A 144,179-nucleotide genomic window follows, 5' to 3' on the forward strand; every position below is an offset into this window, starting at 1 on the left:
GTACAAAACCAAACAAAGGCCAGGATTCTCCTTTCTCCAGTGCTGCGCTCTGGTGTGACACTGAGAGAGGGACTATCATATGCTCCAACACATTGTAGCTGAAAACAACACAACTCCCCGTTATTTGAAGGAGGGGGAAAAAACGTGTCTATGTCACGTTTCCCTCCTCCCTAGCTGTAGCACGCTGTTCAGACTACGAGGGTGGGTCAAACAGGGACCCACTAGACCAGCCACTCTGGCCCTGCCACTTAGGAAGATCCCGAACAACACCCATATGTGGTGAGAATTGTATGGTCATGTTTACATTCACATTGATAAGGATGATGAGAAGTAGGAGTCATATAAGCTACAAATGGGGACCAAACTAATCAGGCCAAGTTCAAGACCATCCCGGGGATGTGGTCAGATAGCTGGCTAGATAACTGCGGGAGGACATGTTGAATGTCTCATTATGACCACCTGAGTGGTCAATCTGTTAATCCTCATGTGCTCTTTAAATTTCAATTCCTACATTTGCATAGCATTTACATTCTTAAAGAGAGAGGGGGAGAGATAGGGGGGGTGGGATCCATTCATTGTGTGTGTGTGTACTTGTATTCCTACATTATCAGGACCCCATATGTCCTAACACTTCACCTGAATTTCCTGAAAAGGTAGGAAAACAATAACTTGTTCAAATCTTCCTGAATTTGTTCAAATGCTATTTGAAGCATAAGGGTTGGAGTTTTGGGGGTTAGGGTTTGGGGGGTTAGGGTTAGGTTTGGGGTTTTGGGAGTTAGGGTTTGGGGGGTTAGGGTTAGGTTTGGGGTTTTGGGAGTTAGGGTTTGGGGGGTTAGGGTTAGGTTTGGGGTTTTGGGAGTTAGGGTTTGGGGGGTTAGGGTTAGGTTTGGGGTTTTGGGAGTTAGGGTTTGGGGGGTTAGGGTTAGGTTTGGGGTTTTGGGAGTTAGGGTTTGGGGGGTTAGGGTTAGGTTTGGGGTTTTGGGAGTTAGGGTTTGGGGGGTTAGGGTTAGGTTTGGGGTTTTGGGAGTTAGGGTTTGGGGGGGGTTAGGGTTTTGGGGGTTAAAGTTATTGATAGCGGGAAAATATGATTTTTAATGGTCAAACATTTTTGACACTGAAACACGTGTCTTATCTTACTAGCGGCTGACTGGTGAATTTATTGAGTAGGTTTTACTTCTGGGTAATTCCACGGTAACAGAATGACACCGAGACTCCACTTATTCACTTTATAATGTATGCCAAACAAAAAAGATTGATTTCAAAGTTAAACAAACCATTACTCCTTCAAACTATTTCCACTGAAAATTTGACAAAAACAGATGAACTTGAAGAACAGTGCAGAGGTTAAGTGTGGTAACAGAAAGACGGTAAAAACTGCCTTGGTTCTTTATGTGACCACATTTTAAGATTCAAAGACGTCTGCAGAAATAATGGGGTGTCAGCTATGATATGACACCTTGAATTAGAAAAAATATATGTTGGTTATAGAACTACAGTAAGTGAAGTGGATAATTATTCTACACACTGTCTATTATTCTAATGAGCTCCACCACCAAACAAGACCAAAAGCCTTTGCTTATTCAAATAGTTCTACTATGGAAAATGGTTGAAAAAATTAGATATGCTTTAAGAGTGTCAATATTTTTGAGAAATGATGAACTTCACATGTAAGTGCATTGGGCTTTTTAAATAGAAATGTCCTTACTATGACTTTGATATGTGGTTGTCTTGCTTAGCTACCTTAAGATGAATGCAACTGTAAGTCGCTCTGGGTAAGAGTGTCTGCTAAATGTAAAGAGTGTAGATAGAGAAAGAGAAGAGAGAGAGTGTGAAGAGTCCAGTAAACAGTGGACTATTACCATCCAAGGGAGCCCCTTTGTTTGCTGGTGGTTTCTCCATGTGACTCAGTAGTCACCATGCAGTTTGCTGGCACCACACTGCCACTTTTCAAGCCACTCAACCTATGGGGGATGGCTTCCTGACTGACCAGATCAAACCAGTTTAACTCTTTTTGGTAGCACAACATTTCTCTCCACTGGCACTAATAACAATCCCACCCCCATGGATTCTGGCATGCCCGAAACATGGAGGTGGGACAGCTATACCATTGTTTTTGGGGATTTCAATAATATTTGTTCATTAGTAATATGAATATTCTGTAGATGCAAGTAATGTTGCTTATCTCAGAGACAAGCAAATCACAAGACCTACTGTAAATAGCGTTTCTTAGTATAATTGTTTTTCTTAACGTCTTTGGGCTCCATCAGAGGGCTGCATCAGATAATAGTTCAGCACCATCCCTCTGGAATCGCTTCTCACCTGGAGCTATGTGATTCACACAGCCTCTTTCAAGGGAAGGGACATACAGACGCGTCATAAACCACTACAACAAAGGAGGCTGGATGTTCTTCCTATGAAAAGCAGCCAATTTAAATACTGAATACATGTTCTAAAAGCTATATTGGAAATGTTATTACTTACCGAAAACAATTTAGCAAAAAAACTAAAGTAGCCTAAATTCAGAACATATTGCCATCTAAGAAACCCTTCAGACAAACACAACGTCAACTCGGTTTGCACGTTTACATATCCCAAAATGTTTTACATTTATTGAACAGGGTCCATAAAATCATCCGCGTTGCATTAAAATAACCATTGACCTTTCCATATTAAATAAGGATGACGGGGAATAGGCTATAACACATCATAAAAATTGCAGTTACGAGTTGTATATGCGAAGTAGTTCTGCAAGTCACAATGTATACTGTACAACTATGACCTAACTAAATTAGAAAGCCTAACAATACTTACATCAACACCCACGATTAACGGTATCCTAGTTTGCCTCTTCCGCGCATTACGCTGAATATGCTCACGAGTGAGGTATCCTATTATTTTCCACGTTTTTATAGTGCCTTTTGTGCCCGGCGGTCCCCATCATTCTGCGACTTAGAGTTCAAGGAACTCCGGAAAACCAAGTGATTTGCATACGCAGCATCAAGGGGGAGTGACCGAACCCTTCTCCTGACTACAAGCTTCCCACCCACCCTGGAATTAAGCCATTTATGCACATAAACTGTGTACACCCTCCACTTCTGCTCCCAGAAACACATGCTCGCATGTGAAACTCTTCTTTTCTACTTGTTGACTAAGGGGAATTATCCCTCACCCTCCCACCATATATATTTTAGCGTTTATCTTTAGTGTCCACAACACTGAGTTATTTTATAAATTCATTTTCATGCTTTATATCCTCGAAATTACCATTCCTCTCAAAAAAGGACAGGCATAGGTGTCTCACTTTCAATGAAGATTCTCCATTGATCTGTATACGTGAAACAACCCCATAGTCTACAACTTTCAGCCTGTTGAACCAATGATGACCATGTATCATCGTTGTACCACGCACAAGTGGCCTAGATGAGGCATATTTCTGTCTGTAATAAAGCCATTTTGTGGGGGAAAACAAACTAAAAACTAATTCTGATTGGCTGGGCCTGGCTCCCCAGTGGGTGGGCCTGGCTGCACCCCTGCCCAGTCATGTGAAATCCATAGATTAGGGCCTAATGAATTCATTTCAATTTACTGATTTCCTTATGTGAATTGTAACTTAGTAAAATCTTTGAAATTGTTGCATATTGAATTTATATTTTTGTTCAGTGCATTCGGAAAGTACTCAGACCCCTTGACTTTTTCCACATTTTCTTATGTTACAGCCTTAATTTAACATGTATTAAATAGCTTTCTTTTCCTCATCAATCTACACACAATACCACATGACAAAGAAAAAAAAGTTTTTTAGAACATTTTGCAAATATATTCAAAATAAAAAACTTTAATATCACATTTACATAAGTATTCAAACCCTTTACTCAGTACTTTGTTGAAGCACTAAATCAAATCAAATCAAATGTATTTATATAGCTCTTCGTACATCAGCTGATATCTCAAAGTGCTGTACAGAAACCCAGCCTAAAACCCCAAACGGCAAGGAATGCAGGTGTAGAAGCACGGTGGCTACGAAAAACTCCCTATAAAGGCCAAAACCTAGGAAGAAACCTAGAGAGGAACCAGGCTATGTGGGGTGGCCAGTCCTCTTCTGGCTGTGCCGGGTGGAGATTATAACAGAACATGGCCAAGATGTTCAAATGTTCATAAATGACCAGCATGGTCCAATAATAATAAGGCATTACAGTCTCTATTCTTTTTTTTATATGTTGCTACAAGCTTGGCACACCTGTGTTTGGGGAGTTCCAACGCTGCACAGCTATTTTCAGGTCTCTCCAGAGATGTTAGATCGGGTTCAAGTCCGGGTTTTGACTGGGCCGCTCAGGGACATTAAGAGACGTGTCCCGAAGTCACTCTTGCATTGTCTTGGCTGTGTGCACAGGGTTGTTGTCCTGTTGGAAGGTGAATCTTTGCCCCAGTCTGAGGTCCTGAGCACTCTGGAGCAGGCTTTCATCAACTGTGGGATGTTATATAGCCAGGTGTGTGCCTTTCCAAATCATGTCCAATCAATTGACTTTGCCACAGGCGGACTCCAATCAAGTTGTAGAAACATCTCAAGGATGATCATTGGAAACAGGATGCACCTGAGCTCAATTACGAGTCTCATAGCAAAGGGTCTGAAAACTTATGTAAATAAGGTATTTCGTTTTTTTATTTTCAATTAATTTGCAAACATTTCAAAAAAACTGTTTTTGCTTTGTTATTATGGGGTATTGTGTGTAGATTGATGAGGACATTATAAAAAAGCATACATTTTAGAATAAGACTGTAACGTAACAAAATGTGGGAAAAAATCAAGGGGTCTGAATACTTTCTGAATCCACTGTATACCAGTCATCGGATCCTAAATGTTATCTGTGCATGGCCTTGGAACACTCAGTTCCACAAAGTAACAGAGCAACAATAAGACTAAAGTTGTAACCAACGACAAGAGCAAAATGTCAATGACAGCATTCAAATATCCTCTGTACTTGCAATGTCACTACTGGCCTACTTGGCTTTCTTGGGAATTGGTAGTCCATTGGTTGGTGTATACTTTATATATTTGTTGAACCTTGAAGGGCTATTCAAACTCAACTGCCAAAATTGTACAAAAAATTCAAAATCTCCTAAATAATTTGTTACATTACATTTACATTTACATTTTAGTTCTTTAGCAGACGCTCTTATGTTTATTTTTTATCCTGAAAAACTCCCTAGTCCTTGCCGATGACAAGCATACCCATAGCATGATGCAACCACCACATACTGAAGATATCAGGAGTGGTACTCAGTGATGTGATGTGTTGGATTTTCCATAAATATTCAGGAAAAAAGTTGATTTATTTTGGAATATTTGTATTCTGTACAAGCTTCCTTGTTTTCACTTTGTCATTTAGGTTTGTATTTTGGAGTAATTACAATGTTATTTATCCATCCTCAGTTTTATCATAAAGCAGCCATTCAACTCTGTAAATGTTTTAAAATCACCATTGTCTTCATGGTGAAATCCCTGAGCAGTTTCCTTCCTCTCCGGCAACTGAGTTAGGAAGTACGCCTGTATCTTTGTAGTTACTAGTTTTATTAATACACCTTCCAAAACGTAATTAATAACTTCACCATGCTGAAAGGGATATATTCAGCGTCTTTTTATTTTTTTTACACTTCAACTTATTCAACTTTGTTTGCCAGGCATTGAAAAACCTCCCTTGTCTTTGTGCTTGAATCTGTGCTTGAAATTCACTGCCTGATTGAGGAACGTTACAGAATATTGTTTGTGTGGGGTACAAAGATGGGTTAGTCATTATAAAATCATGTTAACCAGTATTGTTGAACACGGAATGAGTCCATGCAATTTATTATGTGATTTGTTAAGTATATTTTTTTACTCCTTTACTTATTTAGGCTTGCCATAACAAAGGGGTTGAATACTTATTGACTCAAGACATTTCAGCTTTACATGTTTTATTAATTTAAAAACATTTCCACAAACAAAATTCCACTTTGACATTATGGGGTATTATGTGTAGATCAGTGTCACATCTCAATTGAATCCATTTTAAATTCAGGTTATAACACAGCAAAATGTGGAAAAGTAAAGGGGTGTGAATACTTTGTAAAGGCACTGTATCTCAGCCATAGTAATGTTTCATCAATAAAGTAGCCATCAGCAAAGTCAGTGCAAGTAAGGGGGGAGGAAAAGTCGTGTGAGTGTTTTTTTTTGGGGGGGGGGGGGCTGCCTGCTGTGGGATTATTTAAAATACTCTTTGAAGAGATAGGGTTTTAGATTTTTTTGGAATATGGGCAAGGACTCTGCTCTCCTAGCTTCAGGGGGAAGCAAGTTTCACCATTGGGGAGCCAGAACAGCGAAAAGCTCTGACTGGGCGGAGCCTAGAGATCAGCGGTGGCAAAACAGAATACTTGGTGGGTTTTTTTTCACCTCTATTTAACCAGGTAGGCTAGTTGAGAACAAGTTCTCATTTACAAATGCGACCTGGCCAAGATAAACCAAAGCAGTTCGACACATACAACAACACAGAGTTACACATGGAATAAACAAAACAGTTAAGGCAATAAATAGGCTATGGTGGCGAAGTAATTACAATATAGAAATTAAACACTGGAATGGTAGATGTGCAGAAGAAGAATGTGCAAGTAGAGATACTGAGGTGCAAAGGAGCAAGATAAATAAATAAATACATACTGTATGGGGATGAGGTAGGTAGATAGATGGGCTGTTTACAGATGGGCTATGTACAGGTGCAGTGATCTGTGAGCAGCTCTGACAGCTGGCGCTTAAAGCTAGTGAGGGAGATATGAGTGTCCAGTTTCAGAGATTTTTACGGTTCGTTCCAGTCATTGGCAGCAGAGAACTGGAAGGAAAGATGACCAAATGAGGAATTGGCTTTGGGGGTGACCAGTGAGATATACCTGCTGGAGCGTGTGCTACGAGTGGGTGCTGCTATGGTGACCAGTGTGCTGAGATAAGGCGGTGCTTTACCTAGCAGAGACTTGTAGATAACCTGAAGCCTGTGGGTTTGGCGACGAGTATGAAGCGAGGGCCAACCAACGAGAGCGTACAGGTCGCAATGGTGGGTAGTGTATGGGGCTTTGGTGACAAAACGGATAGCACTGTGATAGACTGCATCCAGTTTGTTGAGTAGAGTGTTGGAGGCTATTTTATAGATGACATCACCGAAGTCGAGGATCGGTAGGATGGTCATTTTACGAGGGTATGTTTGGCAGCATGAGTGAAGGATGCTTTGTTGCGATATAGGAAGCCGATTCTAGATTTAATTTTGGATTGGAGATGCTTAATGTGAGTCTGGAAGGATAGTTTACAGTCTAACCAGACACTTAGGTATTTGTAGTTGTCCACGTATTCTTAGTCAGCGCCGTCCAGAGTAGTGATGCTGGATGGGCGAGCAGGTGCGGGCAGTGATCGGTTGAAAAGCATGCATTTAGTTTTACTTGCATTTAAGAGCAGTTGGAGGCCATGGAAGGAGAGTTGTATGGCATTGAAGCTCGTCTGGAGGTTAGTTAACACAGTGTCCAAAGAAGGGCCAGAAGTATACAGAATGGTGTGGTCTGCTTAGAGGTGTATCAGAGAATCACCAGCAGCAAGAGCAACATCATTTATGTATACAGAGAAGAGAGTCGGCCCGAGAATTGAACCCTGTGGCACCCCCATAGAGACTGCCAGAAGTCTGAACAACAGGCCCTCCGATTTGCCATACTGAACTCTGTCTGAGAAGTAGTTGGTGAACCAGGCGAGGCAATCATTTGAGAAACCAAGACTGTCGAGTCTGCCAATAAGAATGTGGTGATTGACAGAATCGAAAGCCTTGGCCAGGTCGATGAATACGGCTGCACAGTAATGTCTCTTATCGATGGCGGTTATGATGTCGTGGCTGAGGTGCACCCATGACCAGCTCTGAAACCAGATTGCATAGCGGAGAAGGTACGGTGGGATTCGAAATGGTTGGTAATCTGTTTGTTAAATTGGCTTTCGAAGACCTTAGAAAGACAGGGTAGGATAGATATAGGCCTGTAGCAGTTTGTGTCTAGAGTGTCACCCCCTTTGAAGAGGGGGATGACCGCGGCAGCTTTCCAATCTTTGGGAATCTCAGACGATACGAAAGAGAGGTTGAACAGGCTAGTAATAGGGGTTGCAACAATTTCGGCAGATAATTTTAGAAAGAGAGGGTCCAGATTGTCTAGCCCGGCTGATTTGTAGGGGTCCAGATTTTGCAGCTCTTTCAGAACATCAGCTCTTTGGATTTGGGTGAAGGAGAAAGGGTGGGGGCTTTGGCGGATTGCTGTGGAGGGTGCCGGGCAGTTGACCGGGGTAGGGGTAGCCAGGTGGAAAGCATGGCCAGCCGTAGAGAAATGCTTATTGAAATTCTCAATTATAGTGGATTTATCGGTGGTGACAGTGTTTCCTATTCTCAGAGCAGTGGGCAGCTGGGAGGAAGTGCTCTTATTCTCCATGGACTTTACAGTGGCCCAGAACTTTTTTGAGTTAGTACTACAGGATGCAAATTTCTGTTTGAAAAAGGTAGCCTTAGCTTTCCTAACTGCCTGTGTATATTTGTTCCTAACTTCCCTGAAAAGTTCGCCGAACGCCACAGGATGTTTTTGTGCTGGTCAAGGGCAGACAGGTCTGGAATGAACCAAGGACTATGTCTGTTCCTAGTTCTACAGTTTATGAATGGGGCATGCTTATTTAAGATGGTGAGGAAGGCACTTTTAAAGAATAGCCAGGCATCATCTGCTGACGGGATGAGGTCAATATCATTCCAGGATACCCCGGCCAGGTCGATTAGAAAGGCCTGCTCGCAGAAGTGTTTTAGGGAGCGTTTGACAGTGATGAGGGGTGGTCGTTTGGTCGCAGACCATTATTGATGCATACAATGAGGCAGTGATCGCTGAGATCTTGATTGAAAACAGCAGAGGTGTATTTGGAGGGCGAGTTAGTTAGGATGACATCTATGAGGGTGCCCGTGTTTACGGATTTGGAGTTGTACCTGGTAGGTTCATCGATAATTTGTGTGAGATTGAGGGCATCAAGCTTGGATTGTAGGATGGCCGCGGTGTTAAGCACGTCCCAGTTTAGGTCACCTAGTAGCACGAGCTCAGAAGATAGATGGGAGGCAATCAATTCACATCTGGTATCGAGGGCATAGCTGGGGGCAGAGGGAGGTCTATTGCAAGCGGCATCAGTGAGAGACTTGTTTCTGGAAAGGTGCATTTTTAGAAGTAGGAGCTCAAATTGTTTGGGTACAGACTTGGATAGTAATACAGAACTCTGCAGGCTATCTTTGCAGTTGATTGCAGGCTATCTTTGCAGTAGAACACCGCCCCCTTTGGCAGTTCTATCTTGGCGGAAAATGTTATAGTTAGCAACGGAGATTTCAGGGTTTTTGGTGGTTTTCCTAAGCCAGGATTCAGACACGGCTATGACATACGGGTTGGCAGAGTGTGCTAAAGCAGTGAGTAAAACAAACTTAGGGAGTAGGCTTCTAATGTTAACATGCATGAAACCAAGGCTTTTACGGTTACAGAAGTCAACAAATGAGAGCACCTGGGGAGTGGGAGTGGAGCTAGGCACTGCAGGACCTGGATTAACCTCTACATCACCAGAGGAACAGAGAAGAAGTAGGATAAGGGTACGGCTAAATGCTATACGAACTGGCCGTCTAGCACGTTCGGAACAGAGAGTAAAAGGAGCAGGTTTCTGGGCCGATAGCATAGATTCAAGGCATAGTGTACAGACAAAGGTAAGGTAGGATGTGAGTACATTGGAGGTAAACCTAGGCATTGAGTAATGATGAAAGAGATATAGTCTCTGGAGATGTTTAAACCAGGTGATGTCAGCGCATATGTAGGAGGAGGAACAACATGGTTGGTTAAAGCATATTGAGCAGGGCTAGAGGCTCTACAGTGAAATAAGGCAGTAATCATTAACCAGGAATGGCCGAGGCATATTGATATTAGAGAGAGACATGCGTAGCCAAGTGAACATATGGGTCCAGTGAGTGGTTGGGCTGACTGGGGACACGGCGATTCAGACAGTTAGCAGGCCGATGCTAACATGCTTACAGTTAGTAGGCTGGGGCTAAACAAGCTAGCAGTTAGCAGACCGGATTAGCAAGCAAGCAGTTTGTAGGGGCTAGCAGTTAGCAGACCGGGGAAGGCAAGCTAGCAGTTAGCAGAACGGGGCAGGCAAGCTAGCAGTTAGCAGACCGGGGCTAGCAAGTTAGCCTATGGGGGACGATGCGATGGGGGTAAGTCTGTTTTTTCCTCTTCGTGCTGTGACGTTGATAGACCAGTCATGGAATTAGTAGGGTTCCAAGTAGCTCTAGGTAGCTAGCAGGCCTAGAAGGTTAGCAGAATGGGCCTTTAGCGGACGTCGCACCTGAGGGGCCTGTTGGAATCCTCGGGCAGATTATGTTGGTATTCCAGTCGTAGAGGATCGGTGGGGTTCTGTGCCCGTACCGGCAGTAGAAGGGGTCCGGATATTGTAGCCCAGGAGTGAGTCGGGAGATGGGTCTAGCATGGGCTAGGCCCAGGCTAGTTGGTGCTAGCTCTGGGACAGAAACGTTAGCCAGGAGTAGTCAACCCGGGTTGCGGTTAGCTAGCTGTGATGATCCAGATGAAAAGGTTTGTGGTAGGAATTCAGGGATATGGAGAGAAAAATAGGTCCGGTATGCTCTGGTTTGAAACGGGTTGTACGAACTGGCGAGAGCTTTCCGAGCTAAAGGTTAGCTGATGACCGCTAGCAGTGGTTAGCTGACTGATAGCTGGTAGCTAGCTAGCTTCAGTTGAGGTATTCCAGTTCGGAGGTAATTAGAAATACTTTAGAAAAAAAACAAAAAACAGATCCACACCACATTGGGTGAGGTGGGTTGCAGGAGAGTATTTTGAAGTTGAGGTTTAGGAAAATATTAAAAAGAATGCGAAGAAAAAGATATATGCACATGGGACGAGACAAGACAAAGACAAAGACGTCTGACTGCTACGTCATCTTGGATCAGGCATAGTGTACAGACAAAGGCTAGGGTGTGGGGTTTGAGTATAGGCAAGTACCATGGTCTTGTAGTGGATGCAAACTTTTACTGGAAACCAGTGCAGTGTGTGGAGAAGGGGGGTGACATGGGAGAACTTGGGAAGGTTGAGCACCAGGCGGGCTGCGGCGTTATGGATAAGGGGGTTTGATGGCACAAGCGAGGAGCCCAGCCAACAGCGAGTTGCAGTAGTCCAGACGGGAGATGACAAGTGCCTGGATTCCATGGTATATGGAAACAAACCCCTTATGTAATATCTAATGAAATCTCAGTACTCCCCTAAGCACACTCTAAAAACACAAGGATGCCCCCAGTACTGCTACCATATATGATATGCCTATTTATATAGTTTTGTAGTTCACTATTGTTGGTAGCACTTTACACTCGAACCTGTATACGGGTTGAAAATGGCAGATTTGGACACTGGGAAGCTATCACCATCCCTCCCGCTAATTTGCCAACTTTTGCTGTTTTTGTTGCCTGAGTTAGGGAATTGCTGTAAATTACAGGGACTCTAACTGCTCTCGTTGGTGGTAGGAAGAGTGGAGCAAAGCGCAGCATGGAGCAAAGTGGAAAGTGTTCATGATTATTTTATTCAAAAAATACTCAAACAAAAGTGAAAAAGAGCACGCACAGTTCTGTCAGGCAGAAACACTAAATAAAAAAACAAGATCCCACAAAATCCAAAAGGAAAATGACAACTTATATGTGATCCCCAATCAGAGACAACGATAGACAGCTGCCTCTGATTGGGAACCACACACAGCCAAAAACAAAGATATTGAAAACATAGACTTTGCCACCTGAGTCACACCCTGACCTAACAAAACATAGAGAATAAAAAGGATCTCTAAGATCAGGGCGTGACAGACTCAATGTATTTTGTATTTTCAATGTATTTTGAAAGATGAGATGTTGAGGATTATAATAAATACCGCTGTGATGTCATAGAAAGCAAGGCAAACACCCATAAATCCAAATGTGCACTTCATATTCCATATCATAAAACTCATGTCATATACAGTGTCAATATTTATGATCACTATGTTTGGTGTACAGTTACAATATGACATGGCGTTATACCCTGGCTTATCCTGAACAGAATAAGCCTATGTTGGTTGATTTGTGAAGAAAATTTGAAGCAGACCACAAATCTGAATGCACTCATGACTCCTTTCTATGCGCACCAAAATTACGATCTGTTTCTGTGAATTGCAATGTGAAAGCCTGACACTGTAAGATCGTATTTTATAACTTAGCTAGTCATGTTGGCAATAGAACAACCTTTCAAATGATGCTCACCTGACCCAGGTTGTGATTTATAATGGCCCTTTTTTGATAGCATAAACAATAACAGTAATTGTGTAAAGGCGGGGATGCAGGGTTGTGATCCAATGAAAACTACTGTGCTCTCTCTAGTTCCTCAACCGCACATCTAGGATAGCTAAAAAAAAATGCATCTTATCGTTGAAGACTTCTTTGAGTCATAAAAGTGCATTGAAATTGGTAAGACCAGGGGTGGGGTGTGTGTCTTTTTGTCAATAACAGCTGGTTCGCGATGTCTAATATTAAAGAAGTCTCGAGGTATTGGTCGCCTGAGGTAGAGTACCTTATGATAAGCTGTCGACAACACTATCTAACAAGAGAGTTCTCATGTAACGGCATTCAGAGGTGGAAGAAGGAGAGGACCAAAGCGCAGCGTTCATCTTTTTAATGGAAAACTGAACACTTCATAAATACAAAACAACAAAGTGACAACAGAAACAGTTCTATCTGGTGCAGACACACAAAGACTGAAAATAACCACCCACAAAACACAACGGAAAACAGGCTGCCTAAATATGGTTCTCAATCAGGGACAACGATTGACAGCTGCCTCTGATTGAGAACCATACCAGGCCAAACACAGAAATAGAAAATCATAGAAAAACTGACATAGACAACCCACCCAACTCACGCCCTGACCATACTAAAACAAAAGAACTAAGGTCAGAACGTGACAGTAACCCCCCCCCCCAAGGTGCGGACTCCGGCCGCAAAACCTAAACCTACAGTGGCGGCTCCGGCGCGGGACGTGGACCCCACTTCACCACAGTTTTTGTCCGCCTCCTCAACCGCCCCCGTGGCCTCTTACGAGCGGCGACCCTCGCCGCCGACCTCCGACCGGGGACCCTAGCCATGGGTCCCGAATGGACGGGAGATTCCGGCAGCGCCGGAGTGAAGGACGACTCCAGCAGCGCCGGACAGACGGGAGACTCCGGCTGCTCCGGAGTGAAGGGCGATTCCGGCATCGCCGGTGTGACTCTGGCAGCTCATGACAGACTGGGAGACTCTGGCAGCTCAGGACAGACTGGGAGACTCTGGCAGCTCATGACAGACTGGGAGACTCTGGCAGCTCACGACAGACTGGGAGACTCTGGCAGCTCACGACAGACTGGGAGACTCTGGCAGCTCACGACAGACTGGGAGACTCTGGCAGCTCACGACAGACTGGGAGACTCTGGCAGCTCACGACAGACTGGGAGACTGGCAGCTCACGACAGACTGGGAGACTCTGGCAGCTCACGACAGACTGGGAGACTCTGGCAGCTCAGGACAGACGGGAGACTCTGGCAGCTCAGGACAGACGGGAGACTCTGGCAGCTCAGGACAGACAGGAGACTCTGGCAGCTCAGGACAGACTGGGAGACTCTGGCAGCTCAGGACAGACTGGGAGACTCTGGCAGCTCAGGACAGACTGAAAGACTCTGGCAGCTCAGGACAGACTGGGAGACTCTGGCAGCTCAGGACAGACGGGAGACTCTGGCAGCGCCGGAGAGGAGGGAGCACCTGTAGGCAGAAGAAGGAGAGACAGCCTGGTGCGGGGGGGGGGGGGGGGGGGCTGCCACCGGAGGGCTGGTACATGGAGGTGGCACCGGATAGACCGGACCGTGAAGGCGCACAGGAGGTCTCGAGCACCGAGCCTGCCCAACCCTACCTGGTTGAATGCTTCCCGTAGCCAGGCCAGTGCGACGAGGTGGAATAGCCCGCACTGGGCTGTGCTGGCGAACCGGGGACACCATGCGTAGGGCTGGTGCCATGTACACCGGCCCGAGGAGACGCACAGGAGACCAGATGCGCTGAGCCGGCTTCATGGCACCTGGCTCGATGTCCACTCTAGCCCAGCCAATACGAGGAGCTGGGATGTACCGCACCGGGGACACCGTGCGCCTCACAGCATAACACGTTGCCTGCCCGGTTCCTCTCTCTCCTACCTGAACTCGTCTCACTCCCCGTGTGCCACCCCCCAATACATTTTTGGTTGCTGCCTCTCGGGCTTCCTTCCGCGCCGCCGTGATGACTCCATTCGCCGGTATCCCTCCTCACACTGCTCCAGAGAATCCCAGGCGGGCTCCGGCATTCTCCCTGGGTCGACTGACCACCTGTCTATCTCCTCCCAAGTTGTGACATAGTCCAGATCTCGCTCCCATGTCCAGGAGTCCTGTGACCGCTGCTGCTGCTGCTGCCCGTTACCACGCTGCTTGGTCCTTTTTTGGTGGGTGGTTCTGTAACGGCATTCAGAGGTGGAAGAAGGAGAGGACCAAAGCGCCGCTTCTGGGTGAGCATTTTCTTCTTTGCTAATGGCCTTATAGAGTTGGTTGAGAGCTTCGCTTTGTGGTGATAAATAGATGGCTACGAATAATACAGATGAGATGTCACGTTCTGACCTTAGTTCCTTTGTTTTGACTTTTGTTTTAGTATGGTCAGGGCGTGAGTTTGGTGGGTTGTCTATGTTAGTTTTTCTATGACTTTCTATTTCTGTGTTTGGCCTGATATGGTTCTCAATCAGAGGCAGCTGTCAATCGTTGTCCCTGATTGAGAACCATATTTAGGTAGCCTGTTTTCCTTTGTGTTTTGTGGGTGGACACAAAGGTCAGAACGTGACAGTACCCCCCCCAAAGGTGAGGACTCCGGCCGCAAAACCTAAACCTACAGTGGCGGCTCCGGCGCGGGACGTGGACCCCACTTCACCACAGTTTTTGTCCGCCGACTCCCTTCGGTGGGAGTTGTGACAGTAAGTGTTTAATGTGTTCACCTGTTTTTCAGACTGCACCTGTGTCAATCTAAAGACGAGGCCCAGTTCCCATAAAGGAAGGTGCCACATCCACTAAATAATCTAGCTTTGACAAAGTCGAAACGAGTCAGTTTTTTTAAGAATAAAAGCACCATGCATAGAAAACCATTTTTCTTTTGATATTTTTGGGAGATCACCTTTTCTACTCTTCCATTTCTTAAATGATTATTACATGGTCTATGTGCTGCAAATCACACAACAATATGGATTTAAGAGGCCAAATTAAATTAGTTAAGTGAGATTATTGAGAGACCTTCCAGAGATATATATTTTTTTTATTTCACCTTTATTTAACCAGGTAGGCAAGTTGAGAACAAGTTCTCATTTACAATTGCGACCTGGCCAAGATAAAGCAAAGCAGTTTGACACATACAACAACACAGAGTTACACATGGAGTGAAACAAACATACAGTCAATAATACAGTAGAAAAATAAGTCTATATACAATGTGAGCAAATGAGGTGAGATAAGGGGGGTAAAGGCAACAAAAAAAAGGCCATGGTGGCGAAGTAAATACAATATAGCAAGTAAAACACTGGAATGGTAGATTTGCAGTGGAAGAATGTGCAAGGTAGAGATAGAAATAATGGGGTGCAAAGGGGCAAAATAAATAAATACAGTAGGGGAGTGGTAGTTGTCTGGGCTAAATAATATATGGGCTACAGTGCCTTGCGAAAGTATTCGGCCCCCTTGAACTTTGCGACCTTTTGCCACATTTCAGGCTTCAAACATAAAGATATAAAACAGCAAACTCTCTCCAGAAGTTCAGTGAGGATCTCTGAATGATCCAATGTTGACCTAAATGACTAATGATGATAAATACAATCCACCTGTGTGTAATCAAGTCTCCCTATAAATGCACCTGCACTGTGATAGTCTCAGAGGTCCGTTAAAAGCGCAGAGTGCATCATGAAGAACAAGGAACACACCAGGCAGGTCCGAGATACTGTTGTGAAGAAGTTTAAAGCCGGATTTGGAAACAAAAAGATTTCCCAAGCTTTAAACATCCCAAGGAGCACTGTGCAAGCGATAATATTGAAATGGAAGGAGTATCAGACCACTGCAAATCTACCAAGACCTGGCCGTCCCTCTAAACTTTCAGCTCATACAAGGAGAAGACTGATCAGAGATGCAGCCAAGAGGCCCATGATCACTCTGGATGAACTGCAGAGATCTACAGCTGAGGTGGGAGACTCTGTCCATAGGACAACAATCAGTCGTATATTGCACAAATCTGGCCTTTATGGAAGAGTGGCAAGAAGAAAGCCATTTCTTAAAGATATCCATAAAAACTGTTTAAAGTTTGCCACAAGCCACCTGGGAGACACACCAAACATGTGGAAGAAGGTGTTCTGGTCAGATGAAACCAAAATTGAACTTTTTGGCAACAATGCAAAACGTTATGTTTGGCGTAAAAGCAACACCCTGAACACACCATCCCCACTGTCAAACATGGTGGTGGCAGCATCATGGTTTGGGCCTGCTTTTCTTCAGCAGGGACAGGGAAGATGGTTAAAATTGATGGGAAGATGGATGGAGCCAAATACAAGACCATTCTGGAAGAAAACCTGATGGAGTCTGCAAAAGACCTGAGACTGGGACGGAGATTTGTCTTCCAACAAGACAATGATCCAAAATATAAAGCGAAATCTACAATGGAATGGTTCAAAAATAAACATATCCAGGTGTTAGAATGGCCAAGTCAAAGTCCAGACCTGAATCCAATCGAGAATCTGTGGAAAGAACTGAAAACTGCTGTTCACAAATGCTCTCCATCCAACCTCACTGAGCTCGAGCTGTTTTGCAAGGAGGAATGGGAAAAAATGATCTCGATGTGCAAAACTGATAGAGACATACCCCAAGCGACTTACAGCTGTAATCGCAGCAAAAGGTGGCGCTACAAAGTATTAACTTAAGGGGGCTGAATAATTTTGCACGCCAAATTTTTCAGTTTTTGATTTGTTAAAAAAGTTTGAAATATCCAATAAATGTTGTTCCACTTCATGATTGTGTCCCACTTGTTGTTGATTCTTCACAAAAAATACAGTTTTATATCTTTATGTTTGAAGCCTGAAATGTGGCAAAAGGTCGCAAAGTTCAAGGGGGCCGAATACTTTCGCAAGGCACTGTATGTACAGGTGCAGTAATCTGTGAGCTGCTCTGACAGTTGGTGCTTAAAGCTAGTCAGGGAGATAAGTGTTTCCAGTTTCAGAGATTTTTGTAGTAGATGTTTGTGGATAAAGGTAGGCCTATATGTTTTCAGATTACTGTGACCATGGCCAAGTATAGGTTCCAACTAACACTCACATCTCATATCAATTGTCATTGTTTTACATCGGATTATAGCAGAATTCTAGATGAGTCCGGCCAATGCACCATTACCACAAATCCACAAATGTTTTCCCCATCTGGACAATCCCCCCATACAATCTCTTCAATTCAGTACATGCACATTGCACACAGCATATTGCCAGTGTTCCCTTTCTTGTAATTTTTCTTAAGCGAGCGAGTTAAGCACGTACACGCGGTAACCATCAGGAGGTTAGACATCTCATTAGCAGACATATTGCTGGTGGGTATATTTACATGTCTCTGTACATTTAGATGAACAATGATAAAAGGTCCTTCCGCTAAAGCATTCAAAGTACTGTTAGTATCGTTTAAAACTTAGGACTCACTCAATCAAGCTAAAACGTTATTCTCAGGGCAAAGACAAACTAGTTTGCATAATTGTCAACATTACAAATGAAGAGTTTTGAACAATCACTTGCTCGTTTTGGGTTATTGGTAGTTGACAGCATTGCTGGAACATAGAGATCAATATGTTCTCTTGTTATCAGGGATCAAACTCCTCTTCTTAAACAACACTGTGTAATGAAGGGACAAGGGACACCTCTAGGCTTTCCCAATAACTCAAATCACTCAATAGATCTTTATTATGGGTTTAATACAGGTGCATAAGGTAATTGCCGTCCTTGTGCTGACAAGTAATATTTCTTTACAAATGTCTGTACAAACCGAGCTCTTACGTAAGACAGATTTGATGGCTGAATTCATGAGACGCAAACACCTGTGAAGAGGACCTTCACATTGAGCCAGACTAACATACTGTAAATTAAGTGTCCGAATACAGGTGACTTTCTGTAGGTGCAAGGACTGGATGGAGACTGATAACTATTAAGCAGCTTTATCGGGTCAAACCACATTAAACACCATCAGCCACGGAACTAGAACTGTCTGTCACTTCCTGTATCAATAAAGTTTAACCCCACACAGTCAAAGCATTGGCCAATAGGAAAACAGATCATTTGTATCAGGTAAAGAAATAGGTAAACACAGTTATTTCCTGTAAAACAGATTCACCACATATTAGCACTGTGTATAACTGACATATAAATTAAATAATTACTCAGGAAATAATCCCACAATACTAACACTGATTTGAAGGGCATGTTGTATTACCAAATGCATCAATACTAGACTTGGAGGTGGTCTTCAGGAGTGTCAGAATACATGGATATAACATATGGACCACTGAAAAAGGAAAAATACTTATTTTAACTTGATACAACAATTTAAGAAATTAGAAGTTTGGAAGCAAACAGAAATGTAATTTTATAATACTGCCTTCTTACAGCTCGGGACTTCAGTAACTATTAGGCTAACTATTTAGCAGTCTTATGGCTTGGGGTTAAACGCTGTTCAGGGTCCTGTTGGTTCCATACTTGATGAATCGTACCGCTAGCCGTGCTGTAGCAGAGAGAACAGTCTATGAAGTCCCATGCAGATGAATGATGTGCCAACTACTATCCTAAACACTACAGATGGAGGATCTTAGTTTGAGCCAGTTTACTACAGCAGGAAAAGAATCCTGCAGCAACAGGAAATATGAATTATTATGTGGATTATAATTAATGGACATTTTATAGAGGTTGATACACTTTGCATTAGGTAAAATCAAGTCTCAAATGTCAAAGTGAAAATTACAAATCTTAGAAGCCTTTTAAAACTCAAATTCATTACAAGTTTGCATTTACTGCTTTGCAGGAAAATTGACAGCTGCAGAGGGACTCTGGTTTCTTATAGGCCTAACTGGAGCCTTAAAAACAACACACTGAAGTGTAAATACATTAAATGAAAGGAAAGCCCCTCCCAAAACGTTTATTTTTAAAGAAGAGCACAGACATGTAGTTCCACAAAACAAAAAAAAACACGAGGGCAACAAATAGGGTGGAGATAAGAAGACGGTGGCCCAGATTAGCCTGTAAATTAACTGCCACCCAGTTTGAGAACAGAGTAGCACCTAAGATGATGAGGCAATTAACCAACATGGAGAGAAGGAAGGCAAAAGAGTAACAAACAAACAGAACAGAACATTCTCTGATGTCATAGTAGCAAATGTTGGGACATTGGATGCAACAGTTTTATTCTAAAAAAGGAGCTGCCAAAAAGAAACATTTTATTCATAAGGTCATTATGAAAGAAGTCAATGGGTGCAATAAATTGATGTTTCCTTCAATACTTGCTGTTCAGTTATTGCTGGCTTTTGAAATACAGTGCCTTCGGAAAGTATTTAGACCCCTTGACTTTTTCCACATTTTGTTGTGTTACAGCCCAGATCTAAAATTGCGTATATAGTTTTTCCACCCCTCCTTAATCTACACACAATGCCCCAAAAACAGTTTTTAGAAAATGTTGCTAATTTATTTTTTTAAAACACGGAAATATCACGTTTACATAAGTATTCAGACCCTTTACTCAGTACTTTATTGAAACACCTAAGAACATCTTCTTGGGTATGATGCTACAAGCTTGGCACACCTGTATTTGGGTAATTTCTCCCATTCTTCTCTGTAGATCCTCTTAAGCTCTGTCAGGTTGGATGGGGAGCGTCACTGCACAGCTATTTGCAGGTCTTTCTAGAGCTGTTCGACCGGGTTCAATTCTGGGCTCTGGCTGGGCCACTCAAAGCATTCAGAGACTTGTCCCGAAGCCACTCCTGCGTTGTCTTGGCTGTGTGCTTAGGGTGGTTGTTGTGTTGGAAGGTAAACCTTCACCCCAGTCTGAGGTCCTGAGCGCTATGGAGCAGGTTTTCATCAAGGATCTCTCTGTACTTTACTCTACCACAAAAGCCTGATTGGTAGAGGGCTGCAGAGATGGTTGTCCTTCTAGAACGTTCTCCCATCTCCACAGAGGAAATCTAGACCATTGGGTTCTTGGTCACCTCTCTGACCATGGCCCTTCTCCCCGGATTGCTCAGTCTGGCCGGTGGCCAGCTCTAAGAAGAGTCTTGGTGGTTTCAAACGTCATCCATTTAAGAATTATGGAGGCCAATGTGTTCTTGGACCTTCAATGCTGCAGAAATGTTTTGGTACCCTTCCCCAGATCTGTGCCTCGACACAATCCTATCTCGGAGCTCTACGGACAGTTTCTTTGACCTTATGGCTTCGTTTTTGCTCTGACGTTCACTGCCAACTGTGGGACCTTATATAGACAGGTGTGTGCCTTTTCAAATCATGTCCAATCAATTACATTTATCACAGGTGGACTCCAATCAAGTTGTAGAAACATCAAGGATGATCAATGGAAACAGGATGCACCTGACCTCAATTTCGAGTCTAATAACAAAGGGTCTGAAAACTTATGTAAATAAGCTATATCTGTTTTTTTTAAATATAAATATATAATTTGCAAACATTTCTAAAAGCCTGTTTTTACTTTGTCAATATTGGGTATTGTGTGTCGATTGCTGAAAAAAATAATTCAAATAAACCTGTATCGTAAACAACATGTGGAAAAAGTCAAGGAATCTGAATACTTTCCGAAGGCACTGTACCTAAGTCAGTAAGTAATACATGTTCCAGTCTAGTGTGGTGATACTTCATTATTGTAGCTCCAAGCACACTTGCATTGAATAGCTTTAGTAACTGAACAGATAGCAGCTGGGAATGGCTTTGGGGGCCAAAAGAGAGATTTCCTGTCGAAACTGTAGGTAATGGAACCTTTGAACTGGGACAGGAACTCCCACCTAGACACAGACAGTCTTAGGAAGACAAAAAAACGTTTAAATCCCCATGTAGACTAACTGCTGCCAGTGTTTCTATAGCTTTCTTGCAACTATGTTAGATGAAACAACACAAAACAAAAAAGACCTAACAAGAGGTAAATTAAAAACGAGGCAATTGTACAGCATCACCGGTTGTCATCATGGGACAGGGTTTGCAGAAGAAATGGTAGACTTTCTTAGTGAGAAAGGCAGGTATAAAAAACAGAAGTGGACACTCTTGTACTGTACTCATAGTTCAGCTTTTTAGTGCAGCATCTCGAAACAACCAATGCATCAAGATCATGACGTATGTTGAAAAGCTGACTGAAATACCAAAAGAACCAATGTTTTTTAAAATTAAATACCCCAATTAACCATGGATGATAAAAAAAAGTGATGATGAATGTGCCACACTACAAGCAATGTACCACAAGCATCTATCACAACTATCTCGACCAGCTTAAAATCCAAGCTGGTCTAAACTGAATTTTCCAGCAGGGCCCCATATGCAATTATGCAGTCCAATACATCCACAGTGAGGTTTCAACTGATTTTTACTATTTGTCTTTAGTTTAAATGTTTTAATAACATTTCAACCTTGTTTAACATTACCTAGTCCAATTGTGGCATAACTGTAGGCCTATTTGTTTGCATCCGTTTCAATGCGGTGCTCATATTTTGAAGGTGAACTGCTGATTCCACTATTGTTGGAATGTTGCTCACTTCCAATATCATTAATGTTGCACACTTCACAGTTGTCACTTACGCAGCCACTCCACTCTCATTACAGTTTCTTCTGTGTTTCTGAGAGCTTATCCTGCAGCCGTTTTTTTTCTCCAGTCCAAGAACTTACATCTCGCTTGATTGGCCTGCCATCCCGAAAGGAACCTTCTGCAAATTAAATAGTGATTGCAACTTGCAACGTCCTCTCAGAAACGTCTATATGAACACACCATACGGATGATCCTATTGAGAGTCTTGAGCAGATCGACCCCTAGCCTTTTGAAGGCCCTAAGCGAGATTTGGTACATTGTAAAGGAAAAATGTTGCAGTTCTAAAACTAATGTCATGCAATTCTACTCATTTTGCCATGAGGTGGTGATTGTTCTTTTGCAGTTTTATAGCTAATTTCATGCAATTCTGCACATTCAAATCAATTCCTACAATTCTAGGCATTTTGCCTCGACTAATGCCATTTTCATACGATATCTGAGTGAGAGTGACTAACAAAACCAATGCCCTGTGTGCCCAGTCTGTAATTTGATGATGATTAGGCTACTACTTGGTTTAGATAGCTGGCTAGACTACCTTACCTAGCAATATAAAATGTTTTTGCTAACATGGGCTTTGAGTGACTGTGATTGACTGACATAACAAGTGAAAAACTGCTGATGCACTACCAAATGTCCAACTTGTAGCTTGTGTATTCCATCTGTATAACTCTCAACAGTAAGTTGAGTCCGCAACTGAGTTACTTAACATAAAATAAATAAAAAATAAAGTCTGTAAACTCTGGTCTTGAGGGCCAAATATCAAGGTAAAATGCACGACTGATCATTTTCATTTATCTGTGGGAAAACAGTGCCCTCTTGTGCGTAAAATTAAATATCCACAAAAGAGGCCATGGGAGATTCAGTGTGAGATTGTGCATTAGGGCATTGCCCTAATAGTCTACGCTATGGCAGACACACTGTTAATTTGGTACTGCTACTGAAACTGCCACTTCTGGCACATGTGTCAATCCTCAATAGGCGCTTCTCGAGCGCTGCTCATCACGTTGCCACGCAACAACCATCCATGATCACGCAGGACCTAGCGCGTTGCATACTGGGAGTATCTCGGTGATGCTGATTCAGAGTCGCCAGTAGTTACCACAGCCACAAAGTCGTAAATCCCGCCTATTTCTACCATTTATATTCTTAAAATCTGATTTTAAACCTAATTCCCTAACCTTAACCACACTGCTAACCTTATGCCTAACCCTAACCTTAAATTAAGACCAAAAAGCAACAACAAAATCATGCATTTTTACGATAGCCAGACTTTTTGGCTGTGGTAACTAGTGGAAACCCTGATTCAGAGGAGTAGAACGAAGCGGATAACGGGGAGAATGGAGACTGGTGCAACGACAAACGACACATAGCCTATGTCTTTACCACGACCTCGCTCAAGAAATGATGCACCTCTCAAATTCCTCGCGCACCGAGGCCTTACACCGAAGTCAGAAGATAAGGTCTGGATGCAATGTTTTTCTCTTTGTTGAATTTACGTAAATGATCTTGCGGACATAAAGCACATTCAAAGGCATTGGCACCTTGGCTATAATAATGCTTATACACGGTCGCTCGCTTTGCTATGATAACTTGGGATAGCAAACGCCCCTTTGCTGTTTCTAGAGAAGAAAGAAATCTGGAATAGGTTATTGGCAATCTACAACACAATTATTGACAACGTTGCCAGATGATGTCAAGAGCTTAAACATGACAATTCGTTTATTTTACATCTATATAACAATAATCATTAATAATGTATTAAAAAAAATCACCCTATAATGCAGACTTACGTCAGGGATTTGATTCACTCACAACGGGAGATGGAGTCTGTTACAAGCATCTAATCGGGTTCCTTTGCGTGGGCTTTCCCGATTGTAAACGACATTTCCCGTAGTGCCACTTGCGTCCATCCCATGCAGTGGAATGTTGAATCGCGGTTGAAATGTGTGATATTGGTCAATTAGGTGATTCCCGAAATATTTTTTTAGGGGCAGAGTAAAGCTACACAACATACCCATTGGGCCAAGGGCGCAGTGCAATGGTGAATGTGTGCAATGGTGAATTATTGGAAAACGTCAAGCCTACTCTGGATGGACTGTGCGCGCCGCCTGACGCTCGAATGGTTGCCTACCCGTTGAGGGAGCACTGAAACTGCAGTGCGGAGAAAATGTAACAGTAGGAGGAGAATGATAGTAGAGCTTCTGTGCCCGGGGACTGCTGTTAGTTGCGATGAAGAGGTTGTGCCTTATGGAGTTATATCTAAGGAAAGCATATTAGAAACAGAACGAGTCCCTCCCCGTTGTAGCAGTAAGGTGGGAGCGCAAATGGCAATGCATAGGCCCAACCTCAGATAAGTGCAGTGGGCTACTGAAATGGTAGGCTACACCCTTGTTTTACATTTTAGTCGTTTAGCGGACGCTGTTATCCAGATCGACCTACAGCAGTGAGTGAATCCATACATTTTCGGGAATCGAAACCACAATTATCACAATTGTTACAATTGACCGCTGTCATTTAATTTTTTTTTTTTTTTTTAGATTTTGGTTAGTTACAGATTTTGAAGAATATAAAGACATGACTCCAATATATGAAGGGTTTAAGGGTTTTGCCAAATCTGGGTGTGTGGTATTGTAGTTGTTCAATCCAAAGTCCCTAATGCAGGTTGCTAAAACCTGGGAGAAGAAAAGGGAGATCAATGTTTCAAAAAAATGTCTGCCAGGTAAACTTAATAATTTTTTCATGAACTTTACTGTAATCAACTAAGTGTAAATTGGCATTATTGAACCTGGAATGGATTACATGACAGAGTTAATTAACGTGTATTTTGCTTTATTCCTTTACACTCCATTCCTCTGACATCTTTGAGAAGATTTGCAGAATCTGCCTGCTTGTTCTTCAGACTTGCATGTATTGTTGCATTGAGGGTATCTTCCGCACATTGTCTAGGGCAGTGGGAAGCTTCCACACTGGTGTGAGGCTCACCATGTTCTCTCATGCTTGTGCATTTGATTTGAGAATGCCTTGACCCCAGCTGTTCTAATAGGTGTGGTGTCTGGCAGGCAGCACAATCTTAGGGAATGCCAGCAGGTGTGTAAAATTATTTTTGGCCTGGATGGTGCTGTAATGAGTGGCGCTGTCCAATGTGCGATGAATGAAAAGAGCTTCTGTCACACCTGTGCTTATGGATTCCGTTTGCAGCGAATTTGTACGCAATCACACGTTTTAGCTCTAACTGTTGCTGTCCCTGGTGCTAAATCTGTGACCAACACGTTTGTTTTGAACGCAGGCCGCGGTGCTGTCTGTGGAGCTGAATTGTTTACTTATTAGCCCATAGACACATTTGGGGTTCAGAGGTGTTAGTGAGTGAGATGTCTCCAGTTTACAAGGGGTTTGTAGCCTACATTAGTGTGTTTTTCTTCCCAGGTAAATGGCTGAATCGAGTTGGGAGCTACTGTGCCTCTGTCTGGCCGACCAATGCAGTGTGTAGGGACGGTCGCCCAGCCCGACGAAAACATGAACGGAGCGGGGGAGCAGGTGGACATCCTGTCTCCCAACTGCATGGTAAAGGACCGATGGAAAGTGGTGAGTTTATTTATTTTCAGTGCCATTTTGACCATTTAATTGAGTCTCAGCGGAGTGATTGGTTGAATAATTGAGTAATTGATTGAAATTAAATTAAATTATTAGTTGAGAATCCCTGATTTGGAATATTCCTTACCCTGATGTGAACTAGCCTGGTCACAGCTGTTGGTGCTCTCTTGCCAAATCGTACGGTCAGTATGTTTCCATTAACTTGTCCAGTTATTTTTTGTCAGCATTTAGAAAGTTCCATATACATTAGATGTGACAATTGCCTGCTAGGGTCCGTTGACATATTTTGTCAATAAAAACAGCTGGGCGTAATGATGTCACACCAACAAACAATAAAACCATTTTTCACAAAAACCTAGTGTCAAAACAAATGATTGGTTGAAGTGTTTCCATAACCCATTTAGGCAAATTGCTCATGAATAAATAGTCGACAGCCTGTATACCCTCCCACCTATCTGATTCTTGTCTCAGGTAGCCCTCGAATGACGGCATGGCCAGATTGCAATAATTGACTGATATTTGCCATATTCTAATAATTCTCTGTCATGGGGAAATTTGCACTCCTGTAGATCTGAAATAATTGGATGGTGAAACTTGCCAGCCAACCAGAAAAGCAAGGTGAAGCAATTCAGGCATTCTTCAAAGTAAGGACATTCTTGTCCTGCAAATAAGCATTATTCTTTATAGTTGACAAAAGCGATTTAGCCAGCAGTAGGCATTTAGAATGAAATGTGGAGTGGAGTTTTATAGTTACACGATTGTCATCACGTGCCCTGTGTATCTTCAAAATTATTCGGCAGTCATTTATTCGAAAAACACAGTTTCCACCATCATTTGTCGCAATAAGAAAGTTAGACAAATGTTAAATCCATCCCTGATGGATAAAAATGTTATGGATCTTTAGAACCTTTCTGCTATATCTGCCTGCCTTTGTCATGGCTGAGTTCCTCCTCTTCGTCTGAAGAATACAAAATGAAAAACAAAGAACACAAAATGCAGCAAGGTTCATGTTCAACATGTTTTAATGAAAGACGATAACATGACACAAATAACAAACGCGGCAAAACCGAAACAGTCCTATCTGGTGTAGCAAACACAAAGACAGGAAACAATCACCCACAAAGTACCCACAGAATATGGCTGCCTAAATATGGTTCCCAATCAGAGACAACGATAGACAGCTGCCTCTAATTGAGAACCAATCTAGACAACCATAGACATACACCATACCTAGAAAGGAGACAGCCCCATAAACATACAAAAACCCCTAGACAAGACAAAAAACACATACATCACCCATGTCACACCCTGACCTAACCAAAATAACAAGGAAAAACAAAGAATACTAAGGTCAGGGTGTGACAGCCTTTCCATTACACATTGCAATAAAAACATTTTGTAGAATAAACCTGGGTCAATGGAAACCTGCCTAGTGCTAGGTGTGACAATGATTATATGAGTTAGCGAGACAGCACAAACAGTTTTGGGACCAGGCTAGTTGAGAACTAGCATTTCTTTTAATGTTCACTTTAAAGAACAGACAGCAAGCCATAATTAGCAGACATCCACATTACTCAGTTTTTTACAGTGTTTATTCTTCTCTGCCACCACTTCCAGCTGAAGAAGATTGGTGGGGGAGGTTTTGGTGAGATCTATGAAGCATTGGACCTGCTGACCAGGGAGAATGTGGCTCTGAAGGTAGAGTCAGCCCAGCAGCCTAAACAGGTTCTCAAGATGGAGGTGGCCGTCCTCAAGAAACTGCAAGGTAAGGGCCTTTGTGGTTGAGCAGTAACACACACACACACACATACACACATCCACACACATGTTACAGGTGTGGTTAAGCACCTGTAACGCTACCCATACAAAGCACGTATTAAATCCCCAAAGGTTGTGGGTTCAGTCCCTGGGACAGCCTTTGCCAGTCTTTCCCTCCTCCTGCACTATACTGTATATAGCCCTCAGTGATGGAATTCCACTCTCCTGTTATGAAATAGATAGAAAGTGCAAGTTAAGGGCAGGTATCTATCAAGGAGGGATAGGGATCACTAAGGACATGGATCAATCAATGGCAACATCACCTTGTACATGAATAAGCATGGCGAGGTTAATTAAGTTGTCTATCTATGGTCTACAGTGAAGTGAGGTAAACGTTTGTCTGTCTAGCTATTTGATTAGTGTTATTGGCATCTGTCTGGACAATGTTGAAGGTGTGGTGATTGTTTGTTTTGCTCGGGGGTTGGATGAGTTGGATAGTCAATCGGTTGACATGTCTGTTGCACTGGGGTTTATACTGCTTTGTGCAAAATTATATTTCGGCATTGAGTGTTTCACATTGTTCGAATCCCGTAAAAAACAGCTTGCCACAATCCACCTGAGCATGAGCATATTGTGTTGAAATATGCAGAGATTCTAATTTCTTAGGCAGCATTTATTTTGGGGTATTTCTGTGGCTTGTTCTGGTCTGTAGCCAAAGGAACAGATACAGAACTGTGACTGCTGGCAGGGAGGATTGTTAATGAGCATGAAACTGTGTGAGTGTGTGTCTGCCTGGCTGTGCTTCTGTTTGTGAGCACCCTTCTTCAAATGACTTGGGGAAATACCCTGAATGTTCTCTTACTAATGTTATTGAAATGCAAATCAACCTGAAAGACTAAGGTCATTGGAAATTACTTGCCTGAAGTTAGCATGCCCTAATTGTATTGTATGACTAAATCTAGGGACTACATGACTATATTTAATTATCTGATAAATGCCTCATTCATATAGGAAGATACCACATTCTGAATGTATCAGGTCCTAGGAAAGCAATCTGATCCCAATTCTTCTAACAATGATCCAAAATGTTTTGGGATTATTACAAGGGTTGGTCTAACATCCAACTGAATCAGTTGTTTAACTGTGATGGTACAAGTAGATTTATAGATAGCTAATGTTATACTGACTGTATTGTAACATTTACACTAACCTCTCTCCATTCTTTCACAGGAAAAAATCATGTATGTAAATTCATCGGATGTGGAAGGAACGAGAAGTTTAACTATGTGGTCATGCAACTTCAGGTAACCATCTATCAAAACAGTCTGATAGAATTGCCTTAGGTAGAGATAATGACAGCCAGGCTACAAATAAGTAGAAAACAATGAATGAAAATGAATTATCTCTCTCTCCCTCTCACCCCCCCCCCCTCTCTCCCTCTCCATCCCCCCTCTCCCCTATCTCTCCCACTCCCCCTCCCTCTTTCTCTCCCCCCCTCCCCTCTTTCTCCTCCTCCCCTTCCCATTTCCCTCTCTCCCCCAACCCTCTCCCCATCTCTCTCCCTCTCCTCTCCTCCCCGCCCTCTCCCCCACTCTTTCCCTACCCATTCTCCCCCCCAGCAGGGGAGAAACCTAGCAGACCTGAGGAGGAGTCAGCCTCGCGGCACCTTCACCATGAGCACCACGCTACGCCTGGGCAAACAGATTCTGGAGTCCATAGAGGCCATCCACTCTGTGGGCTTCCTGCACAGAGACATCAAGCCTGTAGGTGGCATTCTCAGTAACTATTAACTTAATGCCTGCAGGTATAAGGCATTATGATGTGTGATTACAATGCATTGTAAGGGGTAGAAAGATTAGTGGTGCGATAGAGAAAATGAAAGAGAGAGAGAGAATGAAAGAGAGTGAGAGAGAATGAAAGAGAGTGAGAGAGAACGAAAGAGAGTGAGAGAGAATGAAAGAGAGTGAGAGAGAACGAAAGAGAGTGAGAGAGAACGAAAGAGAGTGAGAGAGAACGAAAGAGAGTGAGAGAGCGAGTGGGGGTGAGACAGAGCAAGACAGATGGGAGTGTGTGAGAGACAGTGAGAGACCGATTGGGGGTGAGACAGAGCAAGACAGATGGGAGTGTGTGAGAGAGAGTGAGAGACCGATTGGGGGCGAGACAGATGGAAGTGTGTGAGAGAGACGGAGAAAGAGAGACTAGGACTGCATAATATCGGCAAAATAATTGCGATTACATTTTTTTTACCAAATATTGTGATTGCAATTTGTATCGCAATATACTGTACAGTAGAAATAAAACACTTTGGTGAACTGTTTAAGTCATAGAAATGTAGAATGATTTATATTTAAGAAGCAAAGTGGAAAGCAGCATCGTTTTTGTTTGGAACAATCTGTTTGACCTAACAGACCAGCATGGGAACGTATAGTGAATCGAACAGCGGGGAGGAACTGCGAAAGGGGAGCGGGGCCTGGTGTGTGTGGGAAGCAGCCGCAAGAGTAGAAAAAAAACGAGTAAAACTATAAAAACTGATGTCATACACGGCTGGGTAGCATTTCAAAATATTGCATGCGATATGGATCTCTTACAATATGGACCTCTTGCAATATGGATCTCTTGCGATATGGATCTCTTGCGATATGGATATTGCACATCAATATTTCAATTTTGATCAGAATTTGATTAATTAAGCAGCTGTAAGAGAGACAATGTTGATCTCAGTCTGTGTGCTCAAAAATGTATAGCACTTTGGGTTAGTGAGCCTCAACGTAACATCTAGGCCTTATTGGCGCCAATATTGTCAATTAAAACCAATTGAAGTCTAATTCGTTTAGGTGCTGGGCAAAAGCTAGTCTCACGTCTATGCAATGATAGGGGGAAACACTGCTTTGGGCTTCGCCTGTTTATATTCCTGTGATATCCTCAACTCAATCTGTTTCTCGTTTTTTTTCCCAGTCTAACTTTGCTATGGGTCGACTCCCCTCCACCTATAGAAAGTGCTTCATGTTAGACTTTGGCCTGGCTCGCCAGTACACCAACACTACCGGAGAGGTTCGACCGGTAAGTAGCCATGGAAGGATTTTGTTAATGTCATGTATTACAGACTGTTAATATTCAAAGCTATTGAATCATTCTAACAACAATATATATAATATGATATAGGCTAATATACAGTTGGCAGTATTGTGAAGTACTTAAGTAAAATTACTTTAAAGCACTACTTAAGTAGTTTTTTGGGGTATCTGTACTTTCCTTTATTATTAACATTTTTGACAACTTTTACTTCATTACATTCCTAAAGAAAATGATGTACGTTTTACTCCATACATTTTCCCTGACACCCAAAAGTACTCGTTACATTTTGAATGTTTAGCAGGACAGAAAATGGTCTAATTCAAACTTATCAAGAGAACATCCCTGGTCATCCCTACTGCGTCTGATATGGTGGACGCACTAAACACATGCTTCGTTTGTAAAGTATGACTGATAGTTGGATCGTGCCCCTGGCTATCCATAAATAAATAAAAACTAGAAAATGTGGCCGTATGCTTTGCCTAGTAAAAGGAATTTGAAATGATTTATACTTTTACTTTTGATACTTAGGTATATTTAAAACCAAATACTTTTATACTTTTACTCAAGTCGTTTTTTACTGGGTGACTTTTACTTCAGTCATTTTCTGTTAACGTATCTTTACTTTTAGTCAAGTATGACAATTGGGTACTTTTCCCACCACTGACAGTTGGCAAACAAGATGCAGGCTAATATACAGTTGGCTAGCCTGATGCAGGCTAATATACAGTTGGCTAGCCTGATACAGGCTAATATACAGTTGGCTAGCCTGATACAGGCTAATATACAGTTGGCTAGCCTGATACAGGCTAATATACAGTTGGCTAGCCTGATGCAGGCTAATATACAGTTGGCTAGCCTGATACAGGCTAATATACAGTTGGCTAGCCTGATACAGGCTAATATACAGTTGGCTAGCCTGATACAGGCTAATATACAGTTGGCTAGCCTGATACAGGCTAATATACAGTTGGCTAGCCTGATGCAGGCTAATATACAGTTGGCTAGCCTGATACAGGCTAATATACAGTTGGCTAGCCTGATATAGGCTAATATACAGTTGGCTAGCCTGATACAGGCTAATATACAGTTGGCTAGCCTGATACAGGCTAATATATAGTTGGCTAGCCTGATACAGGCTAATATACAGTTGGCTAGCCTGATACAGGCTAATATACAGTTGGCTAGCCTGATGCAGGGTAATATACAGTTGGCTAGCCTGGGCAACAGGGGAGGTTCTTTCTGTTTTTCTTCTTGCTGACTCAGCCTCCAGTCATCGATTAGATAGGCAGGCCTGTACTGCAGATATAGAACAGCGACGGGACCACACACACACTCAAGCACACACATGCACGCACACAAACACACTGTTGTAAAATCTAACATGCAGTTTCTGAGGCACTATTCCTGGGACTTCCTTCAGAAGGAATGGGTGTTACTATCAAAATGGTGGTGCACATGCCCAGTTTCCTGTTATTGTATCAGAGATGCCAATGACAATTAGAAACTAGAAACATTAGGAAGATGTCCAAGAAGATGATGTCATCTGATTCTGGTACATTTAAGTTAGGCCTTAAGCTGTGTAAATTCATTAGTTAATAGTTTGTTAACATTAATGAATGCATAATTTATTTGGAAATTGCCTTGTTATATGTTCACATAGCGTTGATGATAAAGGACAAATCTACTCAAAAACTATCTTTTGGTATTTTTTTCCATTAGGCCACTGTTGATGCAGTCCCCAAAACACATGCAAAACATTTTGGGACTGTATTAACAGTGGACTAATGAAAAAATACTAAAAGATAATTTTAAGTTGATTTTTCCTTTAAGGTTTTTACAGATGTTATGCTGCCATGTGATGCTGTTCCTTATTCACCTGTGTGGTTTTATTTTTTGCAGTTTTGCTGTTCCTTTTTGGGCTTTTCTGTTCGAAGCGCATGCTTGTGATCCGTCTCATCAGTAAGGTGCTTGATCCCATTTACGTTTTTATTATCTCTCCCTGCCTGAGAAATTTTCCATATCCTTCCTCGTCTCGTTTTAGGTTTTCATTTAAGTACTTTAGTTCCATCAATCGTTTTCTTTCTAGTTGTCTGTGGGAAATTATGTTTCAGGTTTCGTCCTGAAAATAACTTACCGCATTTTATTTTCCAGCCCAGAACTGTGGCGGGATTTCGGGGAACTGTTCGTTATGCGTCAGTAAATGCTCATAAAAACAAAGTAAGTTTATTTTGGGGATGAAAAAATGTAATTTATTACAAATGAATTCCAAGGGTTTTGTGTTACATGAGTTTGTCAGGAAATCTAAAATAGCTGTTGTGTATGTACTCCAGTAAATCATGAAAATTATTATCTGATTAATCCATTTTTTACCTTCTCAGGAAATGGGTCGCCATGACGATCTATGGTCGCTATTTTACATGTTGGTAGAGTTTGCAGTCGGTCAGTTACCATGGAGAAAAATTAAAGATAAGGTGAGCTACTATCTACTGTTGCTATTATAATTATTACAATTCCCAATATCAGTTATTTCCAATATTTCTTCATTCTGGTCTAGGGGACCCAAAGAGATGCACAGTGTTATTTTTTCCCTCAGTGCTACACACCTGATTCCACTAATCAACTCATCATCAAACCTTTCACTAGTGCTTGGGCAAAAATAAAATGTGCACCCTTTGGGGTCTCCAGGACCAGGATTAAGAAACCCTGCAGTAGAGAATGGTTACTAGTGTCTACTGGTGTCTGCTGGGCTCAACTGGTATCTAATGCTTTCTACTGTATCTCTTGTTTGTTACCAGGAGCAAGTGGGTCAGATTAAAGAGCGCTACGACCACAGAATGCTGCTCAAACACATGCCTTCTGAGTTTTACATCTTCCTGGATCATGTTTTAGGCCTTGACTACTTCACCAAACCAGATTACCAGGTACCTACTGTTCACTCCCTGCACGTGCATTCAAATTATTTATCCCCCTTTGAATCTTGTTTTTCTGGCGTTCATTTCAATAGCAGAGGGAACAAGACATGGAAGTGTGGCAATGTGAGACTAACTCCCATACCATACCCTCTCTCTTAATTTTCAGTAATGAAAAAAACGTCTGACGAAAAATACATTTTAGTACTAAAAGTGAAGCTTATTATTGTATAGCAGGTTTGGTTGAATTTCAACTTTATACTTTACCTTTTCCGAAAACCTTTTCCCTGTGATCGTCTATGCAGTTGCTGATGTCGGTCTTTGAGAACAGTATGAAGGAACATATCATCACAGAGAACGAGCCTTTTGATTGGGAGAAGGGAGGGACGGATGGAGTGCCTCTGTCTACCAGCACGTCAACGCCCCCTCAACAGAACACACGACAGACTCCCGCCGTGATCGGGTAAGGGAATCAAAATGAGCTAATAGCTTTAGCTATTTCGTTTTACGGTCTCCTAACCAATTGTGCTATTATGTGGTTTTTTGCTTACAAGCAAAAATTAAAGCAGGAAGCACCAGTGACTCGGTCTATAAAAAAATGGTCAGATGAAGCAGATGCTAAACTACAGGACTGCTTTGCTATCACAGACTGGAACATGTTCCGGGATTCTTCCAATGGCATTGAGGAGTACACCACATCAGTCACTGGCTTTATCAATAAGTGCATCGAGGACGTCGTCCCCACAGTGACTGTACATACATACCCCAACCAGAAGCCATAGATTACAGGCAACATTCACACTGAGCTAAAGGGTAGAGCTGCCGCTTTCAAGGTGCGGGACCCGGAAGCTTACAAGAAATCCCGCTATGCCCTGCGACGAACCATCAAACAGGCAAAGCGTCAATACTGGGCTAAGATTGAATCATACTACACCGGCTCCGACGCTCGTCGGATGTGGCAGGGCTTGAAAAATATTACAGACTACAAAGGGAAGCACAGCCTCGAGCTGCCCAGTGACACGAGCCTACCAGACGAGCTAAATCACTTCTATGCTCACTTCGAGGCAAGCAACACTGAGGCATGCATGAGAGCATCAGCTGTTCCGGACGAACGCTCTCCGTAGCCGACGTGAGTAAGACCTTTAAACAGGTCAACATACACAAGGCTGCGGGGCCAGACGGATTACCAGGACGTGTGCTCCGGGCATGTTCTGACCAACTGGCAGGTGTCTTCACTGACATTTTCAACATGTCCCTCCCTGATTGAGTCTGTAATACCAATATGTTTCAACCAGATCACCATAGTACCTGTGCCCAAGAACACAAAGCCAACCTGCCTAAATGACTACAGACCCGTAGCCATGAAGTGCTTTGAAAGGCTGGTAATGGCTCACATCAACACCATTATCCCAGAAACCCTAGACCCACTCCAATTTGCATACCGCCCAAACAGATCCACAGATGATGCAATCTCTATTGCACTCCACACTGCCCTTTCCCACCTGGACAAAAGGAACACCTATGTGAGAATGCTGTTCATTGACTACAGCTCAGCGTTCAACGCTATAGTGCCCTCAAAGCTCATCACCAAGCTAAGGATCCTGGGACTAAACACCTTCCTCTGCAACTGGATCCTGGACTTCCTGACAGGCCGCCCCCAGGTGGTGAGGGTAGGTAGCTTGCTGACAACACAACAGTGGTAGGCCTGATCACCGACAACGACGAGGATAGCCTATAGGGAGGAGGTCAGAGACCTGGCCGGGTGGTGCCAGAATAACAACCTATCCCTCAACGTAACCAAGACTAAGGAGATGATTGTGGACTACAGGAAAAGGAGCACCGAGCATGTCCCCATTCTCAACAACAAGGCTGTAGTGGAGTAGTTTGAGAGCTTCAAATTCCTTGGTGTCCACATCAACAACTAGATTGGTCCAAACACACCAAGACAGTCGTGAAGAGGGCACAACAAAGCCTATTCCCCCTCAGGAAACTAAAAAGATTTGGCATGGGTCCTGAGATCCTCAAAAGATTCTACAGCTGCAACAGTTGCGGCCTCTGACCGCAAGGCACTTCAGAGGGTAGTGCGTACGGCCCAATACATCACTGGGGCAAAGCTGCCTGCCATCCAGGACCTCTACACCAGGCGGTGTCAGAGAAAGGCCCTAAAAATTGTCAAAGACCCTAGCCACCCCAGATATAGACTGTTCTCTCTACTACCGCATGGCAAGCGGTACCGGAGTGCCAAGTCTAGGACAAAAGGGTTTCTCAACAGTTTTTACCCCCAAGCCATAAGACTCCTGAACAGGTAACCAAATGGTTACCCGGACTATCTGCATTATGTGCCCCCCACCCCAACCCCTCTTTTTACACTTCTGCTACTCTGTTTATCATATATGCATAGTAACTTTAACTATACATGCATGTACATACTACTTCAATTGGGCCGACCAACCAGTGCTCCCGCACATTGGCTAACCGGACTATCTGCATTGTGTCCTGCCACTCGCCAACCCCTCTTTTTACGCTACTGCTACTCTCTGTTCATCATATATGCATAGTCACTTTAACCATACCTACATGTACATACTACCTCAATAAGCCTGACTAACCGGTGTCTGTATATAGCCTTGCTACCCTTTTTTCAAATGTCTTTTTACTGTTGTTTTATTTCTTTACTTACCTACACACACACACGCACACACACAAATGGAGACATCAATATAAAATATGAAAACATCTAGCCAGCCAAGAGATTACACAATTCCCATTTACCTGTAGTCTATTTGACTTAAAGAATCAGGAACAAACAGTCTAATGCTGGGTTGTAACAATTCATTCAGATTTAGAATGCAACTGTGAGGATTTGTAACATTTGAAGTGCATTTGAAGTGATATAGGATATTTTCGACAACGACACTAATTTAATTAATCGCCTGGTCATTTTGTAAAAGAGAATGTGCTCTCATTAATGTAATAATGTAATAATTGAGAATGTTCTCAATAACTTACCTTGTTAAATACAGGTCATGAAAGAATGAATAAAAAATAAAGAAAATAGTCTATATCAGTCCATGTTCTGTGTTTTCCCAGGGTGGTGAACGTGACTCTGGTTCCTGGGGAGCTGCCGAGGGAGAACACAGATGACGTTCTACAAGACGAGCACCTGAGTGACCAGGAGAACGCTCCACCTGCAGTACCCAGCAGGCCTTGCGAGGGGACACCTCCCCCGATGGAAGCCGAGGCGTGGAACGACACCGACTTAAACCGCAACCAACTCAGGATCAGCATCAGCAAGGTACAGGAGGGACCATCTAATATGTCCTCATTGTATCTCACCGTGGTACTGTCAGCACTATGAAACATTTTCTTACAGTCTTTAAATATATTCAAACGGTAGAAGTACATTAGAAGGGATAGTTTACTTTGTTGTTGGTTTTCAATGACCATCTATTACGTTCAGAGGATATAGACCATATAAATAGATGAATAGAATGGGCTTGCAAGCTCTAACCCTGACAATTTGACTGGTAAACTCATTTTATTCTTAGAATAAAGTGGTGATCCTAACTGACCTAAAACAGGAAATGTTTACTTGGATTAAATGTCAGGAATTGTGAAAAACGGAGTTTAAATGTATTTGGGTAAGGTGTATGTAAACTTCCCACTTCAACTGTATTTCAGGTTCTGTGTTTACAATGAATTTAAAGTGCTCAAACATGGCAAAGTAAATAATAACAATACAATACAGTTCAAGCTGCTATATACCTGCAGTACACAATAGGTCTAACTCTTGACAGTGATAGTTAACAGTGGTAACCCTAGAAACGCCCTTTCCCCCAGGGGAAGTTGGCTGCGGAGGAAGAGGAGCCTGCTAGAGGGACGTGTCCTGATGCCCTCGTGGGTGGAGCTCCCCCAGAAATGACTGGTGCTCAGGTCTGCGCTCTGCGGTACCGGAGGATCAACAGCCCAGAGTCAGACCGTCTGTCCGCTGCAGACGGGAGACCAGACATCTACGACAAACGAGGGTGAGGGCGCTCTACACTGAGTGTACAAAACATTAGGAACACCAGCTCTTTCCATGACAGACTGACCAGGTGAGTCCAGGTGAAAGATATGATCCCTTATTGATGTCACTTGTTAAATCCACTTCAATCAGTGTGGATAAAGGAGAGGAGACCCTATTGAGACAATAGAGACATGGATTGTGTATGTCTGCCATTCAGAGGGGGAATGGGCAAGACAAAATATTGAAGTGCTTTTGAACTGCATCCCGCTGCTGGCTTGCTTTTGAAGCTAAGCAGGGTTGGTCCTGTTTGGGCCCTGGATGGGAGACCAGATGCTGCTGGAAGTGGTGTTGGAGGGCCAATAGGAGGCACTCTTTCCCAAGGCAGTGATTGGGGGCATTTCCCAGTGTAGGTTTCTGTCTTTCGGATGGGATGTTAAATGGTGTCCTGACTCTGTGGTCACTAAAGATCCCATGCACTTATCATAAGAGTAGGGGTATTAACCCTGGTGTCCTGGCTGAATTCCCAATCTGTCCCTCATATCATCACGGTCACCTAATCATCCCCAGGTTACAATTGGCTCATTCCTCTCCCCTGTAACTATTCCCCAGGTCATTGCTGTAAATTAGAAAGTGTTCTCAGTCAACTTACCTGGTAAAATAAAATCAATAAATGGTAGTAGGTTCCTGGATCACTGGTTTGAGTCAAGAATTGCAATGCTACTGGTGTTTTCATGCACAACAGTTTCCTGTGTGTATCAAGAATAGTCCACCATCCAAAGGAAATCCAGCCAACTTGACACAACTTTGGGAAGCAATGGAGTCAACATGGGCCAGCATCCCTGTGTAATTATTTTGACAACTTGTAGAGTCCATGCCCCAATTGCGCTGTTCTCAGTGCAAAAGTGGGTTCAGCTCAATATAGGAAGGTGTTTCTAATGTTTTGTACACTCAGTGTATAGTGCAGACAAGTTAAACACTGTTGTGCATATGTATACGTTATGTACACATCACACATTAATCAATCAAATAGATTTTAGAAAGCCCTTTTTGCATCAGCACCAGCGTAAACCCCCAAAGGTCAAGCATTGGAGAGGCAGAAACACAGTGGCTAGGAAAAACTCCCAAGAAGACAGGAACCTGGGAACAAACCTAGAGAGGAACCAGGCTGCGAGGGGTGGCCAGTCCTCTGCTGGTTGTATTGGGTAGAGATTATAAGAGTACGTGGCCATTAGGACCAGATCGTTTTTTCAAGATGTTCAAACGTTCATAGATGACCAACAGGGTCAGAGAGTAACCATGGCTATAGAGCAGCCATACTCAACAGGTCGACTGCAGTTCGGATCCGGACTCAGAATGGCGTCAATACGGACCACGGGTCCCGAAGCAAACAAAACAAGAAAGAGATGGAGTGGGAGCCTAAGATCACGGTACACCAGATAAGACAGGCTGACCCTAGCTGCCCCGGCACACACAAGCTATTGCAGCATAACTACTTGGGACTGAGACACATGGGTCGGGAGACAGGGTCACCCCTGGACAGGGCTAACCAGGAAGGAGTTAACCCCACCGACCACTTAAGGGATTTCAACAGACCACTAACTTACTACGCTGAGACCAGTGGTGTACCACAGTTTCACAGGGCCCCACTGCAAGGTCTGAGCAAGGGAGAGAAATGTGGCAGAGAGGAAAATTGCAGTTTTATATCTAATCTCCTGTAATTCAAAATATTTTTGCTGTGGCTTGTGACGTGTTTATATTCTATCTGGGGAGTGGGGGGGGGTGACATCCAGGGGGCCCCCAACCCCCCAAAAATAAACCATTTTTTATTACATTTTCAGAGCACGCTGGCACCCCCGGGGGGGACACACAAATACACACATACACTGAAAACACATTAAAACACAACACACATGCACACAGTCAAAATTAACATTTACCAAGGTTTTTGACAATGATTTTGTGTCTCCCTACCAGGTCTCGTATGGACATCCTGGGATCCCCGTCCCGCCACGTGCAGTCCTCCCAGCCGGCCCAGATGCACTCCCTGGAGGGAGGAGGTGGGGACCGGCAGGGTGGCAGTGGTAGACCAGGTCAAGAGGTCTCCGTAGCCTCTGTGGCCGACCCCGAGGCCCACAGTAACGCGTTCATCCGGTCTGTACCACTCGCCGAGGAGGAAGACTTTGACAGCAAGGAGTGGGTGATCATCGACAAGGAGACTGAGCTCCAGGACTTCCTGGGTCTCCTGGGCCCAGGGGCTGAGCCCACCACCTCGGGGCCCACCACCGACGAGGAGCCTGAGGAGCTGAGGCCCCTAGACGAAATGGAGGAGTGGAGGAGGTTACGGGGAGCTGGAGGTGGAGAGGTGGTGGTGAGGCCAAAGATGCGAGCAGGAGGCATTGGGGCGCAGCCAGAAGGGGAGGGGTCTAATGGGGCCAGTCCTGGGTACCCAGGTTATCACACTCTGCCTCATAGCCGTGGACACAGACCACGGCCACAGTCGGAGTACTTTGGAGCTCACGGACAGGTAAGAGCAATGGGCTGTGGGGTAGAGAAATGGTCTGTGTGTTGGTGTGTGAGTGTTTGTCTGGTTGGGGTCCATTTGAACTGAATTGACTGTCTTTGTCTGCATCTGTGTTTGTCTTTTTGTGGGTCTATGTCTAGGTTACCCTGTTATTTCCTGTGTCCACAATGTAACTGGACACAATTTGAAAGAATGGTATACTTATTCTTAATCTTCTCAGGCTTTGGTAGTTACTTTTTGAAGGTCCATAAGCGTGTATGCAAACACACTGTTCACTTGATCATTTTCAGTGCAGTGCAGAGCTTACTGTATTTCCGCTTCATCTATCCACTGACTAAAGCCTGTATTGACAAAGCTGTCACAAAGTCAATGAATAATATTTGTACTGTATTTATACCGGTAAGTGTTGTATTTGGTAAGTCATCCAGTGTATGCAACAACACTGCAGATTCCTATAGCGTATAAAAAATGTACTGCCTCCATCCGGGATACACAGCTGTGCAAACAAACTTCATGAAGCACAGCAGTGTGGATGAACTGTTATCTGCAATGACTGAATTACAGCCATAGTTTTAATAACATTAATTTGGGCAGTTACATAGATTTACATCACTAAAATGGGTGCAGTGAAAGTTTGACCATCTGCAGATCATTTACAGATAGAAAATCATACTATCAACTATCTGTTGATGAGCAATTGCTTGTTAAGGTTAGGTTTAGAAAAGGGGTTAGGGTTAAGTTTAGCGATAGGATAAGGGTTTAGAGCTAGGGTTAGGGTAAGGGTTAAGTTTAGCGATAGGATAAGGGTTGAGGTCAGGTTTAGAGCTAGGGTTAGGGTAAGGGTTAAGTTTAGCGATAGGATAAGGGTTGAGGTCAGGTTTAGAGCTAGGGTTAGGGTAAGGGTTAAGTTTAGCGATAGGATAAGGGTTAAGGTCAGGTTTAGAGCTAGGGTTAGGGAAAGGGTAAGGGTTAAGTTTAGCGATAGGATAAGGGTTAAGGTCAGGTTTAGAGCTATGGTTAGGGAAAGGGTTAGGGTAAGGGTTAAGTTTAGCGATAGGATAAGGGTTAAGGTCAGGTTTAGAGCTAGGGTAAGGGTTAAGTTTAGCGATAGGATAAGGGTTAAGGTCAGGTTTAGAGCTAGGGTTAGGGTAAGATAAGGGTTAAGGTCAGGTTTAGAGCTAGGGTAAGGGTTAAGTTTAGCGATAGGATAAGGGTTAAGGTCAGGTTTAGAGCTAGGGTAAGGGTTAAGTTTAGCGATAGGATAAGGGTTAAGGTCAGGTTTAGAGCTAGGGTTAGGGTAAGGGTTAAGTTTAGCGATAGGATAAGGGTTAAGGTCAGGTTTAGAGGGTTAAGTTTAGTGATAGGATAAGGGTTAAGGTCAGGTTTAGAGCTAGGGTAAGGGTTAAGTTTAGTGATAGGATAAGGGTTAAGGTCAGGTTTAGAGCTAGGGTAAGGGTTAAGTTTAGCGATAGGATAAGGGTTAAGGTCAGGTTTAGAGCTAGGGTTAGGCAGTGGTGGAAAAAGTACCCAATTGTCATACTTGAGTAAAAGTACAGATATCTTAATAGAAAGTTACTCAAGTAGAGGTGAGTCGGCCAGTAAAATACTACTTGAGTTAAAGTCTAAAAGTATTTTGTTTTAAATATACTTAAGTATCAAAAGTAAATGGAATTGCTAAAATATACTTCAGTATCAAAACTAAAAGTATAAATCATTTAAAATTCCTTATAATAAGCAAAGCAGACGGCACCATTTTCTTGTTTTCAAAATGTAGCCATAGCCACTCAGACATCATTTACAAACAAAGCATTCGTGTTTAGTGAGTCCGCCAGGCCAGAGGCAGTAGGGATGACCAGGGATGTTTTCTTGATAAATGAAATTTGACAATTTTCATGTCCTGCTAAGCAGTACATTTAGGTTGTCAGGGAAAATGTATGGTGTTTAAAGTACATTCTTTTCTTTAGGAATGTAGTGAAGTAAAATGTAAAAGTTGTCAAAAATATAAATCGTCAAGTAAAGTACAGATGCCCCCAAAAAATATATTTTACTTAAGTACTTTAAACCACTGGTGTTAGAGTTAGTATATAGTTGAAATGTAACTGATAGTCTGTAGAGCATCTACAGATAGAATATCCATATAAAGTGTTCCCTTTCGTTTTTATTTGGTTTAAACATGATTATTTTCTCATTGATACAAATATATATTTTGCTAGAGACCTGTTCAAGATAGCAGCCATTTCAACCATGTTGTGCTGATGATGCAGGATGATGCTGTGGTGTCAGTGCATGTTCTGATAGCAAATATGTATCTGATTGACATGTGTCAATCAAAGGAGCATGTACTGTAGGAGTGTCATGGGTCATGATGGTAAACTGTTCCAGTACACAAAAACTGTTCCACAACACAAGCAGTGATATGTCTCTCCTCCCTCTCCGTGCCATGTCTATCTCTGCCTCTTCAAAACCCGATTTAAATATCTTGCCAAAATAACATTGGCCTGTACCTGCATATCCATGTCCAGTGACAGTCGGCAAAAACTGAAACACTCGAACAACATCCCTTTTCATCCATCCAAAATAAAACCCCACCCAAACGATTGTGCATAGGTCTCGTTTATCCCTCCCAAAAAAGAGATCCCTCCCTTTATATTTCTGCTGTCTGTGCGTGTGTGTGGTGGGCTCACTGCAACATGCACCCACTCACACGGAGACCCACTCACACGGAAACCCAGACACACGGAGACCCAGACACACGGAGACCCAGACACACGGAGACCCAGACATACGGAGACCCAGACACACGGAGACCCAGACACACGGAGACCCAGACACACGGAGACCCAGACACACGGAGACCCAGACACACGGAGACCCAGACACACGGAGACCCAGACACACGGAGACCCAGACACACGGAGACCCACTCACACGGAGACCCACTCACACGGAGACCCAGACACACGGAGACCCAGACATACGGAGACCCAGACACACAGAGACGCAGAGACCCAGACGCGCGGAGACCCAAACACGCAGAGACCCAGACGCGCAGAGACCCAGACACCCAGACGTGCGGAGACCCAGACACACAGAGACCCGGACACCCATACAGACAGACACACATACAGACACTGACCCAGACACACATACAGACAGAGACTCCAGACGCGCAGAGACCCAGACATACATACAAACAGAGACTCAAACACACAGAGACCCGGACACCCATACAGACAGACACACATACAGACACTGACCCAGACACACATACAGACAGAGACTCCAGACGCGCAGAGACCCAGACATACAGACGCGCAGAGACCCAGACATACAGACGCGCAGAGACCCAGACATACAGACGCGCAGAGACCCAGACATACAGACGCGCAGAGACCCAGACATACAGACGCGCAGAGACCCAGACATACAGACGCGCAGAGACCCAGACATACAGACTCGCAGAAACCCAGACGCGCAGAAACCCAGACACACATACAAACAGAGACCCAGACACACATACAAACAGAGACCCAGACACGCATACACACAGAGACCCAGACACGCATACACACAGAGACCCAGACACACATACACACAGAGACCCAGACACACATACACACAGAGACCCAGACACACATAAACACATACACACAGAGACCCAGACACACATAAACACATACACACAGAGACCCAGACACGCATAAAAACAGAGGCCCAGACACACAGAGACCCAGATACACATACAGAGACCCAGACACACATACAAACAGAGACCCAGACACACATACAAACAGAGACCCAGACACCCATACAAACAGAGACCCAGACACACATACAAACAGAGACCCAGACACACATACAAACAGAGACCCAGATACACATACAAACAGAGACCCAGACACACATACAAACAGAGACCCAGACACACAGAGACCCAGACACACAGAGACCCAGACACACATACAAGCAGAGACCCAGACACACATACACACAGAGACCCAGATACACATACAAACAGAGACCCAGATACACATACAAACAGAGACCCAGATACACATACAAACAGAGACCCAGATACACATACAAACAGAGACCCAGATACACATACAAACAGAGACCCAGATACACATACAAACAGAGACCCAGATACACATACAAACAGAGACCCAGATACACATACAAACAGAGACCCAGATACACATACATACAGAGACCCAGATACACATACAAACAGAGACCCAGATACACATACAAACAGAGACCCAGATACACATACAAACAGAGACCCAGATACACATACAAACAGAGACCCAGATACACATACAAACAGAAACCCAGATACACATACAAACAGAGACCCAGATACACATACAAACAGAGACCCAGATATGCATACAAACAGAGTCCCAGACACGCATGCAGAGACCCAGACACGCATACAAACAGAGACCCAGACGCACATACAAACAGAGACCCAGACGCACATACAAGCAGAGACCCAGACGCACATACAAACAGAGACCCAGACGCACATACAAGCAGAGACCCAGACGCACATACAAACAGAGACCCAGACGCACATACAAACAGAGACCCAGACGCACATACAAACAGAGACCCAGACGCACATACAAGCAGAGACCCAGACGCACATACAAGCAGAGACCCAGACGCACATACAAACAGAGACCCAGACGAACATACAAACAGAGACCCAGACGCACATACAAACAGAGACCCAGACGCACATACAAACAGAGACCCAGACGCACATACAAACAGAGACCCAGATACACATACAAACAGAGACCCAGATACACATACAAACAGAGACCCAGATACGCCTACAAACAGAGACCCAGACACGCATACAGAGACCCAGACACACATACAAACAGAGACCCAGACGCACATACAAACAGAGACCCAGACGCACATACAAACAGAGACCCAGACGCACATACAAACAGAGACCCAGACGCACATACAAACAGAGACCCAGACGCACATACAAACAGAGACCCAGACGCACGTACAAACAGAGAGGCAGACGCACATACACACAGAGACCCAGACACACAGAGACCCAGACACACAGAGACCCATACACTCATACAAACAGAGACCCAGACACACAGAGACCCAGACGCACATACAAGCAGAGACCCAGACGCACATACAAGCAGAGACCCAGACGTACATACAAGCAGAGACCCAGACGTACATACAAGCAGAGACCCAGACGCACATACAAGCAGAGACCCAGACGCACATACAAACAGAGACCCAGACGCACATACAAACAGAGACCCAGACGCACATACAAACGGAGACCCAGACGCACATACAAACAGAGACCCAGACGCACATACAAACAGAGACCCAGACGCACATACAAACAGAGACCCAGACGCACATACAAGCAGAGACCCAGACGCACATACAAGCAGAGACCCAGACGCACATACAAGCAGAGACCCAGACGCACATACAAGCAGAGACCCAGACGCACATACAAACAGAGACCCAGACGCACATACAAACAGAGACCCAGACGCACATACAAACAGAGACCCAGACGCACATACACACAGAGACCCAGACACACAGAGGTCCCAGACGCACAGAGACCCAGACACACAGAGACCCATACACTCATACAAACAGAGATCCAGACACTCATACAAACAGAGACCCAGACACACAGAGACCCAGACGCACATACACACAGAGACCGAGAAGCACATACAAACAGAGACCCAGACACGCATACACACAGAGACCCAGACACGCATACACACAGAGACCCAGACACTCATACACACAGAGACCCAGACACACAGAGACCCAGACGCACATACAAACAGAGACCCAGACACGCATAGACACAGAGACCCAGGCACACAGAGACCCAGACGCACATACAAATAGAGACCCAGACGCACATACAAACAGAAACCCAGACACGCATACACACAGAGACCCAGACACACAGAGACCCAAACGCACATACAAACAGAGACCCAGACACTCATATAAACAGAGACCCAGACACGCATACACACAGAGACCCAGACACACAGAGACCCAGACATGCATACAAACAGAGACCCAGACGCGCATACAAACAGAGACCCAGACGCGCATACAAACAGAGACCCAGACGCGCATACAAACAGAGACCCAGACGCGCATACAAACAGAGACCCAGACGCACGTACAAACAGAGACCCAGACGCACGTACAAACAGAGACCCAGACGCACGTACAAACAGAGACCCAGACGCACGTACAAACAGAGACCCAGACATACGTACAAACAGAGAGGCAGACGCACATACACACAGAGACCCAGACACACAGAGACCCAGACACACAGAGACCCATACACTCATACAAACAGAGACCCAGACACACAGAGACCCAGACGCACATACAAGCAGAGACCCAGACGCACATACAAGCAGAGACCCAGACGTACATACAAGCAGAGACCCAGACGCACATACAAGCAGAGACCCAGACGCACATACAAACAGAGACCCAGACGCACATACAAACAGAGACCCAGACGCACATACAAACAGAGACCCAGACGCACATACAAACAGAGACCCAGACGCACATACAAACAGAGACCCAGACGCACATACAAACAGAGACCCAGACGCACATACAAACAGAGACCCAGACGCACATACAAGCAGAGACCCAGACGCACATACAAACAGAGACCCAGACGCACATACAAGCAGAGACCCAGACGCACATACAAGCAGAGACCCAGACGCACATACAAACAGAGACCCAGACGCACATACACACAGAGACCCAGACGCACATACAAACAGAGACCCAGACGCACATACACACAGAGACCCAGACACACAGAGACCCATACACTCATACAAACAGAGATCCAGACACTCATACAAACAGAGACCCAGAAACACAGAGACCCAGACGCACATACACACAGAGACCGAGAAGCACATACAAACAGAGACCCAGACACGCATACACACAGAGACCCAGACACGCATACACACAGAGACCCAGACACTCATACACACAGAGACCCAGACACACAGAGACCCAGACGCACATACAAACAGAGACCCAGACACGCATAGACACAGAGACCCAGGCACACAGAGACCCAGACGCACATACAAATAGAGACCCAGACGCACATACAAACAGAAACCCAGACACGCATACACACAGAGACCCAGACACACAGAGACCCAAACGCACATACAAACAGAGACCCAGACACTCATATAAACAGAGACCCAGACACGCATACACACAGAGACCCAGACACACAGAGACCCAGACATGCATACAAACAGAGACCCAGACGCGCATACAAACAGAGACCCAGACGCGCATACAAACAGAGACCCAGACGCGCATACAAACAAAGACCCAGACGCGCATACAAACAGAGACCCAGACGCGCATACAAACAGAGACCCAGACACAGAGACCCAGACGCGCATACAAACAAAGACCCAGACGCGCATACAAACAAAGACCCAGACGCGCATACAAAAAGAGACCCAGACGCACATACAAACAAAGACCCAGACGCGCATACAAACAGAGACCCAGACACAGAGACCCAGACGCGCATACAAACAAAGACCCAGACGCGCATACAAACAAAGACCCAGACGCGCATACAAAAAGAGACCCAGACGCACATACAAACAGAGACCCAGACGCACATACAAACAGAGACCCAGACGCACATACAGAGACCCAGACTCGCATACAAACAGAGACCCAGACACACAGAGACCCAGACGCGCATACAAAGACCCAGACGCGCATACAAACAGAGACCCAGGCACACATACAAACAGAGACCCAGACGCACATACAGAGACCCAGACTCGCATACAAACAGAGACCCAGACACACAGAGACCCAGACGCGCATACAAACAGAGACCCAGACGCACATACAAACAGAGACCCAGACGCGCATACAAACAGAGACCCAGACACACAGAGACCCAGACGCACATACAAACAGAGACCCAGACGCGCGTACAGACAGAGACCCAGACGCGCATACAAACAAAGACCCAGACGCGCATACAAACAGAGACCCAGACACACATACAAACAGAGACCCAGGCGCACAGAGACCCAGGCGCACAGAGACCCAGGCGCACAGAGACCCAGGCGCACAGAGACCCAGACGCATAGAGACCCAGATGCACAGTGACCCAGAGACCCAGACACGTAGAGACCCAGACAGACACACAGACATTCCCATGACAGCAGAGATAGAGAAGAGACGGAGTCTTCTTGGCCACACCCCCACCTGATGCCTTTCTCCTCCACTCTTATTGGTCTTTTTCAGTTGGAGGAGGATAGGCCCCACCCCCACCACCCGCACCACTCTTTCCCGAGGCCCAACCAATTGAGAAGATTGGCGTCGTACGTGTTCTCGTCCTCTACCCTGGAGACGGAGCAGTATCCCCATGGTAACTTGGAAGCTGGGGCGTTGATCCAGAGAAGCCGCTCTGCCGAGAGCAGCCCCGCCCGTCTCCCCTCGCGGCGCCACATGCCCCTGGTACCCGGCAGCCCCGGGGGGTCGCGACCACGACACTCCGTCCTCAACCTGTCCCGACTCCAGATACAACAGATGCTGGCTAAACTAATGAACAAGACGTGATCGAATAAATAAGCCCAGTAGGGGTTGTATCTGACATTCTGTGTAATCACATGCAGAGCCTTTTCACGAACCACAACAACAATATCCCTCCTCCTCCTCACAGAAAACAACACCGCCCTGGCTACATCTAGGGGGGTTAGAAGGTTTTAAAAAAGGGAATATTACAAAATGTTTTTTTTATTGTGCAGTAAACTGAGGCCCCCCGGCCCAGCCTGTACCCTGTGCTCCACGTGTGCCTGTGGGTTTGTGGGACCGTGGGCCAGGAATAGTAGGATTGCATTTTGTCCTTCTTGAGGAAGTGCAGGCAAGGTCCCTGGATATCCGAGCCGAACCAGGCCACCCCACGAGGCATACAGCTCCGTGGAGAGACAGAGAAGGAGAACCAGGAGGGGGAGAGAGAACCACATGGTCCAGACACTGTACACACCACTTTATTGTACACTGACACTCGTTTTTTGAAAGATGCTGTTTTTATTCAAGCACTGAGTACTGTATCTTTCTGAGAGGTAGACTTTTAGGCAAAGAGTCTGGGCTTTGTGTCATTTCTGCTCTGCCCGGGCATTCATCTGCACATGCTTAGAAGTGCTTTAGGACTTGTGCAGGCATGCGTGTGTGTAGATCATCACCACCACCACTATTGCCATCTTCATTCACATGTTGTTCCTGTTTGATCTAGTTTAAAGCCAAAATCCGTTTGTTTTTGTTATTTCAAATAAAGCATAGCAAAATGTTGAATGGTCATTGGAGATGCTGCTTTATCACAGTCAATGTGCCAGGATGTTGAGATGAACAGAGAGACATGATTACTGTCATGGATCAGTATAGGCAATAGATTGATAGGCAGTAGATTGATAGGCAGTAGATTGATAGGCAGTAGATTGATAGGCAGTAGATTGATAGGCAGTAGATTGATAGGCAATAGATTGATAGGCAATAGATTGATAGGCAGTAGATTGATAGGCAATAGATTGATAGGCAATAGATTGATAGGCAATAGATTGATAGGCAGTAGATTGATAGGCAGTAGGTTGATAGGCAATAGATTGATAGGCAGTAGATTGATAGGCAATAGATTGATAGGCAGTTGATTGATAGGCAGTAGATTGATAGGCAGTTAATTGATAGGCAATAGATTAATAGGCAGTAGATTGATAGGCAAAAGATTGATAGGCAATAGATTGATAGGCAGTAGATTGATAGGCAGTAGATTGATAGGCAGTTAATTGATAGGCAATAGATTGATAGGCAGTAGATTGATAGGCAATAGATTAATAAGCAGTAGATTGATAGGCAGTAGATTGATAGGCAGTAGATTGATAGGCAGTAGATTGATAGGCAGTAGATTGATAGGCAGTAGATTGATAGGCAGTAGATTGATAGGCAGTAGATTGATAGGCAGTAGATTAATAAGCAGTAGATTGATAGGCAGTAGATTGATAGGCAGTAGATTGATAGGCAGTAGATTGATAGGCAGTAGATTGATAGGCAATAGGTTGATAGGCAGTAGATTGATAGGCAGTAGATTGATAGGCAATAGGTTGATAGGCAGTAGATTGATAGGCAGTAGATTGATAGGCAGTAGATTGATAGGCAATAGATTAATAAGCAGTAGATTGATAGGCAGTAGATTGATAGGCAATAGATTAATAAACAGTAGATTGATAGGCAGGAGATTGATAGGCAATAGGTTGATAGGCAATATATTGATAGGCAATAGATTGATAGGCAGTAGATTGATAGGCAGTTGATTGATAGGCAATAGATTAATAAGCAATAGATTGACAGGCAATAGATTGTAATGCAATAGATTAATAAGCAGTAGATTGATAAGCAGTAGATTGATAGGCAATAGTTTCCCTCATTGCAGTGGAATGCTGCTTTCTTACTGCATATAAATGTTTATAAGATGTATATAACACGTTTATAACATGTCTATCATATTGTATTCAGTTTCAGTTGTGACAGTATTACCAGTGTTACCAGCAATAATGATTTATTTTCCATAATTGATCTAGTTTACTGTTATTTATCTTGCCTTTCGTTCTGGACAGAGGACACGGCTCTTGTTAAGAACACACCTTCATTTTGATGCACCAGTCTTAACTATAGATTTGTGAAATATCCATATTGTCAAGATGTCTTTCTAACTACTGTAATTGTTTTAAAAGGAGGGGACTTAGGCTGAAATTCAATTGAACCTGGCCTAGTAATGTTTACGCAGTGCCTTTGTTTACAAACTTACCTCTCTACCTAGTACTAGTGCTTTTTATTTTTTTACAAAGGAGAATTTCCAAACTACTTTCCATAATAATTATTTAATGACAGGATAGGAGCAGCAGGGCTCATGTGGGGTTTGAACCGGGATCACTGCCGCAAGGGGGAGTAGGCCTATATGGTGCCGGAGCTGCTCGCTTTGGGCCAGTAGTAGTAGGATTTATGTCTCTATGGTTAAATCCAGGATTTAACCATAGAGACACTATTTAATTATTAGTAGGCATTGATTTATGTCAATGTGAAATTCAAATCTTCCTACCATCACATCTAAGCCAATATGACACCAATGTTGATCAAATCAACATGATTGGATGTTTTCCATCACACCACTCCTGTTATGATCCATTCTGATTCCTAATTCTATGGATTTGACCCAACACCTCTCTATCAATTCATTTCATTTGACCATGGGAAAAGAAGAGCTATACTGCTTTAACACCACAATGCAGGTTTAATTGAATTGAGGCCATGTCTAGATTGTATAATGGGGGGGGGGGGGGGGGGGGGGGGGGGGGGGATATAATACAGTTGCCCAGTTGGTCTTCCATCCATTTCACTGTTTTCAGTGATCCAATAATGACATTCACTGAATGTATTCATCACCCTCTGATGAAGCTTAGTTCTGAGGCTCTATGTCGAGCATCTTAGGGTAGGAGTGCTGATCTAAGATCAGGTATCCCCTGTCCATGTAATCTAATTCCCTATGATCTAAAAGGAAAGATGTATGCTAGATTAGCACTCCTTCTCTTGAGATGCTTTGTGAATATGGGCCCTATCAGTTCAGTTCGTACAATAAATAATATTGGACGCCACTTCGCTTGAACTAGTAAAGTCTGATGTGATAGGTCCTTGTTTACACTGGTCTACAGTTTATCTGCTGCACTTTGGTTGATTTCCTAACCAGAAAAGTACACCCACGGATCAGTGAATACCTAAGTAGGGTTGGTAGGCATCTGTTTAAAACATTTGTTAAAAACATTTAGTTTGTCTGGTAATGTTGAAGTGGGTTTTGGGAGTTTTCCTACAGAAGCATTCTCATGTAAAATGGCATGCAATCATATACTGTAATGATGCTGCTTAGTAGCCTGTGTAATGTTGCTCCAGTCCTGTGTGTACTGTCCTGATTGCATGTAGATCTTGGTGACTTATTTGTGCTTGTGGAAAGACAGACGGCAAGAGGAAAAACATTGTCTGGTTTCTGAGTCACTTATTTATTGCCCAGTGTCCCAATCTTGGCCAGGTCGCAGTTGCAAATGAGAACTTGTTCTCAACTGGCCTACCTGGTTAAATAAAGGTGTTCTCAACTAGCCTACCTGGTTAAATAAAGGTGAAATAAAACAAATACAAATGTGTCTGTGAGTGATACAGATGTAGGATCTTAATTTGATCCAGTTTGCTACAGAAGGAAAATAATCCTTCAGCACCAGGAAATGTGAATTATTATCTGGATTATAATGATTTGACATTTTTGTATGGTTCATACCATACAAATCAAGTCTGAAATTTCAAAGTGGAATCGACAAACACAACTCAAATGCACTACAAGTTTGCATTTCCCGCCGTGCTGGAAAATTCTCCGCATCAAAAGAGTGCTCAAATGAAGATCCTACATCTGTTCAGTGAAAGAAGAGACTCTTGTATAAAAGTCCTTCTCGACTCAAATTCTTCAAAGGCTGTCTAATGACTCGCAGTACTGGAAAAACGGAACTATTCTCCTGTTCATTGCAAATAATGTATGTGGGAGGTGGGTTGGAATGCGAATATGTAAGATAATACAGTGGCAATCATAGTTTTTTAACACTTTGGAGCGAATGTAAAAGATGTCAACCATTATTTGAACAACATCGTGATCCGTGAGTGTCTCTCGGTAGAGGACAGTACAGTCACTATTCTCTTTTTGTGAATATATTAGAAGCATTTGTTTTTGTATCACAATAACCCTGTAGAGTTATGTATAACATGATGTATTTAAAAGCATGTATATCGAGCCATTTTTTAAAGAAACACACAAAAAATGGATATTAGTACATTGATCGACAACGTTTCATCACTTTGATGTCATCTCGTCGTGTGATCTTGTATATTTGCTTCACAGCTGTACATATATTTGCCAATGCACTGTTTGTAACCATGGCTACACATGAAATCACACCTGGGTTGAGCAATTTAAAAGAAAACAGAGAACATAACATGTACATATATACAGTATTATATGTATCATGCTGTGCTATTGACTTTCTGTGCCTTTTTTTATCCATGTATGTCAACTATACTAGACATTTCTCAGACGCTTGTATACAACCAAAATATGATTAAAGGATTTGGGAAGTACTTCATTTAGCCTTTGCTGCCTTTTGCGTTTATTCAGTAATGGCTAATGGAAAATGGTTTGATGCTATGGTAGTCATTTTTAAACGTATCCAAAGTTTTCTAATATATTCATGTTTTTAAGGCCATACACTGGTTCTACTCTGCAACAGTTTGCAGGTATCTGTGTGTATTGATGTGTACTGAAGTCTTTGTGAGGGTGTTCTTCGTATGTTTGTCCTTTTCATTTCATTAACTCATTGTTAGATAATACATCTGATATTTCATTATTATGTCCTACACTCTTAGAAAAAAGGGTTCCAAAAGGGTTCTTCCGCTGTCCCCATAGGAGAGCTCATTTTGGTTCCAGATAGAACCCTTTTTGGTTCCATGTAGAACCCACTGTGAAAAGGGCTCTACCTGGAAGCAAAAAGGGTTCTCCAAGGGATTATCCCATGGGGACAGCTGAATAACACAATAACACCTTTTTTTCTAAGAGTATGGGGTTCAGGGAAAGGATTTCCTTTTCTTTGATACTTGTGTACTACAGCCTCTCTTTGTGATGTGCTGCAGGACCTGGAGCAGATCAGCCCATACCAGGGTGGCAGTGGGGAGGACCTCAACTTCCAGGGTGTAGAGAGAGAGAGGCCTAAACTACCCGCGCTGGCCCAGCATCGCTTTCGACGGGTGGACTTCCTCTCTGCCATGCTCACCGGCGCCGCCACCCTTCCACCACTCCAAACCTCCTTTGAGGTTGATTCCAGAACATGTGTTGAGCAGGATCAGGATGGGAATGTGGATGCCGCTGAGGTCGGGGCTGGGGCTGGGGCAGTGTACAGCGGTGATGGGAGCCCCAAGAGCAGCGAGCACAGCCAAGAGGGTGATGATGGAGCTCCCTCTACTCTTCTTGCAGACGAGCCTCCTCGGGAATACCCTCGCCGGGCCTCTTCAGGAGTGGGGTTTGGTGGTGATCCGGACCTGGAGCTGGAGGAAGGCTCCAAGACCCTGGTGCTCTTCTCCCCTGGAGACGTGAGGAGGTCCCTTGCCGTGGTGGGTGATCTGCCCCCGGACGATGCCGGGAGTCACCAGGGGACGCTGGCAGCCATCACACCCCAGTGCGAGAGAGCTCTGGGACCTCTGGGAAGCCTGCTGGACGTGTCTGAGCCAGGTACTTTATTCTCGCAGTTGAAGTCCGAGCCCAAACCGCCTTCGACGGCCATCTCCGCCATGCTGGTCAATGTGGCGCCCAATGTTGTTACTCCCACCAGCACCTCCCCTCCTTTCACCAAAGTAGAGCGGACATTTGTACATATTGCCGAGACTACCCACCATAATGTGATGAGCTCCTCAGGGACTCTGCAGCTCAGGCTGCTGCTCCCTGGGCTGGTTGAGGAGCCCACAGACGAACAGGAGAACCACTCGGAGGAAGAGAAAGAGCAGGATGTCTTGGATGGAGAGAAAGAGAGGAGCAGGGAGAGCAGATCCGATGTGGACCGTTCAGACTTTGAGAAGGAGAGGGAAAGTGGATCTGAGGGCGAGGTTCCAAACAGAGACAGTGAAGAGGGGAGGGAGAGTGGATCTGAGGGCAAGGTTCCAAACAGTGAAGAGGGGAGGGAGAGTGGATCTGAGGGCAAGGTTCCAAACAGAGACAGTGAAGAGGGGAGGGAGAGTGGATCTGAGGGCAAGGTTCCAAACAGAGACAGTGAAGAGGGGAGGGAGAGTGGATCTGAGGGCGAGGTTCCAAACAGAGACAGTGAAGAGGGGAGGGAGAGTGGATCTGAGGGCAAGGTTCCAAACAGAGACAGTGAAGAGGGGAGGGAGAGTGGATCTGAAGGGGAGTTCCAAAAGACATACGACGTACAGAGGAGGGAGAGTGGATCAGAAAGCAACGTCTTTGAGAAAGACGGGGACGAAGTGAGCAGGTTTGAGGAGGAGGAAGAGGAGAAGAGAGAGAGTAGGTCCAAGGAGGAAGATCCCGAGAGAGAAATCCCAGGTTCCCCAGAGAGAGACAACAGGGCTAAGGAGGAGGAAAAGGATGTTGTAAAGAAAGAGGTTGAGGAGTTAATCCCCCCAGAAAAAGAGATGGAAGAAGAGCCAGAACTTGGGGACGAAGCCCAGCCAGCGATCCAGTCAAACCTCTCCTCTCCCATTCTTGGTGCCCCAGAAGAACCTGAATCCCAGGATATCCTGGCCATTTCAATAGAAACCAAGTTAGACTCTGAAACAGAGGACACCCCTATTGTCGTTTTGCCTGAGATGGAGCCTGCCCAAGACGAGATGTTAGCAGAGAAGGAGAGCCAGATCCATCTCGAACAAAACAATGAGGCTTCTCCACAGGAGGAACCCAAGGACCCTGGTGATCCAGAAAAATTGGCAGAGGCCAGCAAACAGACCAGGCCTCAGAAAATGAGCCGAATCCCGGTTCTCTCCCGGTCTGAGGAGGACACCAGCTCGGACCAGGACCAGTCGGCGGCGTCCCAGTCATTCAAGTCTCGTCAGAGGGCCAAGCGACCTCACCTAGCCCGGCTGGTCATGGAAAGGAGGCAAGGTCGCATGCTAAGACTGGCTTCTGTTTCCTCTGCGTCCTCTGCGGATGATGGCTGTAAAGTTCCAGCAGAGATCCAGTCAGAGGAAGACACCCATGATGAGGACAACTATCTGCCCAGGAAGGAGAGGGGAATTTGGGGGGAGAGGAGTGAGGGGCGTCAAAGGAGCAGAATACCCCGTCCTGTCACGCCTGTTAAGCTACAGGGATCCTCTGTTACACCATTTCATGCTGTCTCCCAAACTGGCCCCAGCGCTAATCTCCACAAACCCCAACTTTCAACTATATATGCTAGGTAGGTTCAATTAAAAGCGTATTTGACAGGAAACGCATGTTCTTATCAATTCCCGATCTCTAGAGGCTCACGCCAAGGCTGCCTTTTATCCACTCTGTTGTTCACCCAGCCCTTTGAATAATATTCTGAATTGATAATATTACTATGTGAAAACCTCCAGATTATGATCTTTAAGCATAATTCTAGAACATAATTCAGAATTCAAAGCATCATTCTACATATATGACTATCTCTGTATTGTATCTCTGTGTTTCAGGCATCAATCTCACAAAACTAGGACCCCAAGAATAAATGTTCCACTGCACCAGAGGTCCCAGACTCTGCAGTCCCGACCCGGACCCGGGGCCAACTCCTCCTTCTTATTCTCCACCCCCCAGACCCCCCTGCGTGGGGTCATCTCCCGAACCCCTCTCTCTGCATGCCCCTCCCCCCGTAGCCTCAGCACCTCCCCCTGTTGCTACTCCACTTCCCGGACCGACAGCCCCTCCCCTCAGCGCCCACGCCGGGGGGCTGCAGTTACAGAAGTCCGGAGGCAGCTCATATCCGTGCGGGCGCAGACTGCACTTCCGCTAAAACCCAGACCGCCTCAAACCGATGATTCCTCAGCCCCTGGGATGCCCAGGAGGCGAGGCAAACTTTACCCGTTGTCATCTACATCCACACCCACCAAGGGGAAGTCAGATGCTTCTGAGAGCAAGACAACCACCAGATAATATAGCCTAGCTTAGTGTATCAGGGCTATCTATCCACCAGAACATCCACACTGCACTTCACACACCCCTTTATCTACTGTATGTCAGAGTAACTCCACGACCTCAAACGTGTTTGTGCAAAAACACTATGTTTCAACTCTCAGCTTAAGATAACAAAGAGGGGTCTGCTTCTAATCACAGTTAAGGCCAAGAACAAAACCAGTAATAGAGAGCACCAGGCAGCGGTGAGACCCCCAATGCCACAGACTAGGGAAGTGGGTGTGACCCCCAATGCCACAGACTAGGGAGGTGGGTGAGACTCCCAATGCCACAGACTAGGGAAGTGGGTGTGACCATGGGTGTGACCCCCCAATGCCACAGACTAGGGAAGTGGGTGAGACCCCCAATGCCACAGACTAGGGAAGTGGGTGAGACTCCCAATGCCACAGACTAGGGAAGTGGGTGTGACCCCCCCAATGCCACATACTAGGGAAGTGGGCGAGACCCCCAATGCCACAGACTAGGGAAGTGGGTGAGACCCCCAATGCCACAGACTAGGGAAGTGGGTGTAACCCCCCAATGCCACAAACTAGGGAAGTGGGTGTGACCCACCCAATGCCACAGACTAGGGAAGTGGGTGTGACCCCCCCAATGCCACAGACTAGGGAAGTGGGTGTGACCCCCCAATGCCACAGAATAGGGAAGTGGGTGTGACCCCCCAATGCCACAGACTAGGGAAGTGGGTGTGACCCCCAATGCCACAGACTAGGGAAGTGGGTGTGACCCCCAATGCCACAGACTAGGGAAGTGGGTGTGACCCCCAATGCCACAGACTATGGAAGTGGGTGTTTGTTACCTCCTTCTGCAGCTGAGGCCTCCCTGCACCTGTCTGGGAACTTGTTCCTTAGCAGGGTTTGAATTACACATTGACTCTTGGGGCTCTGCACGATGATGGTGCCCAATGTCCATATCGATTGTGGGGTGCCTCATTTGTTATGGGGTTCCACTAGCCTCCCCTAGCCCCCCTGTGATTCTGACTCAGTACAGCAGCCCTCGTATGCCTTAATAAGACCTGTTCTAAGACCAGTTCTTGTCTACTCCTCCCATCACTAACGCTTCCAGGGAAGAAAAAAAACTGCAACAGCAGAGCAGCAGCCTCCTCTGTTCTCACTTACTAGTTTGCTTAAAGAAGTGCTTTAAATTAAAATGATTACGTGTGATATGAAAATAATATATAGCTAAATTATAGGATGAACGTTATTTAGGTCAGACCACGGATAGTAGTTTAGGTAACACTTGACGTTCCTTCTTATGAAGAGTTCTGAACTGTTATATTGCGTTATAAGCGTTCATAGCACCTTATAGAAGTCATGGAGCATTATGAAACTACAATAAAGCAATTAGGTACCAGAGACTGTTATATATTATGAATATCTCTCTCATGCCTTATTACTTGATTGTCAAGTTTCACAATGCTCAATGACTGCATCTATGAGATTCTATTAAGGTTTTTAAAGCATTATAACACTTTACAAGGTGCTTTGAGTAAAGTTACCGTCATGTAGATAATAATCAGGGACTGGTAAATTTGCATTTTGGAATGAAAACCTGTGCCCGACCTACTGTATGATAACCGCCATAGAGTAGTATACAGTCTCATAAAGCCCTATGAAGGTGTTCATTAGACAATATCACACTTCACCAGGAGCTGCTTCAAGTGCTGCTAAATGTTTCATGCAGTAGGCCAATATCTCTGTTTGAACTAAGGGTGACGCTTTAAATTAAGGTACCTTTATTGTAAAGTGTTACCGAAATAAGTCTCATTATTCCTCTGTCTTTTTCATTGAGATAGAAAAGGATTTTGAGGGAATCGAAATGAATGCATAAAGTCGATGTACTTGTGGCTTTGTAATGGTCAGCATGTGTTCTTGTCTACCTTGGGAAACGGTTCACCCAGATATGATCATGAGTGGCTTTTATTTTGGAGGAGTTCATTAGATGTACCTACAGAGTCCCAAATGGCTCTTTATTCCCAATTTAGTGCACTACTTTTGACCAGAGCCCATAGGGAGTAGGTTGCCATTTGAGGCTCATATTAAATCAGAAACACATTTAAAGATAGATACTGTGGAATGTGTCCAAATGATCATGATTTCTGTTATTGTTGTATTAGGGACTGTACTTTATTTATAATGAGGGATACCTGGAGGAAATCAGACCTCTCTGAAAAGAAAATTGATGTCCCTCCCTTTAGTAAAAAATATTGCACACTTGAAAAAACACTAGTGACCTTCCCCTATACCCCAAAAAATAATTCAAACAAAGTGGATAGCAGACAACATGTCTAATGTTTACCCTCACTCGTAGGACAGACAAGAGCCTTAGATATGCAGTTTTAGAAACTGTAAGCATTACATGAAACCGTTTCGTAAGCATTACATGGCTAAGTAGCAAGGGCGGTGGGCCAGAAGGTTGTGGATTCGCAGACCACTGTGGACAAGGGTAGTGGTGAAAAGCTCTGCTTTATAATAAAAGCACTGCATGAATCTTATCATCTTATTTGCAGTTCTGAGAAAAAAATTGCCTTTTATCAACTCAGAAGCAGAATTTCGTCTAATACCTCAACAGTGCATGTCAACGAATGAGCGCATGCTGCAGCACAGGAGACATTTTGATTTCTATACGCTATTGTTAAAAAAATAGGATCGTCTTCAGTTTGGAACAGTGCTAAAGTTGTCTATCAACTGTAAACATGTAGAACAACCGAACCAGTATCTGAGTATCTGATCATAAATGAATTTGTTTTTTTAACACAGTAGCCGCAGATCATCAGGTAGGCCTATATGCACTTGCAACTTATTTCAATTGTAAAACTATCATTTTCTAATTCATTCTATTTTATTCCGTTACATTCCTGTTACAAAATAGACATGCATAGCTCACCACATGATCCTCAAACCAAAGACGGGCCAAACTCATGTTTCTAAAAGTCAATTCAAAGGCACTGTAGAATGACAGTGTAGCCCAATTAGGATTTTTTTGTTTCATTGATATTTCATTCTAAGTAATTATTTTAAACAGCCTTAATGAAAAATGTATAGGCATGTCATTAAAGTGCTGTTTTTGATGTGCTGTTGAAATGCTGACCACTCCTGCCTGCCTGTAGCTTGTCACGAATCCTTCACAATGTATTTATTAAATAGCAGACTAGACCCTTATACAGAAACCCAGGCTAAAACCCCAAACAGAAAGCAATGCAGATGTAAAAGCACGGTAGCTAGGAAAAACTCCTTATAAAGACTGGAACCTATGAAGAAACTTAGAGAGGAGTCAGGCTCTGAGGGGTGGTCAGTCCTCTACTGGCCGTGCCGGGTGGAGATTATAAGAGTACATGGCCATTAAGGCCAGATCGTTCTTCAAGATGCTCAAACGTTCATAGATGACCAACAGAGTCAAATAATAATCACAGTGTTTATAGAGGTTGCAACAGGTCAGCACCTCAGGGGTAAATGTCAGTTTGCTTTTCATAACTGAGCATTCAGAGGTTAAGACAGCAGGTGTGGTATAGAGAGAAGGGGACAGAGAGAGAGTGCGAGGGAGCATGTCCTGTGAACGGGTCAGGATTCCATAGCCGCAGGCAGATCAGCAATAATTGAGCTGTAGCATGACCAGGTGGACTTGGGAGGGAAAACAGCCAAGAGTTGTCAGGCCAAGTAGTCCTGAGTCATGGTTCAAGGGCTCAGGTCCTCCTGGAGGGGAGAGAGAGAGCAAGTGAGAGATTGGAGAATTAGAGGGCGCATACTTAAAATGACACAGGACATCAGATAAGACATGATAATTACACCAAATAGGACAGACTGACCCTAGCCCCCCGGCACATAGACTATTTATTGCGGCATAGATACCGGAGACTGACACAGGGGGTGGTCGGGGGACATTGTGGCCCCGTCCAACGATACCCCCGAACAGGGTCAACTAGGCAGGATATAACCCCACCTATTTTGCCAAAGCACAGCCCCCACACCACCACAGGGATATCAACAGACCACCAACATACTACCCTGAGACAAGGTGGATATCCCCTACCGCACAATCCCGAGGGGGTGCAAAACCGGACAGGAAGATCACATCAATCACTCAACCCACTCAAGTCGAATATAGCGGGAATAAAGCCTGGCACGACATGATGCACCCCTCCTAGGGACGGGATGGGAGAGCACTAACAAGCCAGTAGCTCAGCCCCCATAATAAGGACAGAGGCAGAGAAACCCGGTGGAGAGAGGGGAGCCAGCTAGTCAGAGACAGCATGGGTGGTTCGTCACTCCAGAGCCTTGCCGTTCACCGTCACACCCCTCTGCCAGAATACACTTAATCATAGGGCCTACTGAAGAGATGAGTCTTCAGTAAAGACTTAAAGGTCAAGACCGATTCTGCATCTCTCACATGGATCGGCAGACCATTCCATAAAAATGTAGTTCTATAGGGGAAAGCCCTCGTTAGCTGCTTACTTAAAAACACTAGGAACAATGAGGAGGCCTGCGTCTTGTGACCGTAGCGTACGTGTAGGTATGTACGGCAGGACCAAGTCTGAGAGATAGGTAGGAGCAAGTCCATGTAATGCTTTGTAGGTTAGGTTTTATTTGGGACAACTGTACAACCATCAAGATTAACTGTCAGATTCAACGGAAGGTCTCTTTGTTTCTTAGGACCTAGAACAAGCATCTCTCTTTTGTCAGAGTTTATAAGTAAAACATTTGCCACCATTCACTTCCTTATGTCTGAAACACAGGCTTCCAGGGTAGGCAGTTTTGGGGCTTCACCATGTTTCATCAAAATGTACAGCTGTGTTGTCTGCATAGCAGTGAAAGTTGACATTGTGTTTCCGAATTACATCCAAAAGAGGTAGAATCTATTGTGAAAAAAATAGTGCTCCTAAAACAGACCTTGAGGAACACCCAAACTTAATTTGGATTTTTCAGAGGATAAACCATCCACAGACACAGAATTATATATTTTCGACAGATAAGATCTAAACCACACATAAACGTCTGTGTAAACCACTTACGGTTTCCAATCTCTCCAAAAGAATGTGGTGATCGATGGTGTCAAAAGCGGCACAAATGTCTAGGAGCACGAGGACAGACGCAGAGCTTTGGTCTGACACCATTAAAATGTAATTTACCACCTTCACCATCGCGGTCTCTGTACTAGGATTGGGTCTAAGACCAGACTGGAGCATTTAGTTTACATTATTTGTCATCAGGAAAGCAGTGAGTTGCTGAGCAACAGCTTTTTATTAAATAACAATTTCAGAGGAATGGGAGATTCGATATTGGCAGATATTTTCTTTTTTTTTATCTCAAGGCTTTTTAAGGAGCGGCTTTATTACTGCCACTTTTAGTGTGTTTGGTACAAAACCCACTGAGTCTAAATAAAATAAAATATTATCTGGCATGACTACGAGATCCGAATTCAGGGAACTCAGTGAGGAATTCTGTATATGGCCCAGGAGGCCTGTAAACAGTATCTATAAAAGTGACTGAGTAGGCTGCATAGATTTCATGACTAGAAGCCAAAAGACGAAAACGTTGTAAATTGAAAATTGCTGTCATAAATGTTAGCAACATCTCCGCCTTTGCAGGATGTGTGGGGATATGGTCACTAGTGTAACCAGAAGGAGAGGCCTCATGTAATGCAGTAAATTCATCAGGTTTGAGCCATGTTTCATCAAGCCAATCGCATCAATCACAAGCCCTATCTCAAATATGAAGACCTACCTCCTGTCACACAGGAAGGCCTAGCTCGTCTTCCTTGAATATGAAGACATAGTCTTCAACACAAAACGCTCTTGTTGTTAGTAGCCTAAAGTCAAATTAAAATGAAGACCGTTTAAATGAATTAAGCCTTCTCAAATATCTGTGGCTGGTGCTTCATAGTAATTTTGGTTGTGTAAATTACTAGAATCTGGCTTATTGTGAGGTCAATAAGTCTGAGAAATATATTCATTATGGGCAGCGAAACATATCGTTTTTATTCAAATCAATTAAAGCAGTAGCAAGCTTACCACCGGTCCTCCTTTTCATCGCCACGCTTTCCCTCTCAAACTGAACAGGACATCAACAGGCCCAGTCCGAACGCACAGGAATTGTAAAAAATAAAATAAAATAAAAATGTCAACATTATTTTCAAAAGAAGCCATTCACTCATCTCCTGAAGTGCCAACGTATACAGCACAGTCATTGGTTAGGCAGCACAAAAGGGTTTACATCAGCAAGAGCAGGGCAGGCCGGGGTTCATGATTGGGATAGCCTATCCATTGAAGTGTATAATGCTGTGTAGCCTAGTTTTATATACACCATCCCAGCAGCGCAAAAACACGGGAAGTACATTTTCTTGGAAATATAACTTTGCCCTGTGCTTCTCCGAGCATGCTCTTCGTATAGCCTAGGCCTATAGCCTATAGAATATGGATCATTTGATTGAGACCACACTAGGAGCACTTAATATTGCGCACCCTGCAGATAATCAGGGATGAGGGACAGCATCGGGCACACATTGAGATGTAATAAGCAACTACTTCTCAAACTCTTGAGCAATATGACATTTAATCTAACCTGGACTAGATACAAAAAAATACTCAACCCCCCCCCCCCGACTAAAAATGAAATAGCATGGCCCTACCCCATTTTTCTCCACTCCCAGTTCTGAACATTTTGAAAAGTCCTTCACAGTTTATACACATGAGGAAGTAGTGCTAGTTATACAGTTTCATAGAATGTTTACTTCAGGTGTAAATCATCAATCATTCTCATTTACGACATTTTGCTAAAACATTTTACCAGTTACAAAATCCTATGATTCTGAACATACCGTGTACCTACTTACATATTAAAAACATCACTGTAGAATTTGATTTATTTTGCACTTTAAATGTCACTATGTTTCTTTGTCTTTTCTCAGTATGTTATTCTGTGCTTCACGTATAATGTGTTACCCTTTTATCTTACAGGAATCATAATTTCTCTCATCAAATGACAAGGATAATACAACTTACAATACAACGAAACATCTACTCTAGTACAATACGTTTTCAAATCCATTTATTTTGCTTCATACAATACCCCAACAACTTTCTGATGTCACCCCAAAATGTCTTGAACAATTTAGTGAGACATGCACTCAGGTAGAGCTGCTATGTGATGCCAATCATTCACAGTTTAATATGAAGCAATTTCATTGGCTCACACTAATAAAAGTTTGCTTTTAATTGGTCCATCTATTTTACTTTTTTACCAATCAGCATTTCTAAGAAATTTGGCATGCCTTGAAATATACTTGCTTCTGGTTTTCCATAATAGTTTATTGTACATAATATAGTTACTTCTTGAGACAAAAGGTCATCTTTATTTTTATTTGATAAATCAAAGAACTGTTGAGAAAAAAAATGTAATTGCATTTGTTTTGTTAACTTTATTTTTCAGAAGTATCAAATTGTTGGATGAGACCTCCTCAAGCTCTAATAATGCTGCTGCATTCAAACTAACAAAAATGTGTTAAAAATATCTGTGTGTAATTTGACATGATTCAAAAGATTGTTTGGTGAGAGAGATGGAACTTAATATTGAATGTAATCAGGAAGAAAAAACTTGCAGCGATGACAAACTACAGCATTCATAACTAAATGTAAATTGAAATGCGGAAAAATGCTAACCAATCAAGGCTATTACAAACTACATGTACCTACATTTTTAAGAATGTCAAGATAAAGTATCCAATCTAAAGCATTGACTGTTGTACTTTATCAATGAATACATAATGTGATGTTAGGAAGAGGGAGAAAGATAGTATTCTGTTATGGGTACATTCAATATGTTTTCTGTTCCCCTTCTCTGTGGACTATCGATCTGCCCAATCCAGGGTGAACTTTGCATGAATGTGTTTCATGAATTAAATCATTATCCAATTAACTGCTTATTATATGAACTAGCTTGCTGACAAGTTGCCATTTGATCACTGATGATCGACAATAAAGACCTGCTTCATTCATGTTGGGATTGACCATTGACTTGGTTTGAATATTTATCTTTGTTTAGCTCACCAACATGAGACCATCCATGTTGAATTTTTGCATTATGTTGACATATATAATTCATATTGGTTTTCCAAGCTGGTGGAAGCAAAATAGCCCTGTAACAGCAAAGCTTCCCCACCATATTTTACAGTAGGTATGAGTAGGTCTGCATATGTATCCTTCTTTCCAGGCCAAAGAGCTCTATTTGACCATAGCGCCTGTTCCAATCCAAGTGCCAATGCCGTTTAGCAAACTCCAGGCATTTACATTTGTTGGTTGCTCTCAATGAAAGTGTCTTTCTGGCAACCGCTCCAAAGAGCCTATTGGCAAAGGAGATGGCGTCAAATTGTAGATTTGGAAACTTGGTGACCCGAAGATGTGACCAAGTTCTGTAATTCTCCAGCTGTGGCCCTTGGACATTTCTTTGCCTCCAGAACCATCTTCCTCACTTTGCGTGGGGAAAAAAATACACATGCATTCAATATCAGGCAAGATTACCACTGTTCCAGTACCCATTACCTGATTTATGAAGGTCAATAACCATTTGTGAGTTATTTGCTTTTTCCTATGCGTGTTGCTTCATTTTTCTACCCCAGTAAAACAGGAAGCCACGGAAGACCAAAACGCATTCCATAAGATAATAATCATTTAAAAAAGTAGAATGTTAATGCAGATTTTATTTTGTTTGTTTATATTTATAATAATCTTTAGGGGTGCCAATAATTTTACCCCTATTTCTTTGAGAGAGAAAATGCATTACTTGTTAAACAAAATCAATTTTTCTGAACAATTGCTTAGTAGCTCAGTATTTATATTATTTATTTTATGCAGTCTTTTTTACCCATCTTTGTCAAGGGTGCCGTTCATTTTGGACCTGATTGTACATCGATATTACATGATTTTGATTTGATTGCACAAGATTAAATTAAACGGTGGCCAGTGTGCCCCAATGCCCTTCCTTGCTTTCATGCCTCACTTCTCTTTCGGGGCAAAGTGAGTTGGCACATTAGTCTCCTCAGTTACCCATTTCCAAAGGATTAAAGATTAAAATAGCAAACCCAGAGACACTTGTACAAAGTCTACAGTACAGAACAAATGTATTACAGATTTATACAACGGGTGGGTCTAAGCCTGAATGCTTATTGGTTAAAAGTCTATTCCACAAGTTACCACCAGCTAAATCTATGACGTTAAATTCCTATTTTTACTCTGTTCCATCTGACTGTGCAATCCACTGTCTCATCATCCCAGCCAGGTATTTATAAACTTGATCTCCACTATAAAAAGCATCTAGACATTATCTCACATTTCTTTTAGACTAACGTTTAGTTTTCAACAGGGGAGATTTGTATAAACCTTGCTGTCTATCTCTCCGACATTTGCAACATTGTTTCAATATTCAAACTCGATGTCCAACTGTCCCATAGTAATGAATGTGTAGGGGCATAGTTATTATGGATATATACAAAGAAATGTAAATTGAAAAAAGGTCATACGAAATTAAGTGCAGCTAGTTTGCAGTCTTTCCAGCTTCAGTTCAAAGTTATTGACTGGGTCGCGTCTATAGATACAGAACAAAAAGAACGAACGACTGGGTCATGTCCATAGATACAGAACAAAAAGAACGAGCGACAGGATCACGTCTCTAGCAACCCTAGACTTGTGTATGGACTATATCTTGTGGAAGGAGTTGGTTGGTCACATATGTAATATTTAAGTGGTAATGTCCTTGAAGCCGGGGTTTGTTGGATATATTGGCACAATTTGCTGGCCATCGATGAACACTTGTACCAATATATCCAACAAACACCGGCTTTTCGGGCATTACCAGTTAAATATTACATATGTGACCGACCGGCTCGATTCGGTCTTGTGTAGCAAAATTTGAAATAGTTTTTTTTACATTGGCTAAAAGTAGAGATTCAGAGCTAGCATATTGTAAATATGGGAGAGTAATTCTGCTTTGAAAGTTGATAAACTTGTAACCACATTTTTGAGAAAATGGCCCTTGAATGATTTAGTGAACCTACTGAGCTCTTTGTCTACACCATCCTTCACACCCTCTTAAGCCTTAGCCCTACCCATCTCTTTAAGGATTCACATGTGAGGCCATATAATAAACAACCAAAGATTTCAAGACTGTTTTTTTTTTAACTAGGCAAGTCAGTTAAGAACAAATTCTTATTTACAATGACAGAACAGTGGGTTAACTGCCTTGTTCAGGGGCAAAACAACAGATTTTTTACTTTGTCAGCTCAGGGATTCGATCTAGAAACCTTTCAGTTACTGGCCCAACGCTCTAACCACCTGGCTACCTGCTGCCCCGTTTATACTACGGCTATCGACAGTTGTCGCAGTGACATCATGAACATTCTATTGTCGTCCGACATCAAACTTATCGTTGTCATTATGAAAAAGTATAATCACAAAAACTACAGGCTGCATGACATCAGCAGCCTGGTGGTCCAAAATAGCATAACTAGTGTATTTTAACACCAATAAACCCATCTGTTTGGAAATTAATTTAATATAATGTCAATCTAACAAACCAGGTAACTAAAAGCTACTTTCTAAACAATGTTTTGGTTCTTTTCTAGCTTGTTAGCTAGCTAATGTTAAGTTAGCTGGCTAGCCAGTTCAAATAATGACCATATCATATAGCTGGCAATGTCTTCACTTTAGTTAATTTGTCTTCATTATTACAGAACAAGATCATTGTTTACAAGTGAATGGCGAGCCAATTACAGAAAATAGCTTACGTTTGTTTGTGAGTGTGACAAAATAAAAGCAGAGCATTCTAGCAGAGAACTTTTGAGCTTGGACACTGTCTCGTTGGCCTAACGTTATGTACTAATTTGACTTTGGTGCAGGTCATGTTCTTCACATTACCGTCTCTGGTAAACACATACTATATCAAATAAAATCTAAGTTTATCTGTCACATGCACAGGATACAGAAGGTGTAGTGAAATGGTTACTTACATAGTGGAGTCTTTTGTTTAGACATGTAGCTAGCTAGCTAAACAATGAACCATAATCCCAACTCATAACATTACTACCCAGCTCAAATCTGCAGGTAGCTAACCAGCCAGGTTCAATGTTAGCTAGCTAGCTTACATTAGCCTATAACTAGCAATGCAAATGGCTCTGAGATACAAATAATATTACTACACAGATCATACGCTTAACGTTAGCTAGCTAGCTGACTACGCTTTAACTTGAAATGAAAATGACTTTCTGACTAAATTCGAAACGTATAATATCTGAAAATGTAGCTAGCTAGACTATCTTACCCATATACATGGAAGGACGCTTCTCCCTCTCTGTCACAGATGCCATAGTTGCCATTAGTTTGAAGAAATGTTCAGATATTATACGTTTTGAATTTAGTAATCCGTAGACAGGTGTTTTATACAACAGCCTTCTGTCTTCCCTTTTTTACTCCCTCTGCATATTTGCAATCAAACGCCAGAATTTTCTCCATCTCCTTAGCTATCATACTCTAATTCCATCAGGCATTCCACTGATTTCAAAACTCGGTCCTCCAGAAAGTGGAGAACAACACTTTTGCAGTTCTACTAAGTGATATCTTTCAAAAATTCCGCGTTAGAAAGGATTACCTACACATACTAACCAGCTCATATTATTGACAGAGGCATGCTATATCACTGACCAATCCAAACTCATCTCTCAGCATGTCCAGCCCATCCATTATCTCAGCCAGTCATGGCTAGCAGGAAGGTTCCTGACTTTTTCCGTGACTAAACCAACTCGTAATTTAACAATTCTATTTGTATTTGCAGATGGCACACACGGTTGTTATTAAGGCACATGAAAGTTCACGTTCCAGAAGGCATTTCTGACAAAAAAACACATTTTGATGCAAATATTTTTAAAATACGTTCAAATGCCTCTCCTGTGAAGTAGTGAGGTACGACATTTTCCTACTTTCCTGAAACAAGTCACATATATGTCAACTCTGTCATACAAACAAACTGGTTGACTTGAGTGGTTCTATAATAAGACTTGGGTCCGGATTCTATCAAATCTTGCTTAGGAATGTTTACTGTATGTACAGTACATGGCCGTGGGTAGATTCTTTGGGGTTGGGGGGGTGCAGGTTTTTTTCTGTTTTTTTCTTAGGGGGTGCTGCAGCACCCTCAGCACCCCTACTCCCGGAGGCTACGTGTATGTAGTATTACTGCCTACACAATTAGCCTACATCTGCAGAAATACACAGCTGCCTTGAAAACCGTTGTGCTGCTTTGTTGCCATGTGTGTCTTCAGCTCTGTTCTAAGGAAACATGATTATTATTATTTGTTGTTGTTATTGTTGTTGGACAAAGGAGAATGTAAAACGCCAGGAAATCTGCTCAAGGTGATTTTAATTTATTAAATCTGAGACACGTGTGATCTTATCCAAATGTAATAAAAGTTTGAAATTATTATGTTTTTGTGAAATACTAATGATGTTTGTGCTACTTGCAGTACATTTGCAGTCTACAAATGATTTATAATTATGTTGTGAAAACAATTCCGCCAGCTGCTGAATGTAGATTGGGCCCCCTGCCCTAAGAGGTACTAATGAAGAGCATAGGGCTGTAACCATGGTGTTCAAGTGGCCATCAACTTCTTTTTTAATCTATTTTGGAACTGCTGTCCAAGAAATAAATCCAATCCTTGGCAGTGCTTCAGATGATTAATAAAATAGCTAGTTCTAAAGTAATGCACACATCCATCCAAACATTGTATTTGAAGTACAGGAGAGTGTGCAGCTGTTTCATTTAGAACTCAAGAATACAGGACCCTTTTACTCTTCTAAAGACAAGTTCTCTTTTGAAGACAAACATGTAATTTGTGTGTCTCCTTGGCTGTGGAACAAAAGCAGCATTGATCCAATCCCATAGTCCATGAGCATGTCAAGCGAAATTCACTGAATAAAGCAAACAGTAAACTACTGTTGACCAAATAATGAGGTCCGACTTGTAAAGGAGTGAGGATACAACTCAAGGAATCTCGGACAGTTCTTCCAGGTTCAACCTCTTTAATGATGCATCAACAGAAGGATTCAAATGAACACCATACCAAGAGTTTTACATCTCCTACTGTATACTGTATTATTTCAACGTACATTAACATGTACTCTAAATTCTCATTGTTTAGCACAGAACCACATACATTCTCAATGGTCAATATGGAAACCTCAGTTCAGTTAGACGATTACTTCAGTGTCTGTAGGTCTTGACGTGCATTCAAATTTTTTTTATTGTCAAACATATTCAATGGAAACTAAAACAGCCTTGATAAATTGGCCCATAGCTTCCTGAGAAGAGCAGAGTTAACATACACACAGTGCTTGAGATCAAACATACTTTTATCTGATGCGTACTACAGATTCATATTTGTGTGTTAATATATTTGTATAAATTGAATATACACTGAGAGTGAAGCGATGATCCCTTATCGATGTCACTTGTTAAATATACTTCAGTTAGTGTAGATGAAGCAGGGGAGACAGGGTAAAGAAGGATTTTGAAGCCTTGGGACAAGAGACATGGATTGTGTGTGTGTGCCATTCAGACGGTGAAGGGGCAAGACAAAAGATTGAAGTGTCTTTGAACGGGGTATGGTAGTAAGTGCCAATCGCACCAGTTTGTGTCAAGAACGACAACACTGCTGGGTTTTTCACGCTCACAGTTCCTTGTGTGTATCAAGAATGGTCCACAACCCAAAGGACATCTAGCCAACTTGACACAACTGTGGGAAGCACTGGAGTCAACATGGACCAGCATCCCTATGGAACGCTTTCAACACCTTGTAGAGTCCATGCCCCGACGAACTCAATGCAAGTCAATATTGCAACCAAATATTAGGAAGGTGTTTTTAATGTTTTGTAAACTCAGTGTATATTAAATTATTTTAATTGAGGATATACAGTATATCTATATATATATCTGCATGTTCACACCCTTTAAATCATCCTAGTACCGGCCTCTAAAATCATTGACATGTGCCACCATTGACATATGGCATCAGTAATTGTCTTAAAGTAAATACATTTGTATTATTTTGAAAGAATATCTGTCAACTAGAAAAGAACATTAACTGAAGTAAATGTGGTGTGCTTGCTAGTCTTGGAGTATGTATGGTTGTGAAATAGTATTAGTTGTGGTATTAGTGGTAGTAACGGCAGTAGTAATGGTAGAAGTAGTAATGGTAGTAATAGGGTTTTCATAGGCTTTGTATTAGTATTGTGACTTATTTTGGGGTGGTTTCTAGTCTTGGAGTTATTATAGTGGGTTATAGTGGGCTAGTATAGTAAGCTATAGTAAGTACTATATGATCATAAGCCATATAATGGGTTTTTAAGCTCTCAACATTTTTCAGTTTGAACATTCTGTAAGTTTTGTGGCAATGATTTGAGTTTAGTTTTGAAGTCTGCATTCCGCAATGCAAATGAATTATAGTTTAGACATTTTGAATGGTAGCAAAAAAGTGTGTTTAAGCCATCTAAGTTGAGTCAGTCCTAATTCATTTGCATGCAAAGAGGCACCAGATAGTCTGGTAACAATGCCAACACGGTGAATGCATAAGAAAGACATTTGAATACAATGTGAATACGTGACAAACCTTTATCAGATCGTGATTGGATCATGTTGATCAGATCACAAAACTCACATGTTAGCACAAGGTGTAAAGGAGACTTTAGTGTCAGTACCTACTTTTTTCTGTATCACAGCATATTTATTACAAGAATGTGAAAACACTCAAAAGAAAAACATTGTGTGTGTGTGGACAATGAACTATATTGACTTATGCACAATGTCAGCAGTGTATCAACGTACCAATATGTTGTGACAAAAAAATATTATATAAACAAATTATAAAATGTTTGTCACACCTCTCCAATCAGAACAGCTCAGCTCTTGGCCAATGTGCTTGCCTCACACTGGTCCAGCTGTCAGCTAACACAACAGTCTAGTTTCTGAACTCTGCTCCCAGCGCAGGGGTTCAGGAGGTGGGGAGAGAGGGGGAGTGTGATTGAGTCTGGAAGTGGCATAAACTTTGTTTCCCATTTTGGTTATCTGGGGTCTGGGAACATATTTCCTCAAAGCTTATCGAAGGTGACTTAGAGACCTATCTACTTATACTTCTGTTGGAAAGCCAGTGGAGGTGTTTCTACCTGAGAAGGACGTGTTTCCAGTAGAGAGGACATCAGAAGCTCTTAGAACTCACGACTTCATCCTGTGGGGAGAGTTGTCTGTGGTTCCACTGCTAGAGGGAAGTACTGGCCAGAAGAGTCTCTCGCCCACCCTCTCTGGACCCAAGACCTCTACTAAGTAAGTCCTAAATGATTTAATCCTCTCAAGCTCCGTGGATGAATACAGATGTAGGATCTTAATTTGAGCCAGTTTGCTACAGCAGGCAAATAATCCTGCAGCAACAGGAAATGTGAATTATTATGTGGATTATAATTAAATCCTTAAGAGTGTGTGTGTGTCAATCTAAGTAACATAATAAAATAAACCCCCATCAAAATCTGTCAGTTTAAGCTAAAATATATATATTTTTTGCATGGACTGCATGTCAATCCATCGCATCCACATTTGTCAGCCTTACGCATCTGCATAGAAGGAGGCCGAGCTACAGCAATGTTTGTCAGACTGAGAAATCCCGAAAATCGGTCGTCTCACGTCCGTCCGAAAGGTAAAACCCCCATAAGCCCACGGTCCGAAAGGTAAAACCCCCATAAGCCCACGGAACTCGTCTGAAGTCGGTAAAGCTGATGTGCCAACTTCTTTCTGTAGTGTGCGAACCGTTTGGGCTACAAACTAATATGACCTCACTTTTATGATTGTGTTCTCCGTTTTGCTCTACACCCCCAAACAACACAGTGGGGTATGTGTCAATTTTCTGCAAGGTTTAAATTACATTGATTGTCTTCCACTTTTAGCTGTATTGCAAAGGATCACCCTCTTGCCCAAGCTTGAGGATGAAGTTTGACAACATTCTAGAGGAGATCGATGGCTGTGGATGGTTTCAGGTGCTGATCGTCACTCTGCTCTGTATCCCTCGAGTGATACTACCGTGTCACTTCCTGCTGAATAACTTCATTGCCGCCGTACCCTCTCACCACTGTGACCTCAGCGCTCTGGATGATGGCAGCCTCTTTGGGAATCTGACCCAGGAGCAGAGACTGACTGTCAGCGTTCCAGTACAGGAAGATGGAACTCCAAGCTCCTGTAAGATGTTCCCAGAGCCCCAGTTCCACATCCTGTCCAACTCCAATAACAGTGATCTAGCTACAGTCCCCTGTCAGAATGGATGGACATATGACAACAGCACCTTCAAATCCACTATGGCAACAGAGGTAAAATACTTCCAATGATATCAGTTGAGTGGTGGATAGCTGATGGTAATGGTTCAAAGGCCAAAGCAAATTACAAAGGTTGACAAGATAAAAGGAATATAGCAGAGGAAGGCAACAGGCCAAATTCGTCCTGCAAGCGATTTTATTCTTAAGAAAAAAATAAAAACGTAATTCAGCTTAAAATGATTTTACGTTGGCATTTCCATTCCCAAGTATCCCACTGATTAAATAGAGAGACAAACAGTGTGTGATCGATCCTGTCTCAATATAATGAAGGTATGAAACGATTATGATATTGCCAAATGAAATGTAGACGTCTTGCCCGTTTGGTCTTAATTGTGGTCGTTGCAGTACATTAATGATTATAATGATGTTCTGGCCCCCCGACCTACGACCAGCAGATTAATGTCATTTTGTATTAACCAAGGATTTGAGCAAATTATACAGTGTCTTGAACCATGAACACAATACAGAACCAAATTGAAAACTCTGTAAGACAATTAAGAGAGAAAAATGTTTTAAATGAGACCCCTCAGAGTTAGTCAATTATTTTCAAATTCCCTGGTTTGTTGTTATAGCCACATGACATGCAATTCTGTGCCCATTTATTCAATCAGAATTTCACTGGTTAGATATTGTCCCCACTTTAAGTAACATACTATTATCATTATTATTATCCTACTTCAACTGGTACATATGATAGGAATTGTGAACTCATGCTTTCTTGACTGTCACTATCATTGCTCCTCTTTCTATAAAGTGGGACCTTGTCTGTGACAGAAAAGGCATGAATAAAGCCACAGCCACCATCTTCTTTGTTGGCGTGATGATTGGAGCTATAGCCTTTGGTACCCTCACTGACAAGTAGGTCATTTTACCCCAATACCTGATATCTACATTCTTTCTTTATACATTGAATTATTTATTTGTGGCTATGTTTCTTGAATGCTCTTTTCCAGGTTTGGGAGGAAGCCTATGCTATTGGTGTCCTATACCATATCCATGGTATTTGGATTTGCCAGTGCATTCTCTAACTCCTATACCATGTTCGGAGTGATGAGATTCTTTACTGGCTTTGGACTTACAGGCATCAGCATCATCTCGACCGTTCTCAGTAAGCTAAGCTCTATAGATTTCATATGAACAAAATGTTTGACTCCATTGCTAAGCAATTTAATGAAATGCAGTTAGGAAAGTATTACCTAACAACATGTTAATACAGTGTATTTAATAGCGTAGTTAGTGTTGTTACAGAGGTATAAGATAAACTTTATGTAAAGTGAAACCCAACAACATTTTTTAACTCTATTTACATTCTTTCAAGGTGTGGAGTGGGTGGACATTAAGCACCGGGCTTTAATAGGTATAACGGGCAGCATGGCCTGGTCGTTTGGCAACATGATGCTAGCGGGCATTGCGTATCAAGTGAATGATTGGCGGATGCTAATGATAGCTGTCTCTGCACCCCTGGGCTTGGCTATCATCACTTGGTGGTAAGAATACACTGGGTGATATCCGGACCATATCCTAAACATATCAATGGATATCTGGATTTGACATGTTTTTGATACAGCATGGTACAAGATGCAGACGAAGATGCATAACTATACATGTGTAACCAGCCACCACCATGGTGTAGAAGAACTCACCTGAATAATGCACATTCCAAATTTTGCATCACATACAGTATACTACTGTATAATATAAACTGGGTGGTTCGAGCCCTGAATGCTGATTGGCTGAAAGCCATGGTATATGAGGCCACATACCACGGGTATGACAAAACATGTATATTTTACTGTTCTAGTTACATTTGAAGCCAGTTTATAATAGCAATAAAGCACCTCTGTGGTTTGTGTTGTATGGCCAATTTACCACGACTAAGGGCTGTATTCAGGCACTCTCTATACCACACACCCTCGGGCCTTATTGCTTAAATATAGTTCACTACAGTGTTGTAGTGACCTTAGGACAAGGTCCTTAGTGACCTCTTCAAGAGGGTCGGCCCACTTCTTGGCATAACAGTTGAAGTGTTGGACGAGTCACAGGAACCCAAGTTCGAGTCAGGATTTGAGGCTACACTCCAAATTCACTACATTATGCAGGGAAATTGTTATTATTGTGCTTTGACCCATTGTAATGGTTCATCATCACTGCAGGTGGCTCCCTGAGTCTGCCAGGTGGCTCATAGCCAATGGCAAAGTGGAAAGAGCCCATCTTTACCTGGAGAAATGTGCTCGTTTTAACAACAGAAAGGACTTCACGTCCAAAATCAAACTTGAGGTAAATGCAACAATTTTCAGTTGCTAGTATTTACTGCTAATATTTACTCTTATTCAAAAATGCGCATGGCATGCGATCATTTATACAGCTTTATTACAGTTATGAGGTGTTAGAAAGAGCATAGGTTTGAAGCACAAATATACAGTACCAGTCAAAAGTTTGGACACACCTACTAATTCAAGGGCTTAACTTAATTTTTTACTATTTTCTACATTGAAGAATAATAGTGAAGACATCAAAACTATGAAATAACACATATGGAATCATGTAGTAACCAAAAAAGTGTTAAACAAATCAAAATGCATTTGATATTTTATATTTGAGATTCTTCAAGTAGCCACCCTTTGCCCTGATGACACACTATTGGCATTCTCTCAACCAGCTTCATGAGGTAGTCACCTAGAATGCATTTCAATTAACAGGTGTGCCTTGTTAAAGTTAATTTGTGGAATTTATTTTCTTCTTAATGCGTTTGAGCCAATCAATTATGTTGTGACAAGGTAGGGGTGGTGTACAGAAGATTGCCCTATTTAGTAAAAGACAAAGTCCGTATTATGGCAAGAACTACACAAATAAGCAAAGAGAAACGACAGTCCATCATTGGTCAGTCAACCCGTAAAATTTCAAGAACGTTGAAAATTTCTTCAAGTGCAGTCGCAAAAACCATCAAGCGCTATGATGAAACTGGCTCTCGAGGACCTCCACAGGAAAGGAAGACCCAGAGTTACCTCTGCTGCAGAGGTTAAGTTCATTAGAGTTACCAGCCTCAGAAATTGCAGCCCAAATAAATGTTTCACATGGTTCAAGGAGCAGACACATCTCAACATCAACTGTTCAGAGGAGACTGCGTGAATCAGGCCTTCATGGTCGAATTGCTGCAAATAAACCACTACTAAAGGACATCAATAAGAAGAAGAGATTTGTTTGGGCCAAGAAACATAAACATGGACATTAGACCAGTGGAAATCTGTCCTTTGGTCTGATGACTCCAAATTTGAGATTTTTGGTTCCAACAGACGTGTCTTTGTGAGATGCAGAGTAGGTGAATGGATGATCTCCGTATGTGTGGTTCCCATCGTGAAGCATGGAAGAGGAGGTGTGAAGGGGAGGGGGTGCTTTGCTGGTGACACCGTTTGTAATTTATTTAGAATTCAAGGCACACAAACAGCATGGCTACCACAGCATTCTGCAGCAATACATCATCCCATCTGCTTTGCGCTTAGTGGGACTATCATTTATTTTTCAACAGGACAATGACCCGACACACCTCCAGGCTGTGTAAGGGCTATTTGAACAAGAAGGAGTGTGATGGAGTGCTGCATCAGATGACCTGACCTCCACAATCACCCAACCTCAACCCAAATGAGATGGTTTGGGATGAGATGGACCGCAGAGTGAAGGAAAAGCAGCCAACAAGTGCTTAGAATATGTGGGAACTCCTTCAATACAGTTGGACAAGCATTCCAGGTGAAGCTGGTTGAGAGAATGCCAAGAGTGTGCAAAGCTGTCATCAAGGCAAAGGGTGGCTACTTTGCAGAATCTCAAATAGAAAATATATTTTGATTGATTTAACACTTATTTTTTTACTACATGATTCCATATGTGATATTTCATCGTTTTGATGTCTTCACTATTATTCTACAATGTTGAAAATAGTACAAATAAAGAAAACCCCTGGAATGAGTAGGTGTGTCCAAACTTTTGACTGGTACTGTATGTGGAGGATACAATAGCCATAAATGTAACACACTGGAACTAACTATCCCAAGCCAGCAGCATACCGCCCTGCATCCCACTGCTGCCTTGCTTCTGAAGCTAAGCAGGGTTGGTCCCTGGATGGAAGACCAGATGCTGTTGGAGGGCCAGTGGGAGGCACCCTTTCCTCTGGTCTAAAAAATAACTACCATTGCCCTGTGTAGGGTGCTGTATTTTGGATGGGATGTTAAATGGGTGTCCTGACTCTCTGTGGTCACTAAAAATCCCACGGCACTTATCATAAGAGTAGGGGTGTTAACCCCAGTGTCCTGGATAAATTCCCACTCTGCCCCTCATACCGTTACCTAATCATCCCCAGTTTACAATTGGCTCATTCATCTCCCCTGTAACTATTCCCCATGCTCTAAATGAGAATGTTTTCTCAGTCAACTTACCTGGTCAAATAATTAAAATAAACTAACTTAGCCTCTCTCCCATACTGCTTAGCACCTGTCTGATGTGGTTGGCACGGACAACCATAACAAGACCTACTCCTACCTGGACCTGGTGAGGACCCCAAAGATGAGAAGACTGGCTCTACTAACAGGCATAGTGTGGTGAGTATTTATGACTCTAATAACAGGCATAGTGTGGTGAGTATTTCTGGCTCTAATAACAGGCATAGTGTAGTGAGTATTTCTGGCTCTACTAACAGGCATAGTGTGGTGAGTATTTATGACTCTAATAACAGGCATAGTGTGGTGAGTATTTCTGGCTCTAATAACAGGCATAGTGTGGTGAGTATTTATGACTCTAATAACAGGCATAATGTGGTGAGTATATCTGGCTCTAATAACAGGCATAGTGTGGTGAGTATTTATGGCTCTAATAACAGGCTTAGTGTGGTGAGTATTTATGACTCTAATAACAGGCATAGTGTGGTGAGTATTTATGACTCTAATAACAGGCATAGTGTGGTGAGTATTTCTGGCTCTACTAACAGGCATAGTGTGGTGAGTATTTATGGCTCTACTAACAGGCTTAGTGTGGTGAGTATTTATGACTCTAATAACAGGCATAGTGTGGTGAGTATTTATGACTCTAATAACAGGCATAGTGTGGTGAGTATTTATGACTCTAATAACAGGCATAGTGTGGTGAGTATTTATGGCTCTAATAACAGGCATAGTGTGGTGAGTATTTATGGCTCTACTAACAGGCTTAGTGTGGTGAGTATTTATGACTCTAATAACAGGCATAGTGTGGTGAGTATTTATGACTCTAATAACAGGCATAGTGTGGTGAGTATTTCTGGCTCTAATAACAGGCATAGTGTGGTGAGTACCCCTGGTCTCATATCTGTCACAAATCATTACACAGTTTTGTGTCTATTTGTATGTACTGTATGGACTGGTTTGGGGCTGTATGGACTGGTTTGGGGCTGTATGGACTGGTTTGCAGTACTGTATAGACTGGTTTGGGGCTGTATGAACTGGTTTGCAGTACTGTATAGACTGATTTGGGCTGTATGGACCGGTACTGTATAGACTGGTTTGGGGCTGTATGGACTGGTTTGAACTGGTTTGGACTGTATGGACTGGTTGGGCTATATAGACCGGTACTGTATAGACTGGTTTGGGGCTGTATAGACTGGTTTGGGCTGTATGGACTGGTTTGGACTGTATGGACCGGTACTGCATAGACTGGTTTGCGGCCCATACAGTACACAAACCAATGAAGAATCTCCATTGAAAGTGCTTCTTAATACAGGACTAGTTTTAGGCCTAGATTCAATTAGATCAAACATTAACCAGTGATAGCACACACCTGCATAGCTGATGTTTTGGCAGAGTCAGAGGTGGACTAGTTTTAGTGATGTAAAATCGTGAGTAGCTGCCCTTGCAATGATTGTCACGAAGCCACAACCGCCCCACTCACGTTAGAAGATTAGAACAAGAAAGTGTAGGCTATATGGAAATAATTATGCTCAAGTGGAAAAATTATAACACTAAGTAATGAAGATTTTTATCAAGTGTAAATTACATCTCACATTCCAGTGTTTGAACTTGTAAACAAGGCTGCATGGGATTTCTGTTAAGGCAGCCAATGGCAATGTCCGCTTTAGGTATAATGCCGGAAGCCACTTGTGGATTTGACAGGTCTAACGCAGTTCCACCTCTGACACCCCTGCAATGCGGATGTCGGCGAAAGCAGATCTGATTGGATAGAGCTCTTGATTAATCCTTTTCTGTAGAAAGTGTCCTTATGTGTCTGTGAGTTATCTTTTATCTTTATCAAGTCAAACATAATGTATACCTCATTGACTACTTTGGTAATGTCATCATATTTCCAGTCACGATAGTGTAATTTAGACTAAACAGTCATTAGCCTCCCAGAATGACTGGGCTTATCATGACTTTAGGGCACTGCTATAGAGGGCGGCTTGAGAACGTTCATAACAATGGCATGATGCGACCGAGTGACAGAGGTGCAACTTATGACAAACACAACGTAGATCTCATTGTGTTCTCTCCTCACAGGTATGGGGTGGCCTCAACATACTATGGGATCAGTTTAAACATTACAGGGTTTGGCCTGAATGTCTACCTCACCCACTTTATCTACTCTGCCATCGAGGTGCCCGCCAAGATGGTCGTCTACTTCTGTCTCGATACCATTGGTCGGAAACACTGCCAGGCAGGCACTCTTCTGCTAACGGGAACCTGCATCGCCATCAACATCTTTGTGCCCAAAGGTGACTACATAAATAGGCCATTATTATTGCTTTATAAATGATCATAAAGGTTGTATATTAATTATGAATTATAATGCTTATAATGCCTATATGCAAAGAAATTATATGAATAAAGAAATATATATGTATTAATATTGTATAAAAGGTTATAAATGCTTATGAACGTTTATAATAAAGTGCAACCCAAAATGAATACCTAGATGATTATGTGGAGTAAATTGGACAGTAAAGGAATGTTTATTATTTTGCCTTTTTTTCATCAGTGTTTGAGAGATGACAGTCTTATCCTCAGGATCTGTTGTTTTGTTCCTCTGTTCAGGTCAGTGGCATGTTCGCACCATCGTCGCTGTGCTTGGGAAAGGCCTATCAGAGGCCTCCTTCACCACTGTCATCTTGTATACGGCTGAACTCTACCCTACGGTCGTGAGGTCAGATTTACCGGAGCATTTTCACATTGAAACACTATTAGAGTTCATTTCTTCAAACTGAAGCATGCTTTATTTAACATTTTACATTGACATTTTAGTAATTTAGCAGACGATCTTAGCTAGAGCGACTGACAATTAGTGCATTCATCTTAAGATAGCTAGGTGAGACAACAACACATCACAATCGTATCAAGTACATTTTCCCTCAACAAAGTATTTATCAGCAAAGAGTGCGCCAGGGGAGCTGTGAGAGTTGCTCAGGCGCATAACAAAAATTACTAACAAAAATAAAAGAAATGTTACCTTTATTTTACCATGTTGTCCCATTGAGGTCAAAATACCTATTTTTCAAGGGAGACCTGTGGAATGCAATGTACGGTGTCCATATTAGGACAGCTTCAGTCTCAGCAGTAGTTTTCTGAGTCTCACTATCAACATTTTCCCCCTAACAGACAAAATGGGTTGGGTTACAATAACTTCATGGCTCGGTTGGGCGTGTCCATAGCACCCCTCATCATTCTATTGGAGGACGTGTGGAAGCCCCTCCCTGAAGTCATCATCTGTTGTGTGTCCATTCTTTCTGGTCTGGTGGCCTTCCTTCTCCCAGAAACCCACAATGCAAGGCTGCCAGAGACCATTGAGGATATTGAACAAACAAAAAAAAGGTAACCCAGCCGACTTCACAAAGATTGTCAGTGTAATTTGTAACCCGCTGTTACAGTATATACCAGCAGTAGTGGAAAAAGTACCAAATGGTCATACTTGAGTAAAAGTAAAGATATCTTAACAGAAAATGACTCAAGTAAAAGTGATATTTACCCAATAAAATACTACTTGGGTAAAAGTCTAAAAGTGTTTGTTTTTAAATATACTTAAGTATCCAAAGTAAACGTAATTTCAATAAATAATTTCAAATTCCTTATATTAAGCAAAACAGATGGCACGATTTTCTTGTTTTTGATTTATTTACGGATAGCCAGGGGAACAATAATTCTCATACATCAATTACAAACAAAGCATTTGTGTTTAGTAAGTCTGCCAGATCAGAGGCAGCAGGGAGCAATCAATCAATCAAATGTATTTATAAAGCCCTTCTTAAATCAACTGATGTCACAAAGTGTGGTACAGAAACCCAGCCTATAACCCCAAACAGCAAGCAATGCAGGAGTAGAAGCACGGGGGCTAGGAAAAACTCCCTAGAAAGGCCAAAACCTAAGAAGAAACCTAGAGAGGAACCAGGCTATGAGGGGTGGCCAGTCCTCTTCTGGCTGTGCCGGGTGGAGATTATAACAGAACATGGCCAAGATGTTCAAATGTTCATAGATGACCAGCAGGGTCAAAAAATAATAACCACAGTGGTTGTAGAGGGTGCAACAGGTCAGCACCTCAGGAGTAAATGTCAGTTGGCTTTTCATAGCCGATCATTCACAGTATCTCTATCAAAACAGCAGGGACAGGTAGCACGTCGGGTGAACAGTTGAAACTGGATGACCACATGTTCTCATGATAAGTGCTTGAATTGGACCATTTTCTTGTCCAAGCATTCTAAATGTAACGAGTACTTTTAGGTGTCAGGGAAAATATATGGGAGTAAAAAGTACATGCTTTCTATGGAAATAGGGGAGTAAAAGTAAAAGTAGTCAACAAATTGAAATAGTATGTACAACGTTCGTACTTCAAAGTATTTGTACTTAGTTACTTTACACCACTGTCTACCAGGGCCGTCAGGAAAAGATGGTATGAGGCGGCATCCCTTGCAGTCAGAGTGCAGTATAACTGCAGTTATTCTGCAAATACTGCGTCCAAAATACCATAGTTGAATGAAGTTACTGCACTTTTACTGCAGTTTCAAAACTGCAATCTTTTTTTGCAAGGGATTTGCAACAGCACTTTTCTATCAGTTTGATTTAGTTTTATAAAATATATTGATGCATTAAAAAGACAGGCATAGGGTTGTTCTTTAGACCGATTTGTCAACTCAATTTCTCTGTCCCTTACATCAAAGTGCTGTTGCAGGCTCTTTGCATGTCTTGACCAATCAGATTCACGGAAATCGTAAGTCATGCAAGACGGGCACAAGCACAAAGCTCAAGGCGCGCTCTCTGCTTTCCTCCGGAATTTGTTAAACAAGTGTGATAACACATCACTCCTGACAGACACAAGCAAAAACTATTCCATAAATGTAGCACCCTACACCTAAACATTAGCAATCTGACATGTTTTATTGTATGAAAAATATCATATTTTTCAGTCTGATCAACTGTAGGCTACTAACAACAGCAACTGCATAGTCTAGCCTTCTATGCACCCTGTCCCTCTAGCCAGGGTAAACAGTGGTATTTATAGCCCATTTGTTACCTAGACTTTTTCCATCCAAAATGATTAACTGCAATTAATCAATGAACACAATAGCTGACAAGTTTAGGCCTACAGTTGCATAGAGCAGGACTAAACCATGCAATCCAGTACAAAACAGCTCAGCCCTGTGCGTTTTATTGCAGCTACCCATGCAAATATGGGTAGCTGCAGCCCAATATGGCAACAGGAGTAAGGGTAGCTTCACCCTAATATGGCAACAGGAGTAAGGGTAGCTTCACCCTAATATAGCAACAGGAGTAAGGGTAGCTTCACCCTAATATGGCAACAGGACTATGGGTAGCTTCACCCTAATATAGCAACAGGAGTAAGGGTAGCTTCACCCTAATATGGCAACAGGAGTATGGGTAGCTTCACCCTAATATAGCAACAGGAGTAATGGTAGCTTCACCCTAATATGGCAACAGGAGTATGGGTAGCTTCACCCCAATATGGCAACAGGAGTATGGGTAGCTTCACCCCAATATGGCGACAGGAGTATGGGTAGCTACAGCTCAATATGGCAACAGGAGTATGGGTAGCTGCAGCTCAATATGGCAACAGGAGTGTGGGTAGCTTCACCCCAATATGGCAACAGGAGTATGGGTAGCTTCACCCCAATATGGCGACAGGAGTATGGGTAGCTACAGCTCAATATGGCAACAGGAGTATGGGTAGCTGCAGCTCAATATGGCAACAGGAGTATGGGTAGCTTCACCCCATTATGGCAACAGGAGTATGGGTAGCTTCACCCCATTATGGCAACAGGAGTATGGGTAGCTGCAGCTCAATATGGCAACAGGAGTATGGGTAGCTGCAGCTCAATATGGCAACAGGAGTATGGGTAGCGTCACCCCAATATGGTGACAGGAGTATGCGTGAGTGGATATGTTGAAAGGAGTGGGCGTATGAAAAGAGAATCAGCTAATTGGGCAGCTTTGTTGTCACTCAAGACTGTTTGCGTGGCTGATTGGGCTGCACTACGAGTCGATATTAAAAGGCTCTGCATGGTAAATCTGACTTCTGCAGTTGCCATACAGCATTGTACGTCCTCTGCAGAAGTCAGGGCATTTATACTTCTTGAGCTTCGCTGAGCAGAGCAGAGCTGTTGTGAAGGAAGTTGTAGAGGAAGTGAGTTAGTGTTTATACAGGACCTCCCACCAAACAATCATGTCAATACGGAGCTATATGGGGCCCTCCACATTGTTACACAATTTGGGAGGCGCACGGAGATGCGCTACAGAGCTCAATTTGGCCACAGCATGCCTCTGGAAGCTCCAGAATTGTGTCACACCCTTCATACGGAGCCTCCGACCACATTTTCAGATCAAGCATGAATTGGCTTTAAGCAGGCAGTCAGTGCTCCAGTGTTGTGCCAGCTGACTTGAAGTGCTTCCTACTGGATATCATAGTCTTGTTGCCGGTGGTAGATAAGTGGAAATTTTTATCTCTCACATGATTTTATTTCAAGTAGGATTGTAGCCTACACAAGAAATAAGTAATATTGATAACCATTTAGATGTCACCTTGATACATACATAAACTCAACAAAAAAAGAAACGTCCTCTCACTGTCAACTGTGTTTATTTACAGAAAACTTAACATGTGTAAATATTTGTATGAACAGAACAAGATTCAACAACTGAGACATAAACTGAACAAGTTCCACAGACATGTGACTTACAGAAATTGAATAATGTGACCCTGAAAAAAGGGGAGGGGGGTTGAAATCAAAAGTAACAGTCAGCATCTGGTGTGGCCACCAGCTGCATTAAGATTTGCCAGTTCTTGCTGTGAGATGTCACCCCACACTTCCACCAAGGCATCTGCAAGTTCCCGGACATTTCTGGGGGGAATGGCCCTAACCCTCACCCTCCGATCCAACAGGTCCCAGATGTGCTCAATGGGATTGAGATCCAGGCTCTTCACTGGCCATGTCAGGACACTGACATTCCTGTCTTGCAGGAAATCCTGCACAGAACGAGCAGTATGGCTGGTGGCATTGTCATGCTGGAGGGTAATGTCAGGATGAGCCTGCAGGAAGGGTACCACATGAGGGAGGAGGATGTCTTCCCTGTAATGCACAGCGTTGAGATTGCCTGCAATGACAACAAGCTCAGTCCGATGATGCTGTAACACACCACTCCAGACCATGACAGACCCTCTCACAGTACCAACATTGCAATGTATTGCCCTGGCCACCTCTGCAGTCCTCATGCCTCCTTGCAGCATGCCTAAGGCACGTTCACACAGATGAGCAGGGACCCTGGGCATCTTTATTTTGGTGTTTTTCAGAGTCAGTAGAAAGGCCTCTTCAGTGTCCTACGATTTCATAACTGTGACCTTAATTTCCTACCGTCTGTAAGCTACTAGTGTCTTAACGACCGTTCCACAGGTGCATGTTCATTAATTGTTTATAGTTAATTGAAAAAGCATGGGAAACAGTGTTTAAACACTTTACAATGAAGATCTGTGTAGTTATTTTGGTTTTTATAAATTATCTTTGAAAGACAGGGTCCTGAAAAAGGGAAGTTTCTTTTTTTGCTGAGTTAACATACAGTCTAAATCAAATCAAATCAAATGTATTTATATAGCCCTTTGTACATCAGCTGACATCTCAAAGTGCTGTACAGAAACCCAGCCTAAAACCCCAAACAGCAAGCAATGCAGGTGTAGAAGCACGGTGGCTAGGAAAAACTCCATAGAAAGGCCAAAACCTAGGAAGAAACCTAGAGAGGAACCATGCTATGTGGGGTGGCCAGTCCTCTTCTGGCTGTGCCGGGTGGAGATTATAACAGAACATGGCCAAGATGTTCAAATGTTCATAAATGACCAGCATGGTCAAATAATAATAATCACAATCAGAACAGTTGAAACTGGAGCAGCAGCACGGCCAGGTCGACTGGGGACAGCAAGGAGTCATCATGTCAGGTAGTCCTGAGGCATGGTCCTAGGGATCAGGTCCTCTGAGAGAGAGAAAGAAAGAGAGAAAGAGAGAATTAGAGAGAGCATACTTAAATTCACACAGGACACCGGATAGGACAGGAGAAGTACTCCAAATATAACAAATTGACCCTAGATAATCAAATTGCCAAGATAATCCATCCACCTGACAGGTGTGGCATATCAACAAGCTGATTAAACAGCACGATCATTACACAGGTGCACCTTGTGCTGGGGACAATAAAAGGCCACTCTAAAATGTGCAGTTTTGTCACACACATACCACAGATGTCTCAAGTTTTGAGGGAGCGTGCAATTTACATGCTGACTGCAGGAATGTCCACCAGAGCTGATGACAGAGAATTGAATATTCATTTGTCTTTGGCAATATGTCCAACCAGCCTCACAACTGCAGAACACGTATAACCACGCCAGCCCAGGACCGGTGGGTCCTGTTTTCTTCACCTGCTGTATCGTCTGAGACCAGCCACTCGGACAGCTGATGAAACTGAGGTGTATTTCGGTATGTAATAAAGCCCTTTTGTGGGGAAAAACTCATTCTGATTGGCTGGGCCTGGCTCCCCAGAGGGTGGAGAGTCTCTTCAATGAATGGGGGAAAGGTGTATTTATCCCCGGGACACACCAGAGCCCAGGTGTGTCCCATTTCGCTGATGACCACAGGTGGTATACAGAAGATAGCCCTATTTGGTAAAAGACCAAGTCCATATTATGACAAGAACAGCTCAAATAAGCAAAGAGAAACGACAATCCATCAATACTTTAAGACATGAAGGTCAGTCAATACGTAAAATTTCAACAACTTTGAAAGATTCTTCAAGTGCAGTCGCAAAAACCATCAAGCGCTATGATGAAGCTGTCTCTTGAGGACCTCCACAGGAAAGGAAGACCCAGAGTTACCTCTAAGGCAGAGGATAAGTTCATTAGAGTTACCAGACTCAGAAATGTCAGCCCAAATAAAGGCTTCACAGAGCTCAAGTAACAGACACATCTCAACATCAACTGTTCAGAGGAGACTGTGTGAATCAGGCCTTCATGGTCGAATTGCTGCAAAGAAACCACTACTAAAGGACACCAATAAGATGAAACACTAACAATGGTCATTAGACTGGTGGAAGTCTGTCCTTTCGTCTGATGAGTCCAAATTTTCTTTGTGAGACGCAGAGTAGGTGAACGGATGATGTCCGCATGTGTGGTTCCCACCATGAAGCATGGACGAGAAGGTGTGATGGTGTGGGGGTGCTTCGCTGGTGACACCGCCTGTGATTTATTTAGAATTCAAGGCACACAATCAGCATGGCTACCACAGTATTCTGTAGCGATCCACCATTCCATCTGGTTTGCTCTTAGTGGGACTATAATTTGTTTTTCAATAGGACAATGACCTAACACACCTCTAGGCTGTGTAAGTGTTATTTGACCAAGAAGGAGAGTGATGGAGTGCTGCATTAGATTACCTGGCCTCCACAATCACCTGACCTCAACCCAATTGAGATGGTTTGAGATGAGTTGGACAACAGATTGAGGGAAAAACAGCCAACAAGTGCTCAGCATATGTGGGAACTCCTTCAAAACTGGTTGGAAAAGCATTCCAGGTGAAGCTGGTTGAGAGATTGTTAAGAGTGTGCAAAGAGTGTGCAAGTGTTAAGAGTGTTAAGAGTGTTAAGAGTGTGCAAAGCTGTCATCAAGGCAAAGGGCTACTTGGCTACTTTGAAGAATCTCAAATAGAAGATCTATTTTTATTTGTTTAACACTTTTTGGGTTACTCATGAGTCCATATGTGTTATTTCATAGCTTTGATGTCTCCACTATTATTCAACAATGTAGAAAATAGTAAAAAATAAAGAGAAACCCTTGCATGAGTAGGTGTGTCCAAACTTTTGACTGGTATGTACATAAACAAAAAATTGTCCTTCTCTCTCCAGAAATCCCATCTTTGTCTCACCGCTGGAGAAAACTGAGGTCCTGCTGAAGTCACAGAAAAATAATGAGCTGGATCAGTGACTGAGACATTTAATGAACTGCATAGGTGTTATTGTTTAGGGCCACATACTGTACACAAGTTTCAAACTGTTCCAAGAGTATGATATTTCTGACTTCAGAACTGTTGTACAGAGTGGCTATAGCATGCTGAGTTTGTAATTCTACCATTGCTTCTGTAATAAACCAATTCCAGTGGAACGTGTAGCATGCACCTTGTAGGTTCTGTAGCCAATCTCTTGTCTCTGTGGTTGATATACAGTATTTGAAGTGACGTCACGTTCAAACTATAGGCTACATCAGTATTCACATTCAATAAATATTTATATATTGCACGGACACAGGTTTCCAACACTGGTTTGTTTCATAATGTTGATACTTCAGTAGAAAGTTGTAGAAAGAGATGGGTAAGTAGACATGGTGGAGAAAGGCTGGAGTCAGGAATTGAACCCTGATGTCATCTTCAGTGGGGAGGCAGACATGTTCATACAGCCAGGAGTGTTTCTCACTCAACAAGAGCTCTACACAATATTACAAACACTATGAGTGCAATGCTGGATCAAACAAGGACAAGCAGAACATCTTTAAAAACCTCTTCAGCTAACAACTTTCAAATGATTTTAAACCTACTGTATATTTGGGCATATATACAAGGGTAGGAGAACATAGGTGAATAGTGCTGATGGAGCATTTCCTGAAACACAAAGTGAAGGGGATAAAAACTGTGATATTCTCCTTAAATGTCATTTGATCTATTAGAACCAAGATACATTTGTTTTGTTCCAAGGGAGACAATTCGGCGTACATGTCTCAGGCAGGGCTATTCTCTTATAAGTGAACAGGGCCCCTATGTCTGTTTCTTCATTTTGTGTTTCTCAAAGGTGGGTACCATAGTCTGCTAAAGAGGTGAGAAAGAGGAGGGAGAGTGACAGTAAGAGATGAGGAGCCATGTGTGGTTATGTGTCTGAGTGTAAATGTGTCAAGGACCAAGGCACCAAAGAGAATGACTTTACTGCTGGCTGCCTATGATCTACTTAGACATCCCTGTTTCTAACTCTCTTCCTGCTGCTGTTGGTGTAAACATGTCTCCCTCAGTGGCAGACAGACTATTATTCTGTATATGAACTCGTTTTCACCCAATACACTTAATCATCGCTGAGCTGTGGCCCTCTGCTGGAACATAGTAATCATTACAAACAGATAAATGACTGCAGAGTTGTCATGCACCACATTTAGCCATAGGGTCTTAGTACTAGACTCAGATGCTCAGCTCACACTAGGGAGATGGAGTCGACAGACAGACCCTCAGATAAAAACCATGGTTTGTGGTTATACATTGTTTATTTACAGAATTGTAATGCAGTAATAGCACCATATATTTTGGGTTATGATAAAGACAGACAGTTGTGCTAACCTTATAAGTCATTTAAAAGTTGGATTCTTCAAAAACCAATGGGTAAATAGATATAAATAATTGAAATAACCATTGAATAGCTTCCCAAATCCCAAACTGTAGCTTTAATGTGGTTCTAATACATTTTTACAAGACATTAACTCCCACATTTAAACCACACAGTAGACTACAACATAATATAACAGAGAAACAACAAACAACTCTGGTCGTAGGTGTTGGTCACAGTTTGATCACCCTGTTGCAGGAGAACATTCCTGCAATGCCAGAAATGTAAAACTTGTATTGCATTTGAGGTTTTAAAAGGCTGCTGAAGTTTGTAATTTCCCACTGAAATTTCAGACTTGATTTCCCTTTACGAAAAAATGTATCAACCCCTACAAAAATGTGCATTAATTATAATCCACATAATAATTCACATTTCCTGTTGCAGGATTATTTTCCTGCTACAGCAAACTGGTTCAAATTAAGATTATATATCTTTGTTTCCCGATATCTGTGGTTTTGATCTGTATTCTATATAGGGTTACAAAATCCAGAAACGTTTAATAAATTCCTTGGTTTTCCAGTTTATTCCCTTCTGATTTCAGGAATCCTCCAATTAACAAGCACATCTGAGGAAAATCATTACAACCTCATGACAGGATTCATAAAATGAAGCTAGAAGTTTAAAAAAGTTGATGGATATGGAGGAGGGAGAGGGCTGATGGGAGTTTCGTATTTGATGTGTTACGAATTACAATTCGTATTATATGTTACGAATTTGTAAAATTTCCAATATCTTAAGAATTTGCAAAACATATGATATGTTACGAATTCTAGCTAGGTCGCTAGGTGGCTAGGTGACTACCGTTAGTTAGCTTGCAAACATTAGCTAGGGTAGAAGTTAGGGGTTAGGATTAAGGTTAGGTTTAAATTCAAGAGTTAGGTTAAAGGGTTAAGTTTAGGGTAAGGGTTAGGTTATGGTTAGAGTTCGGAGAAGGATTACATGCTAAGTAGTTGTAAGGTGCCTAAAAGTAGTAAGTAGTTAAAAAGTTGCTAATAAGCTAAAGTGCTAAAGTTGTCTGTGATAAGATTTGAACTCATAACCTTTGGGTGTGATTGCATATACAGTTGAAGTCGGAAGTTTACATACACCAAAGACATTTAAACTCAGTTTTTCACAATTCCTGACATTTAATCCTAGTAAAAATTCCCTGTTTTAGGTCAGTTAGGATCACCACTTTATTTTAAGAATGTGAAATGTCAGAATAATGGTAGAGAGAATGATTTATTTCAGCTTTTATTTCTTTCATCACATTCCCTGGGGGTCAGAAGTTTACATACACCCAAATTAGTATTTGGTAGCATTGCCTTTAAATTGATTAACTTGGGTCAAACGTTTTGGGTAGCCTTCCACAAGCTTCCCACAATAAGCTGGGTGAATTTTGTCCCATTCCTCCTGACAAAGCTGGTGTAACTGAGTCAGGTTTGTAGGCCTCCTTGCTTGCACATGCTTTTCAGTTCTGCCCACACATTTTCTATGGGATTGAGGTCAGGGTTTTGTGATGGCCACTCCAATACCTTGACTTTGATGTCCTTAAGCCATTTTGCCACAACTTTGGAAGTATGCTTGGGGTCATTGTCCATTTGGAAGATCCATTTGCGACCAAGCTTTAACTTTGACTGATGTCTTGAGATGTTGCTTCAATATATCCACATAATTTTCCTGCCTCATGATGCCATCTATTTTGTGAAGTGCACCAGTCCCTCCAGCAGCAAAGCACCCCCACAACATGAAGCTGCCACCCACGTGCGTCACGGTTGGGATGTGGTTCTTCAGCTTGCAAGCCTCCCCCTTTTTCCTCCAAACATAACGATGGTCATTATGGCCAAACAGTTCTATTTTTGTTTCATCAGACCAGAGGACATTTCTCCAAGAAGTACGATCTTTGTCCCCCATGTGCAGTTGCAAACCGTAGTCTGGCTTTTTTATGGTGGTTTTGGAGCAGTGGCTTCTTCCTTGCTGAAAGGCCTTTCATGTTATGCCGATATAGGACTCATTTTACTGTGGATACAGATACTTTTGTAGCTGTTTCCTCCAGCATCTTCACAAGGTCCTTTGCTGTTGTTCTGGGATTGATTTTCACTTTTCGCACCAAAGTACCTTCATCTCTAGGAGACAGAACGCATCTCCTTCTTGAGTGGTATGACGGCTGCGTGGTCGGAGGAGATTCACGTCCATTCTAGCGTTCTAATTCCTAATTCTATGGTTTTGTCTCCCTGTCTTATACTATGATCCTCCAGTATTTTTCTTTACAGCTCCTCTGCCGCTCAAGAATAAGGGCCAATAGAGGAAATTGAGTTCGGCCTAACTGCAGTTTATCCCCAGTGACACCACAAGAGGGAGTGAGAGGATGTGCAACTGTTGTCAGGGGGAGGTTTTGCCATGAATGGGAATAACGTAAGACAAGCTCTTTAAGGCAGTGTGAATTTATTGGTTTTCCTTGAACTATTTTGGCTATTTATTCATCACAAATTATTTTATCAAATGTGCTTATGCTGTATTGTGTTAACACTTACAGCAGCTTCATCATCATTTTTGTTATTAATATAACTCGTTAGTGCCACTGTTGTCTCACAGTAGGTCTATCAGTAGGCCTATAATTTCTTCCAATTGTACTACTCAACAGTTGATTTTTTTTATCACAGATATTTCCTCTAGCCTGTTAGACCTTGATCAGATGAACAGTCAAACAGGATAATTGAAAGCCAGTAACAAAACAAATCTAGCCACACAAAGCTGTATTCCTATGCTGTGGGATACCTGTTCAGAACATGATCGTGTATAAAACGGCTTGGTGTAGAACTCTAGCTCAGAACACTCAACTAGTTGGCTTCAAGCTTAAGGTTCCAAGGCAGGTACACAACCGTGGGGGGATGGAGAGCAAATGTTGGCAGAAGCCTGGGAATCTCACCTCTGTCTATAGCTGAATAAACACAACCATTTGTTTACCCCTTCTTCCCTAGGATTAGGCCTAATTGGGGTGAGTGTGATCGGAGTGACACAACACCAAGCATAAGCTATTAAACTCAATGTTTATCTTTCACAGTTTCTAAATAATCTCTTCTTCTTTTTTTGACCTCAAGTGTAATCCAAGGTATAGTCAAGGTATAATCGCATTCCATAGTGAATGTGTTCTGAATCATTCACAATGAAATTACTGTACCTGTTTCGCAGAATGTGTTGGGAGGTATAGAGGTTGGGAGGTATATCCATAGTCAGTTGGAAGGTATATCCATAGTCAGTTGGGAGGTATATCCATAGTCAGTTGGAAGGTATATCCATAGTCAGTTGGGAGGTATATCCATAGTCAGTTGGAAGGTATATCCATAGTCAGTTGGGAGGTATATCCATAGTCAGTTGGGAGGTATATCCATAGTCGGTAGACAATTCTTATGAAAAATGCATCACATCACTGAGCCATGCACAAGAAACTATTAAATCCAGTTGTTAGAAGTCCCCCCCCCCCCCTTTCCACTACTTCCAGTCTGTGGTAGCACTGCGCCCGTTTTGCGGGGCTGCGGGGCTGAATAGCTAACAGACAGGTTTGAAGCACAGACAGGTGTGCGTGCAAAGCCAGAAGGGTGTAAAGGCCTAGACTACATACAAAATCTCAGCAACTCATTTGCATCAATTAATATTCATCAGTAGGCCTATAAACCAATGAAGTTTCTGGTTAAATATGAAATAATGAACCAGGCAACAAATCATCTGAAGGAAAAGGTAGGCCTAAAAAAGTATTAACATTAATTCAAAACCTAACTTTATTGCTTTGATACATTTAAAAATATATTTTCACAATGTCAAAAGTCAACAGTAAACTCTCAGAGATTCAATAGGTATCAGGTCATCAACGTAGAGAGAGAGAGATTTATAAAAATAAAAAAAAACGTTTTGTGTATAGCCTAGTGAATTAAAACCCTGATTCGCCGGCGTGCGTCATGACGCACCCCAGTGTGCGTTGCATATCCAATGAGGCTCTGGGGTGGCTGCCCCACTGCAAATAAAGGGAGATAACGGGCCGTGAGTAGCGGCTGAAAACGTTTTATACTGACATGTTAGAGCAATGACTTTTGCGTAACCGCGTAAAATCTGGGACTAGGCTCCCAGCACGAGGATGATATAGGGTTCTTACGGGAAGAGGAACAAGAAACGATTTCCCGGTGGGAAAAAGGAAACGGCGAATCCGTTGAAGTTTAGAAAGAGAGAGTGAGCGACAGTGAGCAGGATTCTCAAAATTGAAAGCAATCCAAAAACATAGCTGCGGTGGAAGAGCGAGTGTACCCATTTGAAAGATGAGCTTGATGTCTGCCATAGACACCAGTGCCTCCGTGTACCAGCCTGCACAGCTACTGAATTGGGTATACCCCTGGTCTCATATCTGTCACAAATCATTACACAGCTTTGTGTCTATTTGTATGTACTGTATGGACTGGTTTGGGGCTGTATGGACTGGTTTGGGGCTGTATGAACTGGTTTGCAGTACTGTATAGACTGATTTGGGCTGTATGGACCGGTACTGTATAGACTGGTTTGGGGCTGTATGGACTGGTTTGAACTGGTTTGGACTGTATGGACTGGTTGGGCTATATAGACCGGTACTGTATAGACTGGTTTGGGGCTGTATAGACTGGTTTGGGCTGTATGGACTGGTACTGTATAGACTGGTTTGGGGCTGTATGGACTGGTTTGAACTGGTTTGGACTGTATGGACTGGTTGGGCTATATAGACCGGTACTGTATAGACTGGTTTGGGGCTGTATAGACTGGTTTGGGCTGTATGGACTGGTTTGGACTGTATGGACCGGTACTGCATAGACTGGTTTGCGGCCCATACAGTACACAAACCAATGAAGAATCTCCATTGAAAGTGCTTCTTAATACAGGACTAGTTTTAGGCCTAGATTCAATTAGATCAAACATTAACCAGTGATAGCACACACCTGCATAGCTGATGTTTTGGCAGAGTCAGAGGTGGACTAGTTTTAGTGATGTAAAATCGTGAGTAGCTGCCCTTGCAATGATTGTCACGAAGCCACAACCGCCCCACTCACGTTAGAAGATTAGAACAAGAAAGTGTAGGCTATATGGAAATAATTATGCTCAAGTGGAAAAATTATAACACTAAGTAATGAAGATTTTTATCAAGTGTAAATTACATCTCACATTCCAGTGTTTGAACTTGTAAACAAGGCTGCATGGGATTTCTGTTAAGGCAGCCAATGGCAATGTCCGCTTTAGGTATAATGCCGGAAGCCACTTGTGGATTTGACAGGTCTAACGCAGTTCCACCTCTGACACCCCTGCAATGCGGATGTCGGCGAAAGCAGATCTGATTGGATAGAGCTCTTGATTAATCCTTTTCTGTAGAAAGTGTCCTTATGTGTCTGTGAGTTATCTTTTATCTTTATCAAGTCAAACATAATGTATACCTCATTGACTACTTTGGTAATGTCATCATATTTCCAGTCACGATAGTGTAATTTAGACTAAACAGTCATTAGCCTCCCAGAATGACTGGGCTTATCATGACTTTAGGGCACTGCTATAGAGGGCGGCTTGAGAACGTTCATAACAATGGCATGATGCGACCGAGTGACAGAGGTGCAACTTATGACAAACACAACGTAGATCTCATTGTGTTCTCTCCTCACAGGTATGGGGTGGCCTCAACATACTATGGGATCAGTTTAAACATTACAGGGTTTGGCCTGAATGTCTACCTCACCCACTTTATCTACTCTGCCATCGAGGTGCCCGCCAAGATGGTCGTCTACTTCTGTCTCGATACCATTGGTCGGAAACACTGCCAGGCAGGCACTCTTCTGCTAACGGGAACCTGCATCGCCATCAACATCTTTGTGCCCAAAGGTGACTACATAAATAGGCCATTATTATTGCTTTATAAATGATCATAAAGGTTGTATATTAATTATGAATTATAATGCTTATAATGCCTATATGCAAAGAAATTATATGAATAAAGAAATATATATGTATTAATATTGTATAAAAGGTTATAAATGCTTATGAACGTTTATAATAAAGTGCAACCCAAAATGAATACCTAGATGATTATGTGGAGTAAATTGGACAGTAAAGGAATGTTTATTATTTTGCCTTTTTTTCATCAGTGTTTGAGAGATGACAGTCTTATCCTCAGGATCTGTTGTTTTGTTCCTCTGTTCAGGTCAGTGGCATGTTCGCACCATCGTCGCTGTGCTTGGGAAAGGCCTATCAGAGGCCTCCTTCACCACTGTCATCTTGTATACGGCTGAACTCTACCCTACGGTCGTGAGGTCAGATTTACCGGAGCATTTTCACATTGAAACACTATTAGAGTTAATTTCTTCAAACTGAAGCATGCTTTATTTAACATTTTACATTGACATTTTAGTAATTTAGCAGACGCTCTTAGCTAGAGCGACTGACAATTAGTGCATTCATCTTAAGATAGCTAGGTGAGACAACAACACATCACAATCGTATCAAGTACATTTTCCCTCAACAAAGTATTTATCAGCAAAGAGTGCGTCAGGGGAGCTGTGAGAGTTGCTCAGGCGCATAACAAAAATTACTAACAAAAATAAAATAAATGTTACCTTTATTTTACCATGTTGTCCCATTGAGGTCAAAATACCTATTTTTTAAGGGAGACCTGTGGAATGCAATGTACGGTGTCCATATTAGGACAGCTTCAGTCTCAGCAGTAGTTTTCTGAGTCTCACTATCAACATTTTCCCCCTAACAGACAAAATGGGTTGGGTTACAATAACTTCATGGCTCGGTTGGGCGTGTCCATAGCACCCCTCATCATTCTATTGGAGGACGTGTGGAAGCCCCTCCCTGAAGTCATCATCTGTTGTGTGTCCATTCTTTCTGGTCTGGTGGCCTTCCTTCTCCCAGAAACCCACAATGCAAGGCTGCCAGAGACCATTGAGGATATTGAACAAACAAAAAAAAGGTAACCCAGCCGACTTCACAAAGATTGTCAGTGTAATTTGTAACCCGCTGTTACAGTATATACCAGCAGTAGTGGAAAAAGTACCAAATGGTCATACTTGAGTAAAAGTAAAGATATCTTAACAGAAAATGACTCAAGTAAAAGTGATATTTACCCAATAAAATACTACTTGGGTAAAAGTCTAAAAGTGTTTGTTTTTAAATATACTTAAGTATCCAAAGTAAACGTAATTTCAATAAATAATTTCAAATTCCTTATATTAAGCAAAACAGATGGCACGATTTTCTTGTTTTTGATTTATTTACGGATAGCCAGGGGAACAATAATTCTCATACATCAATTACAAACAAAGCATTTGTGTTTAGTAAGTCTGCCAGATCAGAGGCAGCAGGGAGCAATCAATCAATCAAATGTATTTATAAAGCCCTTCTTAAATCAACTGATGTCACAAAGTGTGGTACAGAAACCCAGCCTATAACCCCAAACAGCAAGCAATGCAGGAGTAGAAGCACGGGGGCTAGGAAAAACTCCCTAGAAAGGCCAAAACCTAAGAAGAAACCTAGAGAGGAACCAGGCTATGAGGGGTGGCCAGTCCTCTTCTGGCTGTGCCGGGTGGAGATTATAACAGAACATGGCCAAGATGTTCAAATGTTCATAGATGACCAGCAGGGTCAAAAAATAATAACCACAGTGGTTGTAGAGGGTGCAACAGGTCAGCACCTCAGGAGTAAATGTCAGTTGGCTTTTCATAGCCGATCATTCACAGTATCTCTATCAAAACAGCAGGGACAGGTAGCACGTCGGGTGAACAGTTGAAACTGGATGACCACATGTTCTCATGATAAGTGCTTGAATTGGACCATTTTCTTGTCCAAGCATTCTAAATGTAACGAGTACTTTTAGGTGTCAGGGAAAATATATGGGAGTAAAAAGTACATGCTTTCTATGGAAATAGGGGAGTAAAAGTAAAAGTAGTCAACAAATTGAAATAGTATGTACAACGTTCGTACTTCAAAGTATTTGTACTTAGTTACTTTACACCACTGTCTACCAGGGCCGTCAGGAAAAGATGGTATGAGGCGGCATCCCTTGCAGTCAGAGTGCAGTATAACTGCAGTTATTCTGCAAATACTGCGTCCAAAATACCATAGTTGAATGAAGTTACTGCACTTTTACTGCAGTTTCAAAACTGCAATCTTTTTTTGCAAGGGATTTGCAACAGCACTTTTCTATCAGTTTGATTTAGTTTTATAAAATATATTGATGCATTAAAAAGACAGGCATAGGGTTGTTCTTTAGACCAATTTGTCAACTCAATTTCTCTGTCCCTTACATCAAAGTGCTGTTGCAGGCTCTTTGCATGTCTTGACCAATCAGATTCACGGAAATCGTAAGTCGTGCAAGACGGGCACAAGCACAAAGCTCAAGGCGCGCTCTCTGCTTTCCTCCGGAATTTGTTAAACAAGTGTGATAACACATCACTCCTGACAGACACAAGCAAAAACTATTCCATAAATGTAGCACCCTACACCTAAACATTAGCAATCTGACATGTTTTATTGTATGAAAAATATCATATTTTTCAGTCTGATCAACTGTAGGCTACTAACAACAGCAACTGCATAGTCTAGCCTTCTATGCACCCTGTCCCTCTAGCCAGGGTAAACAGTGGTATTTATAGCCCATTTGTTACCTAGACTTTTTCCATCCAAAATGATTAACTGCAATTAATCAATGAACACAATAGCTGACAAGTTTAGGCCTACAGTTGCATAGAGCAGGACTAAACCATGCAATCCAGTACAAAACAGCTCAGCCCTGTGCGTTTTATTGCAGCTACCCATGCAAATATGGGTAGCTGCAGCCCAATATGGCAACAGGAGTAAGGGTAGCTTCACCCTAATATGGCAACAGGAGTAAGGGTAGCTTCACCCTAATATAGCAACAGGAGTAAGGGTAGCTTCACCCTAATATGGCAACAGGACTATGGGTAGCTTCACCCTAATATAGCAACAGGAGTAAGGGTAGCTTCACCCTAATATGGCAACAGGAGTATGGGTAGCTTCACCCTAATATAGCAACAGGAGTAATGGTAGCTTCACCCTAATATGGCAACAGGAGTATGGGTAGCTTCACCCCAATATGGCAACAGGAGTATGGGTAGCTTCACCCCAATATGGCGACAGGAGTATGGGTAGCTACAGCTCAATATGGCAACAGGAGTATGGGTAGCTGCAGCTCAATATGGCAACAGGAGTGTGGGTAGCTTCACCCCAATATGGCAACAGGAGTATGGGTAGCTTCACCCCAATATGGCGACAGGAGTATGGGTAGCTACAGCTCAATATGGCAACAGGAGTATGGGTAGCTGCAGCTCAATATGGCAACAGGAGTATGGGTAGCTTCACCCCATTATGGCAACAGGAGTATGGGTAGCTTCACCCCATTATGGCAACAGGAGTATGGGTAGCTGCAGCTCAATATGGCAACAGGAGTATGGGTAGCTGCAGCTCAATATGGCAACAGGAGTATGGGTAGCGTCACCCCAATATGGTGACAGGAGTATGCGTGAGTGGATATGTTGAAAGGAGTGGGCGTATGAAAAGAGAATCAGCTAATTGGGCAGCTTTGTTGTCACTCAAGACTGTTTGCGTGGCTGATTGGGCTGCACTACGAGTCGATATTAAAAGGCTCTGCATGGTAAATCTGACTTCTGCAGTTGCCATACAGCATTGTACGTCCTCTGCAGAAGTCAGGGCATTTATACTTCTTGAGCTTCGCTGAGCAGAGCAGAGCTGTTGTGAAGGAAGTTGTAGAGGAAGTGAGTTAGTGTTTATACAGGACCTCCCACCAAACAATCATGTCAATACGGAGCTATATGGGGCCCTCCACATTGTTACACAATTTGGGAGGCGCACGGAGATGCGCTACAGAGCTCAATTTGGCCACAGCATGCCTCTGGAAGCTCCAGAATTGTGTCACACCCTTCATACGGAGCCTCCGACCACATTTTCAGATCAAGCATGAATTGGCTTTAAGCAGGCAGTCAGTGCTCCAGTGTTGTGCCAGCTGACTTGAAGTGCTTCCTACTGGATATCATAGTCTTGTTGCCGGTGGTAGATAAGTGGAAATTTTTATCTCTCACATGATTTTATTTCAAGTAGGATTGTAGCCTACACAAGAAATAAGTAATATTGATAACCATTTAGATGTCACCTTGATACATACATAAACTCAACAAAAAAAGAAACGTCCTCTCACTGTCAACTGTGTTTATTTACAGAAAACTTAACATGTGTAAATATTTGTATGAACAGAACAAGATTCAACAACTGAGACATAAACTGAACAAGTTCCACAGACATGTGACTTACAGAAATTGAATAATGTGACCCTGAAAAAAGGGGAGGGGGGTTGAAATCAAAAGTAACAGTCAGCATCTGGTGTGGCCACCAGCTGCATTAAGATTTGCCAGTTCTTGCTGTGAGATGTCACCCCACACTTCCACCAAGGCATCTGCAAGTTCCCGGACATTTCTGGGGGGAATGGCCCTAACCCTCACCCTCCGATCCAACAGGTCCCAGATGTGCTCAATGGGATTGAGATCCAGGCTCTTCACTGGCCATGTCAGGACACTGACATTCCTGTCTTGCAGGAAATCCTGCACAGAACGAGCAGTATGGCTGGTGGCATTGTCATGCTGGAGGGTAATGTCAGGATGAGCCTGCAGGAAGGGTACCACATGAGGGAGGAGGATGTCTTCCCTGTAATGCACAGCGTTGAGATTGCCTGCAATGACAACAAGCTCAGTCCGATGATGCTGTAACACACCACTCCAGACCATGACAGACCCTCTCACAGTACCAACATTGCAATGTATTGCCCTGGCCACCTCTGCAGTCCTCATGCCTCCTTGCAGCATGCCTAAGGCACGTTCACACAGATGAGCAGGGACCCTGGGCATCTTTATTTTGGTGTTTTTCAGAGTCAGTAGAAAGGCCTCTTCAGTGTCCTACGATTTCATAACTGTGACCTTAATTTCCTACCGTCTGTAAGCTACTAGTGTCTTAACGACCGTTCCACAGGTGCATGTTCATTAATTGTTTATAGTTAATTGAAAAAGCATGGGAAACAGTGTTTAAACACTTTACAATGAAGATCTGTGTAGTTATTTTGGTTTTTATAAATTATCTTTGAAAGACAGGGTCCTGAAAAAGGGAAGTTTCTTTTTTTGCTGAGTTAACATACAGTCTAAATCAAATCAAATCAAATGTATTTATATAGCCCTTTGTACATCAGCTGACATCTCAAAGTGCTGTACAGAAACCCAGCCTAAAACCCCAAACAGCAAGCAATGCAGGTGTAGAAGCACGGTGGCTAGGAAAAACTCCATAGAAAGGCCAAAACCTAGGAAGAAACCTAGAGAGGAACCATGCTATGTGGGGTGGCCAGTCCTCTTCTGGCTGTGCCGGGTGGAGATTATAACAGAACATGGCCAAGATGTTCAAATGTTCATAAATGACCAGCATGGTCAAATAATAATAATCACAATCAGAACAGTTGAAACTGGAGCAGCAGCACGGCCAGGTCGACTGGGGACAGCAAGGAGTCATCATGTCAGGTAGTCCTGAGGCATGGTCCTAGGGATCAGGTCCTCTGAGAGAGAGAAAGAAAGAGAGAAAGAGAGAATTAGAGAGAGCATACTTAAATTCACACAGGACACCGGATAGGACAGGAGAAGTACTCCAAATATAACAAATTGACCCTAGATAATCAAATTGCCAAGATAATCCATCCACCTGACAGGTGTGGCATATCAACAAGCTGATTAAACAGCACGATCATTACACAGGTGCACCTTGTGCTGGGGACAATAAAAGGCCACTCTAAAATGTGCAGTTTTGTCACACACATACCACAGATGTCTCAAGTTTTGAGGGAGCGTGCAATTTACATGCTGACTGCAGGAATGTCCACCAGAGCTGATGACAGAGAATTGAATATTCATTTGTCTTTGGCAATACGTCCAACCAGCCTCACAACTGCAGAACACGTATAACCACGCCAGCCCAGGACCGGTGGGTCCTGTTTTCTTCACCTGCTGTATCGTCTGAGACCAGCCACTCGGACAGCTGATGAAACTGAGGTGTATTTCGGTATGTAATAAAGCCCTTTTGTGGGGAAAAACTCATTCTGATTGGCTGGGCCTGGCTCCCCAGAGGGTGGAGAGTCTCTTCAATGAATGGGGGAAAGGTGTATTTATCCCCGGGACACACCAGAGCCCAGGTGTGTCCCATTTCGCTGATGACCACAGGTGGTATACAGAAGATAGCCCTATTTGGTAAAAGACCAAGTCCATATTATGACAAGAACAGCTCAAATAAGCAAAGAGAAACGACAATCCATCAATACTTTAAGACATGAAGGTCAGTCAATACGTAAAATTTCAACAACTTTGAAAGATTCTTCAAGTGCAGTCGCAAAAACCATCAAGCGCTATGATGAAGCTGTCTCTTGAGGACCTCCACAGGAAAGGAAGACCCAGAGTTACCTCTAAGGCAGAGGATAAGTTCATTAGAGTTACCAGACTCAGAAATGTCAGCCCAAATAAAGGCTTCACAGAGCTCAAGTAACAGACACATCTCAACATCAACTGTTCAGAGGAGACTGTGTGAATCAGGCCTTCATGGTCGAATTGCTGCAAAGAAACCACTACTAAAGGACACCAATAAGATGAAACACTAACAATGGTCATTAGACTGGTGGAAGTCTGTCCTTTCGTCTGATGAGTCCAAATTTTCTTTGTGAGACGCAGAGTAGGTGAACGGATGATGTCCGCATGTGTGGTTCCCACCATGAAGCATGGACGAGAAGGTGTGATGGTGTGGGGGTGCTTCGCTGGTGACACCGCCTGTGATTTATTTAGAATTCAAGGCACACAATCAGCATGGCTACCACAGTATTCTGTAGCGATCCACCATTCCATCTGGTTTGCTCTTAGTGGGACTATAATTTGTTTTTCAATAGGACAATGACCTAACACACCTCTAGGCTGTGTAAGTGTTATTTGACCAAGAAGGAGAGTGATGGAGTGCTGCATTAGATTACCTGGCCTCCACAATCACCTGACCTCAACCCAATTGAGATGGTTTGAGATGAGTTGGACAACAGATTGAGGGAAAAACAGCCAACAAGTGCTCAGCATATGTGGGAACTCCTTCAAGACTGGTTGGAAAAGCATTCCAGGTGAAGCTGGTTGAGAGATTGTTAAGAGTGTGCAAAGCTGTCATCAAGGCAAAGGGTGGCTACTTTGAAGAATCTCAAATAGAAAATCTATTTTTATTTGTTTAACACTTTTTGGGTTACTCATGTGTTATTTCATAGCTTTGATGTCTCCACTATTATTCAACAATGTAGAAAATAGTAAAAATAAAGAGAAACCCTTGCATGAGTAGGTGTGTCCAAACTTTTGACTGGTATGTACATAAATAAAAAATTGTCCTTCTCTCTCCAGAAATCCCATCTTTGTCTCACCGCTGGAGAAAACTGAGGTCCTGCTGAAGTCACAGAAAAATAATGAGCTGGATCAGTGACTGAGACATTTAATGAACTGCATAGGTGTTATTGTTTAGGGCCACATACTGTACACAAGTTTCAAACTGTTCCAAGAGTATGATATTTCTGACTTCAGAACTGTTGTACAGAGTGGCTATAGCATGCTGAGTTTGTAATTCTACCATTGCTTCTGTAATAAACCAATTCCAGTGGAACGTGTAGCATGCACCTTGTAGGTTCTGTAGCCAATCTCTTGTCTCTGTGGTTGATATACAGTATTTGAAGTGACTTCACGTTCAAACTATAGGCTACATCAGTATTCACATTCAATAAATATTTATATATTGCACGGACACAGGTTTCCAACACTGGTTTGTTTCATAATGTTGATACTTCAGTAGAAAGTTGTAGAAAGAGATGGGTAAGTAGACAGGGTGGAGAAAGGCTGGAGTCAGGAATTGAACCCTGATGTCATCTTCAGTGGGGAGGCAGACATGTTCATACAGCCAGGAGTGTTTCTCACTCAACAAGAGCTCTACACAATATTACAAACACTATGAGTGCAATGCTGGATCAAACAAGGACAAGCAGAACATCTTTAAAAACCTCTTCAGCTAACAACTTTCAAATGATTTTAAACCTACTGTATATTTGGGCATATATACAAGGGTAGGAGAACATAGGTGAATAGTGCTGATGGAGCATTTCCTGAAACACAAAGTGAAGGGGATAAAAACTGTGATATTCTCCTTAAATGTCATTTGATCTATTAGAACCAAGATACATTTGTTTTGTTCCAAGGGAGACAATTCGGCGTACATGTCTCAGGCAGGGCTATTCTCTTATAAGTGAACAGGGCCCCTATGTCTGTTTCTTCATTTTGTGTTTCTCAAAGGTGGGTACCATAGTCTGCTAAAGAGGTGAGAAAGAGGAGGGAGAGTGACAGTAAGAGATGAGGAGCCATGTGTGGTTATGTGTCTGAGTGTAAATGTGTCAAGGACCAAGGCACCAAAGAGAATGACTTTACTGCTGGCTGCCCATTATCTACTTAGACATCCCTGTTTCTAACTCTCTTCCTGCTGCTGTTGGTGTAAACATGTCTCCCTCAGTGGCAGACAGACTATTATTCTGTATATGAACTCGTTTTCACCCAATATACTTAATCATCGCTGAGCTGTGGCCCTCTGCTGGAACATAGTAATCATTACAAACAGATAAATGACTGCAGAGTTGTCATGCACCACATTTAGCCATAGGGTCTTAGTACTAGACTCAGATGCTCAGCTCACACTAGGGAGATGGAGTCGACAGACAGACCCTCAGATAAAAACCATGGTTTGTGGTTATACATTGTTTATTTACAGAATTGTAATGCAGTAATAGCACCATATATTTTGGATTATGATAAAGACAGACAGTTGTGCTAACCTTATAAGTCATTTAAAAGTTGGATTCTTCAAAAACCAATGGGTAAATATATATAAATAATTGAAATAACCATTGAATAGCTTCCCAAATCCCAAACTGTAGCTTTAATGTGGTTCTAATACATTTTTACAAGACATTAACTCCCACATTTAAACCACACAGTAGACTACAACATAATATAACAGAGAAACAACAAACAACTCTGGTCGTAGGTGTTGGTCACAGTTTGATCACCCTGTTGCAGGAGAACATTCCTGCAATGCCGGAAATGTAAAACTTGTATTGCATTTGAGGTTTTAAAAGGCTGCTGAAGTTTGTAATTTCCCACTGAAATTTCAGACTTGATTTCCCTTTACGAAAAAATGTATCAACCCCTACAAAAATGTGCATTAATTATAATCCACATAATAATTCACATTTCCTGTTGCAGGATTATTTTCCTGCTACAGCAAACTGGTTCAAATTAAGATTATATATCTTTGTTTCCCGATATCTGTGGTTTTGATCTGTATTCTATATAGGGTTACAAAATCCAGAAACGTTTAATAAATTCCTTGGTTTTCCAGTTTATTCCCTTCTGATTTCAGGAATCCTCCAATTAACAAGCACATCTGAGGAAAATCATTACAACCTCATGACAGGATTCATAAAATGAAGCTAGAAGTTTAAAAAAAAGTTGATGGATATGGAGGAGGGAGAGGGCTGATGGGAGTTTCGTATTTGATGTGTTACGAATTACAATTCGTATTATATGTTACGAATTTGTAAAATTTCCAATATCTTAAGAATTTGCAAAACTTATGATATGTTACGAATTCTAGCTAGGTCGCTAGGTGGCTAGGTGACTACCGTTAGTTAGCTTGCAAACATTAGCTAGGGTAGAAGTTAGGGGTTAGGATTAAGGTTAGGTTTAAATTCAGGAGTTAGGTTAAAGGGTTAAGTTTAGGGTAAGGGTTAGCTAAAAGGGTTAAGGTTATGGTTAGAGTTCGGAGAAGGATTAGCTAACATGCTAAGTAGTTGTAAGGTGCCTAAAAGTAGTAAGTAGTTAAAAAGTTGCTAATAAGCTAAAGTGCTAAAGTTGTCTGTGATAAGATTTGAACTCATAACCTTTGGGTGTGATTGCATATACTGTTGAAGTCGGAAGTTTACATACACCAAATACATTTAAACTCAGTTTTTCACAGTTCCTGACATTTAATCCTAGTAAAAATTCCCTGTTTTAGGTCAGTTAGGATCACCACTTTATTTTAAGAATGTGAAATGTCAGAATAATAGTAGAGAGAATGATTTATTTCAGCTTTTATTTCTTTCATCACATTCCCTGGGGGTCAGAAGTTAACATACACTGAATTAGTATTTGGTAGCATTGCCTTTAAATTGATTAACTTGGGTCAAACGTTTTGGGTAGCCTTCCACAAGCTTCCCACAATAAGCTGGGTGAATTTTGTCCCATTCCTCCTGACAAAGCTGGTGTAACTGAGTCAGGTTTGTAGGCCTCCTTGCTTGCACATGCTTTTCAGTTCTGCCCACACATTTTCTATGGGATTGAGGTCAGGGTTTTGTGATGGCCACTCCAATACCTTGACTTTGATGTCCTTAAGCCATTTTGCCACAACTTTGGAAGTATGCTTGGGGTCATTGTCCATTTGGAAGATCCATTTGCGACCAAGCTTTAACTTTGACTGATGTCTTGAGATGTTGCTTCAATATATCCACATCATTTTCCTGCCTCATGATGCCATCTATTTTGTGAAGTGCACCAGTCCCTCCAGCAGCAAAGCACCCCCACAACATGAAGCTGCCACCCACGTGCGTCACGGTTGGGATGTGGTTCTTCAGCTTGCAAGCCTCCCCCTTTTTCCTCCAAACATAACGATGGTCATTATGGCCAAACAGTTCTATTTTTGTTTCATCAGACCAGAGGACATTTCTCCAAGAAGTACGATCTTTGTCCCCCATGTGCAGTTGCAAACCGTAGTCTGGCTTTTTTATGGCGGTTTTGGAGCAGTGGCTTCTTCCTTGCTGAAAGGCCTTTCATGTTATGCCGATATAGGACTCGTTTTACTGTGGATACAGATACTTTTGTAGCTGTTTCCTCCAGCATCTTCACAAGGTCCTTTGCTGTTGTTCTGGGATTGATTTTCACTTTTCGCACCAAAGTACCTTCATCTCTAGGAGACAGAACACATCTCCTTCTTAAATGGTATGACGGCTGCGTGGTCGGAGGAGATTCACGTCCATTCTAGCGTTCTAATTCCTAATTCTATGGTTTTGTCTCCCTGTCTTATACTATGATCCTCCAGTATTTTTCTTTACAGCTCCTCTGCCGCTCAAGAATAAGGGCCAATAGAGGAAATTGAGTTCGGCCTAACTGCAGTTTATCCCCAGTGACACCACAAGAGGGAGTGAGAGGATGTGCAACTGTTGTCAGGGGGAGGTTTTGCCATGAATGGGAATAACGTAAGACAAGCTCTTTAAGGCAGTGTGAATTTATTGGTTTTCCTTGAACTATTTTGGCTATTTATTCATCACAAATTATTTGATCAAATGTGCTTATGCTGTATTGTGTTAACACTTACAGCAGCTTCATCATCATTTTTGTTATTAATATAACTCGTTAGTGCCACTGTTGTCTCGCAGTAGGTCTATCAGTAGGCCTATAATTTCTTCCAATTGTATTACTCAACAGTTGATTTTTTTTATCACAGATATTTTCTCTAGCCTGTTAGACCTTGATCAGATGAACAGTCAAACAGGATAATTGAAAGCCAGTAACAAAACAAATCTAGCCACACAAAGCTGTATTCCTATGCTGTGGGATACCTGTTCAGAACATGATCGTGTATAAAACGGCTTGGGGTAGAACTCTAGCTCAGAACACTCAACTAGTAGGCTTCAAGCTTAAGGTTCCAAGGCAGGTACACAATCGTGGGGGGATGGAGAGCAAATGTTGGCAGAAGCCTGGGAATCTCACCTCTGTCTATAGCTGAATAAACACAACCATTTGTTTACCCCTTCTTCCCTAGGATTAGGCCTAATTGGGGTGAGTGTGACCGGAGTGACACAACACCAAGCATAAGCTATTAAACCCAATGTTTATCTTTCACAGTTTCTAAATAATCTCTTCTTCTTTTTTTGACCTCACATGTAATCCAAGGTATAGTCAAGGTATAATCGCATTCCATAGTGAATGTGTTCTGAATCATTCACAATGAAATTACTGTACCTGTTTCGCAGAATGTGTTGGGAGGTATAGAGGTTGGGAGGTATATCCATAGTCAGTTGGAAGGTATATCCATAGTCAGTTGGGAGGTATATCCATAGTCAGTTGGAAGGTATATCCATAGTCAGTTGGGAGGTATATCCATAGTCAGTTGGGAGGTATATCCATAGTCGGTAGACAATTCTTATGAAAAATGCATCCCTTACATCACTGAGCCATGCACAAGAAACTATTAAATCCAGTTGTTAGAAGTCCCCCCCCCCCCCCCCCTTTCCACTACTTCCAGTCTGTGGTAGCACTGCGCCCGTTTTGCGGGGCTGCGGGGCTGAATAGCTAACAGACAGGTTTGAAGCACAGACAGGTGTGCGTGCAAAGCGAGAAGGGTGTAAAGGCCTAGACTACATACAACATCTCAGCAACTCATTTGCATCAATTAATATTCATCAGTAGGCCTATAAACCAATGAAGTTTCTGGTTAAATATGAAATAATGAACCAGGCAACAAATCATCTGAAGGAAAAGGTAGGCCTAAAAAAGTATTAACATTAATTCAAAACCTAACTTTATTGCTTTGATACATTTAAAAATATATATATTTTCACAATGTCAAAAGTCAACAGTAAACTCTCAGAGATTCAATAGGTATCAGGTCATCAACGTAGAGAGAGAGAGATTTATAAAAAAAAAAAAGTTTTGTGTATAGCCTAGTGAATTAAAACCCTGATTCGCCGGCGTGCGTCATGACGCACCCCAGTGTGCGTTGCATATCCAATGAGGCTCTGGGGTGGCTGCCCCACTGCAAATAAAGGGAGATAACGGGCCGTGAGTAGCGGCTGAAAACGTTTTATACTGACATGTTAGAGCAATGACTTTTGCGTAACCGCGTAAAATCTGGGACTAGGCTCCCAGCACGAGGATGATATAGGGTTCTTACGGGAAGAGGAACAAGAAACGATTGCCACGGCCCGGTGGGAAAAAGAAAACGGCGAATCCGTTGAAGTTTAGAAAGAGAGAGTGAGCGACAGTGAGCAGGATTCTCAAAATTGAAAGCAATCCAAAAACATAGCTGCGGTGGAAGAGCGAGTGTACCCATTTGAAAGATGAGCTTGATGTCTGCCATAGACACCAGTGCCTCCGTGTACCAGCCTGCACAGCTACTGAATTGGGTATACCTCTCTTTGCAAGACACTCACCAGACCAGCGCTTTTGACGCCTTTAGACCCGAACCCAACTCTTCCCACCCGGAGCTGAACTACTGCAAGACTCCTGCGGCGGACCTGAGCTCGTCCCTAAACTCCAACTATCTCAACAACTTTTTTCAGCTCCAGCGGAATGAGGTTAGAGACGCATCGTTCTGTCTGTAATTGTTTACCCTATTATGGAATTATATTACCATTATGTTATTGCCAACGTTAACTAAATAGCGTATATAGGCTACGATCTGTTTGTATTTGCATATATCCCATCGTATGTTGAGCGCTGTTTTGTAAAATGTTTGATGGTGTGTGTGTGTGCAACATTGGGTATTCTGGTAGCCTACTCATAACTGCCATGGATATTTCGTATATCGACAATATAAAGACGTGCTCATTAACTTTTCAGACCTATTAGGGCAATATCTGATTCCACCAGAGCCTATTCTAACAGCAAGAAAGTTTAGAGAATTCAACATGCACAAGTTTAGCATAACATAAGAATTATTACTAAACTATGGCAGGTAGGCCTAATTGATTAGTGGGCAAAAGAACACAGACACTGGACAGAGGAAGTCTGCCTAGAAGGCCAGCATCCCAGAGTCGGCCTCTACACTGTTGACTTTGAGACTGGTGTTTTGTGGGTACTATTTAATGAAGCTACCAGTTGAGGACTTGTTAGGCATCTGTTTGTCAAGCTAGACACTCTAATGTACTTGTCCTCTTGCCCAGTTGTGCACCGTGGCCTCCCACTCCTCTTTCTATTCTGGTTAGAGTCAGTTTGCGCTGTTCTGTGAAGGGAGTAGTACACAGCGTTGTACGAGATATTCAGTTTCTTGGCAATTTCTCCCATGGAATAGTCTTCATTTCTCAGAAGAAGAATAGACTGACGAGTTTCAGAAGAAAGTTCTTTGTTTCTGGCCATTTTGAGCCTGTAATCGAACCCACATATGCTGATGCTCCGGATACTCAACTAGTCTAAAGAAGGCCAGTTTTATTGCTTCTTTAATCAGCACCAGAGTTTTCAGCTGTGCTAACATAATGGCGAAAGGGATTTCTAATGATCAATTAGTCTTTTGAAATGATGAACTTGGATTGGCTAACACAACATGCCATTGGAACACAGGAGTGATGGTTGCTGATAATGGGCCTCTGTGTAATCCTATGTCGATATTCCGTAAAAAAAAATTCCAACTACAATAGTCATTTATAACATTAACAATATGTACACTGTATTTCGGATCAATTTTATGTTATTTTAATGGACATAATTATTAATATAATTATTTTTTAATTGTCTGACTCAGTTTAGGCTGTTTTAAAGGCAAGGCCAGTTTCCAGTGTGTATGAGCAGGATGCATCTGGGTTTGGGTCTGCATTAGGGTGAATATTTTCCTGGTATTTTACAAATGTTACATCCTGAGAATAAATCACTTTTCTCCCGGGTGTCCCGGTATTTCCCGCCAAAACCCGAAGTGTCATTCAAAAGCATTTATAAAGCTTATAAATAGGCCTATGTCTGGATTTTACTAGAGCTTTTATCGAAGATTCAAGTCTGATGAAACCTTAGCCTGATTAAATACATTTTATGAGCCCTACATTAAAGACATTTAATGAGGCCAAGCCCCAAAAAATCACAAATGATTGTGTGGTTATCCAATACTGTACTGTATTATGTGTACTGGAATTATGCATCCCGTTCAAACCATGATAAAGCAGGAGAGAACATATGCCATTCTGGTGCAGCACATGAGGACTACAAAGTTACAATTATAGGCTAGCGGAATTGATTAAAAAAAATCATAATATGTCCCCTGATGTTATTAGCCTACCTCCTCTTTCTCTCTCTAGTGTTGCTGATTCCTTCCTCGCTTTCAACAGTTAAATTTAAAAAGTTTGGTTGTCCTTATCTTCATCATTCTAACTGCATACTTGAATAATATAAGACTAGAAAGAGATGCAGAAGGCTTTCTTTTCTTCGCAAGGCATGAATGGTTATGGATCAGAATGAATGGGCTACCGCCATCTCACATCTCACTGAGTTCTATTGGCTGCTGTATTTAACATTAAACAAACAAGAGCTTGCCTCCCTCCTTGAACAGTCTATTGGTATAAGAAATGCTAAACAAAATAATGTCCCGCAAGCTATTCTAGTCTAGCTTTTCCTGCATGGGACTCCAAGAGCTAAGGATACTTTTTTACAGAGAGGCCAGTGGAGCACAGGTCGTGCATAATTGCACAAGAGATATAGGCTATAAGTTAGAAGCTTATTATGCATAACCCTTCATTCATTACCTAAATATAAGGCTAATAATGCATTGAATGTTATTACCTGAAAGAGGTAGGCAGGGACATCTACAGTGGAAAGAAAAAGTATGTGAACCCTTTGGAATTACCTGGATTTCTGCCTAAATTAGTCATCAAATTTGATCTGATATTCATCTTAGTCACAACAATAGACAAACACAGTATGCTTAAACTAATAACACACAAATGATTGTATTATTGTATTTTTCAATATTGAATACATCATTTAAGTATTCACAGTGTAGGTTGTAAAAAGTATGTATAAGGGCACAAGGCGAGACCCAGATGCAGACACAGGAGACAGATGATTAGAGTCCAAGATGTTTATTAACAATCCAAAAGGGGTAGGCAAGAGAATGGTCGTGGACAGGCAAAAGGTCAAAACCAGATCAGACTTCCAGAGGTACAGAATGGTAGGCGGTCGAGGTCAGGGCAGGCAGAATGGTCAGGCAGGTGGGAATGGAGTCCGGAAAACAAGCAAAGGTCAAAACCGGGAGGACTAGTAGAAGAGAATAGAAAAACAGGAGCATGGGAAAAACCACGTCGGTTGACTTGAACATACAATACAAACTGGCACAGAGAAACAGGAAACACAGGGATAAATACACTGGGGAAAATAAGCCACACCTGGAGGGGGAGGAGACAATCACAAGGACAGGTGAAACAGATCAGGGAGTGTGACGGTATGTGAACCCCTAGGCTAATGACTTTTCCAGGAGCTAATTGAAGTCAGGAGTCAGCTAACCTGGAGTCTAATCAATGAGACAAGTTTGGAAATGTTGGTTAGATCTGCCCTGCCCTATACAATTTGAGTTTTCTATTCACAAGAAGCATTGCCTGATGTGAACCATGCCTCGAACAAATAGATCTCAGGAGACCTAAGATTAAGAATTGTTGTCTTGCATAAATCTGGATAGGGTTACAAAAGTATCTCTTAAAGCCTTGATGTTCATCAGTCCACAGTAAGATAAACTGCCTATAAATGGAGAAAGTTCAGCACTGTTGCTACTCTCCCTAAGAGTGGCCGTCCTGCAAAGATGACTGCAAGAGCACCGTGCAGAATGCTTAATAAGGTTAAGAAGAATCCTAGAATGTCAGCTAAAGACTTACAGAAATCTCTGGAACATTCTAACATTTCTTTTGACGAGTCTCCGATACGTAAAACACTAAACAAGAATGGTGTCCATGGGAGGACACCGTGGAAGAAGACATTACTGTCCAAAAAAAAGCATTGCTGCATGTCTGAAGTTCTCAAAAGAGCCCCTAGATGTTCCACAGCGCTTCTGGCAAAATATTCTGTGGACAGATTAAACTAAAGTTGAGATGTTTGGAAGGAACACACAGCACTATGAGTGGAGAAAAAAAGGCACAGCACACTAACATCAAAACCTCATCCCAACTGTAAAGTATGGTGGAGGGAGCCTCATGGTTTGGGGCTGCTCAGGGCCTGGACAGCTTGCTATCATCGACTGAAAAATGTATTCCCACGTTTATCAAGACATTTTGCAGGATAATGTAAGGCTATCTGTCTGCCAATTGAAGCTCAACAGAAGTTGGGTGATGCAACAGGACAACGACCCAAGTGGAGCAGCGGTCTAAGGCACTGCATCTCAGTGCTAGAGGTGTCACCACAGACACCCTGGTTTGAATCCAGGCAGTATCACAACTGGCCTTGATTGGGAGTCCCATAGGGTGGTGCACAATTGGCCCAGCGTCGTCTGGGTTTGGCCAGTGTAGGCCGTCATAGTAAATAAACATGTGTTCTTAACTGAGTTAAGTTGCCTAGTTAAATAAAGGTTAAAAAAAGCTATCCCCGAGTAAGTGTTAGCTAATATGCTAAGTAGCTCACAAGTAGTAAGAAGTTGCTAAATAGCTAAAATGCTGAAGTTGTCTGTGATGAGATTTGAACACTCAACCTCTCATTGCAAGGGGTTGGTACAAATGTTGTATCTGTGTTCACAAGAAATGGCATGATTATTTGGTCCCAGAAAAAGACCAGAACAATTGTAGTCTCATTCAAGACCATGATTGTAACTTTGACAAAAAGAGTTCAAAATGTCCAGTATTTTTGTGTTCATATTTCAGAAGATTCTTTAGACATACAGAAAGGTGAAAATAGGCACGCTGAGGGGCCAATGGAGAGCAGCTCTGCAACTAATCACTAACCCAAACAGGTTGAATAGAGAGCCACTCTACTACTGATCATTTACCCAACAGATTGAATAGAGAGATGCTCTACTACTGATCACTAACCCAACAGGTTGAATAGAGAGCCACTCTACAACTGATCACTAACCCGACAGGTTGAATAGAGAGCTGCTCTACTACTCATTACTAACCCAAACAGGTTGAATAGAGAGCTGCTCTACTACTGATCACTAACCCAACAGGTTGAATAGAGAGCTGCTCTACTACTGATCACTAACCCAACAGGTTGACAATAGAGAGCTGCTCCACAAATTATCACTAACCCAACAGGTTGACTAGAGAGCCATCAGTTTAATGTCTGGTATTGATTTACATTTGGTTGAATGGTCAACTAATGTGAATTCAACTTCGAAACAACCAAAAAATGTCACCCTGTCATTGAATTTAGGTTCAAAAAGAGGAAATTCCCTTAAGTTGATGACTTTTTGCAAATCCAATACGTTTTTCACATTAATTCAATGTCATCACATGACATTTTTAGGTTGAAATGATGTGGAAACAACGTTGATTCAACAATTTCCATTATTCTTCCCTAGCAGCAATTCAAGGAAATTCTGACGAGCGCAACAAAGTTCGAGGATATTTTTCAAGGAAAGTGAAGGACAGTAATGTTACAAGTAAAGTAGGAAAGCCTTTTTATGCGCTGACAATTGGAGCTGATCATTATTCATTTGTTGTGCTTTGCTCAAGGGCACATCGAACCAGCGACTTTTCGGTTACTGGGCCAATACTCTTAACCGCTAGGCTACCTATCGCCCAGCTATAGAGACTTTTGCATCCATTTAACATAAACCAGGCCTCTGAAACATGTGTGGTCTTTATACATTAAAACCCATTGTGTAATGTCATACGATCACCCCTTGAGTAGTGTTGCAAAAACTGAATGAACATGCACACACACATGCACACACACAATCTGGAAACAGTTGAAGCAGATTGGCCATGTTTTTCTCAACCTCACTGCAACGCCAAGTACAACAACCCACTCCTGAGGCTTGATCTGTTGGAATAAGTCATGTGTATGTTTTTGTCATCGATGACGTGATGTTGTCTCATCAAATCAAAATGTGGAAATAAATAAAGGGGTTTTGTTGTGAGGAAAATGTGTGGTTAAAGTGGTTGTGAACAGAGGCGGGCAGTATTTATTTTACATCTATATGAAATATGTATTTCAATTTATTTTGTTATCCCTTACAGAAAAACTACATGATTTCACGTGAGATTTCAGATGAGAAATGATGTTAAAAACGTGTTTGTAGAACACTTCACATGTGATCACGTGTTCACATGTGTAGTTTCATGTTATCACATATTGCTTTATATGCTGTCACATGCTATCACATTAACTTCAGGTACTGTAAGATCAAATGTGATCACATGAAAACGTGTTTTTGGAACAATTCACTTGTGCTCACATGTGAAATTCATGTGGTTTTTCCATAAGGAATTTCCCACCGAGTGGCAAGGAGTGGAATATTGGCACAAATCTGGTCTGGATTCCAGGCTAGTGAATCTGCTCAATATTGAATATTGCACAGGAGACTGTATTGCTCCTGATCTCCTTGCTTGCAATCCAGTGGTAGGCAACTCTAATAACTTAAAGCGGCAATCACCAGTATTGAGATAATAACAATAGAAACTACCTGACCATGTTTCGGTAAAAAGTTGAGTGGTGGGGCTGGAGAAATGAAACCACTCTCAAATCATAGACAGAACTTTGTGAGTACAGACCATCCATGATATCAAAATGATATTTTGAGCAATGTTTTGAGGCTATATGGTGTTTGTTTTTTATTTACTTTACTTTGTTTACAAGTATGACAGTTCAACTAAAATCATGAGACATAAGTTATATTTTTCAAGAATCAATGGGTACATATCATTCATTTATTATGTCGGTAAGTCCAACAGTGGATGTAGCAACTGCTGATTGCCCCTTTAACCTACAGTTGAAGTGGGAAGTTTACATACATCTTAGCCAAATACATTTAAACTCAGTTTTTCACAATTTCGGACATTTAATCCTAGTAAAAATGCCCTGTCTTAGGTCAGTTAGGATCACCACTTTATTTTAAGAATGTGAAATGTCAGAATAATAGTAGAGAGAATGATTTATTTCAGCTTTTATTTCTTTCATCACATTCCCTGTGGGTCAGAAGTTTACATACACCCAAATTAGTATTTGGTAGCATTGCCTTTAAATTGTTTAACGTGGGTAAAACGTTTTGTGTAGCCTTCCACAAGCTTCCCAAAATAAATTGGGCGAATTTTGTCCCATTCCTCCTGACAGAGCTGGTGTAACTGAGTCAGGTTTGTAGGCCTCCTTGCTTGCACACACTTTTTCAGTTCTGCCCACACATTTTCTATGGTATTGAGGCCAGGGCTTTGTGATGGCCACTCCAATACCTTGACTTTGTTGTCCTTAAGCCATTTTGCCACAACTTTGAAAGTATGCTTGGGGTCATTGTCCATTTGGAAGACCCATTTGCGACTAAGATTTAACTGATGTCTTGAGATGTTGCTTCAATATATCCACATACTTTTCCTGCCTCATGATGCCATCTATTTTGTGAAGTGTACCAGTCCCTCCAGCAGCAAAGCAGCCCCACAACATGATGCTGCCACCCCTTTGCTTCACGGTTGGGATGGTGTTCTTCGGCTTGCAAGCCTCCCCCCTTTTCCTCCAAACATAACGATGGTCATTATGGACAAACAGTTCTATTTTTGTTTCATCAGACCAGAGGACATTTCTCCAAGAAGTACGATCTTTGTCCCCATGTGCAGTTGCAAAACTGGCTTTTTTATGGTGGTTTTGGGGCAGTGGCTTCTTCCTTGCTGAGCGGCCTTCCACGTAATGTCGATGTAGGACTCGTTTTACTGTGGATATAAATACTTTTGTACCTGTTTCCTCCAGCATCTTCACAATGTCCTTTGCTGCTGTTCTGGGATTGATTTGCACTTTTCGCGCCAAAGTATCTCATCTCTAGGAGACAGAACGCATCTCCTTCCTGAGCGGTATGACGGCTGCGTGGTCCCATGGTGTTTATACTTGTGTACTATTGTTTGTACAGATGAACGTGGTACCTTCAGGCATTTGGAAATTGCTCCCAAGGATGAATCAGACTTGTAGAGGTCCACAATTATTTTCTGAGGTCTTGGCTGATTTCTTATGATTTTCCCATGATATCAAGCAAAGAGGCACTGAAGGTATAGGCCTTGAAATACATCCACAGGTACACCTCCAATTGACTCAAATGATGTCAATTCCCCTATCAGAAGCTTCTAAAGCCATGTCATAATTTTCTGAAATTTTCCAAGCTGTTTAAAGGCACAGTCAACTTAGTGAATGTAAATTCTGACCCACTGGAATTGTGATACAGTGAATTTTATAAGTGAAATAATCTGTCTGTAAACAATTGTTGGAAAAATTACTTGCGTCATGCACAAAGTAGATGTCCTAACCGACTTGCCAAAATTATAGTTTGTTAACAAGAAATGTGTGAAGTGGTTGAGAAACAAGTTTTAATGACTCCAACCTAAGTGTAAGTAAACTTCCGACTTCGGCTGTATTTGTATTGGAAAAATAGAGTAGATAATCAGATTAAATTAAGTCAATGGTTGTGTGCAAATTCGTTCTTGCCTAAAATGAGCTCTGTTCAAAAGTACTGCATTATAGAGTGAATAGGATGCCATTCGAGACACCACCTAACAGAGACACCACCTAACGGAGACACCACCTAACGGAGACACCACCTAACGGAGACACCACCTAACGGAGACACAACCTAACGGAGACACCACCTAACGGAGACACGACCTAACGGAGACACGACCTAACGGAGACACGACCTAACGGAGACACAACCTAAAGGAGACACCACCTAACGGAGACACGACCTAACGGAGACACGACCTAACGGAGACACGACCTAACGGAGACACCACCTAACGGAGACACCACCTAACGGAGACACCACCTAACGGAGACACCACCTAACGGAGACACCACCTAACGGAGACACCACCTAACGGAGACACGACCTAACGGAGACACGACCTAACGGAGACACGACCTAACGGAGACACGACCTAACGGAGACACGACCTAACGGAGACACCACCTAACGGAGACACCACCTAACGGAGACACCACCTAACGGAGACACGACCTAACGGAGACACGACCTAACGGAGACACCACCTAACGGAGACACCACCTAACGGAGACACGACCTAACGGAGACACGACCTAACAGAGACACGACCTAACGGAGACGTTATTTTGGAGTTGCTATTTGGGAATGTAACTACTCAGGGACATGTACAGTATGTGCCCAAACACACAGACCCACACACGTGTACTTGTGTGCATGTATGCATGAAGGCATGCACATACACGCACGCACGCACACACACAAACACACACACCATTAGCAGTTGTCTGTGAAGTCTCTTTCCTTTGGGAAGACAGCTGGATTTACAGCCTAGGGTGAGAGAGGTGCTCTACGAGGGGCTCTATGACTTTATAGGTCATATGACTTTATATAGTGATTTGATTTGATATCGGGGCACAGATAGGGCTGTGGCGGTCACAACATTTCGTCAGCTGGTGATTGTCAAGCAAATATCTGTCGCCTCACAGTCATTGACCGTTAATTAACATAAACACATTTAGCATCTCCTGGCTTCCACACAGCCTACAAGCCACTTTAAAAAGTCTAATGAATCCATGTAATATAGCCTACACCTTATCAATAAATCCATGATTTATTTTGGACACGTCTAAAGGAACATGATATGATGAAAATGTTGCCTATTTCAGAAGAAAATAATAGCAGACTCTGAGTTGTCCTGATGTGGCTATGCCAAACACTAATTCATTTAGCAGACAAGATTTTCTTATAATTCCGTGGCATTATTTGATGTTATTTTATAGTATGAAGAATACAATTGAACAAAGTTTTTAAAAAATATATAAATGAGGCTTTTCTGGGTTGAGCGCTTAACATAGAAATAGATACACCTATATGCTTAATTTAGCGTTATTAATGTAACTTTAGTTGTTCTACAAACGGTGGACTATATGTTTAGATTTTTAATACATTGTAAGGCTGCATGATGAGACTCTAATGATGATTTGAAAAAAGTAGCTTGAAAGGCATGAGCTCTGCTTTGTTTTTTGAGCAGGCTGTTCACACTCCAATAGTCTCTCATTCACAATTTGATAATGTCTCAAATTTCGCATCCGCTTTGTGGCCGTAATGTACCCTAAAAAGATCCATGCCTTTTTGTCCCGGAGTGCTGCGTTGTGCCTTCTCCCTGAGTGTGCTGCTCACAAGGCTCTCACTCACACGGCTCTCCGTCACGTGATCAGGTCTTTCTCACAGGCAACAAGTGAAGACAGACACATCGGAGACGCAACTCCGCGAGTCCTTATCCAATTCTGAGGTGCATATTGAAGATACTGGAAGAACTGTCCACATTTACTTTTCATCAGCCAACAAGATGAGGAGGCCTAATGAACAGCAAAAGCACTAGCCTATGTCAATCTACTATCCCCCATAGTACAAAGATCGACTTATTCTATTCTGTGCAAGAAATAAATAATCCAAACATAGTCTGGGACAGTTGTGGGATGCTATAGATTCCAAATAAATACAACCACTAGCATCAACAAAAACTTTTTCACACAATGTGACTGACACAACAGATCAGAACATTTAGCTTAAAATGTTAATAAACTATTAGGCTATTTCTTCACATTATAAGCGCAGCAATGCACACATGGTAGTAGGCTATAAACGCAAATGTTCCATTAGCAGAAACACCAATATCGAAAGTGACCTCAAACAAAATTATGCATGTAATGCTTTTATTATAAAGCTGCATTTTTATGGTGAAAATGATCTTCCCCAAACTTGAATCTCATGTACTGTTTATGTCTGCCAGTTAGGCCAAGTGATGTCAAGTTTGGTAGGCTACTAATAACCAGCAGCATCAGAGCTTGGAGAAGCCTAATTACCGTGACTAAACGTGTGGAATTTGACTGCCTTCATGACTTGACTGCCTTCATGGCCGGTGTGGCGGTAATATGGTCAGCGCAATAGCCCTAGGCACAGAAAGCCGTATATAAAATGTACACTATCTATAGTATTCTGAGTCTATAGTAGAGCTGGGCGATATGGGCAAACATCCATATTGTGATAAATTGCCTGAATTGATGCGATAACGAAAAGTGGAAAGTTAATAACATTAATGGGGAACAGAGTTTTGTTTTATTATTCTTTAAACTACTACTGCTAGTTTGATTGTTGTAAAAATCAATTGTCCCCATTATTAACATTCACCCATATTAGCAAACTTTTTGATTTCAAACATCACATTTCTCTAGCACAGGCTACATATCATAATGAACGATATCAGCAAAATGCCTGCCATAATTGATCGGTATGGTCGGTGTGGATCATTTTTGGTTTATCGTCCCAGCTCTACTTTTATAGCAGGGTTTGGCCTAGTGGATCAAATTAATGACAGATGAAAAGCCATGGAAAACAGAAAGAAAGCGTATATTTGATTTATCCAGGGTAGAATCTAGTAAATGAACACGTACGCACACACACACACACAGACACACACAGACACACAGGGGCTGGAGCTGGTTAGAGTTGAGCTGCCTCCAGGGTTGGTTAGGTAAAGGCTTCGACCGTCCTTTACTACAGTGTGTTGCCAAGTGTAAGATTTCAGTGCTATGCAACATTAGACATCAACAATAACATACGTTCCCTAAGCATGGATGTGTCCCAAGGAGAGATATCATTCACAGAGACCACAGTAACTTTCCATTACTCTGACATTGTTAGCCTATAGCTTGGATTTCTCCCATGTCTCAGTTTGTAGACTGTTTGGGCTATACAGTGTACATCGTAACTAGGACCAGGAGTTTTTCTTGAGAAAAACGTTGGGCCCTATTACTGGGGTCATGTCACATTCAGGGAAAACCCCTGTCCCTCACCACAACCAGAGGTTGAACCAACACACCTGATTTGTTGACTGTATTTGAAATAGAGGAAATAGTGAATGAAAATGGTTTTAAAAAGTAATTCTGTCCTTCTCCTTCACTTTGCTCATGGAACATTTACATTCAGAGTGCATTTAGCAGACACACTGGATCGTACCAATCTCACGCAGCACTGGCTGGCACGACTTCTCAGAATGAGCTACAAACCATCCCCATGGCCGTAATACTTCAAACAGATCACCATGTATTTACACTGATGCTGTTGTTTCACAGGCCTGTGTGAGACTGCGGCCATAATAGCCTGGTCCCAGATCTGTTTGTGTGTCTTGCCAACTCCTATATAGCCATTGTCACATAAGACAGCACAAACAGATCTGGGACCAGGCTATGCACATGCCTCTCTCTCTCTCTCACTCTGTCTCTCAGCCTCTGTCTCTGTCTCTGTCTCACTCTCTGTCTCTGTCTCTCTCTGTCTCTCTGTCTCTGTCTCTGTCTCTGTCTCTCTCTGTCTCTCTCTGTCTCTCTGTCTCTGTCTCTCTCTGTCTCTCTCTCTCTCTGTGTCTCTCTCTCTTTCTCTCTGTCTCTGTCTCTGTCTCTCTCTGTCTCTCTCTCTCTCTGTCTCTCTCTGTCTCTCTCTCTCTCTGTCTCTCTCTCTCTCTGTCTCTCTCTCTCTCTGTCTCTCTCTCTCTGTCTCTGTCTCTGTCTCTGTCTCTCTCACTCTCTCTCTCTCTCTCACTCTCTCCTTCTCTCTCTCTCCTTCTCTCTCTTGCTCTCTCCTCTCTCTCTCTCCTTCTCTCTCTCTCCTTCTCTCTCTCTCTCCTTCTCTCTCTCTCCTTCCTTCTCTCTCTCTCTCTCCTTCCTTCTCTCTCTCCTTCTCTCTCTCTCTCCTTCCTTGTCTCTCTCTCCTTCTCTCTCTCTCTCCTTCATTCTCTCTCTCTCTCCTTCCTTCTCTCTCCCCTTCTCTCTCTCTCCTTCCTTCTCTCTCTCTCGCTCCTTCCTTCTCTCTCTCGCTCCTTCCTTCTCTCTCTCCTTCTCTCTCTCTCCTTCTCTCTCTCTCCTTCTCTCTCTCTCTCCTCTCTCTCTCTCTCCTTCTCTCTCTCTCCTTCCTTCTCTCTCTCTTTCCTTCCTTCTCTCTCTCTCTCTCTCTCTCTCTCTCTCTCTCTCTCTCTCTCTCTCTCTCTCTCTCTCTCTCTCTCTCTCTCTCTCTCTCTCTCTCTCTCTCTCTCTCTCTCTCTCTCTCTCTCTCTCTCTCTCTCTCTCGACATCCCCAGTACTTTTCCAGTTCATAAGTTACAGCTGGGCCGAGCGCCAGATGTGCTGAATTTAATGAGAGAAATGATCGAGGATCTTCTTTTCTCTTACACAGAAAAAAAAAAGAAGGGCGTAGGACAGTCAACGGAAATTGGTGATTAAACTCAACAGCATACCAAACGCAAAATAATCTATAGCAGTTTTTGTATGTGTTATTGTTTCATTAGTGGTATGATTTATCGAACTAGTCTGTAAGCATGATAGAGGGAGTTGCAGGTGCTTTTCTTGTAAAATATACCCATAAAGCTCGGTGCTCTGCCACAAAAGCAATGAGGGAGTTCAAATTATTTCAAATTCCTTCAAGTTTCCACAAGAAATACATGTTTTTACCCTGTGTCATATTCGAACTGTGTTTTTTTCCTGTGTCATATTCCAACTGTGTTCTTTCCCTGGGTCATATTCCAACTGTGTTTTTTTCCCTGGGTAATATTCCAACTGTGTTTTTACCCTGTGTCATATTCCAACTGTGTTTTTTCCCTGGGTAATATTCCAACTGTGTTTTTTTCCCTGGGTAATATTCCAACTGTGTTTTTACCCTGTGTCATATTCCAACTGTGTTTTTACCCTGTGTCATATTCCAACTGTGTTTTTTCCCTGGGTCATATTCCAACAGTGTTTTTTTCCCTGGGTAATTTTCCAACTGTGTTTTTCCCTGTGTCATATTCCAACTGTGTTTTTTTCCCTGGGTAATATTCCAACTGTGTTTTTTCCCTGGGTAATATTCCAACTGTGTTTTTTCCCTGGGTAATTTTCCAACTGTGTTTTTCCCTGGGTAATATTCCAACTGTGTTTTTCCCCTGTGTCATATTCCAACTGTGTTTTTTCCCTGGGTAATATTCCAACTGTGTTTTTTCCCTGGGTAATTTTCCAACTGTGTTTTTCCCTGGGTAATATTCCAACTGTGTTTTTCCCCTGTGTCATATTCCAACTGTGTTTTTTCCCTGGGTAATTTTCCAACTGTGTTTTTTCCCTGGGTAATATTCCAACTGTGTTTTTTCCCTGGGTAATTTTCCAACTGTGTTTTTCCCTGGGTAATATTCCAACTGTGTTTTTTCCCTGGGTCATATTCCAACTGTGTTTTTTCCCTGGGTCATATTCCAACAGTGTTTTTTTCCCTGGGTAATTTTCCAACTGTGTTTTTCCCTGTGTCATATTCCAACTGTGTTTTTTTCCCTGGGTAATATTCCAACTGTGTTTTTTTCCCTGGGTAATATTCCAACTGTGTTTTTTCCCCTGGGTAATATTCCAACTGTGTTTTTACCCTGTGTCATATTCCAACTATGTTTTTTCCCTGGGTAATATTCCAACTGTGTTTTTTCCCTGGGTAATTTTCCAACTGTGTTTTTTCCCTGGGTAATTTTCCAACTGTGTTTTTCCCTGGGTAATATTCCAACTGTGTCTTCTCATCTCTCCCTGTTCCAGGCGTTGAATAACAGTGTGTATAAGAATGTCTCGCCATACGGCTCGCTCAACAACATCGTTGATGGACTCAACACCCTGACAGACCACTTCTCCGACCTTTCCCTCTCCTCAGAGTCCCGCAAGCCAAGTAAGAGACCCCCGCCCAACTACCTGTGCCACCTCTGCTTCAACAAGGGCCACTACATCAAAGACTGCCCCCAGGTAGGACACATGCCGAGATGGTCCTTATTCTTTTAAGTGTTTTTGTTTGTTTGTTTGTTTATTTGTTCGTCATTTGTTTGCAGTCATGTTTTTTTGTTTTACCTCTAATTCTATTGGTTCACTATCTTTCGATTCCAAAATGCTACTGGCTGCCATCGAGAGCCAAAATGGCGTCTGTTGAGTCGTGTGATCATATTTCCAGCCAATCATGTCCTTTTGAAATTGGCCAATGGCTGTGCGGCAGTGGCATCTGTGTGGCTGTGCCCTGACCTAGTTGTCAGACAGACAAGCCTCTGTCCTCCGTGGTCATGAGTGTGTTCATTGGGCAGACAGACGGACTACCGAACTTCACTATGAGGGAGGAGTAATAGGGTGAAGTTGACCCTAGTTGCTGATCTTTGGTCAGTTTAAGATTTTCTCCACTAATGGTTAACGTTAGAATTGGGGGAGTGGAAGCTGATCCTAGATCTGTACCTAGAGGAAACTTCACTCTGAGAGTATGGAACCAGCGATATACGAATCACATTTTCATCATCAGCAGATTTCATTTTATCATTAGCCAGGGGATTTCATTTGTTTTTAACAAACGCAGTAGGCTACATACATTTCTTTCTGTGAGGCAAATGGATGTAATCATGGCGAATCAGCAGCGAGTGCCAGCTGGGAGGTTCCATGGGTACCAGAGTGTGACCAATGGGGTCCAAGCTGAGCTCTCTTCTGCTTAACAGAATCGGTACAGGACTCTATGGTACTGATGGTACACGTCTACACATATAAATAGAATGAGTAGAATGTGCTTTGGAACCTCTCACATTGGCAATTTGACGGGTAGACTTATTCTAGAATTGTGGATCTACCCACCTATTGATTGGATGATGTATGTATGGGAGACATGACATGATGTTTTGTAGTAACCAAAACGATCACATATTAGGATTGCCTACTTCTAGTAATGATAAATGTGTAGATGCACCTCAAAACACAGTAGGATCAATGTACATGGATATGTTGCAAGCATCACATTATTGACATCATGCTGTATTATGCACACTGCCATGCCGTAAAATGTCACAATAGCACAAATGAAATAGCATTCTGAGAGATTATGGAGCACAAAATAACTATTGTGGTTTTCACATACAGGCACTTTGAGGAACGTTCTGTCTCTTTTTCCTTGTAAAAGTAAACTTCATTGTCTGAGTTTATGTTTGAAAAGGAAATATCTGATTTCGAAACAGGGACAATGACAGTTTTTCTCAGAATTCTGGTGTGGAGAAGTTGTTAGATAAGCCTATGTTGATGCCAGATATTCTCTTATTCTCTCTCTCTCTCTCTCTTTCTCTTTCTCTGTCTCTCTCTGTTTATCATGTGTGCGTGTGTGTATTTTGTAGAGCTGCTGGTTAAGACCTGACAGAGTCAACACTAATCCTGTCTTTGTATTGTGTTGATGTTGTAAATCCGTGCTTGATAGTGATCACTGTGTATTTAAACCATTGAACCGGTCAGTTGCAGGGCAGCCGTTACAGTGTAGTTTAGAGAGTCAGTGGAAATGTTATTACCACCAAACCCTCTCAAAAATATACCGCTACGAAAACCAGTCTAGACTTCATGGGCATAACTGAAATGTGTGTGTGTGCGCGCACGTAAGTACGCGTCGGCGTAACTCAAATCACAGCGAATTTGTCGGGGCTCCCCAACTGTTCGTTAAACTGCAAACGGATACACAGAAAACACCAGATCTACAGTGTGTTTCAACCACACCTGCATCACATACATTACATACATGGAAGACCCTCCAAATGAGTGCAGACCTGAGCCAGATACAATGCATATGTCCAATACTTGAAATTATTTGAGGGGTGCTTCATTTACAGTAGCTTGGCGTTTGCACTTTGGGCACTATTCCGTTGATTCCATTGTACTAGGTGAACGACATCAAGTACAGGCCAAGTATTAGAAATGATTTGAGCTTGATTTAGCTTGGAAACTAGATCAAGCGCAGCTCAAGTATTTGAAAGTATTTGAGGAGTGCTATATGTGGAATGTAGTTTGAACTTTGAGAACTACTCCATTGGTTCCATTGTACCAAGTGAACTAAATCATCATTTGATGAACTAAATTGAATGATATGTTTATGACTCAACCATAGCTCAAGTTTTTGAAAGTATTGGACAGACGTACTGTATATATTTGACCCAGGTCTGAATGAGTGTGATGTTGTTCAAGCAGACGTCCCTGAGGTGCAGGACATCACAGGCCTCCATTTGCTGGGTTTGTGATCCTTTACAGTAATGTTCTGTTAAACCAACGTTTCTATGGAAATTAAGGTAACAGTCTGTACTTATTTTTATAGTAACTGGCTGCCAGTAAGTTTGCGTAAAAACAGCGGTTTTTTTTTACAGTGTACTCTCCATCTCCTAATACTCCTCTACCCCCTTGTAATAGTCCCCAGTTCTTTCCAGCTTAGTCTGTGATGTTAACGCTTCCCTCCCTCTATCCTCCTAGGTACAGTGTTGTAGTCTCTTCCAGAGTCCTCCGTAGTTACTGAGGAGCTGGAGTGATTAGTATGCAGTGGTACTACAAGGATATTCCTCTGCTCTCTGTCCTTGTATCCTTCTCTGGTATGACTAAAGAGGAAACGCTGGTGGCACTGGTCCTCTGGGAGCTCTCTGCTCTCCTCTCCTCTCTCCTCTTCTCTCTCCTCTCCTCTCTTCCTGTCTGCCTGCTATCATAGGGCGAACGAGGTGTTATGTAAACAGGCTTTTATTTGGAGAATGAGGTCGCTCCCCCAGTTCTGACTAGAATGTCCTGTTCACTGGGGCCTGGCGGCCTGGCTGCCCCCCTGGCGCACAGCCAAAATGTCTTCCACTTTCGTTCATGATTTGTTTGGTGGCCTCAATCGCGAGCTCCGCCTCTGATGTTTCCCTAATGAAAATGATCCATTGATTGACGTCCACTTGCCATGTTTCCCCCTGTACAGGGATTAACACATGGAATATTTGCTGTAATTTGATGTGTGTGTGTGGGGGGGGGTCACTGAGTCACTCTCTCATCCAGTGTCCATATCCCCTCTTCCCCCTATCCCCTTTGCCCCTCCCCTGGCCAATGACCTCAAGCTGCCCTGCTCTACACACTGACATCAGCCCACTCCTACACCCAGCATTCTATTCTCATGACCAGCACTCTAGAATCTCTCGGCTGCACAGACAGGGCAAAGATTTTGGAAATGTGGGCAATGCAGTGCTACTATTACCTGTGAAATGGTTGACATCACATTTATAGTATTTGAGGTCAGTTAGTGTCAGGGTTTGGGGTTAATTCCATTCGAATCCAGTCAGTTCAGGAAATGATTCATTGCAGTGGTGTAAAGTACTTAAGTAAAAAATACTTTAAAGTAGTGTTTTGGGGTTATCTGTACCTTACTATTTATATTTTTTACTTCTACTTTAACTTTACTACGTTCCCAAAGAAAATAATGTACTTTTTACTCCATACATTTTCCCTGAAACCCAAAAGTACTTGTTACATTTTGAATGCTTAGCAGAACAGGAAAATGGTTGAATTCACACGAATTCACACTAGTGGTTAGAGCGTTGGACTAGTAACCGGAAGGTTGCGAGTTCAAACCCCTGAGCTGACAAGGTACAAATCTGTCGTTCTGCCCCTGAACAGGCAGTTAACCCACTGTTCCCAGGCCGTCATTGAAAATAAGAATTTGTTCTTAACTGACTTGCCTGGTTAAATAAAGGTAAAATACAAAACTTACAGAGAGAACATCCATGGTCATCCCTACTGCCTCACTTTGTTTGTAAAGGATGTCTGAGTGTTGGAGTGTGCCCCTGGCTATCTGTAAAAAAAAATATATACAATTTAAAAAATGGTGCTGTCTGGTTTGCTTAATATAAGGAATTTGAAATTATTTATACTTTTACTTTTGATACTTAAGTATATTTTAGCAATTACATTTACTTTTGATACTTAAGTATATTTAAAACCAAAAACTTCTAGACTTTTACTCAAGTAGTATTTTACTATCTGACGCACTTTTACTTGAGTATCTTTACTTTTAAGGAATCTTTACTTTTACTTGAGTATCTTTACTTTTACTTGAGTATCTTTACTTTTACTTGAGTATCTTTACTTTTACTTGAGTATCTTTACTTTTAAGGTATCTTTACTTTTACTTGAGTATCTTTACTTTTAAGGTATCTTTACTTTTACTTGAGTATCTTTACTTTTAAGGTATCTTTACTTTTACTTGAGTATCTTTACTTTTAAGGTATCTTTACTTTTACTTGAGTATCTTTACTTTTAAGGTATCTTTACTTTTACTTGAGTATCTTTACTTTTAAGGTATCTTTACTTTTACTGAAGTATGACAATTGGGTACTTTTTCCACCACTGTATTTTATTAAGGATAGCTTTTTTTATGTATCTTAACTTCTTCTAATGTGAAGTAATTGGTGGCTTGGTCGACTATATTTTCAGAGTAGCTTCCCCAACACTGGAAACAGCAACAGTGGAAGCTATATATACACACATTCCAGTTCCATAATCACTATTTGAACAAAAGGCATATTATCCCTGCTGGATAAAAAGAGCTCTGTCTGTCAGATCAATGAGCTTCATGTGTTTTTTGATCAACACTGACTCAGATGGTCGTCTTGGCCTTGTTCGTTCTCTGATATCCGACTCGCTGATCGACTCTCATCCTAGTCAGAGCTAGATAGATAGAAACAGGCCTAGTTTCTTGGTTTGGTTTAGTTTATTAAGATCCCCATTAGCTGTGGGTTGATGCAGCAGCTACTCACAACAATAGTAGCCTACATGGTATCTGTGTAACTTTTTCTAATGAAGTTGACCCTCTCAAGACCAAGTATCTATCATGCAGGTGAAGACGTCTCCAAACGTCATGGTATCTGTTCAACCTAATGTGGTGTGTTACCACATTGAGCATTAAGTGCTATTCCTCACGCCCCTGATGTTGACCATAGGTTTGACCTGAACTCACGCATGCACGCACACCTCAGATGTCTTTGTTCTGTCTGTTATGGGAGCGATGAGTGATGGTAGACATTTGTCATAGGGTTCTGCTGACTGCTCATGTTACCGTGTGTGTGCGTGCATGCGTGTGTGAGTGTGAGTGAGTGTGTGGGTGTGTGTGTGTGTGTGTGTGTGTGTATACCACTGTGAAGTGATCCTGGGCACACCAGAAGGCAAATGGCTGTTTAAATTGTCTTTAATGTGTAACTCTAAAAATGTTTTGTTTTTCTTCTGGTGATGAACCTTATAAAGACTCCAATGCTGTCACTACTGGCAGAGTAGTTTGTGCACAGTGGTGAACTCCTTCCTTGTGGTTGCGTAAACTTAACTAGAAAAACGTGGTCGTTGAATTATAAAATGCTTCAGTTTTCTGCCATTCGACAAAGGAGCAAAAGCTCTGTCCAAAAACTCTTACCGTGGTGATTGTGTAAGCAGTTTTGTTTTAATGATTCTGTTTTCTGTTGTATTGGCTGGATGGAAGAGGTGACATCATCAAATTCATATTATATGTAATTGCATATGCAATTTGTGTTTTACTGTGTTGTGACATAATCGGTGCGAAACAATTACTCCGGTCACACCCATTTTCCTAACGTGTGCATGTCAGCACGTGTGTGGCACATGTATGTACGCTTGTGCACATGCATGTGTGTGAGCGTGCATTCGTGTGTGTGTGTGTGGTTTCAGTCATAACGGTCTCAATTGAACCTGGGCTGTAGTTTCAATCCAGCGCCTTTAGCTATTACCGTAACCTCATATATCAACACCGTTCTGGTTCATTCTGGAGATTTGATGTTGTGTGTGTAACAGTATTGCTTCCGTCCCTCTCCTCACCCCAATCTGGGCTCGAACCATGGGTGACCTATGGGCACTGGTCAAAAGTAGTGCACTATATGGAGAGCCATTTGGGACACAGACAATGTTCTCCTTTTAGACACTCCTCTCCTCTGATTCACTGACCTGTATTTAAATATAATCATGTATTTACATTCCCTTGTATTCCTGCCAGCTGTTTAGTGAGTTTAGCAGGCCATCCCACTTTCACAACATCTCATTATCTCTCTCTCTCGTTTAATCTGTCTGTCTGTCTCTGTCTGTCTCTGTCTGTCTCTGTCTGTCTCTGTCTGTCTGTCTGTCTGTCTGTCTGTCTGTCTGTCTGTCTGTCTGTCTCTCTCTGTCTGTCTGTCTGTCTGTCTGTCTGTCTGTCTCTGTCTGTCTCTGTCTGTCTGTCTGTCTCTGTCTGTCTATGTCTGTCTGTCTCCGTCGATCTGTCTCCGTCTCTCCGTCTCTCTCGCTCTCTCTCCGTCTCTCTCGCTCTCTCTCCGTCTCCCTCGCTCTCTCTCCGTCTCTCTCGCTCTCTCTCTCCGTCTCTCTCGCTCTCTCTCTCCGTCTCTCTCGCTCTCTCTCTCTGTCTCTCTCTCTCTCTCCGTCTCTCTCGCTCTCTCTCTCTCCGTCTCTCTCGCTCTCTCTCTCTCCGTCTCTCTCGCCCTCTCTCTCTCCGTCTCTCTCGCTCTCTCTCTCTCGCTCTCTCTCTCGCTCTCTCTCTCTCTCTCTCCGTCTCTCTCGCTCTCTCTCTCTCCGTCTCTCTCGCTCTCTCTCTCTCCGTCTCTCTCACTCTCTCTCTCCGTCTCTCTCGCTCTCTCTCTCCGTCTCTCTCGCTCTCTCTCTCTCCGTCTCTCTCGCTCTCTCTCTCCGTCTCTCTCGCTCTCTCTCTCTCTCTCTCTCTCTCCGTCTCTCTCTCTCTGTCTCTCTCTCTCTCTCCGTCTCTCTCGCTCTCTCTCCGTCTCTCTCGCTCTCTCTCTCTCCGTCTCTCTCGCTCTCTCTCTCTCGTCTCTCTCGCTCTCGCTCTCCGTCTCTCTCTCTCTCTCTCCGTCTCTCTCGCTCTCTCTCCGTCTCTCTCTCTCTATCTCTCTCTCTCTCTCTCTCTCCGTCTCTCTCGCTCTCTCTCTCTCTCTCTGTCTCTCTCGCTCTCTCTCCGTCTCTCTCGCTCTCTCTCTCTCCGTCTCTCTCGCTCTCTCTCTCTCTCCGTCTCTCTCGCTCTCTCTCTCTCTCCGTCTCTCTCGCTCTCGCTCTCCGTCTCTCTCGCTCTCGCTCTCTGTCTCTCTCGCTCTCTCTCTCTCCGTCTCTCTCGCTCTCTCTCTCCGTCTCTCTCGCTCTCTCTCTCTCCGTCTCTCTCTGTCTCTCTCGCTCCGTCTCTCTCGCTCTCTCTCTCTCTCTCTCTCTCTCGCTCTCTCTGTCTCTCTCTCTCTAGAAGATAGTGAAGGAGTCAGGCGCAGGACACAGGTAAGAGTAAAAACACTGATTTACTCAATCCAAACATGACAGACGTTTTGATATGGACAGACGTTTAGATATGGACAGACGTTTTGATATGGACAGACGTTTTGATATGGACAGACGTTTTGATATGGACAGTAGGTAAACATTGAATCTGCCTTCCTCAACAGTACTGTAGCAAGAGATGAAGACAGACTTACGGTCATATTTTCTGTGGCAGTTTGAGATGTTTGATTCTGGTGGTGTGAAGCCATATACAGTGCCTTGCGAAAGTATTCGGCCCCCTTGAACTTTGCGACCTTTTGCCACATTTCAGGCTTCAAACATAAAGATATAAAACTATATTTTTTTGTGAAGAATCAACAACAAGTGGGACACAATCATGAAGTGGAACGACATTTATTGGATATTTCAAACTTTTTTAACAAATCAAAAACTGAAAAATTGGGCGTGCAAAATTATTCAGCCCCTTTACTTTCAGTGCAGCAAACTCTCTCCAGAGGTTCAGTGAGGATCTCTGAATGATCCAATGTTGACCTAAATGACTAATGATGATAAATACAATCCACCTGTGTGTAATCAAGTCTCCGTATAAATGCACCTGCACTGTGATAGTCTCAGAGGTCCGTTAAAAGCGCAGAGAGCATCATGAAGAACAAGGAACACACCAGGCAGGTCCGAGATACTGTTGTGAAGAAGTTTAAAGCCGGATTTGGATACAAAAATATTTCCCAAGCTTTAAACATCCCAAGGAGCACTGTGCAAGCGATAATATTGAAATGGAAGGAGTATCAGACCACTGCAAATCTACCAAGACCTGGCCGTCCCTCTAAACTTTCAGCTCATACAAGGAGAAGACTGATCAGAGATGCAGCCAAGAGGCCCATGATCACTCTGGATGAACTGCAGAGATCTACAGCTGAGGTGGGAGACTCTGTCCATAGGACAACAATCAGTCGTATATTGCACAAATCTGGCCTTTATGGAAGAGTGGCAAGAAGAAAGCCATTTCTTAAAGATATCCATAAAAAGTGTCGTTTAAAGTTTGCCACAAGCCACCTGGGAGACACACCAAACATGTGGAAGAAGGTGCTCTGGTCAGATGAAACCAAAATTGAACTTTTTGGCAACAATGCAAAACGTTATGTTTGGCGTAAAAGCAACACAGCTGAACACACCATCCCCACTGTCAAACATGGTGGTGGCAGCATCATGGTTTGGGCCTGCTTTTCTTCAGCAGGGACAGGGAAGATGGTTAAAATTGATGGGAAGATGGATGGAGCCAAATACAGGACCATTCTGGAAGAAAACCTGATGGAGTCTGCAAAAGACCTGAGACTGGGACGGAGATTTGTCTTCCAACAAGACAATGATCCAAAACATAAAGCAAAATCTACAATGGAATGGTTCAAAAAAAAACATATCCAGGTGTTAGAATGGCCAAGTCAAAGTCCAGACCTGAATCCAATCGAGAATCTGTGGAAAGAACTGAAAACTGCTGTTCACAAATGCTCTCCATCCAACCTCACTGAGCTCGAGCTGTTTTGCAAGGAGGAATGGGAAAAAATGTCAGTCTCTCGATGTGCAAAACTGATAGAGACCTACCCCAAGCGACTTACAGCTGTAATCGCAGCAAAAGGTGGCGCTACAAAGTATTAACTTAAGGGGGCTGAATAATTTTGCACGCCCAATTTTTCAGTTTTTGATTTGTTAAAAAAGTTTGAAATATCCAATAAATGTCGTTCCACTTCATGATTGTGTCCCACTTGTTGTTGATTCTTCACAAAAAAATACAGTTTTATATCTTTATGTTTGAAACCTGAAATGTGGCAAAAGGTCGCAAAGTTCAAGGGGGCCGAATACTTTCGCAAGGCACTGTAGAGTTTGTTTGTCTCAGCCAGGGGATGGGGTGTAACATTGTCCCACCTATTCCCTTTATGCAGATGTAGGATCTTAATTTCAGCCAATTTGCTACAGCTGGAAAATTATCCTGCAGGAACAGGAAATTTGAATTATTATGTTGATTATGATTAATGGACATTTTTGTAGAGGTTAACACATTTTTCATTAGGGCAAATCAAGACTGAAATGTTAAGGTTGAAATGACAAACTTTGGAAGCCTTTTTAAAACATACATTTTTAAAACATTTGAGAAAATTCTCAGCAGCAAAAGAGTGATCAAGTTAAGATCCTACATCTGTAGTGCGCTACTTTCGACCAGACCCCTACGGGCCACTGTATAGGGACTAGTGTGCCATTTTGGACACACCCTGAGAGGAGATAGAGTGAGAAAGCACACACAGTGAGAGCAACTTCCTCCTAAAGGAAATCAAAGTTAAAAGAATGATAAAAGTCAGGTTTCCTGCCTCACTCCCGCTGGTTTGGGCTCTGCACAGGAATCCCACTCTTCCTCTGTCTGTGTCTGTGTCTGTGTGTCCGTGTGCATGCATGCATGTGCCTCCCAATGTTGTTCTGGGTTTTGCTAAGACAAAAGTCAGTCTGTCCACTTCCTGTTGTCGTAACCATGACTCCTGACCCACTTCTGTCTGTGGCAGGGGACTGTTATGTCATCAAACGGGGACAATGGCAGGTGAACTCATCGCTGCTTAACAGTCTGGCTCTATCTCAATCAGTCTTTCCGCGATTCTTCACATCGTATCTCCTCTTTCTTAACCATATTGTAAATTATTTTTACGTTTTTTGAAAATAGTCAAACATAACCTTTCACTCACTCTGATTTGATTTTCACGCTCACGTCAGCCCCAAGCCATGGCATGTATCTGGAGTCAACTTTATTTAGCTGACGTAGTGGAGAGAGGAGAGGCTATATATCCCTTTCAATCTGTTCTGCAATGTATTCTCCCAAAAGACATCCTGATGATGTTTAAAGGCAATTATGTATTAACCCAAGATAATAATTTTTCCATTAACTTTTATTTGGATATTAACTTTCATATACTGAACTGTAGTCAATCCCAAGCCCGCTCTCAGTCGTTACACTAGGATGTGTCCCAAAGGGTACCTTATTCCCCATATAGTGCCCTACTTTTAACCAGGGCCCATAGGGAATCGGGTGCCATTTGGTTTGCAAGTCTAAGCCTATAGTAACAGAAGAGTGGGGAGGGCAGGAGTTAACACAGGGGAATAAACAGTCGGGTAGAGGTGGGTCAGTACCTCCTCTTATATCCTTATGTAATCAGCTGATGAAAGGAACAAGCTTTTCTCTTCGTGTGTGTTATAACGAGACTTTATACACTATCTAATTCTCACTCTTTTTTTCACTCTGTCTATCTCTCTTTCTGTCTGTCTCTCTCTCCTCTCTCCTCTCTCTCCCTCTCTTTCCGTTTCTCTCTCTTTCGCTCTCGCTCTCTTTCCGTCTCTCGCTCTCTCTCGTTCACAGACCTCAGACAGACCTATTTCTCTGTTGCTTGTGTTTTCTCAAAGGAGATGAATTTGATATTGTTCTTGACTTCTTGATAATACTTATCACACAACATATTGAAGATTACATTGGCAACACGCTTACTACATGCTTACTACATGCTTACTACACACATACTACATGCTTACTACATGCTTACTACACACATACTACACACTTACTACATGCTTACTACACACATACTACACGCTTACTACATGCTTACTACATGTTTACTACATGCTTACTACACACATACTACACGCTTACTACACACTTGCTACATGCTTACTACATGGTTACTACACACATACTACATGCTTGCTACATACATACTACATGCTTACTACATGCTTGCTACATGCTTGCTACATGCTTGGTACATGCTTACTACATGCTTGCTACATGCTTGCTACACACTTACTACATGCTTACTACATGGTTACTACACGCTTACTACATGCTTACTACATGGTTACTACATGCTTACTACACGCATACTACATGCGTACTACATGGTTACTACATGGTTACTACACACATACTACACACTTACTACATGCTTACTACACACCTATTACACACGTACTACATTACACACTGCAGGCTTACTACACGCTTACTACATGCTTACTATATGGTTACTGCATGCTTACTACACACTTGCTACATGCTTACTACAAACGTACTACACACTGCATGCTTACTACACACTTACTACACACTTACTACATTCTTACTACATGCTTACTACACACTTACTAAATGCTTACTATATGGTTACTACATGCTTACTGCACGCTTGCTACATGCTTACTACACGTTTACTACACACTTACTCTCTAAAAATAAAACCAGTCAGATGACTGCAGAAATCAGACCTTCAGAGAGATGAGCAGTGGTTTATCTCTCTGCTCTCCTCACAGTGACTCCTAACCACATCTGAATGAATGGCAGAGATCTCTCTCTCAGACAGAAAGACAGACAGACAGACAGACAGACAGACAGACAGACAGACAGTGAATCAGCCCTGGTACTGTGGTGGGTGTCAGGGAGCAGAGACTGACACTGAACGCTTTGTATTGGGGGTGAATGGGCACCATTGGAGAAGGCCCTAGCTGTGACACACACACACACACACACACACACATGCACACACACACACGTACACACACACATCTACAGATGGGAATGTTTTGTGGTGATGAAGGCTCCTATTGTGTGTCTGTAGGATATCCAGACAGAGAGGTCAGGAGGCAACCTATATTGATTGCATCCCAAATGGAACCCTATACCCTACATAATGTACTACTTTTGACCAGAACCCTATGGGCCCTTAGTGCACTGCCTATGGGCTATTTCGGACGTGGCCCAAATGGCCCATAGGTTCACTCAGTAGGGTGCTTTCTGCTACTCAGTGGAACAACAGACTATTGGTGTGTGTGTGTGTGTGTGTATGTGTGTGTGTGTATGTGTGTGCGTGTATTTGTGTGTGTGTGTATTTGTGTGTGCCTGTGAATCAGGATTTTAATATAGATTTAAGATTCATATGCAATGTATTCTTCCTCTGTTTTCCAGCTGTGCCCCACAACAAGTATAGTGGAGTGCATAAGAAGTAGTTTGAATTCAAAACAGATTGCCATCAAAACTATAATTTCCCCTTTTCTCTCTGTCCTTTATCTCTCTCTACCCCTCTCTCTCTCTACCCCCCCCCCCTCTCTCTCTCTCACGCTCTCTATCTCTCTCACACTCTCTCTCTCTCTCTCTACCCCCCCCCTCTCTCTCTGTCTCTCTCTCTCTCACGCTCTCTATCTCTCTCACACTCTCTCTCTCTCTCTCTCTACCCCCCCTCTCTCTCTCACGCTCTCTATCTCTCTCACATTCTCTCTCTCTCTCTCTCTACCCCCCCTCTCTCTCTCTGTCTCTCTCTCTCTCTCTCACACTCTCTATCTCTCTCACACTCTCTCTCTCTCTCTCTACCCCCCCCCTCTCTCTCTCTCTGTCTCTCTCTCTCTCTCTCTCACACGCTCTCTATCTCTCTCACACTCTCTCTCTCTCTCTCTCTCTCTCTCTCAATTCAATAAACTTTTTCGGCTATGGAAAGCCAGAGCAAAATCCTAGGTGCCATTGTCTGCTGTTGTGCCCTTGAGCAAGACACTTAACCCCTCAAAAACAACAGCTCCCCTGGTGCCCAGTATGTATGTGTGACTTTCGGAGGGTTTTAAAATCGGAAGTCAAATTTCGGTTGGACCTTGTGAGCAATTAACCAACAAAGTGATCTTAATTCATTAATCTTAACATAAAATGTAGACATCTCTCTCTAAGTATGGTAGGTTCATGGAAGCGGTTGGGGTGACGGGGGAGGTACAATGCACTCTAGGATTGTTTTTGACAGCATGACCCTTGATCTTCCTTCCAGTCGCTCAGAGTGCTCTGTCTCTGGCTGGGGCTGAAGCACAGACACTCACAGGTTTCTCAACACTAGAGAGAGAGACAGGATGGGGGGAGGAGAGAGAGAAATTGACATTTAATTGAGAGGTGGAGAGAAAGGAGAGAAAGACAAACACCATTGTAAATACAACCCATATTTATTTTCCCTTTTGTACTTTAACTATTGCACATAATTACAACACTGTATATTGTGTATTTTTTTATTTAACCTTTATTTAACTAGGAAAGTCAGTTAAGAACAAATTCTTATTTACAATGACGACCTAACCTGGCGCCCCCCTATGGGACTACCAATCATGGACGGATGTGATTCATCCTGGAGTCGAACCAGGGACTGTAGTGACGCCTCTTACACTGAGACGCATTGCCTTAGACCGCTGCTCCACTCGGGAGCCCTCCATAATAGACATATTGTCACGGTCGCCGTCGTCGTGGAAATGACCGGACCAAGGACAGCGTGGTGAGGGTACAGTTTTCTTTATTATAAGTGTCGCCAACAAAACAAGAAACAACAAAAACGACCGTGAAGCTGACTAGGGCTACACAGGCCACTAACAAAGACAACTACCCACAACTAAGGTGGAAAAACAGGCTGCCTAAGTATGATTCCCAATCAGAGACAACGATAGATTGATGGAGAACCATACCCGGCCAAAACATAGAAACAAAGAACATAGAGTTTCCCACCCGAGTCACACCCTGACCAACCAAACATAGAGAATAAAAAGATCTCTACGGTCAGGGCGTGACACACATTATGACATGTGAAATGTCTTTATTCTTTTGGAACTTTTGTGAGTGTAATGTTTACTGTAAAAAAAAATGTTAATTTCACTTTTGTTTATTATCTATTTCACTTGCTTTGGCAATGTAAACATATGTTTCCCATGCCAATAAAGCCCCTTAAATTAAACTGAATTGAATTTAGCCAATTAGGATCTGGCTATATAAACTTTTATAATAATTTATAGAACCCATTGCCCTTTATGATTGTGAGGTCTGGAGTCCGCTCACCAACCAAGAATTCACAAAATGGGACAAACACCGAATTGAGACTGCATGCAGAATTCTGCAAAAATATGCTCCGTGTACAACGTAGAACACCAAATAATGCATGCAGAGCAGAATTAGGCCGTTACCCACAAATTATCAAAATCCAGAAAAGAGCCATTCAGTTCTACAACTACCTAAAGGAAGTGATTCCCAAACCGTCTATAACAAAGCCATCACCTACAGAGAGATGAACCTGGAGAAGAGCCCCCTAAGCAAGCTGGTCCTGGGGCTCTGTTCACAAACACAAACACACCCCACAGAGCCCCAGGACAGCAGCACAATTAGACCCAATCAAATCATGAGAAAAAAATATAATTACTTGACATATTGGAAAGAACTAACAAAAAAACAGAGCAAACTAGAATGCTATTTGGCCCAAACAGAGAGTACACAGTGGCAGAATACCTAACCACTGTGACTGACCCAAACTTAAGGAAAGCTTTGACTATGTATAGACTCAGTGAGTATAGCCTTGCTATTGAGAAAGGCCGCCGTAGGTAGACATGGCTCTCAAGAGAAGACAGGCTATGTGCACATTGCCTACAAAATGAGGTGGAAACTGAGCTGCACTTCCTAACCTCCTGCCCAATGTATGACCATATTAGAGACACATGTTTCCCTCAGAATACAAACCCAATTTTGATAAACTCCCATATCTATTGGGTGAAATACCACAGTGTGCCATCACAGCAGCAAGATGTGTGACCTGTTGCCACAAGAAGAGGACAGCCAGTGAAGAACCAACACCATTGTAAATAACCCATATTTATGTTTATTTATTTTCCCTTTTGTACTTTAACTATTTGCACATCATATGACATTTGTAAAGTTTTTATTATTTTGGAACTTTTCCGAGTGTAATGTCTACTGTCTACATTTTGATTGAGAGCGAGAGAGATGCAATGAAAGGGGAAAAGAAAGGTCAGAATGAGGGAGTATTGTAGTAATGAGGAGAGGAGAGTGACACAGAGAGAGAGAGAGCGAGAGAGAGGAGTCTCAATGTAAACATGATAAAGCTTATCACAGATACTGGAGACAACTGTAATGGGTCAATGTAAGATCACTAAAGTTCATATTTAGTTTAGAGTGATCAACACAATGTGTAACATATTTACAGTTTCTGTAATACACATGATTTACATTCTTCAATAAACTGTATTGATGTGGAAAGTAAAAGCACTTACATTGTCAAAGTAAACATAAAAGTAGAGATTTCTCTCTAGGAGTGTGGTAGGTTCAAGGAAGCAGTGTGTGTGGGGGTTGAGGTGGCAGGGGAGGTGCAGTGCACTCTGGGAATGTTTTGACAGTATGACCCTTGATCTTCCTTCCAGTCGCTCAGAGGGCTCCGAGGGCTCTGTCTCTAGCTGGGGCTCTAACACAGACACTCAGACTGTCAGGTTCCTCAACACTAGAGAGAGACAGGGAGAGGATGGATGGAGGGAGGAGAGAGAGGTAGAGAGAGAGGTAGAGAGAGAGAGAGAGAGAGAGAGAGAGACTGAATGTTATGGATAGACAGCTTTTACCTTTCAAAGACCGCCTCTACACTGGTGGTTATTTAGTTTTTTCATAGAAATGAAATACATAAAATGACTTTTATAGCCGTGCATTGAGAAACCATATCAGGCAACAGCTCAAATATAGACCCGAGCAAGGCAATGGATTTAGCAGAACATACAGAGGCATGCAGGCATAGACGCAAAGACACACACACACTGACGACAGTAGCATGTAACATTTTCTCCCATCGTCCACTCTTTGGTCCCTCCCTGTGCTCTGAAATTAGATGGGGATGTGCACTACTGTCTGTCTGTGTCTCAACCAAGCCACTCAACCTTGCTTGATGACTCACACTGAATTATTCCGCTTCTCTATCGATCGCTACATAATTCAGTCTAAATCTGACATCATTGAAGTTGTTTGTGGTGACTAGGGGCTTTGTACAAAACTGAGTTGTCAGTGATTGGATTGTCTCTAACCAATCAGAGTATTTAAGACAATGATGAATTTTCAAAATATCGATTTACCCACTTGTATTCTGGCTCTGGCTCAAACCATTGGTTTCTGGGACCAATCAGACGGTCTGAATGTGTTCGCATTCTAGAAGGGTCAGGGAGGGAGTCAGATCCAGACTCATTGCGGAGAAACAATGAGTCTAGGTAGCCAGGCAAACTCAACCTGCCCTTGTCATTCACTGGCCTGGCCTGACTAATGCCATGTGCTGCTGTAGGATCTTTTGGTTGTCTTCTGGAATGGTTGTCTTCTGAAAGCCCATGGCTGTACCAGTGTGGTAGATAACACCAAACATCCTTTACAGTGAGATTTGACCTCACTTTATACAAATTAGACCTCTATTCCAACAGTGAGTCATTTCAAAAGTTTGTCTTACTGAATATGCAATATATGGACATGGAAATGTGATATCTCACTATGAATGTAATACATGTACAGATGAAGTTGGAAGTTTACATACACCTTAGCCAAATACATTTAAACTCAGTTTTTCACAATTTCTGACATTTAATCCTAGTAAAAATGCCCTGTCTTAGGTCAGTTAGGATCACAACTTTATTTTAAGAATGTCAAATGTCAGAATAATAGTAGAGAGAATGATTTATTTCAGCTTTTATTTATTTCATCACATTCCCAGTGGGTCAGAAGTTTACATACACTCAATTCGTATTTGGTAGCATTGCCTTTAAATTGTTTAACTTGGGTCAAACGTTTCGGGTAGCCTTCCACAAGCTTCCCACAATAAGTCAGGTGAATTTTGGCCCATTACTCCTGACAGAGCTGGTGTAACTGAGTCAGGTTAGTCGGCCTCCTTGCTCGCACACACTTTTTCAGTTCTGCCCACAAATGTTCTATGGGATTGAGGTCAGGGCTTTGTGATGGCCACTCCAATACCTTGACTTTGTTTTCCTTAAGCCATTTTGCCACAACTTTGGAAGTATGCTTGAGGTCATTGTCCATTTGGAAGACCCATTTGAGACCAAGCTTTAACTTCCTGACTGATGTCTTGAGATGTTGCTTCAATATATGCACATCATTTTCTTGCCTCATTATGCCATCTATTTTGTGAAGTGCACCAGTCCCTCCTGCAGCAAAGCACCCCCACAACATGATGCTGCCACCCCCGTGCTTCATGGTTGGGATGGTGTTCTTCGGCTTGCAAGCTTCCCCCTTTTTCCTCCAAACATAACGATGGTCATTATGGACAAACAGTTCTATTTTTGTTTCATCAGACCAGAGGACATTTCTCCAAAAAGTAGGATCTTTGTCCCCATGTGCAGTTACAATCCGTAGTCTGGCTTTTTTATGGTGGTTTTGGAGCAGTGGCTTCTTCCTTGCTGAGCAGCCTTTTAGGTTATGTCGATATAGGACTCGTTTTTACTGTGGATATAGATACTTTTGTACCTGTTTCCTCCAGCATCTTCACAAGGTCCTTTGCTGTTGTTCTGGGATTGATTTGCACTTTCCGCACCAAAGTACGTTCATCTCTAGGAGACAGAACGCGTCTCCATCCTGAGCGGTATGACGGCTGCGTGGTCCCATGGTGTTTATACTTGCGTACTATTGTTTATACAGATGAACGTGGTACCTTCAGGCGTTTGGAAATTGCTCCCAAGGATGAACCAGACATGTGGAGGTCTATTTTTTGGTTGATTTCTTTTGATTTTCCCATGATGTCAAGCAAATAGGCACTGAGTTTGAAGGTAGGCCTTGAAATACATCCACAGGTACACCTCCAATTGACTCAAATTATGTCAATTCGCCTATCAGAAGCTTCTAAAGCCATGACATCATTTTCTGGAATTTTCCAAGCTGTTTAAAGGTATGGTCAACTTAGTGTATGTAAACCTCTGACCCACTGGAATAGTGAAACAGTGAAATAATGACCCACTGGAATAGTGAAACAGTGAAATAATGACCCACTGGAATAGTGAAACAGTGAAATAATGACCCACTGGAATAGTGAAACAGTGAAATAATCTGTCTGTGAACAATTGTTGGAAAAATTACTTATGTCATGCGCAAAGTAGATGTCCTAACCAACTTGCCAAAACTATAGTTTGTTAACAAGAAATTTGTGGAGTGGTTGAAAAACAAGTTTTAATGACTCCAAGATAAGTGTATGTAAACTTCCGACTTCTGTATATACATATACAGTATATCAGAAAAGTGAGTACACCCCTCACATTTTTGTAAATATTTGAGCATATCTTTTCATGTGACAACACTGAAGAAATTACACTTTGCTACAATGTAAAGTAGTGAGTGTACAGCTTGTATAACAGTGTAAATTTGCTGCCCCCTCAAAATAACTCACCCAGCCATTAATGTCTAAACCGCTGGCAACAAAAGTGAGTACACCCCTAAGTGAAAATGTCCAAATTGGGCCCAAAGTGTCAATATTTTGTGTGGCCACCATCATTTTCCAGCACTGCCTTAACCCTCTTGGGCATGGAGTTCACTAGAGCTTCACAGGTTGCCACTGGAGTCCTCTTCCACTCCTCCATGACGACATCAAGGAGCTGGTGGATGTTAGAGACCTTGCACTCCTCCACATTCCGTTTGAGGATGCCCCACAGATGCTCAATAGGGTCAATAGGATTTAGGGCTTCGCCAGTCCATCACCTTTACCCTCAGCTTCTTTAGCAAAGCAGTGGTCGTCTTGGAGGTGTGTTTGGGGTCGTTATCATGTTGGAATACGATGACACCAAATTTAACACACCTGCTCCCCATTCACACCTGAGACCTTGTAACACTAATGAGTCACATGACATTGGGGAGGGAAAATGGCTAATTGGGCCCAATTTTGTCTGCCATATCAAGGGACTGTATTGTACAGTACACGGACACATTAGCTGAAGGCATCCTTGCCAAACTACATATAAAGAATATTGATGCAGTAGAGATATTCATAATGGTTCCACTTTACATTACATGTAACTTAACGTAGCAGGCGTAAAAGAAAAGCCTGAAACTAGATCCTCTACATATGGTCTTGACGAAAAGAAAAAAAGCAGTCGGGGGAGGCTCTCTTCTGCTCTGTTCAACCAATCCAGTAAATGTAGAGGAGGAGTTAAGATGGATTGTCGGCTTGTTAACGTCCAAAAGAAGAAGTCTCATCACAGGCTCTCTTTCCGTTTCCCCTAAAAACCGAAACATCCTGGGGACTAAGCAGAGTCTACCTTAATTAGAACTGTTAACAGACTTAATGAATTGTTATACCAAATCAATTACTATAAAGTGTAATAGTTGTTATGTCATATGTTAATACATTATACTCACCACTTCCAGCCCATATGCTTATAGTTTGAGCTGGTTTGAGTTGGTTCAGAGGGGAGGTCAGAATAAAATAGATTAAAATAGAACAGAATAGAAGATGAGAATATAATTGTGTGGATACACTACATACGAAATAGCTTTAAACAGTATTATAAACTGGGTGGTTTGATCCCTGAATGCTTATTGGCTGAAAGCTGTGGTATATCAGACCATATTCCATGGGTATGAGAACATTTATTTTTACTACTCTAATTTCTTTGGTAACCAGTTTATAATAGCAATAAGGCACCTCGGGGGTTTGTGATATATGACCAATATACCACAGCTAAGGGCTGTGTCCAGGCACTCTATGCTGCATCTTGCTTAAGAACAGCCCTTAGCCATGGTATATTGGCCATATACAACACCCCCTCGGGCCTTATTGCTTAATTATACCATTGCATTATTGAATACTTGTTTCTTATTGGCTTTGAAGGGCATTCTAGGAGAGTGATTAAGGGTTGCCTAATTGTAAACGTCATGTCATTTGTTTTGTGATTTTTGGTGGTTGTCCTGTGTTGCTCAGTTGGTAAGAACGTGGCTCTAGCAATGCCATGGTGGTGGGCTCGATCCCCACACATACTAAAATGTATGCACTTACTGTACTGTAAGTCTATCTATTTTCTGTTCTGTAGATTCAGATTTCTGACAATGAATGAGATCATTGGTTGTTGTTGTCAATAAGTGTCATTTTGCCTACTCTTACAATGTACTTTATGACAGCGATGTACTTTATGACAACGATGTACTTTATGACAGCGATGTACTTTATGACAACGATGTACTTTATGACAGCGATGTACTTTATGACAGCGATGTACTTTATGACAGCGATGTAATTTATGACAGCAATGTACTTTATGACAGCGATGTAATTTATGACAGCGATGTACTTTATGACAGCGATGTACTTTATGACAGCGATGTAATTTATGACAGCAATGTACTTTATGACAGTGATGTACTTTATGACAGCGATGTAATTTATGACAGCGATGTACTTTATGACAGCGATGTACTTTATGACAGCGATGTACTTTATGACAGCAATGTACTTTATGACAGCGATGTACTTTATGACAGCGATGTAATTTATGACAGCGATGTACTTTATGACAACGATGTACTTTATGACAGCGATGTACTTTATGACAGCGATGTAATTTATGACAGCAATGTACTTTATGACAGCGATGTACTTTATGACAGCGATGTAATTTATGACAGCGATGTACTTTATGACAACGATGTACTTTATGACAGCAATGTACTTTATGACAGCAATGTACTTTATGACAGCGATGTACTTTATGACAGCGATGTAATTTATGACAGCGATGTACTTTATGACAGCGATGTACTTTATGACAGCGATGTACTTTATGACAGCGATGTACTTTATGACAGCGATGTACTTTATGACAGCGATGTACTTTATGACAGTGATGTACTTTATGACAACGATGTACTTTATGACAGCGATGTACTTTATGACAACGATGTACTTTATGACAGCGATGTACTTTATGACAGCGATGTACTTTATGACAGTGATGTACTTTATGACAGCAATGTACTTTATGACAGCGATGTACTTTATGACAGCAATGTAATTTATGACAGCGATGTACTTTATGACAGTGATGTACTTTATGACAGTGATGTACTTTATGACAGTGATGTACTTTATGACAGTGATGTACTGTGGGATTGTATTGTCTGTAAATCTGAAAATCATCCACATCCAGGAACTGTGATTTACTGCCTGTTAT

The 144,179-nt window shown here is 42.5% G+C and overlaps 4 protein-coding genes across 9 annotated transcripts in view; all 4 read left to right on the forward strand.

Moving 5' to 3' along the window:
• The first annotated feature begins 23,039 nt into the window (after window positions 1-23,039).
• Window positions 23,040-64,708, forward strand: ttbk1b (tau tubulin kinase 1b). Of its 2 annotated transcripts, XM_021616873.3 has the most exons (15): window positions 23,114-23,448; window positions 25,412-25,570; window positions 27,197-27,344; window positions 28,568-28,641; window positions 28,957-29,100; window positions 30,293-30,397; window positions 32,564-32,629; window positions 32,791-32,883; window positions 33,208-33,333; window positions 33,627-33,784; window positions 36,412-36,616; window positions 37,162-37,346; window positions 39,302-39,851; window positions 53,694-55,960; window positions 56,217-64,708. In XM_021616873.3, exons 2-15 carry the CDS (start codon window positions 25,463-25,465, stop codon window positions 56,671-56,673), a joined length of 4,686 nt encoding a protein of 1,561 aa, XP_021472548.3. In that variant the 5' UTR covers window positions 23,114-23,448; window positions 25,412-25,462; the 3' UTR covers window positions 56,674-64,708. The 2 variants fall into 2 exon arrangements, with proteins under 2 accessions (XP_090098336.1, XP_021472548.3); XM_090242210.1 differs by lacking the exons at window positions 53,694-55,960; window positions 56,217-64,708 and adding an exon at window positions 48,225-49,274 and having other exon boundaries at window positions 23,040-23,448.
• Window positions 64,709-65,877: 1,169 nt separating this feature from the next.
• LOC110530417 (solute carrier family 22 member 7) lies at window positions 65,878-87,889 on the forward strand. 2 transcript variants are annotated; one of them, XM_036986762.2, is made up of 12 exons: window positions 65,878-65,978; window positions 71,887-72,062; window positions 72,677-73,093; window positions 73,854-73,957; window positions 74,053-74,207; window positions 74,418-74,586; window positions 75,253-75,376; window positions 77,579-77,688; window positions 79,612-79,826; window positions 80,146-80,254; window positions 80,707-80,919; window positions 87,496-87,889. In XM_036986762.2, exons 3-12 carry the CDS (start codon window positions 72,716-72,718, stop codon window positions 87,572-87,574), a joined length of 1,656 nt encoding a protein of 551 aa, XP_036842657.1. In that variant the 5' UTR covers window positions 65,878-65,978; window positions 71,887-72,062; window positions 72,677-72,715; the 3' UTR covers window positions 87,575-87,889. The 2 variants fall into 2 exon arrangements, with proteins under 2 accessions (XP_036842657.1, XP_036842641.2); XM_036986746.2 differs by lacking the exon at window positions 65,878-65,978 and adding an exon at window positions 72,337-72,429 and having other exon boundaries at window positions 71,669-72,062.
• A 6,646-nt stretch (window positions 87,890-94,535) lies between these two features.
• On the forward strand, window positions 94,536-102,873 carry LOC149985666 (solute carrier family 22 member 7-like). Its single transcript, XM_090242215.1, has 4 exons — window positions 94,536-94,875; window positions 95,195-95,303; window positions 95,756-95,968; window positions 102,483-102,873. The coding sequence occupies exons 1-4, from the start codon at window positions 94,587-94,589 to the stop codon at window positions 102,559-102,561; spliced, it is 690 nt and encodes a 229-aa protein (XP_090098341.1). The 5' UTR covers window positions 94,536-94,586; the 3' UTR covers window positions 102,562-102,873.
• Window positions 102,874-107,940: 5,067 nt separating this feature from the next.
• Window positions 107,941-144,179, forward strand: part of zcchc24 (zinc finger, CCHC domain containing 24) — an 87,076-nt gene continuing 50,837 nt past the window's right edge. For all 4 annotated transcript variants that reach the window (XM_036986783.2, XM_090242293.1, XM_036986774.2 and 1 more), the window contains exons 1-2: window positions 107,941-108,511; window positions 122,634-122,834. In XM_036986783.2, the coding sequence (XP_036842678.1) occupies window positions 108,275-108,511; window positions 122,634-122,834 (438 nt within the window). In that variant the 5' untranslated portion in view covers window positions 107,941-108,274. The remainder of the gene's footprint in view (window positions 108,512-122,633; window positions 122,835-144,179) is intronic.

This window comes from Oncorhynchus mykiss, chromosome 1 (assembly GCF_057628025.1).
Source record: "Oncorhynchus mykiss isolate SJ-2025 chromosome 1, ASM5762802v1, whole genome shotgun sequence".
NCBI classification, from domain to species: domain Eukaryota; kingdom Metazoa; phylum Chordata; class Actinopteri; order Salmoniformes; family Salmonidae; genus Oncorhynchus; species Oncorhynchus mykiss.

Bases quoted from the DNA above. Each gene is read 5' to 3' on its own strand.
- ttbk1b (XM_021616873.3), top strand. From the start codon at position 25,463: ATGCAGTGTGTAGGGACGGTCGCCCAGCCCGACGAAAACATGAACGGA. The intron at 27,345-28,567 runs GTAAGGGCCTTT...ATTCTTTCACAG, and splicing joins CGTCCTCAAGAAACTGCAAG to GAAAAAATCATGTATGTAAA. The intron at 55,961-56,216 runs GTAGGTTCAATT...TCTGTGTTTCAG, and splicing joins CTTTCAACTATATATGCTAG to GCATCAATCTCACAAAACTA.
- LOC110530417 (XM_036986762.2), top strand. From the start codon at position 72,716: ATGAAGTTTGACAACATTCTAGAGGAGATCGATGGCTGTGGATGGTTT. The intron at 74,208-74,417 runs GTAAGCTAAGCT...CATTCTTTCAAG, and splicing joins CATCATCTCGACCGTTCTCA to GTGTGGAGTGGGTGGACATT. The intron at 74,587-75,252 runs GTAAGAATACAC...TCATCACTGCAG, and splicing joins TTGGCTATCATCACTTGGTG to GTGGCTCCCTGAGTCTGCCA.
- LOC149985666 (XM_090242215.1), top strand. From the start codon at position 94,587: ATGATGCGACCGAGTGACAGAGGTGCAACTTATGACAAACACAACGTA. The intron at 95,304-95,755 runs GTCAGATTTACC...TCCCCCTAACAG, and splicing joins CTCTACCCTACGGTCGTGAG to ACAAAATGGGTTGGGTTACA. The intron at 95,969-102,482 runs GTAACCCAGCCG...TTCTCTCTCCAG, and splicing joins ATTGAACAAACAAAAAAAAG to AAATCCCATCTTTGTCTCAC.